At 42.4% G+C, this 124123-nt stretch overlaps 2 protein-coding genes across 2 annotated transcripts; both read left to right on the top strand.

Moving 5' to 3' along the window:
* Nucleotides 1-52930: 52930 nt before the first annotated feature.
* LOC147461208 (ubiquitin receptor RAD23b-like) lies at nucleotides 52931-91729 on the top strand. The gene is made up of 12 exons (XM_086508818.1): nucleotides 52931-53130; nucleotides 53519-53680; nucleotides 54009-54092; nucleotides 54179-54261; nucleotides 54350-54388; nucleotides 54462-54636; nucleotides 54711-54908; nucleotides 54982-55044; nucleotides 90521-90568; nucleotides 90648-90760; nucleotides 90833-90911; nucleotides 90991-91729. The coding sequence occupies exons 1-12, from the start codon at nucleotides 53065-53067 to the stop codon at nucleotides 91105-91107; spliced, it is 1227 nt and encodes a 408-aa protein (XP_086364944.1). The 5' UTR covers nucleotides 52931-53064; the 3' UTR covers nucleotides 91108-91729.
* A 12518-nt stretch (nucleotides 91730-104247) lies between these two features.
* On the top strand, nucleotides 104248-108719 carry LOC147461207 (uncharacterized). The gene is made up of 6 exons (XM_086500296.1): nucleotides 104248-104484; nucleotides 104571-104627; nucleotides 104707-104732; nucleotides 105505-105702; nucleotides 106023-106185; nucleotides 106293-108719. The coding sequence occupies exons 1-6, from the start codon at nucleotides 104462-104464 to the stop codon at nucleotides 106411-106413; spliced, it is 588 nt and encodes a 195-aa protein (XP_086356422.1). The 5' UTR covers nucleotides 104248-104461; the 3' UTR covers nucleotides 106414-108719.
* Nucleotides 108720-124123: the final 15404 nt, after the last annotated feature.

The following is a 124123-nucleotide window of genomic DNA, read 5'->3' as shown; positions in this document are numbered from 1 at the left end:
AATGATCGTTTTAGATTATGAATTTAGATCCTTTTCCGTTCAACCATCTGTATGTCTTTACACACATCATTAAGCTGATGTTTATTTTCCTATGCATACATGCCTAATTTTTGCCTCAATGATATCGGCTCCACCCTAGATTTTGACTCTGGCCATTGTGTTGCAAGGGTCAATGTCTGATCCCAAAAGCAGTTAACTTGATCCATCTGTGCTCTTGCATGAAGCAACTTGCTTTGGAATTGTGATTGTCCGTTTATGCCTTAAGTATAGAGATGGTTTGAGATTTACCTCCATGATTCCAATTGTGTAGTAATTTGAGCTACCTTACTCAAAAGAATAAGAAGTTTGATGGGCTTCTGTTTCGAATGTCATCCCTTGGGGCGCGTTGATTGCAACATATACCCAATATGATTGTGGCAAGGTAGCACTATGTTGTTTTCATCGGATGCGAAGGGAAGGCCTCTCTCCAAATGCAATTGCCTATACCTTGAAGGCGTGTGGCCTTACGTAAGTCGTTAACATGCATGAGAGAATTCATGATGAGATTGCTAATCGGGGGCTATTCGAGAAAGATGTCATGCTTGGTGGTGATTTGGGTGATATGAATGCCAAATGTGGTGCCCTCATGGAAGGACAAAAAGGGCATCCTTTGTGGATTGTCAACACTAGGAACATGTTGGTTGTAAGATATGCTCAAGACGGTTATGGCATGGAAGTTGTGGGATTTTTTAACCAGATTAAAAGAAGGCCTTTTCCAAATGCATTCACTTATGTTTCCACCTTGAAAGCTTTGTGGCCTTATGCAAGACTTTGTCATGGATGAGAGGATTCACCATCAATTCGCTAGTCATGGGGGGCTATTGAAGAAACATGTGGTGCTTGTTAGTGCCTTGGTCCATATGTATGCCAAATGTGGTGCCCTCATGAAAGCACAAAGATTTCTTCGTGACCTTTCTTTCCTGGAGCATGTTGATTGCAAGATATGCTCAACAAGGACAAGTTCAGGAAGCTTTTGATATTTTCATTGAATCACGAGACGTTGACATGGTGGAAAGAAATCACAATCAGATTGCTAGTGAAGGGCTATTGGAGAGACATGTTGTGCTTTGCAATGCTTTGTTCATTTAATGCCAAATATCTAATGTAACACATTGGTTTGTGGCCTTCACAAAAGCACGAGAAGTTCTTGATGAGCTTATTGTCCAAGATGTTGTCTCTTGTAGGGCTTTGATTCTAGCATATGTTCAACAAGGGCATGGTTAGGAAGCTCTATGTTGTTTTCATTAGATGTGAAGTGAAGAAATTTATCTAGATGCAATAACCTACACAATGTCACGGATGATGTTCAACAAGGACATGGTTTGGAAGCTTTGTGTCATTTTCATTAGATGCAAAGTGAAGAATGGTGTTCAGATAGTCACCTATGCTTGTACTCAATGTCATGGATGAGAGAATTCATGATCACCTTGCTAGTCATAGGTTGTTGAAGAGACATGTCGTGCTTGTTGGTACTTCATCAATATGTATGCCAATGTGGTGCCTTCACAAAAGTATGAAGAGATCTTGATGACCTTCCTATGCAGGATATCATCTCCTAAAGTGCATTGATTGTAGGATATGCTCAACAAAGACAAGGTTAAGAAGCTTTGCGCCGTTTTCTTTGGATGTGAAGTGAAGGCCTCTCTCCATATGCAATCAAATATGCTTGCACCTTAAAGACCTTCCAATTCACTATTGAATCACAAGTCAATGGCTATAAGAGAAACATATTGTGGTTTTGAGGACCCTCTCTAGATTCCTTATAATATCTAACTTTACCAAATCATTTTCTCATATTAAACTGATCACTTAATATGGGAAGATAAAAGGGGAACAAGAGTTAGGATATATATATATATGTGCTTCTAGACCTATCTCAACAGGGGACCAAAAGAAGAAATGGTTGCATCTCAATAGGGGTCCAAAAGGAGACGGTCTACCAAAGAGCAATGTGCAATAAGTTCTTCTAGATTTACCTCAGCAAGGGACCAAGAGGAGAGATGGTTACATTTCAAAAGGGGTCCAAACTGAGGCAGTCTATCAAAGAGCAATGTGCATCTAATGGAGCCTAAAAGACCTTCGGGTTAGCTTCATTAAAGACCTCCAAAAGTTAGTGTTAAAAAAGTCTTTTGACCTTACGCAAGCTAGGGCTAACCTCGAGGTGGGGATCCTACCCAAGCATGAGGTGCTAAGATGCTTAAAGTGGTTGTGGGAACCTTGCCCAAAGCTTGAGGTGATTTTTATGCTTAAATGACTAAGGTTTTTGAAATGTTAAATTCAAAGATAAATTCTCAAGAGGCATGAAAGTTTCATGCTTGATTGACTAAGGCTTCAAGTATTCAATTCAAAACAAATGACTTAAAAAGCATAAAAGACACATGTTTACTTGATTGACTAAGTCCTTGAAGTATTCAAATTAAACCCAATGACTTAATAAGCATAAAAGACACATGTTTAAATGATCCTCCACATGTGGCCCTCATGATGTGCTTGAATGCTATTGGATAGGTTTTAAAGGGGTCCAATGAGAATATAAATACATAAAAATAAATAATTAAGTTCTTTCTCTCGAAGAGGAAAAAGAGGACACATGTCCAAATGAAATAATAAAATAATACACGAGAGAGAGAGAGAGGTGTGGACCAAGCATGAGAGGGGGGTATACTCTCCCACACACACACACACACACACACACACACACACATTCTCTCATTGTGTGGAGTGCAAAGTGCAAGAGCTCCATCTCCTTCTCCAAGCTTGTTGAGAAGTGGAGAGCCTACACCGACACTCTTGGCTATGGAATGCAAATCCAACCAAGAGCCATGCTTCAATGCTTAAGTTTGCCATCTTCTTCATCTTCATTACTATGTTATTATGCTATGCTAAGCAAGAAGAGTGATGATAAGTACTGAGGAACTATTTCTTTCTCCTATGGAATGTTTCTTCTTCCTCTTCCCTATCCTCATTCCCCGCTAGCTCTCTCCACCTTCGAAGGTGTTTAAGGCCTTGGGACTGAGGCTTGGGATAGTTAATGCTTTTTGCAAAGTTTATGTTAAACTCGTGATGCATGAAGCTTTCCATCTTCATAGCATAACCAAGGTCACAAGGAACGCAAAGTTTGTATTGTACCAAAGTCTCTCTTAATGGGAGAATCTATAATACAAATGCCTTTTGGAGGGGGCACCAGCTCCAAGTAAATCCGGTCCTCAACTATTGTCATGTTCTCTAATACTCTGTCTCTTGCAAAAGTACTATTCATGCCAAGTTAATTAAGTTCTATGTTTACGTTGCTACCATCAATTAAGTTCATCTTCTATGTTCGCAAAGTGATCTCACAAAAATACTCACCTTAATTCTCTTAATTTTGCTATTCTCAAAGTTCATAGGCCATTCCCATTACATTGGTATCCGAGCATTTGGTTTCTCTGTTCTTGTTTAAATAGAGAGGTCCTTAAGTAGCCTATTAATGGTTCATTTTGTTAATTATATTAGGGTAAGTGGGACTGGATCTATTATCGGTTTTGTTGAGCCCACTATGTGCAATATGGTGCACATCTAAGGAGCTTTGGTCTTAATAATGGGGTCTTTTCAGACTTGCCTACAGCTTAACCATTATTGAGCCATAAGAAGTCCGAAAGGAGCTATCCTCGGCAATTCTGCTATGTTAGACTCACTCCACTACTCTCTGTAATTAACCAATTCGAGCCGTGGGTGTAGATACTTAAGTACTTAGTTTCAAAGGTTAAGAGGAGTAGCAACTAAGGTTTTGAATTGCCAAAGGATACACTAAGTAAACACATAAGTATAACTAGCATGGCTAACAATAACCAAGAGAGTAGAATGAACATTGATAACTTTGATTTTGCACATGAAGGTGCTAATGGTGATGCCCCCATGTTTATCAATTATCTTATTACTAGGTTGCATTAAGCTATGGGCAACCCTACTTTGCAAGCTGAAGTTACCCGACAACTTCGAGCTTATAGGATTTCCCTTCCTCCCCAAGAGGAGAGAGAGTTTAGGAGGTCTCTTGATGAGATTCCCAAAAGAAGACTCTCTCCCATAAGAGATGAGGGATCCAAAGAACGAGAAATAAATGAATCCCTAACTGTTGGAATTAGGGTTGCAGAGAAACACACACAGCTTGGAGAAGACGAAGGAAGCTCAAGGCACACAATAGAGAGTGTGTTACTTAGTGTGCAATGGAAAGATAGTTAGCCCTAGAGTGATGGGCGTATATACAATGCACGGGGGAAAAAACCTCCTAAAGAGGGAAAAAATGCCCCGGCGGTCCTAGTGTGTTCACACACATCACTACCACATGTATATGGTAACAAATCCCCCCTGGAGTGATGCGGTGAACGAGAGCTAGCACATGAGTAAAGGGAAGTGCCATGCCCTGAGGACAGGATCAGTCCACAAAGGGGAGTAAGCCCAAAGCTTTGCGGAAAGCTTCAAGCTTCTCACGAGACAATGCCTTTGTGAAAAGATCTGCAAGGTTGTCCTGTGTTGGCACATAAGCCAAGCTGATCTCTCCTGCTGAGAGCCTCTCCCTGACATAGTGGTAATGCACCTCAATGTGCTTTGTGCGAGCATGAAAAACTGGGTTCCTCGCAACTGCCAATGCGCTCTGACTGTCAGTGTAGATAGTGTTGGCAGTGTCCTGTCCAACACCCAAGTCAGCCATAAGGCGTCTGAGCCATACACACTCAACCGTAGCTGTGAAGACTGCCTTGTACTCAGCCTCACAACTCGAAGTGGCCACAGTAGGTTGCTTCTTGCTCAACCATGATATACATGAACTGCCAAGCATAAAACAAAAACCACTTGTGGACACTCGCGTGTCAAAACAACCAGCCCAATCTGAGTCCGAAAAAGCATGTAAGTCTGGCGGCAATGATCCCCCCTTGGGATAAAACAAGCCAAGATGTAAAGTGCCACTAAGGTAGCGGAAAATCCTCTTGACAACCTGCCAATGCTTAGACCCTGGGCTATGCATAAATCTGCAGACCTGCGAGACTGCAAACTGAATATCTGGCCTCGTGTTGCATACATAAATCAGGCAGCCAACAGCAGTTTGGTAAAGAGTGACATCAGCAGGATCGCCAGCATCATGTAGACTCAACTTCAAACCTGTTTCCATGGGAGTGGCAATAGGTTTGCAATCCTCAAGTCCAAACTTACATAGCAATGTCTCTATGTAACTTTTCTGACACAAGGCAATACCACCATCACACTGCTTAAACTGTATACCCAAGTAATGATGCAACAGCCCCAAATCTTTCATCTTGAAAGTAGCATTCAAATCAGCCTTAAATTCAGCAATATGTCTCTCATTTGGTCCAGTGATCAGCAAATCATCAACATAAAGAACCACAATGAGAAATACATCATCCTCACGCTTTACATACAATGTGCTTTCTGTTGGACTGTTACGAAAGCCTCGTTTAACCAAATGAGTGTCAGCTTTCTCATACCAAGCACGAGGAGATTGCTTCAACCCATACAAAGCCTTCTTACATTTGCACACTTTGTCCTCTTGTCCTTTTATGAATAAACCGCGAGGCTGCGTTACATAAACTTCCTCAAATATGTCACCATTCAAGAAAGCAGTAACAATGTCTGATTGATGTACATCCCAACCAAAATGAGCTGCCAATGCACATAGAAAACGCACAGTAGTCATACGACAAGTGGGAGCAAAAGTCTCTTCATAATCTATGCCTTTTTGCTGTGCATAACCCTTTGCAACAAGTCGAGCCTTATGGCGATCAATCTCACCATCCGGCTTGCATTTCAACTTGTAAACCCACTTCGTACCAATGGTCTTTTTGCCAGGAGGCAAATCACATAAAGTCCATGTGTCATTTTCTATAAGTGCATCATATTCTGATTGCATGGCAGCCATCCAATTCTCTGAATTCTGTGCTTCATCAAAAGACAGAGGCTCCTCAACATCATGTAAGCTAGACACAGCCAAAGCATAACAATCTGATGCATAAGATGCATGGCGAGAGCCTGAACGAGTACGACTAGACAAAGGTGCATCCAATTTACTGTCACGCAAAGTGTGCACAAGCCATTTTGGCATACCTCTAGCCTGCTCATTTTCAGCCCTTTCCTCATCAAGTACACCATGTACATCTGCATCAGTAATAGGCTGATCTAAAACATTTTCAGAAACCCCCATAGGCTGTACATTTACCTCATTGGAACTTACATTCGTATTTCCACCACTGAAAAGAGGCAACAAAGTGTCATAAATGTCCTGTGAGCTTACATTACTGTCTCTAGTACATGACAACAAGTGCTGAACAGAATCTTCCACAAACACTACATCTCGAGAAACCAGAATACGTTTTGTTTGCGGATGATACAACCTGTAACCTTTGCTTTCAGCACTATAACCAACAAAAATACATTTGACAGCCTTATCATCCAATTTTCTGCGTTGCACTTGTGGCACCAAAGCATATGCCAAACAGCCAAAAACACGCATGTGCTCAATAGAAGGTTTTCTATCATGCCATGCTTCATATGGAGTAATAGACTGCAAAGCTTTCGTAGGACACCTGTTAAGTACATAAGTGGCACACATGATGGCCTCAAGCCAAAAAGAATGTGGTAAAGCTTGACTTTTGACCATACATCGTGCCATTTCCGTCAGTGACATGTTTTTCCTCTCAGCAACACCATTTTGTTGAGGTGTATAAGGCACTGTACATTGGTGTTTTATCCCACGACTAGCCAGAAATGCATTAAATTCATGAGACATATACTCCCCCCCTCGATCTGAACGGAGGGTGTCCATAATACATTTCGAGACATTTTCAACCATAGCCAGAAATTGTTTGAAGCACATAAAGACTTCGGACTTCGCTTTAAGCGGAAATACCCATGCATGCCTGGAGTAATCATCAATGAAAGTCACGAAGTACACGTAATTGCCCAAGGACGGAGTTTGCATGGGCCCACAAACATCACTATGCACAAGCTGCAACCTGCATGTGGCCCGAACTGAACCATCCTTTGGAAACTTAGAACGCTGCATTTTACCCAAAATACAGCCTTCACAAACATGTTTGACATGTGCTTCAAGAGGTGGCAAAGAAGCAACCATATCAGATTTCTGCAAACGCAACAAACTGGCAAAATTCAAATAACCAAAACGTGCATGCCAAAGTTTTGCATCTGAAATAGCCCTTGAATCTGCAACAACATTTGCAAAATTTTGTCCACACTTGTCATACAAAGTGAGCTTATACAGCCCACGGCACAAAAGCCCAGATGCAACAATTTCATCACCAAAACTGAGATCATGAACTGTACATCTGTCACAAATTTGACTACAAGTCCAAGTCTAGCAAGTGCGGATACAGACAAGAGATTCTTCTTGATCCCAGGTACATAAAGTGCATCAACAAGTGTGAAGGAACTGCCATTAGCAGCAGTGAGCACAATCTTTCCAACTCCCTGAACTGGATAAGAGGCGTTGTTGGCACAAGTGACTGAATTTCCATGAGGGACAGAATCGAGAGAGGTAAACAATTCACGATGTGAGGTAATGTGCTTTGTAGCACCACTGTCGAAATACCACACATGTGAATCTGCAGCAACTGACAAGCATGCATCATGGACAGCAGGTTGTAAGTGCACTCTGCGCTAAACGCCCATTCTGCATCAACATCAGAAACACAGTCTCCTTTCACAGAAGACTCAACAATGGCTGCATTTGTAGTGGAACCAGCATTTGCAGTGGAACCACCCTCTTTCTTCTTAGCCTCTTTGGCTTTTAACTTAGGACACGATTTGATCAAGTGATCATTGGCTTTACAATAATGGCAACGCATCGTCTTTTTGCCCTTATCACCAGAATTGCCAGACGAAGTACTGCCAGCAGAAGCATTAGGAACATAATTTTTGCCACTCGCAGCAGAACCATAAGAAGTGGCTGCATTACTGTTACCACCCTTTCTTTGAGAAGCAATAAAAGCCTGTTCAACTGCACGCTGCCTAGTCCTGTTTTTTCTGGAAAGTGACTCTTGCAACAGCAATGTGCATAATGCATCAAACTTGCCAACTTCAGGATTTCCTTGGGTCATCAGTCTCCAAGTACTAGCAAAAGTCTGGTAGGAATCTGGTAAGGCATCAAGAACAGTCTGCACAAGGGAACTGTCTGGAATGACTTCACCTGCAGAAATAAGCTGCTCATTGATATTCTTGACACTAGCAAGGAAAGTGTCCATATCATCTTCCTCATGCATAATCTTCGACTCTAGCTCTTTACGCAACAAAGCAATTTTAGCCTCATTGCGGCTTGCATAAAGACCTGCTAGAATATCCCAAGCCTGTTTTGCAGATTTTGCTGAACGGATGTGAGGAATAATGGTGCGCTTCACAGACAACGCAATCAATGCATGAGCCTGCGCATCCTTAACATCCCAACGAGCTTGTTCTGTCGTAGGCAAAACAACTCTAACAGCTGCAATCCTTGCAGCAAGACCTGCAACATCCTCAACATCGCCTACATCTTCAGAACCAGGACGTACATCAATGCCCTGCACAATGTTCCAGACACCTTTTGACACAAGAACATGTTGCATCATATAAGCCCACATAGGGTAGTTGTCCCCATCCAACCTGTCCTTAGCAGCAAACATCTTGAACACATCTGTGTTGTTGTTGTCAGCCATGGTAAATGCTGCACCTGATGTGAAAACTGGCCGAAAATAGGAGAAATGGAGCGGGAAGAACTTGTGCTATATAGCACAAACCGTAGAAGACTATAAGGCACCTGTTATGCAGAAAACGGCACTGACAGAAAATCTGCACAAAATGACGAAATAGCCTGTGCAGTACTGCCCGTAGTGGAAACGGAGGCCGAAATGAGCCCAAATTAAAATTTTGAACAGACTAAGCTCTTCGAGCTTTCCCAAAATATTTGTCGACCTGCGAACGCTCGCCAAAGCTCACTGAAATCGGAGAAAGTGAGCAGGCGTGTGCTGGAGCAGCTGGCGACTAAGCACGGGAGGACGTGACCTGCTCTGATACCAATTGTTGGAATTAGGGTTGCAGAGAAACACACACAGCTTGGAGAAGACGAAGGAAGCTCAAGGCACACAATAGAGAGTGTGTTACTTAGTGTGCAATGGAAAGATAGTTAGCCCTAGAGTGATGGGCGTATATACAATGCACGGGGAAAAAAACCTCCTAAAGAGGGAAAAAATGCCCCGGCGGTCCTAGTGTGTTCACACACATCACTACCACATGTATATGGTAACACTAACTTCCTCTAAAGATGTGGCTCCATGAAGACGACGGTCTAGACTATCGTCAACTCCTCCCAAGAGGAAACGGTCAACCCATAGTCCTTGTCCTCGTCATTCCGAAAGGGAAGAGAGAAAACAAAGGAAGAAAAAGGCAAGAAAGAGGTCACCGTCTTCACCTTCCTCCTCTTCCGATGAAAGCAATAGTTATTCTCCTAGAGAATACAAGAGGAGAGTACATTGCAAAACTTACCCTACATGGCGAAGGTCCCAAAAGCTTAAGAAATTCAAAGGGGGAGGAAAGAGTATCTATTTTCTCACCTATGATGGCACCTTTGGTGCCACCAACAAAGTATTTTCCTTCATCCAACAATTTGATGAGACCTTTGGAGACGAGGGCTTCACGGAGTCCTCCAAGTTACGCCATGTAGCTATGCACTCATAGAAATCTACTCGTCAATGGTGGGCTAGCCTTCATGGCAACGGTGAGGCCCCAAAGACATGGAAAACTATACAGTTTCCATCGTGAAGCAATTCCTTGCAAGCGATGCAGAGGACAAAGTGCTTACCAAATGGTGGAGTTTGAAGCTACTCTTCAACGAGTCTATCCACAAATATGTAAACAAGTTTTGGGATTTACATCTCAAAGCTACAGTCTTTCAAAGAATAGAATTCATCAAACAAAAGCAACAATTTTGTGCGGTATGACCTGAAGAAATAGCGGAGTATGTCAACTCACAACGGCCTAGCACTACCACCGAAGTCATCCACTAGACTATGGTTGCTTCAAGGATCGATTTCCAACAAGGGGGAGGAAGAAATTTCAAGCCCATGGAAAACAAGGATCCAAATGAAGCTAAGGGAAGAGCAATGCTCAAAACTCTTCCCAAAGCAACACAAACACCAACAACAACAAGGCCATGGAGAAAGGAGCTTACAAAGGTAAAGATAAGCTCTCTCCTAAAGAATTGGAGGCCTTTCATAAAGACCATAAATGCTTTAAGTGTGGGGAGCAGAACATGGTTATCGTTCTTGCCCCAAAAGAAATGTACTTGATGACACTCCTAGAGCTTCCATGGTTGAAGCTCTAAAGAGGATACCCATTGAAAAGGCTCATACCTCTCCTATGCTTGGGAAAAAGTAAGGGAGCATGATGCCCTTATTCTCTTTGACCTTGGCTCTACTCACAACTTCATGTCAATGGAGTTGGCCACTAAGTTGAGCATTCAAGCTTTTGAGATGGGAGATACTGTAACTACCGATGCAGCTTTCAAAGGGATAGCAAGCCTCCATTACTCCCTTGATTGGGAAGTTGAGGTTTCATGTCCAAAGCTACGTCGACAAAGAAGACTTCTTTTTACCTCTCCAACATGAGGATGTTATCCTAGGGGCACCATGGTTCAACCGCATGGCTGCCAACATGAAGTTCCCTGAAAGGAGAATTTATTTCACCTACAGAGAAAAGAGCATGTACATAGATGCTAATGAGTTGAGGAACGCCATATCCTTGGTAAATATGCTTGCTTTTGATAAGTCAATGAAAAGCTCTATTTTTGCGTATATGATTTTTGTTAGAGAACCTGTAAATGATTCTAATGTTTTCACAAGTAACAAAGGGAATCAAAAGGAATGAGATTTGTCTAATTTCCTAGATGGATTCCAAGATGTTTTCATTGATGACATCCCTAGTGAGCTACCTCCAAAATGAGGGGATGATGACCATGCAATAGAGCTTCTACTAGGAAGCTCACCGCCTAATAACCTCCTTATTGAGTTTCACAAGGTCAACAAGAGCAGATCATGAGGCAAGTGCATGAATTGGTTGAAAAAGGAATGGTAAGGTCTAGCTCCTCTCCATTCTGTTCACAAGTACTTTTAGTGCAAAATAAAAGTGGCACATATAACATGTGTGTCGACTATAGAGCACTAAATAGGATCACTATAAGAAAAAGATTTCCCATGCCGCGGGTAGAAGATCTATTTCATAAGTTACAAGTTTTGGCTTGACAAATGCTCTAACCGCATTCAAACTCACGATGGACAAAAATCTTCAGGCCACTCAAATTTTCTTGAGGAGTACAAGTACACCTCCAGGTAATCTTTCAAGTTTTGAGAGAGAATAAGCTTTTCATTAATCAAAAGAAAAGTGAAATTTTTCTACAAGAGATCCAATATTTAGATCACATTATCTCTCAAGATGGTATCCGTATGGATCCATCAAAGTTGGAGGTAATAAAAGCATGGCCTAATCCAAGGAATCTACATGCGCTAAGAAGCTTTATTGGTATGTGTGAATACTATAGATGCTTCATAGCAAAATTCTCTCAAAGAGCAGGACCATTGCATGACTTAACACACTACAACAAAAAAGGGGGTTATCGACGTATATAGAGACGCTTAACGTCGCTATACGCGTCGATATACGCGTCTCTGTGAAACTGTCGCAAAGAGCGTCGATATGCACGTGGAAAGGCTTTTTTAGCGACGCGTATATCGACGCTGGTATAGACGGGTATAGCGACGCGTATATCGACGCTGGTATAGACGGGTATAGCGACGCGTATATCGACGATCATAACAGTAAAAAAAATTTATTGGGCAAAGGGCAGGTAGCCTGGCCTGTGCCCAATGAAAAGATGGACACAGGCACCACAGCCAGACTTCCTTCCCTCTGCCCAAGAAAGCGAGCAACACCAAAATCAACCGTGCTCTTGCAAAAATTTCGGCAGAGTTCCCTTCGTTTTTACATAAACTTTTCAAAAAAAAAATCATGTATACGCCTCCTACATGCTATCCATGTAGGATCTCACATGAGATTTAAGGCCAATGACCATAACGAAGCATAACCATAACTTAAAATCATAACCATGACGAACCATAACCATAACTTAAAAGCATAACCATAACTTAAAACCATAACCGACCAATATAACCACTTTGATCATAACCATAAACAAAATTAACAATAACCATAAGCATAACCAGAAAGTTAAACATAACCATAAACAAAACCTGAACCATAACTATGTCTATACAAGAATAGGAGAAATAACCATGTCTATACAATGACAATGACAATGACAATAACCATAACCATAAGGAAAACAATAACTGTCTGAACAATAATCATAACCATATATATATGTCTATACAAAACGAGACACTGAAGCGTGTCTGTGTCTCACAAAGCATATATATGAAATCCGGGCCACTGATGACTAGGCGTCACAACCTGCATATAGGACAACTCACAAAATTAGTATTCACATATACTTACTTAATTAAATCAACTCACACATATTAACGTCTCACCTCAAGCAATCAGCGAGACTGTAAGGCCGCCCAGTCTACAGGCTCTCCTGAAGCATCAAGATCATTCAATACTTCATAGATACCTTTGCGATATCCATCTGACTCCTCCTGACGTGTCGGGGCTCGATGCATCGCAAGATTCTACGTTTATACAAAAATGAGAGTAATAAGAATACATGATTCATCGCGTTTTAAAAAACGCCATAGTTAAGATTGGATTAGAAACTCACAAACTCATAGCGAAAAGTATCGAAGCCTTTGCTGCCAAGATGAGATGTCCCCCTGGTCATCTGTCGTATCTGCACAGCCTCACGCTGCTGTCTGAACCACGTGGGCGTTGTCCGCTCGTCCTCCCTGATCTGAAGCCACGTCTCGTGTGGGATGCCCGAAGGCTTCAGCGAGCCGATCCTGAAAGCCTTCCGAGCTGCGTCTCGTCGATGTTTCACGATGTCCCGTGCACATCCTTAATCCAGCTCCTCGGAACAACGTCAGAATTCGGAGCAGGCTGGTACTCTCTCAGGATGGTCTCCACTATGTAATTGACTTTTTCCTTTTCCTGATGATCCCAAGACGTCAGAAGGCTGGTCGAAAATTGTAGCTCCGCGAGCTGGCGAATCCGCTGTCTCATCTCAGTCCCGGTCTATCCATGTCAACAGAACTATCTGGCCGTACACTATAGAGATTGGAGGCACTAGGATCGTGTGTCCCCCAAGGTGTCCGAGGTGTGCCAAGAGGTGTCTCGAGAGGTGTCCTAGGTAGGACGGGGGTCGTGAGCGAGGAGGGGTCAAAGCATCTGTGGACCCTTCTCCACAACAACCACCACCTCCACCTGACGATCGTCGAGATCGGCAAGTGCGCCTGTGCTGCGGAGATGAGGACGTACCCGCCTCTGCCCCACCCCTAGGTGTCGAAGCGGCCGTGATGGGAGAAGCAGGCGTCGTACCCATAGGCGTCCCCCCCCCCCCCATAGGTGTCCCCCCCCTAGGCATCGGACCCTCGGGTGTGAAGACCAGAGGCGTAGTACCTGTGCCTCTGGCTACCCAGTACTGAGAAGCCTCTGCCATCTGAGCAGGCGTCATCCGTGTAATGAAGCCCATGAATGCATCTGCACTCATAGAAGCGGGATCTGGAAACTGGTCTGCCATACTAAAGTCCTGCACAAAGAAAGTAAAATGAAGCGTCAAAACACAGTTGTTTAAATTAACTTTAAGCTTAATTTTAAATCAACGTCTTCGCACAAACACTTACAGGCCTAGGCCTCGACGAGTGAGGCATCATCGAGCGATAAGATCTTGCACCGTTTCATCGTCTATCTCTAATTGCAAACATAACTCTGCCCCAACTCGTTCTGACAGATTGTCTTCATCCATTGCATCTTCATATACAAGTGTCAATTCCGGCTCGTCTGCGTCATCCCTGCGTCATCCCCGCAACAACCTGTTTAAGCCACATTAAATTAAAAAGCCCTCCAAGCACGTCACCGTTGCAATCGGAAAATGCCTTTTATAAATTACGTACCTAAACAAAGCAGTGACGCTTGCCTCTGACCACCCGTACACTGACTGAAGATTCAAAAATGCTAGACAAGTACGAAGCATCGATATTTTGGCGCCTTCATAAATTGGTTGATGTGCCAACTTCCTCAACATGTCTTCAGGAGATAGGCGCATGGCTTCTGGTGCTGCTTCGTTAGCGTTCTCCTCGCTTGTTTGGAAGAAGGCATCCAGCATCTCCTCCATGCCATCGTCTTCTGTCTGTAAGTCCTTTTCTGCTTCCATCCTTGGCTCTATATTGGTCGGACCTTCACGCATAATCCTTTTTCTCTCTCTCTTAGATGTAGGTGCTATGTCGCGAAAATCAATGCCCGTTCCGTAAGAGTCGTATCGTAGATTTTGTACGGTTTCTTTAGCAAACTCTCCGTACTTGTGCACATGCTCATTACATATCCTACGCTTGCGCAAGATTTGATACTTGCAGAGCGTGCACAAGCATGCAATCTTTTCCTCCATGTTAGTTGATGACGTTGCCATCTACAATGATTATGAATGTTGTTTTAATATATATACTCCTCACAATGTAAACTATCTCGCATTCTCTAGTCTTGCCCAATCTCCGTACACCTCGGTCCAGAGGTGTACAGAGATCAGGACCACCGGGTAAAAATCTCATCTTTATTGGTCAAATCCTATATGGGTAGACACATACGTGCACTCCCAGGTGTACATGGCAATGCATGTAGCGGGCAAAACCCCTTTGCCTCTTTTAGTTCCATAGTTTCTTCAACATCCTACGGCGTTTCTTCTATCCGTTTGAACTACGGGTTGCCATACGCGCTATTGACATTGCCTAAAGACTACCTAATCATCTACGGATGGTTTAAGAAGGCATAGAAGCCATTTTCGAAGTCCGTTTGCGTTTTTCCGTAGAAAAACGCAACCGGATTTGACATACGGCTTGTGTATTTGGCGTTTCTTCTATCCGTTTGACCTACGGCTTGCCATACGCGCTCTTGACATTGCCTAAAGACTACCTAATCATCTACGGATGGTTTCAGTAGGCATAGAAGCCATTTCCGAAGTCCGTTTGTGTTTTCCGTAGAAAAATGCAACCGGATTTGACCTACGGCTTGTGTATTTGGCGTTTCTTCTATCCGTTTGACCTACAGCTTTCCATACGCGCTCTTGACATTGCCTAAAGACTACCTAATCGTTTACGGATGGTTTTAGAAGTCATAGAAGCCATTTCCAAAGTCCGTTTGCATTTTTTCATAGAAAAACGCAACCGGATTTGACCTACGGCTTGTGTATTTAGTGTTTCTTCTATCCGTTTGACCTACGGGTTGCCATACACGCTCTTGACATTGCATAAAGACTACCTAATTGTCTACGGATGGTTTCAGAAGGCATAGAAGCCATTTCCGAAGTTCGTTTGCGTTTTTCCGTAGAAAAACGCAACCGGATTTGACCTATGGCTTGTGTATTTGACGTTAATTCAAACCCGTTGACCTACGGCTTGCCATACGCGCTATTGACATTGCTTTAAGAGTACCTAATGAACTACGGATGGTTTCAGCTAGCTGTTTTAGCTCCTTAGTCCACACCCAGCAGTTTAGGATTCCATAATATGTTATTTTGTCATTTTGTTATTCTAACCTAGTATCAGTCTACCACATTGTAACTTTCTGGTCTCATAGGTCACTTTGGCCTTTTGAAGAGTTAACATAACATTTCATTTCATTTATTTCTTTAATTTGAATTTTTTACGCAAACCATAACTCTCTCTCTCTCTCTCTCTCTCTCTCTCTCTCTCTCTCTTTAATTTCCTACGCACATTTTTCTCTCTTTAATTTCCTACACGCACACACACTTCTCTCTTTCTCTCTCTCTCTTTTTTATTTCCTACACGCACACACACTTATCTCTTTCTCTCTCTTTCCTACACACACACACACACACTTCTCTCTCTCTCTTTCCTACACACACACATCGCTCTCTATCTCTCTCTTTAATTTCCTACACGCACACACACTTCTCTCTTTCTCTCTCTCTCTCTCTCTCTCTCTCTCTCTCTCTCTCTCTTTCCTACACAAACACACACACACACACCGCTCTCTCTCTCTTTCCTACACACACACACACACACACCGCTCTCTCTCTCTCTCTCTCTCTCTCTCTCTTTCCTACACACGCACACACACGCGATGTGGGGAGAGAGAGAGAGAGAGGGGGGGGGGGGGGGGGGGGGGGGGGGGGGAAGAGTGCCATAATACCTCGCAGTAGGTTTCGGCCAAGATCTAAGAACACGCGCGTTGAGGGCGAAAATGTCCCCTTCGCGCGGGTTCGGCTTTTTTTCCCCCAAATTACTTTCGTCGATATCTGCGTCGATATATGCGTAGATACCTACGTCGATATATGCGTGGGAAAATTAGCCTTTTGACGCGTATATCCGTTGGCATATCGACGCAAATATCGACGCGTATATCGACGGGCGGTAAGTACGTCGATATAAACGTGGAAAGGCACGGGCGTCGATAACTTTGGGTTATGTTGTAGTGACAAAGAAGAACATTAAGTACTCATGGAGTGCTAAAGAACAAAATGCTTTTGACAAGCTCAAAGAGAAGCTTATCTCTCAACCATTCCTCGTGCTTCTGGATCTCTCAAAGCCATTTGGGGTCCAATGTGATGCTTGTGTTGATTGCCTTGGAGTAGTGTTGCTTCAAGAAGGGCATGCCATAGCATATGAGAGTCGAAGGCTCAATGAGGACGAACGGGTCTTGGGCATATACGAAAAAGAGCTTTTAGCTATTCTACATGCCCTAGACACATGGAAGCACTATCTCTTGGGGGCTCCATTCATCCTACGAATGGATCACAAAACCTCGAGAACTTCATGACGCAAACCAAGCTTTTCAACAAACAAATGAGGTGGGCAAATTTTTTTTCGCAATTTAAATTTCATACTGCTCACATTGCTGGCAAGCACAATCAAGTGGTCGATGCACTTTCACAACGGCTAAGAGTAAATGTGGTGTCTATAGCAACTCACAATGATCTATCTTTTATGATAGATGAGTATGCTATTGATCAAGACTTTAAGTAGGTAATTATAGTCTTTGCATTAGGGAAGAAACAAAGAACCATTCACCTTGAAGGATGGTTATCTTTCAAACGGCAATAGGCTATGTGTTACTCACCCATACAATAACAAAGTCATGTATGAATCCCATGCTTGTCCTTATGCAGGGCAAAGAGGGATTCCATAATCTACTCTTCGAGGAGTAGAAATGTATTTATGTTGGTCTACCATGAAAAGTAAACATACAAAAGTATGTTTCAAAATGCATGGGATACCAAAAATTGGAATTTGATCGAGGGAAGCAACTTAGATTGTTTCAGTCGATAGGCTTAGCAACAAAACACACTCTATGCATGTCAAAAGACTATTAAGGCACATTAAATGGCAATCCTCTTTAGATCTCAAATTTTAAAGTATCATGGCTTGCCAACATCCATAGTGTCCGATAAAGATCCTAGAATGACCAGTAATTTCTAGAAGGGTCTCTTTGAGAATCTAGGAAGTAGATTAAATTTCTCTTTCGGCCTATCATCCACAAATGGATGACCAAAGTGAAATAACTAATCTAAGGATTCTTGAATCTACTAAAAGCCTATGTCATGAAAGTAGATCAATGTTCTCAATCAGAGACTCTTATAGAGTATGTGTACAATGACATTGTACATACTTCTATGGCGAAAGCACCTTTCGAGGTTAAAAAGGGAAGATCCAAAAGTTCCTCACTACTTAAAGTATGTGGGAAGATCTTCATTGCTGCTGATGAATATAGTCGGGACTCACAAGAATCTTTTCCAAAGATTAAAAAGATTATATCCATCTCAAAGCAAAGGCAAAAAGGGCTATTGCTAATAAGCACAGAAGAGCCTTAGTTTTTAATGAAAATGATTGGGTCTTGCTAAAGTTTCTCAAGGCTTGTCTAAGGCGTACTATCGACAAGAATCCTACGAGCCACCATGCTAAACTAGCAAAAAGATACTATGGTCCTTTTTTAAAAAATTATGAAGCCAATCAATGAGATGGATTATTAGTTAAAGTTGCCCAACCATCGGCTCATCCACAATGCTAGCCATGTGAGCCTACTCAAGCCTTACAAAGGGGAGCCACCAAAAGAACCAATAATGGAGGACCTACCAGAGATCCAAGATCAAGGAGGTGTTGTAACCCGAATCAATTCTTCGACACAAAGACAAGGTACTAAGAAACAATAAGATTATCCAATGATATCTTGTTAAGTTTAAGAATAATCCTTTGAAAGATGTGAGATGGATGCAAGGAACCTAGCTTAAGGATAATATGAACCTTGACAATGCATACAATGCTAAACTAGAGTAAGCAAATGAAGATGCATTTTACATGAATAACGCTTTTGTCTTATAAGACTCGTTCTCTTTCTTTTATTGTGCACAAAATTTAAGAAGAATGCATGCTTAGGATCATGTTTGTGGTGACGACGTCTCCCAAACACCAAGTAGAACTTATCACTCTACTTTGCAAGTATGATATGGACTAAAAAGTAGACATGCTTGCGGCAGCTAAGTCTCCCAAGCACCAAATGGATTAGTCATCCATTCTGGAATGATGTCCTAGGGTAAAAAGGGATTCTCTACCCGCTAAGAAACATGGACTAATGACTAGGCTTTATCTTCTCTACCTCATAGTCGAGGACAACTATGATTTCAAGAGAGAGGTAATGTCATAAAATATAATATCTAACTTTACCAAATGATTTTCTCATATTAAACTGATCACTTAATATGGGAAGATAAAAGGGCAACAAGAGTTCAGATATATATATGTGCTTCTAGACCTATCTCAATAGGGGACCGAAAGGAGAAATGGTTGTATCTCAATAGGGGTCCAAAAGGAAACGGTCTACCAAAGAGCAATGTGCAACAAGTGCTTCTAGATTTACCTCAGCAAGAGGCCAAGAGGAGAGATGGTTACATCTCAAAAGGGGTCCAAACGGAGGTAATCTATCAAAGAGCAACGTGCATCTAATGGAGCCTAAAAGACCTTAGGGTTAGCTTCATTAAAGACCTCCAAAAGTTAGTGTTAAATAGTCTTTTGACCTTACGCAAGCTAGGGCTAACCCCAAGGTGGGAATCCTACCCAAGCATGAGGTACTAAGATGCTTAAAGTGGTTGTGGAAACTTTACCCAAAGCTTGAGGTGATTTTTATGCTTAAATGACTAAGGTTTTTGAAATGTTAAATTCAAAGATAAATTCTCGAGAGGTGTGAACGTTTCCATGCTTGATTGACTAAAGCTTGAAGTATTCAATTCAAAACAAATGACTTAAATAGCATAAAAGACACATGCTTGTTTGATTGACTAAGTCCTTGAAGTATTCAATTCAACCAAATGACTTAATAAGCATAAAAGACACATGTTTAAATGATCCTCCACATGTGGCCCTCATGATGTGCTTGACTGCTATTGGATAGGTTTTAAAGGGGTCCAATGAGAATTTAGATACATAAAAATAAATAATTAAGTTCTTTCTCTCAAAGAGGAAAAAGAGGACACGTCCAAATGAAATAATAAAATAATACGAGAGAGAGAGAGAGAGAGAGGTGGACCAAGCATGAGAGGGGGGTATACTCTCCCACACACACACACACACACACACACACACATTCTCTCATTGTGTGGAGTGCAAAGTGCAAGAGCTCCATCTCCTTCTGCAAACTTGTTGAGAGGTGGAGAGCCTACACCGACACTCTTGGCTATGGACTGCAAATCCAACCAAGAGCCATGCTTCAATGCGTAAGCTTGCATCTTCTTCATCTTCATTACTATGCTATTATGCTATGCTAAGCAAGAAGAGAGATGATAAGTACTGAGGAACTATTTCTTTCTCCTATGGAATGTTTCTTCCTCCTCTTCCCTATCCTCATTCCCCGCTAGCTCTCTCCAGCTTCGAAGGTGTTTGAGGCCTTGGGACTGAGGCTTGAGATAGTTAATGCTTTTTGCAAAGTTTATGTTAAGCTCGTGATGCATGAGGCTTTCCATCTTCATAGCATCACCAAGGTCACAAGGAACACAATGTTTGTATTGTAACAAAGTCTCTCTTAATGGGAGAATCTATAATAAAAACACCTTTTGGAGGGGGGACCGCCTCCAAGTAAATATGGTCCTCAACTATTGTCATGTTCTCTAGTACTCTCTCGCTTGCAAAATATTGTTCATGCCAAGTTAATTAAGTACTATGTTTATGTTGCTACCATCAATTAAGTTCACCCTCTATGTTCTCTAAGTGATCTCACAAAAATACTCACCTTAATTCTCTTAAATCTGCTATTCTCAAAGTTCATAGGCAATTCCCACTACAGGATAATTAATCATGCAAGATATTGTCTTGGGCCAAAAAAAATCATGATGGATACATAGTTGCTAGAATAGAGCTTCAAGAGGGCACTTTCCACATTTCCTTTTCTTGTTTAAAGCAATTGATTTAAATTGTTTGAAAATTTGCAATTGATTAAAACTACTTTGAGATTAGGATTTGGAAACTAATTGATGGTGATCACGTGGAGCTTTAAAAGATGTATGCATATTCTCAGTAATGTGAATGAAATGATTTGCTTATTTGGATAAGTAAACACTTTGATTTTTTTGAACATCTTCTAATTGGTATTAAAAAAATGCAAATATTTTTCCACCTAACCAAATCTGTGCTTGAAAGATGATGGTGTTGAAGCTTAATTACTATCAATCTTGGACATGAATTTGAATTTAGGTAAAGAGGTAGCCAAAGAGAATTCAGATGAACAGGACAATTGAAGAAAAAATTATGCAAAGGTTGTCACTTGCACGATGGGAGCTCCAGCAAGGCAACAATATATTTACCAACCTTTATAAGATATTGAGTATTACCCTCCAGCAGTGAAGGTGTACATCCTTGCTCAACCATTAATCCCCTTCAACATTGAAGACAACCTACTCATGTGGGAGGGCACATTCACTCTAAATTATGAAAAACGGTGAAGGAAGTGTGCCGCCTCACCACCATATATATGTATGGTCTTTTTTTTTGGGCACCCGCATGTGTGCACATATTGCATCCCAAGTACATTGTCTTCTTAGTATTAAACAAAGCTTTGTCTATCTATATTGCATACTCTAATGTGTTTTTTTTTCATGCAAGGTCAAAAAGTTTGACACCATCTCAAAGGAGATTCGACAGCATAAAAGATGATTACAAGCTTTCACTTGGAAGCAATGTTACCAAATATGAGGTAGTGATGTGTGTGAACACACTTAGGACCACCAAAAATCTTTTTCCCTCACTATGAGTTTATTTTCCCGTGAATTGTATATATGCCCATCACTCTAGGGCTATCTTATCTTCTATTTGCACACTAAGAAATATACTTTCTATTTTGTGCCTTGAGCTTCTTCATCGTTTGCAAGTTGTGTGTGTGTCCTTACAAACCTAATTCCAACAATTGGAAACAGAGTAGGTCACATCCTCTTCGTACTATTGCCAACAACCCTTCACTCACATTCTCATATTTTTGCGAGCTTTGGCTAACATTAGTAGGTTGACTAATACTTTGATTAAGCTTATAGAGCTTGGTGTGCTCCAATTTTTCATTTGTATTCATTTCGACCTCCGTTTTGTACAAACTTTTTATCATTGCAATTTTCTACAGAACTCGTTCCTTACAGTCCTCTTCAGGTTGTATTATATAGCACGTGTTAGTCCTACCTCTTTAGAGGCAAATTTTACATCAGTTGTAGTCACTTGCCATGGCTAACAACAACACAAATGTTTTCAAAACGTTTGTGCTTGAAGATTAACAATGTGGGCTTACATGATGATGCATGTTCTTTTTTCAAAAGACATATGGAATGTTCTGTAGGGCATTGATGTATGCCCATCCTCTATGGATACAGGCTCCATTGAGGATGTTGCAAGTGGGCGTTGGCTGAGGTCATACTTGTGATGGCCTTGTACAGGTTTTGTACGGTTTTCTTTTCTCTCTCACGGTCACATTGGGCTTCACCCCAACAACCTCCCACGTAAAGGCCAATGTGATCGTGAGAGAGAAAAGACAAACATACAAAACGTGTACAAGGCCATCACAAGTATGACTTCAGCCAACGCCCACTGGCTCACTAAATCTGTGTGCATCCACCTTTAATCGTAGAGAAAATATAGAGCAATCAACACCATACTCCTCACCAAAGCCGCACACATCCTGCAGGTATCTCACCATTGTTAGGGGATTTGTGTTCGAAAGGTGAGCCAGGAAGGCACCGGTCCTCTGGCTCTGAGAGTTGTGAGAAAGAGAGTTGCAGCAGACACATTCAATGTACACAAAGCTTAAAACTAACAGCTTGAGCAAGATTCTGAAGCTTGATTACACAAAGCGGACAATAAACAATATCGCTGCTTAAATTAAATGTTAATTGAGGAGTTTAAGCTCCTTACATCAGTTTAACCTGCCTTAATTTAGGTGACAATAGCGAAAATAAAACTTCAGCTATCTCGATGATGTTAATGTTCAGGTCGATGATGATGATGTTGTTATGCTTTCCCCTTTACCTTACTTGACCTGCCAAGCTCGCCCTTTGGTAATATTCCTCTCCTTCATTCTTCCTCTACTGCTTCAAAATCAAAAGAGAGAGAAATATGAGGGACATGATCTATTATGGCTTATGAAAGAGATTACGGCTTGGAATATGATATCTTCAATTTGAGTAGAGAGGGATATCTTATCAAGCTTATTCGACATAGTCAATGATGTTTAGGCTCATAAGATGCGGTCTAACCATAGCACAAGGGTGATATGTGCCCCCCCCCCCCCCCCCGGGTACATGGGAGCGGGAATGATTGAAAATAATGCTTAATAATAATCAAGATATTGAACTTGGCTTAGATGGGGAGGATAGAGAGAGAGCATGATATTCTCCTCGGCTATGGCTACGAGAGCTTGAATAAAAGTCAGTGATTCGAGTGGGCTTAGGAATGTTTGGATTAGAGTGGTCTTAGGAGGGTTTGATTCGCGTTGGCTATGGAAGCTTGGCTCGCGAGTTCTCAAGTTTCATGGCCTCCAAAGAGAAGAAGAAAAAATGAGGCCACCTTATTATCTTTATGAGAACCAACCTTCCGAGTCTTCCACTTTGCATGGGTAACCACCCTTTTCTATTTACGAAAAACCCACTAGCGATATCGCTAGTGGGCAAGACCCCTTGATGACGTAACATGGCCGAGGTTGAGGTGCACGATATCCACTATTTCTAAGACCGAATGGCGACGGCAAGGCCAACTGAGCATTTCTCGTCTCATGATTGTGCTCATCCAGGCCTCGTACAGGCCATCACAAACCTTCCTCTCCCTTGCACCCTCGTTGGCTACTGCCCTCACCATTCCCTTCTTTATTTCCTCCCTCCACACCTTAATCTCAAGTTGGGCGGCCATTGGTTGCCATGACCTTTGGTTTCTTGGGCGACGGCTTGTAAAATGCACCATATCTTGATTACATGATGACCATTGTATTGCCTAGCACAATGTTGAGACACAAATCTCATCAAGAACTCAATGTGCTTTTGTAGTGGAACCACATTTGCTGTACATAATAACCAAGGCAATGCTAAGCATGCCAATAGCTCGGCATGGTTCTCCAAATAGCCGTCATTGGCTTGCATTCTAAAGCACCACCAAGCATGACTTCTTTCTCCAATCGGACCTCTTTCCCATTGATTCAAGGTGCAAACATTAAGTAGTGTTGTTACGGAAAACACCACATTTAACATGCATATCGGCCAAGGCATTGCTTTGTACATTATTTGTGTCTTCATTAGGCGACCATGGAATACAATTCAACTAAAGCACCAACTATCAATGCACTATAAGAGACAAAATTTTGAACAAGATACCATTTTCCAGAACCTGGCTGAGGCTCAAAACTCCCATATAAAGAACTAATCGAGGCGACCAAAGTGGTACGGAACTGGCCCCTGGTGAAACTTAAACTAGCCATATCTTGCCAACCAAAACTCTGATTGACAAACTAAAAAGATCAACACGCTCCTCAAAGTGAGCATTTCAGGTCCATCCATTCATATAATCTTTGACCCTTTATAAGTAGCTACCCAATCCGGTACGGATTTGCTACTAACTTTAACTTCAAACTGACATAACTTCCTATCTGTAGCTCCAATTGACGAGCCGCAAAGACAAGCCTATAGAGCACTTCAAGTACTGCAATTATAATCTATAAACTCCCAGCTATGACCACTTCAAGCATACTCTCTGTTAGCATTAACAAGACAACTTTTGGCCCTTTAAAGCCGCATCCGACATACTGCAATTATAGTCTATAAACTCCCAGCTTAAAATCTTGTTATCAAGCCCTTATTACTGTTGAATAATCATATAGGATTCAAATAAACCTTATTTGCATCCCTTTGTTCATTTTTTCATCGTGGAAGCGGAGCTTCACGACATCCTCCCCCTCTGAACCTGCACAGCCTCCGGTCTATGCCAACCGGTCTTCAATCTATATCTGCTATAATCACCTTAAGTTGCTTGCCATCAAGCTCACATAACTTGTAGGTACATATAAAACAAAATGAGGCTTAAACCATATCATCCATGGTCTAGCTTAATTATTTGGTAGCTGCCCCATCACAAATCTTTGAACCGTATTGGTTGTAACTCTAAAGCACTCAATTATGGAAAACCTGTTTGGTGAACCCTGCGAGACTCAAGTGCTCCAGTTAATGATGCACACAGCTAGACCATCAAGCTTGCTTTAGGGAACCCTGTCAATCTCAACTCTGTCTGCACACGAAATGGCCGTCGAGTCCTTTATTCAAGTTATGGTAGTAGAACCAACTCAAAACATGTGAAGATACTTCATCAATTGATACTTGAATCTGCAAGTTGCACTTCAGTAGTCCCCAAGATCAAACGGAATAATAAGAAATTGCCCCAATAGTGGAGCAACATAATATCCACATGAGCATACATTTCCTGTATCAATCAACATTAAACATTTTTGGTGTAGGTGTGCTATTCCTGAATCAAATAGCATGCAACCAAAACTCATGTCCACAAATAACCATCCGTATTGAACCTACTTTTGAAGATCCTTAGAATCTCTTGGATCAAATACCGTTAAGAGGACATAGCATTGATGGACCCCACAATATACTAGAGCATCACCGGAAGCATAGTGCAACACCCATATCCCATAAACTCCTGGCAACGTAAGCTCGTTACCAGTAAGCCTTAAAGAGCATTGATTCCCTTTTACTGACAGCCAAAACCATCATTGACATAAGCATTATTAAAAAAAGTAGCATCCAAATCCTACCAAAATTGGTTAACTGTCCAATGAAATGAAGAAATCTGTACACGTTTTTCAATGCCCATTGTGATTTAGTATCATTACCCCCTCTAGCTTCATAGCCATCGTGAAGAACCTTGGAACAATTTGGACCTGTATCAGCAGTAGCATCTTTACTTGGGTTTTGAGCTTGATTATGTAAAATAGCTTTAGCAAATCTTCATCTTCATCCATAGCATCCTCAAGAAAACCACTCTTCAAAATATCAACATTCATCAAAACGGTGGGAGTTATCTCCTCATGTAGCCCATGTATAAGCATAGATGTAGAATCCCTGTCAATAATCTCTTCACAATCAACATGATCTAAGCAATCTTCATACTCATCAATATCATCCTCTGCTTCCTCATCTGCATCCATGTTACTTAGCAATCTATCATAGCACTGCAAAGGCTTATCTCGCACCCCCTCTGAAGAGGTACAGGCATCAGAAAGCTATACTGTTATAATCATCTCCTTCAGATCTAGTCAAGAAATCATTGATTATGGCATCTTCTTCTGTGATAATAGCATCTGCAAACATATTGTTAGTAGCAATCATAAGTTCATTGGAATTCTCAGGCTCATCCTGAGGTCCACAATCTCGGTCACTTCATCTACTGTGTATATAATAGCTTTATTGATGCAGTCATCTGCAGCAACCATGTTGTCCTACTCAGCTATAGTGTTGATAGTTTCATTAGTATCCCGTAGAGGCTCATCTGCTTAATGAACTCCTTTAGAATAACCCATGTCAAGGTCAGCAGCTTATGAACCACTTGTTGTACAGTCTACGTCTTCATTGGAACCATTATTGGAGGTAGCGTCCATGCGAGCAATATTTTAGTAAAAATAATATAATTCTATTTTAAAATTAAATTCATCATTTACCTTTTCTACGTTGCTCAAAACATGGTCCTTTGAAGTTGAATCTGCTACTTCCAAAGTATTTGCCTTGTCTTTACTCCTTGCACAAATATGTTCCCAAAATTCATCATAGTTAAGGAATTGCATCTGATCCCCTTGTCCTTTACAGAAGACAATTTGGCTTTGTACCATAATCTCTTTCATTTCCAACTCGATAATCCTTGAGCTTTCATGAACAAACCCATCTGCAAAATAGTCCCATTGTGTGGGATTTGTTTCTGCCAGTTCTCGAACCTTATCTTTAAATTCAGACGTTACAACTTCTCCAAAATTCAAAATCATCCGGTCTCCTGGAATTCCTCAGCTCTTCATCTCCACTTTATAGCATGCAAGGAGTCCATATGGATCATGTCCTTGAAAAATACCACAATGTTCATGTACGGCATCAACTGCCATCTCCACTGCATCATCAACGTGCTTTTTCATCTTCATAGCTTTTACTTCTTGCAAACATCCCTCAACTAATTGCAGCATTTTTGGCACATCAGGAACTGCTCGGTTCCTATCAAATCCATTTGAATTGACATCTTCAAAAAACTGCATCAGTTGTTTTGGCATCTTGATCTTCACCTCCCACCCGACTCGTTTTGCGTCTAGTTCACCAAGAATGTCGGGGGATTTGTGTTCGACAGGTGACCCAGGAAGGCGCAGGGCCTCTGTCTGTGAGAGGTGTGAGAAAGAGAGTTGCAGCAGACACAATCAATGTAGACAAAGCTGAAACTGACAGCTTGAACAAGATTCTGAAGCTTAATTACCCAAAGCAAACAATTAACAATATCGCTGCTTAAATTAAAGGTTAATTGAGGATTTTAAGATCCTTACATGAGTTTAACCTGCCTTAATTCAGGTAATAATAGAGAAAATAAAACTTCAGCTATTTCGATGATGTTAATGTTGAGGTCAATGATGATGTTGTTATTATGCTTTCCCCTTTACTTTAATTGGCCTGCCAAGCTCGTCGTGATAATATTTATCTCCTTTGTTCTTCCTCTGCTGCTTCAAAGTCAAGAGAGAGAGATATGAGGGACATGATCTATTATGGCTTATGAAAGAGATTACGGCTTGGGATATGACTTCAATTCGATTAGAGAGGGATATCTTATCAGGCTTAGTCAACATAGTTAATGATGTTTAGGTTCATAAGATATAGTCTAACCATAGCACAAGGGTGATATGCCCCCCCCCAAGTACGTGGAAGCGAGAATGATTGAAAATAATGCTTAATAATAATCAAGCTATTGAACTTGGCTTAGATGGGGAGGATAGAGAGAGAGTGTAATATTCTCCTCGGCTATGGCTACGGGAGCTTAAATAAGAGTCCGCTATGGAAGGTTTGGATTCGAGTGGGCTTAAGAAGGTTTGGATTAGAGTGGTCTTAAGAGGGTTTGATTAGAGTTGGCTATGGAAGCTTGGCTCGCGAGTTATCAAGGCTCATGGCCTCCGGAGAGAAGAAGAAAAAATGAGGCCTCCTTTTATCTTTATGATGGCCGACCTTAGGAGTCTTCACTTTGCATGGGTGACTGCCCTTTTCTATTTACGGTCAACCCACTAGCTATATCGCTAGTGGGCAAGACCCCTTGATGATGTGGCATGGCCGAGGTTGAGGTGCACAATATCCACTATTTCTGAGACCGAATGGTGGTGCCAAGGCCAGCTGAGCATTTCTCATCTCATGCTTGTGCTCGTCCAGGCCTCGTACAGGCCATCGCGAACCTTCCTCTCCCTTGCGCCCTCATTGGCTGCCACCCTCGTCATTCCCTTCTTTATTTCCTCCCTCCACACCTTAATCTCAAGTTGGGTGGCCATTGGTTGCCATGCGCTTGGGTTTCTTGGATGGCCGCCTTGTAAAATGCACCATATTTTGATTACATGCCGACCACGGTATTGCCTAGCACAATGTTGAGACACAAATCTCATCAAGAACTCAATGTGATTTTGTAGTGGAACCACATTTGGTGTACATAATAACCAAGGCAATGTTAAGCATACCCAAAGCTCGGCATGGTTCTCCAATAGCCGTCATTGGCGTGCATTCTAAAGCACCACCAAGCATGACTTCTTTCTCCAATCGGACCTCTTTTCCATTGATTCAAGGTGCAAGCATTAAGTAGTGCTTATGGAAAACACCACATTTAACATGCATATTGACCAAGGCATTGCTTTGTACATTATTTGTGTCTTCATTAGCCGGCCATGGAATACAATTCAACTAAAGCACCAGCTATCAATGCACTACAAGAGACAAAATTTTGAACAAGATACTATTTTCCAGAACCTGGCTAAAGCTCAAAACTCCCAAATGAAGAACTGATCGAGGCGACCAAAGTGGTACGGAATTGGCCCCTCGTGAAACTTAAACTCGCCATATCGTGACAACCGGAACTCCGATTGATGAACTAAACAGATCGACATGCTCCTCAAAGTGAGCATTTCAGGTCCATCCATTCATATCATCTTTGACCCCAGCTGCCCAATCCGATAATACTAACTCAAACTTCCTATCTGTAGCTCCAATTGACGAGCCATAAAGATAGGCTTGTAGAGCACTTCAAGTATTGCAATTCTAATCAATAAACTCCTAGCTATGACCACTTCAAGCATACACCCTGTTAGCATTAACAAAACAACTTTTTGCCCTTTAAAGCCGCATCTGACATACTTTTAGCTTAAAATTGGCTTGGTATCAAGTCCATATTACTACTGAATTAATCATATAGGATTCAAATAAACCTTACCAGCATCCCTTTGCTCATTTTTTTGTCATGGAAGCGGAGCTGCACGGCACCATATCCTGCAAAGTGCCCCTTGCTCAAGGCCAATATTAGTCAATGCATGGTTGACTGCTCCCATTGCAAATGCACCTATCGCAAATGCAATCTTGGGTCTCGAGATCAATATCTTGTACATGAGACTCTTGAATGTTGATGCAATTCTAACAATCTTTGGCAATCTAACCATCTCAGTCAAATCTGGCTCACAACTCCACTTATGGAAATCACTCGAACTCCGATCCCTGGAATCCATCCTCGTGTCTATCGCATGTCACATGCGCACCAAGAGCGTTTGTTTGTCTTGAACCCTGTATGGCAAGAGTAATGCCTAGCTCCAACTCACACACATCAGCCTCTGGCCTAAGCATATCCATGAATGATTTAATCACGACTGAATCCTCAGCACTCAAGCCATCCATATCCGTCATCGTATCCACGAATGACATGCCCAGCTGCACAACTGTTTGCACAATTGGCTCAACATGCTCACAAATTGGAGCATCATGCAACCTATCCGCAAAAGAGACATGCCTTGACTCTCTGCATGGTTGCGTACTCACGAAGATAGTGTCATCTTGTACATGACATACTCATATCGCATGAATCATGCCAACACTATCACCTCTCGCTATGACTAGTTGTCCATGATGAAATCTAAAATTGTGCTCGTCTAGCACTACCTGGCATCCTGTCTCACAACTGACTCACAGAGATCAAGCTTTGTGTCAAACCTGGCACATGGTGTACATCTCAGAACACACATGATGCACCACTCGGCAATGATAGATTGACATCTCTTGCACCAACTCTGTCATGCACTGAACCATCAGCTAGACACACACGTCCAAGCATACCACTAGCATATGTAATAAAACATACATGACTCGACGTGACATGAAATCTAGCACTCACATCTAGTGTCCAATGCGAAGGTAATGTGTTGTTGAAAACCGACATAAGAAAATCAAGAGTAAACATGGAAGCAAAGGCGACATCTCTGTCATGCGTAGCCACATACGCTACATCTTCTCCCACGTCATCCAAAGTGATAGCATCCCTCCTGTGTTGTCTCCTGCACTGTCTCATCCGTCGAAAACAATGCCTACGTACATGCCCTATATGACCACAATGCCAACACACAATATCTATTTTTGCAAGATTGTCCTTTGATTGTAGGCATCTCTCTAAACTCATTTGTGCCAAAAGCATTGCACAATCTTTGCCATAACTCTCTAGGTGTACATGCATTCAAACCAATGTGATAGACAGACAAGGTGTAACGTGGTCGTCAAACATGCAAGCTCATCCAAGTCCTCCCACTCATAGTCAATCTCATAGACTCTGGCCTAGCATCCATGCCCTGTAGTGGCAACACTTGGCCCAACTGAGTCAATGCATCATGCATACCTGCTTTCCAATGCTCAAAGTTTGAACCATCAAACTTTCTATGGAAAAGCACAAACCCTGACAATGATGTACATGCCGAATCCATGGTGATAACCTATGACTATATCAAGCACAAATCGATTAACTGACTATAGACAACAAAGCCTGGCTAACTCATACACCAAGTACTCTCAAAATACAACATAAGTTAGCATAAGTTTTCTAAGAAAATTGTCAGCAAATATGGCAATCAATGTAACAAAACAAGTAAGCAAAGCCTCTCAAATGATGCCAAAAACCCCTCTCTAATCCAAGAGCACTATGTAGTAGCCGATGAAACTATCATCAACAATCTCCCTCCTGAAGAGATTGCCACATATATGTCAAATGACATAATCTGGTGAGCGAACACTCTCACAATGCGATGCCAAAACACTATGGCAAAGCAACCACTGAGTGCCAAATGCAATCAAAACACGACTGCAAACTATGCGCATAAACAAATAAACTCGCAAGAAAAATCCGACAGAGTTTCAGCAATATTTGGCTATCTAACCATAATAACCATACATGCCATGAACTATTCAAAACCATGAGCAAATCATGTGCAAAATCCGCACTCAAGCATACATGAGTTTCCCCAAAGTCTCAACTCCCTAAACCTGGAACACAATCTTGTAATCCAAAACACAAAGTGCATCAACCGCACTCTACAAGCGAGGCATATATAAACTTGTATGCAAACCAACCAAAATATGGCACAAATTGATGCTCAAAACAACGTAAAATCAGTCCACATATGCCATTGCAAGGCAAATAATATCATCCACCAAACATCACGCATCATGTGCATCCACATGGCATTATAAACAAGCATCAAGCATGCACCAAATGTGTCTCAACAAATGAGTATCCGAATCAGCTGAAAATTCAACTACAATCATGCCAAAAATGTTTGCAAAACTCTCTACAAATCCGTGCACCACTCTCTCGAAATCTGCATAATCGCATAAGTCAATGCACATAACCTATAATGAATCCACTCTCGAATCTTGAGAGTCCACAAGAATGCATACATCCACAAAGTGTTCTCAATGTATTGTTGAAAGTCTCAATCCATGCTCTCTTCATTGAGAGCAAAACATCAATGTGCAAAACAAGAGAATGGCAAAGTTCAATCCGAGCTCTTTGAATGTAGCAAATCAACACAATAGACATACATAATCTTCAACTTTTCAAACACCTTGTAGCTGGTCAGCCCATATCTCTCAAACCATTTAGAAGTTGTAGACCTCAAAAAAACGTTCAAGAATTACGGGAATGGACCTAAAATAAATTGTTTCTACAAGTCAAAACAGATCTATAAAAATCTACAGTTGTGTACCGTAGACATGCAGGCAGTTTGCCAAACGTACATCAAAATAATGTTGAATTTGGAAAAACTTTCAACTGGAAAGTTGTAGAGCACGATGCTTTCAATAAGGGTTCTGGGAATCAAGCTGGAAATTGATCTTTTTCTTAGCCGAAATTTTGTTGCAAAATAGTGCTGAAAATTTCACAGCTTCATAGCAATGTCCGCCTCAATGTCCTCGTGCTCTCCGCAATCGCCATGAGCTCTGATAACAGTTCAAGTGCGCGAGCGAGAGCACGTGTGAGTGTGTGTAGCAATGGAGAAGAGAGGAGAAGAGGAGACATGTTTGCAGGGGTTAAAAATAACTCACAATATGTGAGCACCCTTATTCTATTATGTACATAATGAATAAGTATAGTGGGAGGGTACCTGGTCTAGCCGGCCACATGGGGCTTTATCCCAACAATCATTTCTAGCATTTCACTTATACAAATTGTTCTATGTACATTGCCAAACTCTTACTATACTTTTGCTAGTACTTGGAGACTTATGACCCAAGGAAACTTTCAAGCTATCAAGTTTGAGGCATTATGCATATTGGTATTACAGGAGTCGCTTTTAAGAAAGAACGAGGATAAAAGACTTGTAATTGAACAGGATTTTGTTGCTACTCAAAGAGGGATTGGTAATAGCAATGCAACCACTTCTTGTGGTTCTTCTATGAGTGACATATCAAGTATGTCTAGTGCTTCTACTAGCAACAATTCGTATGTGAATTCTTATGAAAAAGACAAAAATATGTGTTTTTATTATTGCAAGGCTAATGATCACTTGAGAAAGTAATGTCCCAACTTGGAGGCAAAAGAAGCCAACAAAATGAGTTTAATGCATTTATGGCTAAATGTGGGATAAAATATGAATGTAAAGTGCCATATATGCCTCAGTAAGTGGTGTCATTGAAAGAAAAAATAGGTCTTTTATGGAGATGGCATGATGTATGGTCAAGAGTCAAGATTTACCACATTCGTTGGCTTGAGGTTATCATGGGTGCCACTTATGTACTTACTAGGTGTCCCACCAAAGCCTTGCAATCTAAGACTACTTATGGAGCATGGCATGATAAGAAGAAATCTATTGATCACATGCTCATCTTTGGTTGCTTAGCTTATGCTTTGGTACCACAAAATCAACACAAAAAATTGGATGATAAGGCTGTCAAATGCATTTTTGTTGATTACAATCTTGAAAGCAAGGATTACAATTTGTGCCATCCGCAAGCAAAGAAAGTGTATTTGTGGAGGGTTTTGTTCAACCCTTGTTATCATGTACCAGAGATAGTAATGTATGCTCACAAGACATATATGATGGTGGAAACTTGAATACAAGTTACAATGAGGCAAATGTATAGCCTATTGGGGTTTTGAAAATGTCATGGATGAGTCTATTATTGCGCAGATGTACATGATGTACTTGATGTGGAAAGAACCAAGAATGAAGAGGCTAGGTGTAAGAGCAGAGGTACTACAACATGCTCATTTCCAGCCATCCTTGCCCTATATGTGCCCCTAGTCCCTATTTTAGGAGCCCCCTTTACCATGCATGCATAGATTAGGGTCATGCCCAACCTAGTCCTACCTTAGGCCTAACATTACTCCCCCCTTGGGGAAGAGTTTTCATCTTAAAAAACAAAGATGATGATATCTTCTTAAGAACACTAATGTGTTCCATAAAGGCATTGTTGAAGTAGGGGATTGGAGGGAGCTTTTTATAGAAAATGGATAGGTTGGCAAATTTATTGAAAAAGCTCTCTCTATGAACTTTGTGTTGGATTCCCTAATCTTATGCAAAAAGATCCCTCCACCAAATGTTGGTTAATGTCGCAACCCTTCACCCAAAATTGTGCTACCACATCAACAGACACCGCTATAGAGTGGTGGTTGGGTGGTTGAAGGTCTTATGTACACTTCTAACAATGTGCTTGCACACAAGCTATAATACATATGACGACGTTGCCGTAGAAGGGAATCTTTCAAGTATTGGTGAATCAACCAAAAATAAAGGGAAGTGGGGGAAGCTAGAAGGATGAGGTTGCATAGAAATGCTGCAAAAAAGCCATGCAACGTAGGCATGGGCACACGATGGCCACCAGAAGAAAAGCGAAAAAAGGCCTGCGGGAAAAGGGAGAGTGTGTGTATTTTTTTTTAAAGCAAGGTGTGCTCTGTCGTCCAACCAGGGTATCCGCTCGCATGGCTTAGCCCATCACCGTGAGAGTCGTAACTTTGAGTCAATGGCGGCTTGAATCCAGGCATCACTGTTTAGATTGGTAACTTGGAAGCCACGCCAAGCCAAACCTTAGGGTCTTTTAAGCCCATTGTTGCACATGGCTCTTTTACAGATGGCCCCCTCTTTGGATCCCTATTTTCCCTCCTTCGGATCCCTATTGTGGCCAGTCTGCTAGCTTAACCAATATTCTAGCTTTTTCTCCCCTGGCACTTCCCCATATTAAATGATCAGTTTAACATGAGAAAATCATTTAGGAGAATTAGATATTGATTATTATGACATTACCTAGATCTTCCCATGTACCTTAAGTAGCAAGGGACTTTTTGATCTTCCCTCTATTACCTTAAAAGGTGCTTTTCCCGTGGAAGTATGTACAGTGTTATTGTAAGCATACTCCACTAAGGGTAAGTACTTCTCCCATTGGGATCTTTGATCTACTTCCGTTACATCGGCTTTTAGTAGATCGAGAATTGTTAGGTTAGCTATTTCACTTTGGCCATCCATTTGTAGGTGATAGGCTGAAGAGAAGTTTAGCCTTGTTCCTAAATTCTCAAAGAGACCCTTCCAAAAATTACTGGTCATTCTAGGATCTCTATCTGACACTATGGACATTGGCAAGCCATGGTACTTGAAGATTTGTGAAATGAAGAAGGTTGCCATTTGATGGGCTTTGATAGTCTTTTTAACAGGTAAAAAATGAGCTTGTTTACTGAACCTGTCAACTATCGTCCATATTCCCGTATTCCCATGGATAGACTTAAGAAATCCAAAGATAAAATCCATGGATATGCTCTCCCATGGTGAATTAGGGATTGGCAAAGGTTAAAGCAATCCAAATTGCTTCCCTCTATCAAACTTCATCTTTTGGCATACCACACATTTAGAAACATACTCTTGTATGTTTGTTTTCATGGTAGGCCAATAGAAATATGTTTCAATCCCCTTTAGTGTAGACTGGATCCCTCTATGCCCTGCATAAGGAAGAGCATGATATTCATACATTACTTTCTCACGTAGTGAGCTAGTAACGCATAGTCTATTGCCATAGAGAAGATAACCATCTTCTAAAGTAATTGGTTCCTCTTTCTTCCCTAGTGCAATGTCATATCGCTAAAATCGGGATCAATAGCATACTCATCTATCATAGAAGATAGATCATTGTGAGTTGCTATGGAAACCGCATTTACTCTCGGCCATCTTGAGAGTGCATTGGCTACTTGATTATGCTTGCCAGCAATGTGAGCAATATGAAAATGAAATTGCGAAAGAAAATTTGCCCACCTCGTTTGTTTGTCGGAGAGCTTGGTCTGCGTCATGAAGTACTTAAGACTTTGGTGATCCATTCACAGAATGAAAGGAGTCCCCAACAAATAGTGCTTCCATGAGTCTAAGACATGTAGAACTGCAAGGAGTTCCTTTTCATATATGCCTAGAGCTTGCTCAACCGGGTCGAGCCTTCGACTTTCATAGCCTATGGCGTGCCCTTCCTGAAGCAAAACAGCTCCAAGGCAATCACCACAAGCATCACATTGGACCTCAAATGGCTTTGAGAGATCCGATAGTGTAAGCACATGTTGAGAGATAAGATTTTCGAAAGTAGTGTTCTCTTTTGTAGACCATGTGTACCTAACGTTTTTCTTTGTTAGGTCATGTAATGGTCCTGCTATTAGTGAGAACTTTTCTATGAAGCGTCTATAGTATGCGCATATACCTATAAAGCTTCTTAACTCATGAAGATTCTTTGGTTTAGGCCATCCTTTGATTACCTCTAACTTTGATGGATCCATTTGGATGCCATCTTGAGAGATAATGTGACCTAAATACTGAATCTCTTGTAAGAAAAATTCACTTTTCTTTCAATTAACATAAAGTTTATTATCTGTTAGAACTTGAAATATTACCTGGAGGTGTCGCTTGTGTTCGTATAATGAATTAGAGTAGATGATGATATCATCAAAGAACACTCCAGTAAAGGTTCGGTGAGGCCTGAATAGCTTCTCCATCAACAGGTTGAATGTGGTTGGTGCATTGGTCAAGCCAAAAGGCATGACAATGTATTTGTAAAGACCAAACGTAGTGCGAAAAGCGGTCATTACAATGTCTTGATCAACTATCCTTATTTGATGATAGCCACTTTTTAGGTCAATCCTACTGAAGTAGGTGGACCCTTGTAGCTTATCAAATAGGTCTTCTACCCGTGGAATGGGAAACCTATTTTTTATAGTGATCCTATTTAGTGCTCTATAGTCGACACACATACGATATGTGACATCTTTCTTTTGCACTAGTAGCACAGGAGAACAAAATGGAGATGAGCTAGGCCTAACCATGTCCTTCTCAACTAACTCATGCGCTTGCCGCATAATCTCCTCTTGTTGAGCTTGAGAAACTCTATAAAGAGGTTTGTTAGGCGGTGAACTTCTTGGAAGAAGTTCAATTGCATGGTCATCATTACCACGTTTAGGAGGTAGCTCACAAGGGATGTCGTCAATAAAGATATCTTGAAACCCCTTGAGAAAATTGGATAACTATAATTCCTTTTGATTGTGTATATTTTCTTCTGCTAAAACATTAGGTTCATTTTGAGAATCTTTAACAAAAAACATGTACACTGAATAGAGCTCTTTATTCACTTATTGAAAGCTTGTGTATGTACAATGGGTATAGTGTTACCCATTTCCTTAGCATCTATATGCATATATTTTTCCCTGAACTTAAATGAGATTCTCCTTTTAGGGAATTTAACATTGGCAGCCATGCGATCAAACCATGGTGCCCCTAGGATTACATCCTCATGCTTGAGAGGAGAGATAAAGAAGTCCTCTTTGTCCACATAGCTTTGGACACGGAGCCTCAATTTCTCGATTAAGGGAGTGACTGAAGCTTCTTGCCCCTTGAAAGCACCGTCTGTGGGTAGGACATCTCCCATCTCATAGGTTTGTATGCCTAGCTTGGTGGCCAACTCTATAGATATAAAATTGTGAGTAGAACCAGGATCAAAGAGAATAAAAGCATCATGTTCTCTTACCTTTCCCCAAGCATGGCATAGAGGAGATCCTTTGTGGTGAGTTTCCTCCTCTTGGATTTCGACCAAGGTAGCTCTAGGAGGATCATGGCGGTTGTTCTTTTGGGGACAAGCGCAGTACTCATGCCCTTGTTCGCCGCACTTGAAACACCGGTTATCCTTGCGATAACGCTCAAGCTCTTCAGGAGAGAGTTTATTTTTGCCTTTGTAAACTCCCTTCTCCTTAGCTTTGTTGGAATTGCCCTTAGGAGACTTTTGGACATTGTCCCTCTCCTTAGGCTCATTGGAACCCTTGTTTTCGGGGGGCTTAGAATTCCTCTTAGCCCCTATTTGAATATTGATTCGAGAGGCCACCATAGTATGATGTATTATCGCCGATATGGTACGTGGCCTTTGGGAGTTGACATACTCCGCCATTTCTTCGGTTAAGCCCGCACAAAATTGCTGCTTTTGCTCTCCAAAATCCAACTTTTTGAAGACAATGGCTTTGAGTTGTAGGTCCCAAAACTTGTCTACATATTTGTGGATGGATTCATAGGGAGAGAGCTTTAAGCTTCGCCATTCGGTGAATACTTTGTCTTTGGCATTGGTGGCCAAAAACTGCTTCATAATGGAAGCTCTTAAAGCTTTCCATGTTCGTGGAGCTTCACCGTTGGCCCGTAGGCTAGAACACCATTGTCTGACGGACTTTTGAAAGTGCATAGCTACATGGCATAGCTTAGAGGACTCGGTGAAGCCCTCATCTCCAAACGCCGCATCGAATTATTGGATAAAGGCCAAGACTTTGTCCGTAGCACCAAAAGTGCCATCATAGGTAAGGAAAGAGATGCTCTTCCCTCCCTCTTTGAACTTCTTGAGCTTGGATGACCTCTTCCACGCGGCATAGGATTTCCTATGGCCTCTTCTTTTTTATGGTTCAAAGGTTGCACCATCACTTTCTTCAGAAGATGAAGAATTTGAGGAAGATGGAGAAGAGGGTGACCTTTTTCTCGCCTTTTTCTTGCCTTGATCTTCGTTGTCTTGACCATCACTTTCACAAGAGGAAGAGGATGAAGAAGATGGAGAAGAGGGTGTCCTCTTTCTTGCCTTTTTCTTCTCTTGCTTTTTGTCATCCCTCTTTGAAGTACGGTGTGGAGAATTATGCGATGGTCTTCTCCGTTTTGGAGGTGATGGAGAGCGTTTAGCCCACCGTCTTCGTGGAGCCATCTCCGCCGAGGTGGCAGGAGACTCACTTCTTTCTCGTTCCTTCGGTGGAGGCTCTTGAATTCTCCTTTGAGAAGGAGATGTGTCATCAAGGAGCAAATTTTTGAGCCCTTCATAGGGATTCTCTTCTTCTTCCCGAATCGGAGAGAGACCTCTTTTGGAAGTCTCACAAGGAGGGTTCCTAGGTGTTCTCTCGTCATGGTGGGGAGCTTGGAGAATCCCATGAGCACGAAGCTGCCGTTGCACTTCACTTTGGAGGGATGGATTGCCCATGGCTTGTTGAAGCCTAGAAACAAGATAGTTAACAAGCATCGGGGCATCATTAGTAGCTTGCTCATTAGCAAAATCAAAGTTATCAACATTAATTTCACTCTCTTTGCTATTGTCAGCCATTCTAACAACTTTTAGGTGTACTTTGGCACTTCAAGCCATAGTTGCTACTCCTCTTTACCCCTTTAGAAAAAGCACTCAAGCTACTGTACCTGTGGCTCGAATACCATAATTGCAAGGAATAGAAGAGAGGGTCGTTCAACACCAAAACAACACCGGCTCCTGTCAAGCTTCTAATAGCTCAATAGTGGTTAAGCCGTAGGCAAGCCCCGTAGGACTCCACTATTAAGACCAAAGCTCTCGATGGTGATTTCCCATTAACTGCACAAAGGCAGGCGCACTGCAAGGTTGAAAAATCCCTATTCTACTTACTCACATGCTATTAATAGTACCAACCATTTATAGCTAGCTTGCGGACCTCCCTTCTTGAGCAAGAAAAGAGAAACCTTGTGCTTTGATACCAATGTAACATTTAATGGCCTAGTCACTTGTGTGTAGCGGAAAATAGCATGAACATAGTGAGCATTTCATTAGAATAGATTCCTAATGAGATTAACAAGAGTGTTTGGGTGGAGAAAGCAACTAAAAGCATAACACCTAGTTAGATAGCATGAACAATACTTCAAAAGAGAGAGAAATTAAGCGATTGACAACAGTTGAGGACCGGATTTGCATGGAGCCGGTCCCCCCTCCAAAAGGCTTTGTATTATGGTTTCTCCCATCAAGAGAGACATTTTACAATACAATTTCTTGTGTTCCTTCAATACTAGCTAGTGCAATGAAGATGGAAACTTCATGCACTACACAAAACACTTATTAAACACAACATCAATTCCCTAACGGTCTCAGACCCAAGACCTCACACACCTTCGAAGATGGTGAGAGCTAGCGGGGTATGAGAGTAGATTGAGAGGAAGAAGGAGTATTCTTACGAGAAAGATGTACAACTCCTCACATAATCACTCATATTAGCATAGCTTAGCTTAGTATTTAGCATGGTAGAGGAGATGAGCATGAATTGAAGCTTGGCTCTTGGTTGGATTTGCACACAAAGCCAAGAGTTGTTGGTGTAGGCCTTCCTTCTCACAAGCTTGGAGTAGGTGATAAGCTTTCCATTAAAGCTTGAGAAGGAGAGAGAGTCTTCTTTACTTCACACATGAGATTGTGTGAGTGTGTGTGTGTGATAATGCCTTGCAAAAATCACCCCCCCCTCTCTCTTGGTCGACCCCTCTTGCTTTTTGCTCTTGCTAGCATGCTATTGGACCTCCCCAGGCTTAGCCAATGATAATTAAGCAGCATAAGTGATAGCCTTCTGACATGTGTCCCCCTTTCCCCTTTTGTGAGAGCTTTAGGTAATTATTTAATTCAACTAAACTCTCATTAGACCCCTTTGCCTCCTGGCCAATAGGAATCAAGCAAGCCATTGGGCTGTTGAATGTTCATTCGTCCCCTTGGGAGACTGTCCAATAGTCTTCTAGAGATCTTGATTCTTATTGGTTCTTTTATTATGTGTTTTTAGATTAATTAAACTAGATTTACTCTAGCCTAATTCTCATTAGTCCACCTCGAAGGCCATCCAATAGGAATTGGGTACACCTTGTGGGCATCTGGGCTAGGGAGCTGACATGTGTCCCTCATTCCCTTTGTGTAAAGGGAGCTTGTGTGTGTGAGAGAGAGAGTTTCTCTCTCATCCCCTACTTGCAAGGATCTCCCCCTCCTATGTAGGTATTGCCAAAGACTTTTGGGACACACACAAAGCATCCAATTCCCCCAATGTTTGACCTTTGGACACAACCTTTGAATTTTGGAACCTTAGCATTTTGGAAGTCTTAATGGGCTGAACTTTAGGGTCTTTTAAGACCATTGTTGCACATGTCTCTTTTACAGATGGCCCCCTCTTTGGATCCCTATTTTCCCTCCTTCGGATCCCTATTGTGGCCAGTCTGCTAGCTTAACCAATATTCTAGCTTTTTCTCCCCTGGCACTTCCCCATATTAAATTATCGGTTTAACATGAGAAAATCATTTAGGATAATTAGATATTGATTCTTATGATAGGTGTCATGTCAATTGTTGTCGGTCTTCCCATTCGTTGACAAATATCATAGGTCTTGCAAAAATCTTTGACACTGGCCATCATGCTTTCCCACTAGAGGCTTGCTTGTAGGATTTTCTTGTAATATCAGTGGAGAAGAGCCCACGTGCATTCCCACTATGAGCCTCTATGATGACTTGCATCCTTTCTTGCATAGGCACACATCTTCAAAGTACCCCATCAATATCTAGTGTGTATAGAGCTCCCCCAATGATGGTGAACTTCAAACTCTTAATTAGCAGTGTCTTTTTGTTTACCTAAGACTAATCCTCTAGAATCCTTGGAGCTAAAGGAAATTGTACACCTCTTGCCATTCCGGATCTTGTAAGACAGAGGGGAGATAGACTTGCAATAACCACCCAACCGTCCTATATATAGGCCCCGGTTCTTAGCTATATATGGACCCCTATATTGCAAGTGTGTCTGAGACTTTGCCAGGGCCGTACCTTGGCATGACATTACTCCCCCCTTGGAGAAGCATTTTTTTCCTTTAAAAAAAAGTGGTAAGATTTTCTCAAGAACACTATTGTTTTCCACAGTGGCACCTCTCAGAGGTCTAGCTGTTTATGTGGCCAGTACACAATTCAGTAGGAGGTCCAATGAAACCAAGAGAAACATCTTGATTTTCCACATTGTTGTCCTTGTGCAATTGTTGGTGTAACCAACTCAAATCCAACGTAGTGTGTAGACTCTATTGTAAATGAGTACCACAACTAAGAGGTGTGTAAGTGAATGACCAAGAGTCAAACTTTTCAAAAATTCAAAAATACTTCTTCTCAATTTTCCATACAAGTGACCTGCTGACATAACTCGTCAACCTGTATTAAGTCCTTGACTTGGTGTTATTTCTCTCAATAGACAACCCCAACATAACCAATGTTCAAGGTTGAGAACCTGATTTAAACATGAAGAAGCTAAAGTTAGACTCGCAACATGCTTTGTATGATGATGAACAAACTCAAAACTAAAAAGGTAGTCTTTGCCATTTGGGTTGCTTCTCACTAACGTATGCTCTTAGCATATCCTTTAGCACTAGGTTAATACTTACCGACAAACCATCTGTCTTTAGGCGAGTGGTAGTATGTATTGTTGTTTTCTTCTCACTCGTTTACAAACAGTCCTCCAAAAATGACTCGTAAACGCCAGTTCTCAACTACTCACAAAATTGTGATGTGATCCATATAAGTTATATAGATTGGAATAAACCAACTGGTTAAAGAGTGGACTTGATTGAATAAATGTATACCATTTAATGAATATATCGACAAACACCCATACCGAGTGTGCACCTCGCATGGTAGTTGGTAGATCCACACTAAATCTCATAGAAACATTGCAATTGTGGTGCAATATGCTGCGTAAATTATCTTGTCCATGAATTTGCATGCCATTTCAAATAAGCCTGTGTTAAACAATAGGGCCCATAACACCTAGTCCGTATGCATTTAACACAAACCTATCCGAACCCGCATTTTCATGCCTAGAATTTCCATGACTACGTGAAAATCTTGCATCAAAAGTTGGACCATAGTAGAATGTGAAAACTCAAGCACATCTAGGTACCAACAATGAAAGATTTTCATTAACCGAACATAGTTGTGCTATATATGTAAACAACCATCCGTCAATGTTGTTTACAGTACTTGTAGCCTCAACAAGACTATACTTAGTACCTAACAATTTCTAGCCACTGAAATTGCTTGTGATACTACGTGCTTAAAATGGTCTAATAAACGAATGTGACTAGCACCTAAGAACTGTGTCGTGACACATCATTAGGAAACAGACGCCAATGTTAGTTCCAAAGACTCATATTCTCCACATGCAGAATATGTCTAAGAAAATGATGTTAAAAAAAGTGACATCGAGCAAGTACGAGATGCCCTTGTGTGTGGAGGTATGTAAACACTCAGCAACATGAGTGAAAGGGGCCCTCCTCTCCTTGCTCCGCATTGGCTAAACCAACCTCCATGAGTTTCTAGACCATGTTGCACACCGTGTGACTAACAACATGTGCCAAACAAACCCTACCATGTAGGTTTATAATTGTTGCAATAGGGAAGAAAACCGTGATGGTATCCTAATGGACAGTGAAGAGAAAAAGTGACAGGTTTCCAAAGTGGTTCTTGAAACACTACTTTCCCAAAATTCATTGCTCTTACATGACCTTGTCATGTGGAGAGGAAGAGAGATAGAGACCGTCGTGTTGCTCTAAATTGGTCACTGCAGAAACAAAAAACGCCCTAGCTACCATGGCGCTATCATCAAGGCCGACCTCACCCAATTCTGTGCATGTCCAAAAAGACACCTCTTGTGTGCAAGAGGTCGCTCTGACGACCCTTGACCCCGAGATGCTTCTGTGGAAGCCACCTATGTAAGACAGAGGGGAGATAGATTTGCAAATAACCACGAAATTGTCATATATTTAGGCCCTTGTCCCTCTGGATCCTTGTTATCTATAGATCCCTACACTGCAAATTTGTCTGACGCTTTGCCAGGGATGTGCCCTCATAGTCCTACCCTTGGCATGGTAGATCTGGTCCTTCGTTTGTTGCATTTTGAAAAATATTAGCATCTACTGGTTCATCCCTTAGTGATGTATCTGAGATTACGTATGTACTTCTTGAAAGAAAACCTGCACCGCAACGTATCTTTCTAAACTCAAACTCCATTAGAAACATCATCCATTTGATCAACTTGCCCTAAACGATCACTTTGTTGATCGGAAAGAGAAGTGCTTGATGATCAATGTAGAAGTGAAATAGCTTGCCTAACAAGTAGTGTATGAACTTTGTGGCGCCAAAAACCATTCCTAGTGCTTCTCACTCTCTAGTGGAATACCCGTGTTCGGCTAAACTAAACTGGCGATTGGCAAAGTAGACTGGATAGTCTTTATTCCCATCAGGCTAGTCTAGTATAGCCCCCATCGCCATTCAAGACATATCCACATGCACATGGAAAATTACATCCAAGTCTGGTTGATGAAGGATTTGATTCCTGCTGATCGCCTCCTTCAAGCACATGAAACTTTGTTCACATTCTTGAGTCCAAATGAACGTCTTTCCCTTCTAGGTTAACTCATATAAAGGAAGTGCCTTAGCTGCAAACATATAGATAAATCTTTGATAGAAATTAACCTATCCCAGGAAAGAGCTCAGTTCAGATAAATTTGTCAACGCTCTAGCTTGTTGAACACACTTAACCTTATCATTAGCCATCTCACTATTATTCCTAGAGACAATCTGTCCTAGAAGTTGGCCTTTCCATACCATGAATATTGATTTAAATGGGTTCAAGCAAATCCTCTTCTCTTTGCATCTCTCAAAAACCATTTCTAGAAAGAGTAGATGCATTTCCTTGGTAGAGAATTCAATAAAATTATCCATAAATATCACGTGAAGCTTATGCAAAAACTCACTAAATATTTCTATTAGACACCTCTGGAAAGTTGTTGAAGCACCACATAGTTCTAATGGCATGACCAAGTACATGAATGCTCCGCATTCAGTGATGAATGTTGTTTTGGCTCAGTCTTCTGGTGTGATTTTTAGTTGATTGTAACCACTATAACCATCCATATAATTGTGCATCTCATGGCCAACGATCTTGTCTAGCAGCATATGATGACAGTGGGAGTGGAAAGGGGTCTTTTATAATATGAGAATTATGCTTCTTGTAATCCACACATACCCTTAACTTCCCATTTTTCTTCGAAACCACTACAATGGGGAATAATAAGTCACTACTTGCAACCTCAATAATAATGAACCCTGCCTTTAGAGATTGTTGATCTTCTCCTTGACCTTCTTAGCATAGTTTGGGTTCATTCTATACTTCTGCAGTCTCATTGGTTTGGCATCGGAGTTTTAGTGGTATGCGATGCTGACACACTTTTGGATTGACTCCTTTTAAATCAGTGTGTTCTTGTGCAAATACATCCTTGTATTTTTCAAACAAAGCTTTGGCCTTCTCGCTAATCTCTAGCTCCAGATGTTTGTTGATCTTCACCATTGTAGGCTTCACATCTATCTCGAGATTCCATTCTTCAACCTCTTGATCATCTAGAAGTAACTAATTTGGACGTCCTCGTTTTCATTTGACCAGTGATTCTAATTACTTCTCAATACAAATACTTGCTACATATTCATTAAGTGGATTGCCTAGCTCTACCAGCAGAGCTAGGCAATCCACCTCTGTTCTTCCAACAACTTGATCTGAACTCTCTATATTTGTCTGAGTGTGATCTGACTGTTCTGATGCACGCCCATCCAATTGAACTGTCCTCCCTCCAATGTTCAACTCTGTCAGATGTGAGTACTGCTTTCTTTGCCTATCAACTTGCTCCTTGTCAATTAGAACATCAGTTAGGTCTATCTCTATAAGTGGAAAGATACTCATTGAAGCTAACATCCTCTCAATTTTCTTGGTGTCATATTTCTTACAAAGCTCCTCTGGTCTTATAGCCTTTTTCTAGCTTCTTGTAACGACTGTCTTGATGTGAATTCTCCTGTCGGCCCCCTTAATGGTTAATGTTTGATTGACATAGTTGTGTATAGCTCCAACAATTATGAGCCATGGTCTACCAAAAAGCATTCCATATGATCCCTATACATCCAAGACAAAGAGGCTGGTATTGAATTTTTTATTTACCTTCTTTGATTTGAATATTCTCAAATTAATCTTGTGGCTTTAAACTACCATGCAATCAACCATGCCTACCCTAAATTGTGCTTGTTTTAGATCGTGAATTCCCAATTTCTATCTCATATATTCTCTGAGAATATTAATTCCAGCTCCATCATCCAGTAATACCCTGGATAATGCTTCTCGGCATTGCTTTATGTAATCCACTTGAATTACTAGAACCTCATAATCCCTAATGGCTACCACACTGCTCTAGCTTCAGCCTCTGCTTTCCTCTTCTGTTTTATGACTTTCGCAGCTTTTGGTGTCATCCAATTCCACCGTTAATTTTTGGATTCTTTCACAAACCTTAACATATATCTCCTCTTATTCGTTAACATAACTACTATCTGAACTGGAAGATCTTTTCTCCAACTGGGTGTCCTCCCACTTCCACTGAGCTAACTTCTTTTATCTGGGAGCTGGATGATTTGTGCGATGGACTCTCTGATTGATCTTTCACTAGGTTAGTACCTTCAGCCTTGGTCAAGTATGATCTGACTTGCCTTACCTCTTCAACCATACTCTCAATTATAGCTCTCGTAGATTTGTCCAATCCAATTGCTGCTTTCTTCTCACCCAATTGCTTGAGCTACTTCTCTTCCTGACTTCGTGAAGGTTGAGGCTGTAATTTCTAAATTATCATAGCATCTGGGCATTCTGGATATTCTAGTATCTTCTTTGCTAGGTTCTCTACAATCTTGGCTGCCAGCCCTCGTTCTTCTTACCATTCATCAACTACTTTCCTTTGCCTTTTGCCTTCCATGTGGCTCTTTGTTGCTCCCATTTCTTTGCTTCAAGAGCTTGCTTTGCCTCAGGTTCTTCTAAAATCTTCTCAATTAATACACCTCTGCTTCTGGTCACTACCCTTATTAGCACTCGTTCAGTGTTTTCTGTTCATATCCTTCTGATTTGGCAGCCTTCGAGCTGCAAAATGGCCATATTTTTCGCAGGTATAACAATTTAAACTCTTTATCCCAAAGTGAGCTTTGCCTATGCCGCGGCCAATACCCCTTTGGTATCTGCCTCAGCCACCTCCAACACTCGTGTTGGTCTCATTCTCCTTGTAGCCACTTGCTCCATCTATCTTCACTGGTTCCAGATTCATCAATGCAATTATAGATAAGTCCTTCCCCTTCTTGAAGTGATGAATTCTTATCCCGCAATTGTTCCACACATGCCTCTGAATTTGCATTTTGAACACTAGGTCTTGATCTTTCCTATTGAAGATATTGTTTTGATCATCTTAGCTATCTGGTGTTACATCTCTTCCACCTTCCTGGTCTAAGAACTATCAGATGGGCTGGAAGTTGTCATGGAATCTGACCCTTCAATCGATGTTTTGCTATCACTAGAATCTCCTCTTGTGCCTCCTTTCCTTTTTAGCTTGTTGTTTCAATTTCAGTGCTTGCTAAACCAGATAATTGAATTTCTTCGTAGGGGCTAGAACTTCTTATTCCCTTAGCTTCGTACTTCTAAAGCCGTTAAGGAACTAAGCCCTCATCCTCTTTTTTGATGGAGGTTCCTGTAATTGTTTGGTCAGTTCCTTGATCTTCTTGATGTAGTTTCTAACTGACAATTTGCCTTGCTTTATCTTGTCCAGCTTGCAAAAAATGTCTTCATCTTCTTTGTTGTGTAATACTTCAGGTGCAATGCTTTAATCACTTTGTTGTACGATTTGAGAAGGCATGCTAGATAATGGTAATACCATTTTGTAGATGCCTCCTTCAATGTTTGAGGAAAATACCCTTCCCATTCATCCTCATCTATATCGTTCAGCTTAGCGTACTGCTCAGTCTACTCAGATTTTCCATTTGGGCTCATTTCGGCCTCCGTTTCCACTACATGCAGTACTACACATGCAATTTTGTAATGCATTGCTCCTCTTTTTGGGCAGTTTTCACATCAGGTGCATGCATTCACCATGGTTGACAACAACACATATGTGTTTTAAGATGTTTGCTCCTGAGGATAAATTGGATGGGGACAATTACCCAATGTGGGCTTACATGATGCAACAATGTTCTTATGTCAAAAATCGTTTGGAATGTTGTGCAGGGCATTGATGTACGCCCTGGTTTTGAGGATATAGGCAATGTAGAGGATGTTGCAGGTTTTGGTGGCAAGGTTGCTGCAATCAGAGATGTTTTGCCTACAGCCGAGCAGGCTCGTTGGGATGTTGGAGATGCGCAGGCTATGCATTAATTGTGTTGTCTGTGAAGCACACTATTACTCCTCACATTCGTTCAACTAAATCTGCAAAATAGGCTTGGAACATTCTGCCTGGTGTTGGAGTGGAGTCAAAGTTTATGCACAAGGAAAATGAAATGGACACTTTCCTTTCTCGTATCAAGGATATTAATGAGCAACTTATTTCTGCAAGCGAAGTCATTTCTAACAATTCCCTTGTGCAGACTTTTATTGATACTTTACCAGATTCTTACCAGGCTTTTGCTAGTATTTGGAGACTTATGACCCGAGGAAATCCTGAAGTTGTCAAGTTTGATGCATTATGCACATTGATATTGCAAGAGTCTCTTTCCAGAAAAAACAGGGCTAAACAGTGTGCAATTGAACATGCCTTTATTGCTGCTCAACGAAAAAGTGGTAAGAATAATGTAGCCACTTCTCATGGTTCTTCTTCAAGTGGAAAGGTACATGTTCCTAATGCTTCTACTGATAGCACTTTGTCTAGGAATTCTGGTGAAAAGGGCAAAAAGAAGATGCGTTGCCATTATTGTAAAGCTAATGATCAATTGATCAAGTATTGTTCGAAATTGAAGGCAAAAGAGGTCGAGAAGAAAGAGGTTGGTTCCACTACAAGTGTAGCTATTATAGAGTCTTCTGTGAAAGGAGATTGTGATGTTGATGTAGATGCAGAATGGGCTTTTAGTGTAGAGTGCACCTATGATCCTTTTGTACATGATGCATGTATGTGAGTTGCTGCAGATGCTTGGGTGTGGTACTTAGATAGTGGTGCTACAAAGCACATTACCTCTCACCGTGACTTGTTTACCTCTCTAGAGGATGTCCCTCATGGAATACAGTCACTCGTGCCAACAATGCCTCTTTTTCGATCAAGGGACTTGGAAAGATTGTGTTGTCTATTGCAAATGGCAGTTCTTTCACACTTGTTGATGCATTGTATGTACCTAGGTCTTTATCTGCATTTGCTAGACTTGGTCTTGTTGTCAATTTTGTGGATGACAGATGTGCAATTCATGATCTCAGTTTTGGTGATGAAATTGTTGCATCTGGTATTTTGTGTCGTGGGTTGTATAAGCTCACTTTGTATCACAAGTGTGGGCAAAATTTTGCAAATGCAATTGTTAATTCAAAGGCTGTTTCAAATGCAAAACTTTGGCATGCATGTTTTGCCCATTTGAAATTTACCAATTTACTACATTTACAAAAATCTGATATGGTTACGTCTATGCTGCCTCTTGAAGCAATTGTGAAGAATGTTTGTGAAGGTTGTATTTTGGGTAAAATGCAGCGTTCAAAGTTTCCAAAGGATGGTTCAATAAGGGCTACATGTAGGTTGTAGCTTGTGCATAGTGATGTTTGTGGGCCCATGCAAACTCTATCCTTGGGCAGTTACCTTTATTTCGTGATTTTCATTGATGATTACTCCAGGCATGCATGTGTACCCCTATCCTCTTAAAGCTAAGTCTGAAGTGTTTATGTGCTTCAAGAAATTTCTAGCTATGGATGAAAAATGTCTCTAAATGTACTCGATTGAGGGGTGGACTATATGTCTCATGAACTTAATGCATTTCTGACTAGTCGTGGGATAAAACACCAATGTACAATGCTGTATACACCTCAAAAACATGGTGTTGTTGAGAGGAAAAATAAGTTGCTTATTCAGATGGCATGATGTATGGTCAAGAGTCAAGCTTTGCCACATTTGTTTTGGCTTGAGGGCATCATGTGTGCTACTTATGTACTTAACAGGTGTCCTACAAAAGCTTTGGAGTCTATGACTCCAAGCAATTTCTGGCTATGGCTAAAAATGTCTCTAAATGTACTATGGATACCCTCCATTTCGATCGAGGGGGGGCGTATATGTCTCATTAATTTAATGCATTTTTGACTAGTCGTGGGATAAAACACCAATGTACAATGCCATACACACCTCAAAAAAATGGTGTTGTTGAGAGGAAAAATAGGTCGCTTATCGAGATGGCACGATGTATGGTCAAGAGTCAAGCTTTGCCACATTTGTTTTGGCTTGAGGCCACCATGTGTGCTACTTATGTATCCGCTTAAAGCCAAGTCCGAAGTGTTTATGTGCTTTGAGCAATTTTTTGCTATGGATGAAAATGTCTCTAAATGTACTATGGGAACCCTCCATTTCAATCGAGGGGGGCTCGCGGTTTTGTCATTAAAGGGTAGTAAGATAAAGTGTGCAAATGTAAGAAATCTTTGTATGGGTTGAAGCAATTTCTTCGTGCTTGGTATGAGAAAGTCGACACTCATTTGGTTAAACAAGGATTTTGTATAACACTCCAACAGAAAGCACTTTGCGTGTAATACGTGAGGGCGATGTACTTCTCATCGTTGTTCTATATGTGGATGATTTACTGATCACTGGTCTGAATGAGGCACATATTGCTGAATTTAAGGCTCACTTGAATGCTGCTTTTAAGATGAAAGATTTGGGGCTGTTGCATCATTACTTGGTATTTAAGCAATGTGATGGTGGTATTGCCTTGTGTCAGACAAGTTACATAGAGACATTGCTATGTGAGTTTGAACTTGAGGATTGCAAACCTATTGCCACTCTCATGGAAACATGTTTGAAATTGAGTCTTCATGATGTTGGTGATCCTGGCGATGTCACTCCTTACCCAAACTACTGTTGGATGCCTTATTTATGTATGCAACATGAGGCCAGATACTCAGTTTGTAGTCTCATAGGTCATCAACGTTATGCATAGCCCATGGTCTAAGCATTGGCAGCCTGTCAAACGGATCTTTTGCTACTTGAGTGGCACTTACATCTTGGTTTTTTTATCCCAAGGGGGGATCATTGCCGCGAGATTTACATGCTTTTTCAAACTCAGATTGGGTTGGTTATTTTGACACGCGAATGTCCACAAGTGGTTTTTGTTTCATGCTCGATAATTCATGCATATCATGGTTGAGCAAGAAGCAACCTAATGTGGCCACTTCCAATTGTGAGGCTGAGTATAGGACAACCTTCACGGCTACGGTTGAGTGTGTATGGCTCAAAGGCCCTATAACTCTTTTGGGTGTTGGACCGGACACTACTAACATCAACTACATTGATAGTCAGAGCGCATTGGCAAGTGTGAGAAACCCAACTTTTCATGCTCACACAAAGCAAATTGAGGTGCATTACCACTATGTCAGGGAGAGGCTCTCAGCAGTAGAGATCAGCTTGGCCTATGTGCTAACACATGCCAACCTTGCAGATTTTTTCACAAAGGCATTGTCTCGTGAGAAGTTCGAACCTTTTTGCAAAGCTTTGGACTTACTCCCCTTTGTGGACTGATCATGTCCTTAGGGTATGGCACTTCCCTATACTTTATGTGCCAGCTCTTGTTCAACGCATCACTCCCAGAGAGGATTTTTTACCATATACATGTGGTAGTGTTGTGTGTGAACACAATTAGGACCACCGTGGCATTTTTTCCCTCACTAGGAGGTTTCCCCCCCCCCCCGTGCATTGTATATATGCCCATTAGTCTAGGGCTATCTTATCTTTCCATTGCACACTAAGTAATATAAGGGACATCATCAGAAAATGAACTAACACAACAAAGAAAGTAGATTTCGATGATGAAGCTAAATTGCATACAGATAGGTAAATCTTGGATGATACATTAAAGTCTTTGGGAGAGCACCATGGGGAGGCAGAGGTGCTATCCTTGTACAAATACTTTGACTCTTTAAAATATTCAAGATAAGGGTGTGCAAAAAGAAGGAAACAAAGTCCAAGGACCACAGTGTTGGAAGCTTGAAAAAGGCCTTTAATGATAACAAAGAAGAAGAGGGACCGAATCAAATACTTGAAATTGTAATGAGAAAAGACAACTTAAATTTGTAGAAGAATAGCATGCCGATCCCCAAGCTGGAGTAAATGAAAATGATGGTCAAAAGAACCATCAAGATGATCGGTAATTGTATTTGACTTTTTCAAGTTTTTTGTATATTGGGAGCTCATCAAGTATGTGGATCCTTTGTCATGTTCGTGGGGAGACATTTTCCATCAGGCACGACAAGTGTATAATGGTTCAAGTGTTTTTGTATGACAAGTTATTGGTTTTTGGGTAACTTTTTGGTTGTCAGGTCTTGGTCCTTTTAAGTTATAATGGGGTTGTATTGAGGACACCATTTAGTGGAAGAGAACTCAATACTATTTTAGATTTTTGTTGAAATATATTCAACTATCTCTAATTGAATAGTACTTCAATGCTAGTATTTTGTTACTTTCTCACTGGAGCATGGTACTTTAACTAACTATGCTATAAATGCTTAAAATGCATGTCAAGCTCTTAGCTTTTACATTTTAAATCACCTAACTTAGTTTGTGCAAGTGTCACTTGGCTATGAGGTACAATTAAAGAGAGACTCAAGTCTGCTCAAGCTCTTGACCTCCAATCTTCAAAGAGAAATGTAGAATAAGCATAGGGGTAATGCCATCCATCCACCTTGTATGAAAAAATACTCTATATAGAGCTCCTCATCAATCATAGCTCATCCCATGACTCACCCTCCTAACATTGTCTGCCTCTCTCTATGGAAAGCTAGTGTGATAATTAATTGAAGGCCCCCCCCCCCCCCCCCCCCCCCCTCCTCAAAGGTTGAATGTATAAAAATTGCATCAACGTAAGAAACTATGGATGTTTGCATCTCTCTCTCTCTCTCTCTCTCTCTCTCTCTCTCTCCCCACGTATGCAACGTACATGCTGCATCCCCTTCTTCAATGAGCACACATAAGGTTCTCAATTGATCAATTGCATTTTACAGGGTTGTGTGTTAAGTGACACTCCCTTTTTGAGGCCGCTCTTTAGCATGTTAGTGTGGAATCCAAAGCCCTCCCCTCCGATGACTAACGCAAAAGACGAGCTACCTCCAATCACACCCCATTGTTAATGGATCCTGCAATGATTTGACACCAGTACTGCACTTGTGTTGCTCAATGTGCTCAAGACCCAGGTTTGGCAAAGAAATCCATGTTCATATTTAACGCTGCTATTACCTTCCATTTTGAGGTACTTAACTTTAGTGGAGTAAAGATCGGCTCCTTTTTAGGGGTTTATTGCTCTAGGCAAGAACTCCTTGGCGGCCTTTTAATTTTAGAATATTCGTGAGGAACTTTGGGAACTGGAAAGCAGTACTTTCTCATTCTTTACACAGGCAGCAAAGTCGTCTTCTCTTCACGCAACGCGCAGCGCACGCTTCGAACGTAAGGTGGGTTCGACTGCCACACAGAAGAGAAGGCAAGCATGCAGATTTCTGTGAAGACCCTTAAGGGCAATCAATTCGAGGTGGACGTCGGCTCGTCAGACACAGTAAGCTACCCTTTACTCCGATTTAGGGCTGCGTTTAGGGTTCCGCTCTGTTTCGCCATTGCCCTTGATTGCTTCTTTCTCTTGTTTAAGACATTCCTTTGCTGCTGGATGAAATGATCCATGATTTGCTAACACTCACATGCACTGCAAGCGTGCGGGCACACACACAAAACAGCAAAAGAAACATCAAAACTTTAACAGTAAGTTGTACTATATAGTATGCACGCACATGATAAGTAGGCTTGATTCACATGCTCTTTTTGGTAACACTCGAAGCCTGGAGGTGAGGTGCTTTTATACGAATCAGCATGTACATGGTGTTCTTTTTAAGTACTTGGTTTAATTTTGTGAACAATTTTTGATCCCTGGGTTTTTAAATCCATGGCAGGTAATGGCCGTAAAAATGAGGATCGAAGGTGCTCAGGGAAAGGATACTTTTCCATTTGCACAACAATTGCTTATCTACAAGGGCAAGGTTTTGAAAGATGACACCACAATGGAAGAAAACAATGTGACAGAGAACAGCTTTTTGGTTGTAATGTTAACAAAGGTAAGAAATCAAGTTTTTGCCCTCCATTTGAAGGTCAGTTTAGCCCTTGATTCGTTTTTGCACTCTACAATGTAGCTGTTGTGGTCTTTGAGTCCATGTACCAAGAGCCATTACCAAACATGGAAAGGCTTTATGTAATGTACAATTCTTTGACTTGATAGATCTGAATCTGAATGTCATCATTACTTTTCTATCCGTGTTAACAATGTTGCATGGACTGTAGCAAAGACGGTTTTGGTAGATCATTTTTTGCTCATGCTGATTGCAGTTTAATTGTGTTCAATAATCTTGCACTGTCTCATGCTTTTCTTCTCTCATCGAACTTCAGACCAAGGCAACGTCGTCTGGTTCAGCTGCCTCTGCGTCTTCCACACCTGCATCAACTACAGCGCCAACACCAAGTGGAACTCAGGTATGTCTGTATGATGGTTGAGAGTTTGCTTTGCTGGCTATAAGGCACTACAAGGTGCTAAAAGATTGAGCTGAGTTTGTACTTAGGTCCCTTCAACAACATTGCCGCCAGCTCCAGCCCCTAGCCCTGCAGCACCTGCATCTCCAGCCACAACAGCCCCTCCTACACCGTCAGTCTCTTTTTGCGAAGTTTTCAATATTTTGCGTTTCTCTTTTTTTGGTGGTTTGCTTATTATTTGACTGTAATGAAGTGTTCAGACCTGTAGCTGTGCCAGTAGCAGAAGAAGCTCCTGCACGGTGAGATAAGGCTGCTGTCTTGCTGTATGGTCAAGCTGTGTTGTAGCTAACAATTTGTGGCGCTTATGACCAGGAACACTAATGTATACGAGCAAGCAGCATCAACTCTTGTTGCAGGCACAAACCTTGAACAAACAGTGGAGTGGATTCTGGATATGGGTGGTGGAAACTGGGATAGGCAGACAGTATTACAGGCATTGCGGGCTGCATACAACAATCCAGAGCGAGCTGTTGATTATTTGTACAATGTAAATATTCCACAACGATGCTTTCACGTATAAGGGGACGAGCACTTTATTTATGGTAATGATGTTTTGGCCAGGGTATACCAGATTCAGCAGAGGTTGCTGTTCCAGCACCCACACCCTTTGCACGTCCACCTGGCTCCGCAGGGGGTGCGCCAGCACAGGCCCAAGCGACAGCAGCAGTGCCAGCTCCAACAACAGTACCTCCTCCAGTTGCAACTGCTCAAGCAGCTGGTGGTGGCCCGAATGCAGCACCATTGGATCTTTTTCCTCAGGTTAGGCGCCATCAATGCCAAATGTATTAAGATTTTCTTTGTGCATTTGTGGATAAACTTTCTATTGATTCAGGGCATGCCAGGCCTCGGAGCAGCTGCTCCAGGTGCTTTGGATTTCTTGAGAACCAACCCACAGGTACACTTGTCTTCAGCTACACAGTCATATATCAAAGAATCAATCCTTGGGTAACTTTTTCTGTAATCTCAGAACCCTCATAGCTTGGACTGTGGGAGGCATTAGTTACTTGATTCGTTTATTGAATTATGCATGAAGGGAAACCAGTGATTTTTGATTGCTTTGGCTTTCCTTGAGCTCCCAATCATATTGACCATACGCTCTTGCATTTAGAACCTCCTTTTAGCACAGTACGGGTGCAAAATTGTAAAAAAATGAGGTAAATGCTCCATAGCTAAGTTCTGATGTGCTTTATAGAAAGCTAGGTGTGCTTGTGAGAGCTTTTGGGGTCATCTTGTAAGTTTATGTCTAGATCTAAGGAGTGAGGGCTTCTTGGTGTCTGTGCCAAACATTGGAGGCTCCTCTCTTTGGGTTGGGTCTTGGGCATGTCCCAGATTCTGATTGATCAGACATGATTTGGCCCACTTCAGTAGGGCCGCCTAATTTAGGGCTGTGTTTTTTCATATTCCCCGTTGTTGGGTTGTGGGTGCTTATTAGGAGAGCCACACAGCCGTGCACACCCATACTTATAGTGGGTGGTGTCGTCAATTCACTCACCAGTATTGGAGCTACCACTTTTGTATAGAGCACGGCTTGTCCCTTTTTTTTTGTCTCCTCTTTTGTTGCATCTCTCTCTCTCTCTCTCCCGCCCCCCTTTTGCTGCCACCATTCCCATCTTGTACATGTTAAGAGTTCTTCCAGAATTGCACTTTCCTTTAAGGGTGAATTTGGGCTTATCTTGGATCATCTAGGTATATAAATCATACGACTTTTAAGAGAGTTGCAAAGGCAAAAGTTTTTTTTTCCTCGTGGTTGTTGAGAAGTGCTTGCTTGTATACTTACTGTAAGAGCTCCTCCAATTTTCCAATCTAAAAGTGGAAAATGGTGGCTTCTTGGTATCTTCTTTGCTTGATCATAGCTTGAGATATTGTCGTCTTGTGCATGGGGTTGGTTTGAACTTTGGGATGAAAAAGATTCGTATAGCATTTTTATCCGTTCTTGGGACTCTGTGCATTTCATGTTTGAAATTCTAATGGGAGTAGCCGAGAAGGTTGCATTGGAGCTTGAATGCAATCATGTGTCTCTCCCAAAAGTGCTTTTGGCTTCTGATGACTGCACTGTGTCAGCTTGGCAGTGCGGACAGATACGGGTCGTACATTTCAAATCTAAAGTAAAAGGGGTGGACTTTGTTTACTTAGATCTCGTGTTTGGCCTAGTATAGTATGGTGTCTACGCGATTTATATTGCATATAGGCTTTACTTATATGAACGTGTTATCTTAAACATGTTAATTATGTGCATATAAAAATTACAAATATTGGCAATTGGAGAGCTCCCTTTTCTCTTCAGATATCATTGTAGTATTACATTTGCTTTATTAGTCTGATTGTTGCTATATATTTTGTTTTCATGTGGACGTGTATTTGCATGCCCATTATGATGGTTTGAAGTTGTTGGCAATGCTCTCTTTTGTTAGGCTTTTTCACAAAATTTGATATTATTTCATGAATTTTCAAAGGTGAATTCGGCATTTCATGAATTCTAGATTTATGTACTTGACATATTTAGTGAGAAGCACTACTTGTGTGTACTTGCATGTTTATGTCTAGACAAATCAAGCTTAGGAGATGCAAGATGCAAGATGCAAGTTTGGATGCGATATAATGTAGAAGGGGTAAATTGATGACATGTTATCACGAGGATGGGGTGCAAATTTAGTGTCAAGAAAAAAGATAGTGTCTGGAAATGCTCTCTTTTGTTAGGCTATTTCACAAAATTTGATTTTATTTCCTAAATTTTCAAAGGTGATTTTGGGATTTTCATGGATTTTAAATGTATGTACTTGACATATTTAGTGAGAAGCACTACTTGTGTGTACTTTCATGTTTATGTCTAGACAAATCGAAATTAGGAGATGCAAGTTTGGATGCGATATAATGTAGATTAAGGTGATGACATGTTAAAAATTTGATATTATTTCATAAATTTTCTAAGGTGATTTTGGGATGGATTTTCATGGATTTTAGGTGTATGTACTTGACATATTTAGTGAGAAGCACTACTTGTGTGTACTTGCATGTTTATGTCTAGACAAATCAAAGTTCGATATAATGTGAAGGTGATGACTTCTTATCATGAGGATGGGGTGGAGATTTAGTGTCGGAAAAAAATATATATTGCCTTAAGAGACTATTATATTGCACAAGGAAATTCAAACACTATAGAAGTACTCTTAAGCCCTTTTGAAAGAAGCTAAGCGTTGAGAAGGTTAATACCTTTGTTAAAGTTATGCATCTCATGTGAAAGTGCACATTATAGCTATTTATTAAGGTAGTCATTTTACGTTTTTGACACAATTTATTTAGGTTGGGTCGGACAACTTTCTATGGGATGTATCACTTCGTATGCATTTGGTCAAAGATAATTGGAGCCATCTCAAGCTTGTTGTCACGAGACGGGCACCACGTGCCAATGGAAAAGAACAGATTGAACAACTTTAAGCACTTCAAATAACAATCGAATTGAAAGAGATAGACGACACAAGAGGGGGAGTGGCGGAGTTCCACCCCAAAAGAGCACTGGCCCCAAAGATTGTCGTACCTTTTGGTATTTCTTTGTATTGCTTGAATTGAGTACAACGCCGGTACTCCAAACTCTGCACCTTGTCCAGGAAGCATGCCAGAGAATGAGCATTCTGCACATATTTAAAGGCCCTTGGCTTTGAAAAACAGTCAAACTCAAAAGCATATGGCCTCAAAAGCTGGCGCTAAAAATTGCCCAACGTAAATCACGGAAATCCGTACTGGCTACCACGTTAGCAGGTCAGCGTGAAACACGGAATTTTGTACAGTTGCCACGTCATCAGGTCTGTGTGTGTGGGCTTGCTTTATTTTAATGCCTTTATGTCACTTCCCCATCAGACGGGGTCCCATATGTTGGTGGGAACTCTTCTTTAAAAATAGGCCACTCGGCAAGACTTTGTAAGTTTGTAAAACTTCTTCTATTGCTTCAGCTTCTTCACTTAGGATTTAGGCCAGGTTGGCTCCGTTCTTTAGTGGAATGACACGTCAACAGTTTGTGATACTTGGCCTCTCTCTCTCTCTCTCTCTCTCTCTCTCTCTCTCTCTCTCGGTTATGCCATTTCCCTCTTGAATAACAGGTCGGATAGATCTTTAAGGTCTCTTGGGATAGTTTCGTATGATGTTAAAATTCTCTTCTTCTTCTTCTCCTCTCTCTCTCTCTCTTGTTTGGTACGGCAAGTGTCGCATATGGCCCTCAGCAAAGATGAAGGACGTGGCATGTGATTTGCCCTTTTGCTTGTGACAATAGATCCCCTTGCTTTGGTTTCAGCTAGCAATGCAAGTGCCCTATCGTTGTTTGTCGTTTTTAACAAACGCCTTATTATAAGGCCTTATATTTTTTAGTTATCGTTGAATTCGAGCGTCTTTTTTGCATTTCCTCTCAAGATGTTCTTAAGTTTTTTTATAAATTCTGATCCCGCATATTGCAACACTTTTTTTAGTTAATGCTGGCTTTGACTAAAGAGAGGAGCAAAGGGTATCCAGAGGCAACACCACGACGATGTCTATTTACTATCTCTTATTGAGGGGGGGTGGCAAATTAACTTGTGCATTGGCTTCTTATCTAGTGGCAGAGTAGAGTGCAGTACCAGGGCCAAGGCAATAGGGCGATGGACTGCATGCGAAGAGGAATGGTTGGAGTCCACGTTGTGAAAGGTGAAGACGTCACTATAGTGTTCGGATCTCCTACTGGTATAGTTTAAGTAGGACTTGCTAGATATCTTAGGTGTCAGGTGACATCCAACCCTATGTGTCCGTGGACAAGCTACAGCACGACAAGGGTTCAGTCAGTCCAGTCAGTCTAGATTTAGAAGTGTTCTGGCACTTTTGTGAGTCTGTTCGCAGATCGTGCATGCCGAGACACTTAGTGTAGATGCATATCCTCAGGTTGCACACAGCATGATCATAAGCATTCCCATCAGAATCCTTGAGGGGAATTTTCCAGTGCATTTAGCCTATTTTACTTATTTTTGACATTTTTCACTTATTAATTTAAGTGACTTTTGTTGGAAAGTAGGTAGGGCAAATTGAGTAAGTTTGTATATAAGCAAACCTAGACTGACACTATTTGGCAAAAGAGGCAACAAGAGCAAGACCCCCTCCCCCCCCCCCCCCCCCCCCCTCGGGCAGGAGACTTAGCGTTTTCAGCCAAGGACAGCCAATGTTTTTCTCCATTGCAGATCAGCCCCAGCGTTTTGCATTGTAGACCAACCCGGCGACAGCAGGACACAGCAGAAGCCTAGCGTTTTTGCACAAGCACAAAATTTAGCCCTAGCGTTTTTGATTTGTAGATCAGCCTCAGCGTTTTGCAGATTTACCGCGACGGAACATCAAGAACCATCAGCGTTTTCAGTTTTCAGTCCTTACACACCGCAGATCAAGTTCTGAACCTCGCAAATCTCACCTTTCTGCAGCAATTCTTTGCCGCACGGTCAGTTTTCGCAAGGTTTACAGTTTCAGCCCGGAAAACGCAGATTTCAGCATCTGCTTTTTTAGCGTGCCGTCGTCGCATCGTCGCCATCGACATCATCATCGACATAGAGTTAGAATTCAGCAGATAAAGATTTGCAGATTTCAATCCCTTAGCATTTCCAGATTTAGCCTGTGTCGTCGTCGTCCTCATCGTTGTCGACATCGTCGGCAAGTCCAAGCATTGTAGAGATTTGTGCAATCATAAGTAGACTGCTCTCGGCATAGAGAGTGGGGCCTTTGGAGGAGGGTTTTACGTCGTCTCTGGTGTCGTATTCTCTTCTCTCTCTATCTCTCAATCTCATACACTTTCACGCACAGTGTCCATTCACTTTGTATGTGTCCATTGTACTCTCATTAAGAACGGAAGGCTCTCCCTTCCATAAGAACAAAAGGAACCTTGAGCACAGTTCGGAGCACTCATCTTGAGCAAAGTTCAAACATTTATTCCGCTGTACCTAACATTGATATCAAAGCTTTGGCAGTGTTCTGTATCACTCAAGGAAAGAACCACAAGAATTTTTTTTGCTTGTTGCGGTCGCATGAACCCAAGTTCGCTTGGGCGTGTCGATTCCTAATCGTGTTTTTGAAGAGTGACAGGAATCCCAAGAAAGAAGGGATTCCAGGCTTCCCTTGTGCCTCTTTTTACTCATTGAGAGCGGACCGTGCACTTAGCGGCTGGCCAATCGACGTGAGGTGGGAAAAAGCAACCTTGGTGTGAGCGCAAGGCCGCCAAGGGGTGCGTCCGCGGAAAAGAGCAGAACTCGGGTGAAGAGAAGATCCTTCTTGAACATAGATTGCAAGCTAAAGAAGAAGCTCAAGAACCTCAAGACCTTCAAGAACCCAAGAACTCAAGACCCGCAAGAACCCAAGTTCCTCGTGAACTTAAGCACCCTAGACCACAAGAATCCACGACTCTAGAATGGTCATCACTCGAAGCGGAATGAATACTTTCGCTTAGAGGTGATGAGCATGAGAGAGGCGAAGAAGAATTTTCCCTACCAGGAGGTTTTTCCGACCCTCCCCTTCCCCATCTACGTCAAGGATTGTATGAACTCCTATGGAGGCTTTCGACAAGATGGTGATGGACATGAAGTTAGACCGCAAAGCACGAAAAGTAGAAAGAGAAGCAGACAGAAAGGCCTACAAGGAAGAAATGGCAGCCATAGAGCGTCAGTACGACTTGGAAGAAAAAGAAAGTCAAGCCAAATTGGATCGCGAGAACCAAGAAAGACAAGCACAATTTGATTGCGAGAACAACGAAAAACAAGCAGAATATGACCGCGAGAACAAAGCAAGACAAGAGAAGAGCGACCAACACATGAAAGAGTTCTTGCTACTCTTTTCTCAAGTGAACGTGCACTTTGCACAGAATCAGGAAAATAAGACTCAGTCTCTACTTCTCCAAAGCATGACACACAGGATTTGCATGATGATACGCATGATGATTTGAATGATAATGATGAGCATGATGATTTGGATGATAATGATGAGCATGATGACTTGCATGATCAAGATGTGATTTTTCACAAGCATGATGATTTGCATGAAGATGATGTGATTGTTCACAAGGATGATGTGTTAGTTGATGCTTTTTCTAGCGAAGCTAACCTTGTTGCAGATTCGATCAATCACGAAGGATCGATCTTGGCCCTCGAGCCTAGGTCCAAAGCACCCCTTCAGGAAGAACGGATCTTGGCTCTCGAGCCTCGGTCCAAAGAACCCTCACAGGAAGTATTAAGCGTTCGCATGATTAGTCAGCACGCATTGTATGAGTGTTCCATTCGTGATCGTTTCCTGTATTTTTGTCAGTCTCTTTATGTGATCCCTTTTCCTAGGCATGATATATTGTATGTTGAGCACGTTTCACTCATGAATGAGCACGAATGTATGCGGATTGTTCATGAAAAGCTGAAAAGTATGTATGTAAGGAAGTCACATTCCATGTCTCTTCCTTGGCACGACACAGTTGTAGAAAGAGCACATGAAAGTATGAGCACCAAGCATGGGCATTTCCGTTGTGAATTGCCACAGTTGATTGCTTTAGATCATAAGAGAAAGATTCGATCTCATTGTTTGTGTATGTGTGGTGAATGGTTTGGCACTCCGTCTCTTTGTTCATCTACATTGCATGCACAGTCTTTTGAGGTAGACAAGATTTTTTCCACTCGCTTTACATGGAATAGGTATGTTCATGGTTTTGTGTTGGAAGTGGTTTCAAGAATTTTCATCCATGGAGATTCTTGAAGAAGAAAGAAGCGTGACTCTCGACGAAGTTGAAGCATTGAAGTAGCCACATAAGACTTTGTGTCGCTTTCGGCGCGGCCCAAAGAAGCAAGCGTTGCAGACCTTTATGAAGTTCAAGTATCGCACGACCCACACATCAGAGTGGGCCGGCGAAGATTCCTTTCCAGGATTCCATATATTGTTGGCGATCTCCCTCGACGCCATACAGTTCGGTACCAATACTTCACTTTGAAAAGGAGGGGATGTCACGTGACACATCCAACCTTATGTGTCCGTGGACAAGCTACAGCACGACAAGGGTTCAGTTAATCCAGTCAGTTTAGATTTAGAAGTGTTCGGGCACTTTTGTGAGTCCGTTCGCAGACACTGCATGCCCAGACACTTAGTGTAGATGCATATCCTCTGGTTGCACAGCATGATTATAAGCATTCCCATCAGAATCCTTCAGGGGAATTTTCCAGTGCATCTAGCCTATTTTACCTATTTTTGACATTTTTCACTTATTAATTTAAGTGATTTTTGTTGGAAAGTAGGTAGGGCAAATTGAGTAAGTTTGTATATAAGCAAACCTAGACTAGCACTATTTGGCCGAAGAGGCAGCAGGAGCACCTTGCTCAACAGGCAACTTCTCAGCAAGAACCCCCCCCCCCCCCCCCCGGGGTAGGAGACTTAGCGTTTTCAGCCAAGGACAGCCAACGTTTTTCTCCATTGCAGATCAGCCCCAGCGTTTTGCATTGTAGATCAACCTGGCGACAGTAGGACACAGCAGAAGCCTAGCGTTTTTGCACAAGCACAGAATTCATCCCTAGTGTTTTTGATTTGCAGATCAGCCCCAACGTTTTGCAGATTTACCACGACGGAACATCAAGAACCATCAGCGTTTTCAGTTTTCAGCCCTTAGACACCGCAGAACAAGTCCCGAACCTCGCAAATCTCACCTTCCCGCAGCAGTTCCTCGCCGCACGGTCAGTTTCCGCAAGGTTTACAGTTTCAGCCTGGAAAACGTAGATTTCAGCTTTTGCGTATTCAACGCATCGTCGCCATCTACATCGTCATCGACATAGAGTTAGAATTCAGTAGATAAAGATTTGCAGATTTCAGCCCCTTAGCATTTCCAGATTCAACCCATCTCGTCGTCGTACTCATCGTCGTCGACATCGTCGGCAAGTCCAAGCATTGTAGAGATTTGTGCAATCATAAGTAGACCGCTCTCGCCATAGAGAGTGGGGCCTTCGAAGGAGGGTTTTACAACGTCTCTGGTGTTGTATTCTCTTCTCTCTCTATCTCTCAATCTCATACACTTTCACGCATAGTGTCCATTCACTTTGTATGTGTCCATTGCACTCTCATTAAGAACGGAAGGCTCTCCCTTCCATAAGAACAAAAGGAACCTTGAGCACATTTCAGAATTCAAACATTCATTCCGCTGCACCTAACATTAGGGGTGGTGGTTGAGCTAACGGTCGTGCCATGTACTTATTGCCTTTCTCAAACATAGGCTTTGTTGTAGTAGCACTCAGTGGTATCATGGTTTGTCCAATCCTCTTCTATTGCACTCTATGTTACTTTCTTGGTGCGAAAGTGGTGGAACTTTTTATGCACTAGAATTGTGTCAATGAGTTAATGCTTCTACAAATGGGATGCAATTCATAGGTGAAATGAAATTGACCAATTGGGACCACCAAGGGCAAAAAACACAAAATGGAACCAAATTGCTGTCTAGATTGCTTGTAGCTTTGCTTGTGTGACATGTCACATGTGAATGGAATCCAACATTTCGCCTATAGAGAGGAGGGAGGAAGGGAGAATCCAGATTGACCCCAAAGATTGGTGCCCCTTCTGGTTCTTCTTTATTGTTTCACCTATGGAGATGCGCCAAAGAGTGCTGACAATCCTGTCCACTCATTTTGGTTCATACCACCAAACATTGCAGCTACGATACGGGTGTTTAATACACGGTGTACAATACATGTACTAGATGTATTTTTTGAGAATAAAAAAATACAACTTTTTTAGATATGATACTTTAATAAGGACGAATGAAGCGGATCATGCACCTTGTAACAGACTTGGACACACGAAGCCGAGAATCTACCACAACACGCGAGAAAAGTGAAAGAATTGAACAAAACCGAGAGAGAGACGACACGGCACGGCGTAGTTCTTGCCCAGAGAGATTGGTCCCAAAGACTGGCGCCCCTTTTGGTATTTCTTTATTATGAATGCTTCACAAAGTACAATGTCTGAGAGTCCTCGTCTCAGCAGCGCTCCCAAGCTAATTTGCAAGAGACTGAGGCCGTGACTCGATTTATAGGCCGTGGGCCTTCCAAAAAAAACAGTACACATGAAAAGCTTCAAGTCTAGAAGCATCTTGTCTCGAAAGCTAGAGCTAGGAGTTCCCAACACGATTCATGGAAATGCGTGCAATAGTGTAAAATGCGGGCGTCCATACAATTGCCACATCATCAACTCGATGCCACGCCATCAACTTGTCGCACAAATATTTAAGCCCCTTAGGCCCCATTAGACAGGGTCCCATAAGTTAGTAGGAAATGAATTTTTAAAATTGGGTGTCAGGTGCAGCGGAAGTGTTTAAGGATTAGCGCGGATCTAGTACTCCACACAAACACAAGGTTATTTTACTTCATTTGAAAAGAGAAACTGAACTTAACACAACGAAGGAGAGAGGGAGATAGAGAAGAGAGACAACAATGCATGTCGGTTCCCAACCACCCTTGTGGGCCCAAATGCTGAGATGCTGATGGATACTTGCTAGAGATGCTTGGTACTGCTTAAATGTCGATGGGTACTTGCTAGAGATGCTTGGTATACTAGATACTTGGTGAGGGGTACTTGCTGTGGATACTTGGTACTGCGAGGCTAAGGACTGAATGCTTATGCGGGATGCTGATGCTTCTGCTGAGTGCTCTGGATGTGTACTGGGTACTAACGGTACTTGGTACTGACGGTCCTGCAGGGTTGAAGTGCTGAAATGCTGAATACTCAGGGTATTGTTGTGCTGATGCTGAAGGTACTGGTGGTACTGTGTACTAAAGCCAAGCGATGGGCAGCCAAGGTGTACAAGGCTGGAAACGCAGGTTGACGGTACTCTTGGCTACAAGACGAAAGCCAAAGGGTGAGAAGGTAGGCAGTAGGCTGAGAAAGCAGGCGCCAGGTGTTGCATGGTAGTGGATGCTAAAGATGGAGAAACGCGATGTCACAAGGGGGGGGGGCACCACGTGCCCATAGAAAAGAACAGACTGAACAGACTTTTAGCACTTCAATAACAACTGAACTGAAAGAGAGAGACGACACGCGACACGGAGTGGCGGAATTCCACCCTAGAGAGTATTGGCCCCAAACCTTGGCGCCCCTTTCGGTATTTCTTTATATTGCATCATCAAAGTACAAGCCGGTACTCCAGACTCTGCACCTTCTCCAGGAAGCATGCCAGAGAATGAGCCCTAGCCTCATATTTAAAGGCCCTTGGCCTAAAAAGCAGTTTACATGAAAAGCTTTCAAAATCAAAAGCTTCTGGTCCAAAAAGCAGTTTACATGAAAAGCTTTCAAACTCAAACGCTTCTGGTCCAAAAAGCAGTTTACATGAAAAGCTTTCAAACTCAAAAGCTTCTGGCCAAAAAGCAATGCCAAAAGCTGCTAGCGTAAATCACGGAAATCCGTACAGCCTGCCACATCATCATGCCAACGCAATTTTCGGAAATCAGCCACGCTGTTGCAGTTTTAGGGTTAGGGTGTGCAGAATTAGGGTTTGTAGGTTTTAGGGTTAGGGTTTTCAGAATTAGGGTTTCTGTAGTTAGGGTTTCTGGTAGAAATTAGGGTTTGCAGGTTTTAGGGTTAGGGTTTCCAGAATCAGGCTTTCAGCAATCATGGTTTTTGGCAGAAATTAGGGTTAGGGTTTCTGCTCTCGAGCAACCACGTCATCACTTTGTGACACTTCTTCTGTTACTTATTCGTCTTGGGGTTTAGGCCCCTCGGCCGGTAGCTCCGTTCATTAGTAGGTCGACACGTCAGCAGTTTGTTACAACGAGGTCAAGTGGCTGGAAATATAGGTAACTCTAAAAACACTGAAAAAATGCTGGTTCTATTGAAAAACGCTAACTTGAGGTGCTGACTATCCTGTTGTTGCGGGTACTATGGTACTTGTCCTTCTTGCCTTAAAGGTGACCCCCTAGGAGCACCTATATTCACTCTTTAAGCTGGTCGAGCAGTCCTCTTTGGACCCCACGATCATGAAAAATTGAAGCTAAAGTGTCACTTTTAATAAGTTGAGAGCCTACTAATAAGAAGTGATTCACATGCTGAACTGATTGTATTGGGCACTAGAGGGCATGCAACTACGACCTGCCTGAACATGCACGTCCTGCTAGAGGCTCACAAAATGCCAGGCTAGATCCTATGCTAAATTAAGATTGAGGCTAGACTGTAGCAGTTTCTTGTCCACGCGGCTCTAGTGTAATGCGCACGTGACATTGGGCCACTCGGCCAAACTTGAAAGTTGGTAAACTACTTTTGCATCCTTCACTAGGGATTTGACCCCTATCTGTTCGGAGTCCGTCCTTTAGGTCATGCCAGGTCGTCATTTTGTGTTATACCCCCTCTTGAAAGATTTGCAGTCACCCTTGATTATGCTTGCAAAAATAGACATAAGACAAAAACTGTCACAAATTGGTGACGGGGCTGTTGGCTGTCCAGTACACACACACACACACACTCTCCCCTTCAAGCATGGACAATTCCCGGCAAAATTGATGACGTGGCTGCATTGTACGGACAGGCCTGTAAAAAGCGGCGCATTCTGCGGGACTGACTGCTGTACGAACGCCCGCGTTTTATGGCGTTGCTTTTGGGCAGTTTTGCGTGGGCTGCTTTTCTACGCAAAAGTGGGCTGCTTATCTACGCAAAGAGAGAGAGAGAGAGAGAGAGAGAGAGAGAGAGAGAGAGAGAGAGAGAGAGAGAGAGAGAGAGAGAGAGAGCTAAAAGCTCTACTTTATTTACTAAAAGCTCTACTTTATTCTGCGGGACTGGCTACTGTACGAACGCCCGCGTTTTACGGCGTTGCTTTTGGGCAGTTTTGCGTGGGCTGCTTTTCTACGCAAAAGTGGGTTGCTTATCTACGCGAGAGAGAGAGAGAGAGAGAGAGAGAGAGAGAGAGAGAGAGAGAGAGAGAGAGAGAGAGAGAGAGAGAGAGAGAGAGAGCTAAAAGCTCTACTTTATTTACTAAAAAGAGAGAGCTTGTGAGAGACAGAGAGCTTTTGCTTTATTTGGCAAGGCTTTTGATTTTCAGCTTTTGGGGCTCTGCTTTTGGCATCCCTTGTAAACCCTTAAATAAGTGGGGAGGCCTCCCACTTCCCAGAGCATCTGGACGCAGAGTGTGAGAGTGAGAGCCTCCCACTCACTTGTACTTTTGCAACAGATTAATATAAAAAGAAATACCGAAAGGGGTGCCAGTCTTTGGGGCCAACATCTGTAGGCATGGAACTCTGCCGGGTCAGTGTCGAATAAATTGTGAACTGTGAACTGTTTTGAAGTGAATTCTTGTGGTGTCGCGGTAGATTCTCGACTTGGAGTGTCCAAGTCTTTTACAGTGGTATCATAGCGCAGCCGATTTCTCTTCTGCCGGGAAATCCGATCTTTTTTACGTGGCACTTATGGCTTCAGACAGAGATCAGTCGACTCCCTCTGCATCTGGAGATGCGGGAGGAGATCACGAAGAAGATTCACGCAAGGAGTATGGCCCGTCTCGGCCTACTCTGGCGGAGCTTGAAGAGATGGAGCATTGACGACTGATCGACGACGCAGGAAAGATGATGTTAAATTTTGCGAAGGACCTGAAATTTGCAAAATTTATGACTCAGACCCGAGGTGTGTGCACAGTGGCTGCAGACCACAGAACCATCCCCCAAACAAGTACTCAAGAAACCTCCTACCCCAAGGATGTTTACTGAACAGGAATTAGAAGAGGTGGTTGATGCACGTATTACTCAGCTTTTTGACGCGCAAAACAAAGCAGAAAAGCACGACAAAAAGCAGAAGAAAGGAACTGAGTTCCAGGATATTTGGGTCGTTAGTCTACCTTTGCCTCGGCAAGAAAGCAGAAGAAGCGTGTGCGGTTTGAAGGATTACCTAGTTCTTCCTTTTTTTCTTCTGAGAGTTCTTCTAGCTCTTCCGATTCAAGCGAAGAAGACAGAAAAGGCAAAAAGCGAAGCAAAAAGCAAAAGGGCAAGAAAAAGGCAAAGAGGTCTAAATTTTGCCTAGTTTCGGACAGTTCTACAGAGGACTCGTCTTCGGATAGTTCGGACTCCGACGACCGCAGATCCTATTCAAAGAAGAAGAATTTTTATAAAGCCAACCAGTATGACTTTCTGGAAGATAAAAGCAAGAAAGTTCGAGAGTTCAAAGAAGGTGGAGAGTCGGTTAAATTTAACACATTTTTTGGTTTTCGAGATGCTTCGAAGGCTTTGGCCTTCATACAGCAGTTTGACATAGCTTTCTCTGGAGGGCGTTACTCAGAGCACTCCAAGATTTGGAGGGCTACTTATTACTTCAGGGGAAATGCTCAAACTTGGTGGTCGAGACTTCTATTAAACAGGAAAGCGCTAGTTAAATGGCTGAAATTTAAAAGGCTTTTTATTTCTTCTTGGCTAACTCGAGGGGAAATGCTCAAGCTTGGTGGTCCACACTTCTATTAAACAGGAAAGCGCCAGTTAAATGGCTGAAATTTAAAAGGCTTTTTATTTCTTCTTGGCTACCTCGAGAGTACGAACGCGACATACGAAGTGCTTGGAACCATCTTTGGATGACTAAGAAGAATACTTTGGACGCATATTGCGAGTGATTCTGGAGCTCTTTTCTACCAGCCTCTTCATTTAAGAAGATCTCGTTCAAAGAACAGATTGAGCGGTTTACCTTGGGTCTTCCTACAGAGATCCGAGATCACTGCTTAGAGCAAAAGTCAGATTCCATTTAGGAATTGATGAATTATGCAAAACGGGGTTTTGCCATTCACTCAAGCAATTTGACCTACCCCACAGATGAAATCATGACACAAAGGAATGAACAGACTTCGAACAATGAAAGTAGAAAGAAGAAGAGTAACCCAGAAAAGAAAGAAAAGGATGCATGACCCAAGCTTACTCTTTCCCAGAGAGCTCTCTACATCAAAGAGGGGAAGTGCTGTCACAGACTGGTGACGTGGCTTCTGTATGCACACTGTCACCGGGAGGTGTATTTTTTCTGTTGCCTTCCGTAAATAAGTACTACATATTTTTATTTATTTTATTTTTACTTGTTTTCCCCGGAACCCTTGAAAAGGTGCAAGTGGACATTGCATGGCCAGTGTGAAACGGCTGCACCCGAATAGATTTCTCACAGCGGGAGTCTGGGTCGGTCAGTCTGGCATTGGTCGAGCCAGTTAGCACTGAATTCTGATGAGTATGGAAGCCTGTGTGCGCCAAATGAAGTCTGGGCCACTCGAAAAGTCACTTATAACTTTATAAGTCAGTGGGAACTAGAGAATTAACTCAAAAGGGGCAAATTGGACACATGGCGGCTCCGGGCAGTTTTGCCACTTCCAGCATGAAGAGGGGGCGCCCAATTTGAGAGAGGAGGCTGATTTTTGATCATAAGTGACCTATAGTGTGTGTGTGTGAGTAGTGGGTGCAGGTCTATAGCTTTAATGGAAAGCTTGCCTTCTCCTCTGTCTCATGTAGCGCGATGATTTGCTCTCGTGCATCTCTCTCTCTCCCCTTTGGCACATATGGTAATGCCCCACTAGATGGGCTACTCAGATGAACATGTACAGTTTTGGGGGTTTATGTGCGTTTGCCAAGGCAAGAGCCTTCTGAACAGGAACCGGATTAGCTAATTGCTAATCACCCACAGGTACGCACAGTTCCATCGCGAAAGATTGCGAGTTTGGAGAGTTTTCTCGCGTGAAAAACTCGTCCGATTCACAGGGAACTGTCCCATTGTGTGCGGGAGCCCTTGGGACATGCATAGGCGTGTTCGCTCCGCTAAAAACGATCCGAAACAGCGAATTACAGCCTGTGTTTTTCTGCAGGTTTAGTGTTTCGCACCTAAACTGCAAGGGAACACCGGGGGAGCCTCGTGAGAGCCTTGGGATGCGCGTACAGGCTTTTGGGCACCCGACAATAAAAAACAGGGAATTACAGCCCGCTGAATTTCTGTGACAGCTCACCAGAAAGCTTCCAGATAGCGAGGGAATCCGTCCTAGACAGGTGCTTTTGACCTACAGGGGTTTTTGCGCCGTTATGTTGCCAAAATCAGGTCGAAAACCTGCGTTTTCAGCCCTCGCCAGGTTTGGACAGCTTTGTGAAAGCTTGTGCAAAGTGGTCGGATCGTCTATCTTAATTTGAATAAAGAAATACAGAAAGGGGCGCCAGTCTTTGGGGCCTACAGGGTGTCGGTCTCGTGTGCGCAGTGACATTCTAGTTGCTGGACGCAACTGTGTTCTCTTCCCTTCTCAGTGCTCTGTGTAAAGTTAACAGGTAATTGAAATAGTACCGCCCTCTACATTGTACAGGCCGGTTATATGGTTCCATCGACGGGATAGTCACTTTTTCTTTAAAAAGTGCAACGTGGATTGTTGTGGGTGAAAGCAACAGAGAGCTTGTCGTTATGGCAGAGAAGGGAGACGAAGTACCTGAAGAGGGATCTTCCTCACATGGCACGGAGAAAGTTCCTTCAACTCTTCAAGAAGAGGACAGGTTGTTTAGAACTCAACTGCATTGCTGCATGGACATGTTTCAGCAGGATGCAGGAGTTCTTACATGCTCCGACACAGGGTTTTCAGCCTCCTACACAGGGCATGACTGAGCCGTTGCAGGAAAAGGAGATTTCCAATGCGCAGAGGACTCATGATGCTCGAGGGAAAGCCAATGTGGTTGAGCAACTAGCGGTGTCCAATGATCCAAATCAGCTTGCTTTAGCTGGACAGGAACCGTTTGTGAATGGTCAAGGGAGTAATGAACACGCTATGCGTCAGACCCTTCCATTACCTAATACTTATCCTGGTTATTTTGGAGGTGGTTCAATGTTTCAAGCTATGGCTGGAACTTCCACATGTTATATGCCAGGGAATGTGTTCGGACAATGCAAACAGGCATGGGTAACCCTATGTACGTGAACATGGGTGTCTATGACCAGAATTGGCATCAAAGTTGGGCATTCGTGCAGAGGAGATGGGTATGACAGGGGAAGCAGATTTGGCATGCCCAGGTCATTCAGAGCCCGTTACTCCCATTTTGGGGAAGCTTCGTCTGCACATTCAGAGCTATGTGGATGCGGAAGAATTTCATATGATGCCACTTGAGGGCTGTGATGTGTTACTGGGTATCCCATGGTGTTACAGGTTGCATGCTATGGTGGATACTTACAACAAAAAGATTACCCTTGTACATAGAGGAAAGACTCATGTCCTTGATGTAAAGCTTAAAGGCGAGTCTGTTCCAATTGTTTCTACTTCTGCTATTTCATCTGTAATAAAGAATCATCTTTTTGCGTACTTGATCTTTGCAAAAGTACCTCTAATTTGTCTACCCTAGATAAAGACACGTCAACTTTTTTGAGTGGTTTCAGTGATTGTTTTCGGACTCTTTGCCAGGGGAGTTACCTCTTGAGAGACCCGAGGATCATACTATAGATCTTGTGCCAGGTTCTAGTCCACCGAATAGACCACCATACAGGGTTAGTGCAGCCAAGCAGAAAGAGATTATGAGTCAGGTCAACGAGCTTTTAGAGAAGGGGCTGATTCAGCCCAGTTCATCCCCTTTTTGTTCGCCTGTACTCTTAGTGCAGAAGAAGGATGGTTCATGGCGCATGTGCATTGACTATCGCGCCTTGAATAAGAATACCATCAAGAACAAATTCCCCATACCGAGGATAGATGACATTCTTGATCGCCTTGAGGGAGCGTCATTGTTTACAAGGATAGACCTAAAGAGTGGCTACCATCAGATACGCATTAGGCCAGAAGATGTCCATAAGACTGCGTTCAGGATAACATTTGGTCTCTATGAGTTTCTTGTCATGCCATTTGGTCTCACAAATGCTCCTGCCACGTTTAATAGAATGATGGACATAATTTTTAGACCACATAGAAACTTCGTGGGTACCTTCTTTGATGACATGATTGTCTATTCGAAGTCTGAAGAGGAGCATAGGGATCACTTGACTGCAGTTTTCAATGAGTTACGCAAGAACAGGCTACTCATTAATGCGAAGAAGAGTGAATTCTTTTTGCAAGAGATTCACTTCGTTGGGCACATTGTTTCAAAGGATGGGGTACGCATGGATCTCGCTAAAGTGGAAGCAATTAGGTCATGGCCAGACTTGAAATCCGTACATGACATTCGAAGCTTTCTAGGCTTATGTTCCTACTACAGGAGGTTCATCCGAAATTTTGCTGAGATTGCTTCTCCACTCCATGCACTACAAGGAAAAGGAGTTACTTTCAAGTGGACAGCCAAGGAAATTTTAGCGTTCAAACACTTGGAAAGAGAAGCTGACTTCAGATCCGGTAATCATTTTGCCAGATCTTTCAAAACCTTTTGTGGTTTAGTGTGATGCGTGTGGCCATAGTCTTGGTGTAGTTCTAATGCAGAATGGCCGAGTAGTCGCATATGAGAGCGCAATTCTTTTGAAGACTGAAAGGAACTTGCAAGTCTATAAGAAAGAATTGCTGGCAGTAATTCATGCTCTCACTAGTTGGAAACACTATCTGCTAGGGGCTGATTTTGTTGTCCAAACGGATCATCAAACCTTGCGATATTTTCTCACACAGACGAAGTTGTCTGAGAAGCACATGCGATGGGCAAACATCTTGTCAATGTTCCATTTTCAGATTGTGCATGTGCAAGGGAAAAAGAATGTGGTGGCTGATGCGTTGTCATGAAAGCCCTTAATTTCAACAGTGTCAATTCCGTACCATTGTGAACTAGACGAAATGAAAACACAATATGCTGAAGATCCAGATTTTGCAAGGATCTATGACCAGCTTGTTGATGGGCAACATCATGAGCACTATATGCTTAAGAGTGACTTTCTCATGATGCATGGAAAGTTATGCGTTACTAAACAGTTACGGCCAAAGATTTTGATGGAAAGTCATGCTCCACCTTATGCTGGGCATCGTGGAATTGATGCGACAGTGAAAGGGTTTGAGGCATTCTTCTATTGGCCAGCTTTGCATCAAGATGTTGACAAATTTGTAAGATCATGCTTAGTATGCCAAAAAGTCAAATTTGACAGACAAAAGCAACCTGGATTGTTGGAGCCATTGCCGATCCCAGATAGGCCATGGGAAAGCATAGCAATGGACTTTATCTTTGATCTTCCAAGGATGCAAACAGGCAATGATGGGATTTGGACTATCATTTGTAGGTTCAGTAAGCATGCCCATTTCATTCCTGTGAGGAAGAAGATAAAGCCAGAACACATGGTCAAGATATTCTTGAGCAATATCTTTAAATATCACGGGATGCCTCAGTCAATTGTTAGTGGCAGGGATCCATGTATGACGAGTCTTTTCTGGAAGGCATTGTTTGAGAACATGGGCACTACGCTAAAGTTCTCTTCTTCGTTTCATCCGCAAACTGATGGACAGTCAGAAGAGGCAAATTCTACTGTTCTGGACCTGCTCAAATGTTATGTGTCAGAGCACAAGGCAACTTGGGAACATCATCTTCCATTGGTTGAATATGCTTCCAATAACACTGTGCATACGTCAACACGTAAGGCACCATTTGAGATAGTGGAAGGAGGGAAGAAAGTCCCGCCCATTTTGCAGACTAAGGACAAGATTTTTGAGGCAGACAAGTATGTGCAAGATATGGATGAAACATACAGGAAGATAAAGATTGCTCTTGAGAAGACTCAGGCTAAGCAAAAGAAAGCTGCTGATCGTCATCGACGTGAACTTGTATTTTCACTTGGTGATTGGGTGCTTTTGCGCTTTGAAAAGGCCAGGTTTAGGAAAAGGAAAGGCAAGGAACACTTGTTTCCTAAGCTAAGTATGCGATATTATGGTCCTTTTCAGATTTCAGAAAAGATCAGCGATGTACCTTACAGATTAAAGCTACCAAAAGGCTGGAAAATAAATAATGCTTTTCATGTCAGCCTTCTAAGACCCTTTGTTGGTGATGTGCCAGAGAATATGCTTGATGAGGAACAACCTGAAGTGGAAGAATTGGATGAAATCCTTGTTCCTGAACAGATATTGGCACATAAAGAAAGAAAGGTTAGAGGAAAGGTTGCACGACGCTATTTGGTGAAGTTCAAGAACTATCCATCGTTGGATGCCAAATGGATGGAAGAGTGTGAATTGGTTGATTCACCTCAGCTATTGCAATTGTATCTTGAAGCCTTTTAGATGGAACCCACAGTGACTTAATGTAGCCTTTTCTGGAGCAAGGCAAGAGCATGGTTCATGATGCTCAAGAGAGTAGTTAAGCAATTGTATCTACTCTTTCCATACAGAATTTAGCTAGAGAAGTTTGTGCTTGAGAGTACACTGGAAGACTTCTATGCTTGATATATGTGTCGTAGCCAGGTTGGTGGGATTGTTTAATCGTCCAACGCTACATTTCCGGAAGCATGTATATTTTGGATTCCCATCATAGAATATATGTGATATCAGGAGATACCGCATGTATTATTGGCATGCAAGCGAGGTCGCTTGCAGTATTTCAAGGGTGGGGTGTGTCACCAGGAGGTGTTGCCTTCCGTAAATAAGTACTAGATATTTTTATTTATTTTATTTTTGCTTGTTTTCCCCGGAACCCTTGAAAAGGTGCAAGTGGACATTGCATGGCCAGTGTGAAACGGCTGCGGCCGAATAGGTTTCTCACAACGGGAGTCTGGGTCGGTCAGTTTGGCACTGGTCGGGCCAGTTAGCATTGAATTCTGATGAGTATGGAAGCCTGTGTGCGCCAGATGAAGTCTGGGCCACTCGGAAAGTCACTTATAACTTTATAAGTCAATGGGAACTAGAGAATTAACTCAAAAGGGGCAAAATGGACACATGGCGGCTCCAGGCAGTTTTGCCACTTCTAGCATGAAGAGGGGGCGCCCAATTTGAGAGAGGAGGATGATTTTTGATCATAAGTGACCTATAGTGTGTGTGTGAGTAGTGGGTGTAGGTCTACAGCTTTAATGGAAAGCTTGCCTTCTCCTCTGTCTCATGTAGCGTGATGATTTGCTCTCGTGCATCTCTCTCTCCCCTTTGGCACATATGGTAATGCCCCACTAGATGGGCTACTCAGATGAACATGTACAGTTCTGGGGGTTTATGCGCGTTTGCCAAGCCAAGAGCCTTTTGAACAGGAATCGGATTAGCTAATTGCTAATCACCCACAGGTACGCATAGTTCCATCGCGAAAGATTGCGAGTTTGGAGAGTTTTCTCGCGTGAAAACTCGTCCGATTCACAGGGGAACTGTCCCATTGTGTGCGGGAGCCCTTGGGACACGCGTAGAAACGATCCGAAACAGCGAATTACAGCCTGTTGTGTTTTTCTGCAGGTTTAGGGTTTCACACCTAAACTGCAAGGGAACACCGGGGGAGCCTCGTGAGAGCTTTGGGATGCATGTACAGGCTTTTGGGCACCCGGCAGTGAAAAACAGGGAATTACAGCCCGCTGAATTTCTGTGACAGCTCACCAGAAAGCTTCCAGATAGCGAGGGAATCCGTCCTAGACAGGTGCTTTTGACCTACAGGGGTTTTTGCGCCGTTATGTTGCCAAAATCAGGTCGAAAACTTGCGTTTTCAGCCCTCGCCAGGTTTGGACAGCTTTGTGAAAGCTTGTACGAAGTGGTCGGATCGTCTATCTTAATTTGAATAAAGAAATACCGAAAGGGGCGCCAGTCTTTGGGGCCTACAGGGATTCGGTCTCGTGTGCGCAGTGACATTCTAGTCGTTGGACGCAACTGTGTTCTCTTCCCTTCTCAGTGCTCTTTGTAAAGTTAACAGGTAATTGAAATAGTACCGCCCTCTACGTTGTACAGGCCGGTTATACACACACACCCGCTTTGTCATGATGACGTGGCTGCTCTGTAAGAGACTGAAATGCTGATGCGGCGAGGTTGCCTGGAAAAGGTCAGATGCTTGACACGTGGTAGCTGTACGGACGCCCACGTTTTGCGGCGGAAATTGCGGAGGTTGAATCTGCAGCAGTTTTGCTTTTTGGGCATGCTTTTTGGATACGCAAATACACACACAGAGACAGAGAGAGAGAGAGAGAGAGAGAGAGAGAGAGAGAGAGAGAGAGAGAGAGCTTATTTTTATGCAAGAGGTTTAGAGAGAGGCTGAGAGAGAGAGAGAGAGAGAGAGAGAGAGAGAGAGAGAGAGAGAGAGAGAGAGAGAGAGAGAGAGAGAGAGAGAGAGAGAGCTTATTTTTATGCAAGAGGTTTAGAGAGAGGCTTCGAAGCCTCTCCTGCTTTATTTTTCAAAGCTTTTGATTTTCAGCTTTTGCGATAGCTTTTGAAGCTTTTGGGGCTCTCCTTTTAGCATCCCTTTGTAAAACCTTTAAATAAGCGGGTAGGCCTCTCACAACTCAGAGCATCTGGACGTAGAGTCTGAGTGTGAGCACCTGCCTGCACTTTTGTACTTTGAACACAGGTTAATACAAAAAGAAATACCGAAAGGGGTTAGTCTTTGGGGCCAATATCTCTAGGCACGGAACTCCGCCGGGCTAGTGTTGAATCAATTCATTTTGTGAAGGACCCGAAATTGGCAAAATATATGAGCCTTACTTCTATCGATGAGGTGCACACGCAGTGGCAGAAGACCAACCACTCCGCAAACCCGCTCTCAAGAAACCTCCTACCCCAAGGAAGTATACAGAGCAAAAATTAGATGTCACGTGACACATCCAACCCTATGTGTCCGTGGACAAGCTACAACATGATCAGGGTTCAATCAGTCCAGTTAGTCTAGATTAGAGGTGATCTGGTACTTTTGTGAGTCTATTCGTAGACCGTGCATGCCCAGTCACTTAGTGTAGATGCATATCCTCTGGTTGCACACAACATGATCATAAGCATTCCCATCAGAATCCTTCAGGGGAATTTTCCAGTGCATTTAGCCTATTTTACCTATTTTTGACATTTTTCACTTATCATTTTTAAGTGACTTTTGTTGGAAAGTAGGTAGGGCAAATTTAGTAAGTTTGTATATAAGCAAACCTAGACTAGCACTAAATGGCAGAAGAGGTGTGGGGGAGCAGGAGAGAGAGCCCACTTGCTGTTCTATGCAATGAGAGTGAAGGAGAAGGGGAGATTGGCGCAGAAAGAGCACATGCAGAGAAAACGTGAGAGAGAGAGAGAGCTTGTTGGATTTTTGGGAAAAGCCACGCTATTTGTTTTGGGCTTCACATTTGAGTATATGAGTAAGTGACTAGGGGGCCATTCACACTTGGGCCCCCTCACTTATAAGTCTTTTAACTTATAAGTTAGTAAGTACAAGGCACTTAGGCCTTTATTCCCTAACAACCTCCCACCTAAAGGCAATGTACCTTGGGAGATCAAAGAATCAACTAACTATAATACATCAGCTGATCATGCACTTACTCATCCAACACCCATCATCTGTCGGCAATATGCAAACCGCTCTGCTGGAAGACTCTTGGTCAAAAGATCTGCAGGGTTGTCATCTGTGTGCACCTTGACAAGTGTAATGCTCTTGTCATCAAGCACACTCCTGATAAAATGATACTTCACCTCTATGTGCTTTGTCTTGGCATGAAAAACAGGATTCCTTGCAAGCATAATAGCACTCTGACTATCACAGTGTAGCACAGGAACCGGTGACTTAATGCCAAGCTCTTCTACCAAACGCATGAGCCACAAAGCTTCTTTGCTTGCCTCAGTGGCAGCCACATACTCAGCCTCAGTGGTAGACAAAGCAACACATTTTTGCAGTCTAGAAATCCAAGAAACTGCACCTCCTGTGAATGTAAACACATATCCAGAGGTAGACTTCCTGCAATCTGGATGTCCAGCAAAATCTGCATCTGTAAAGCCATGCACAGATGTCTCACTCTTCCCAAAACAAATGCACAAGTCTTTAGTGCCTTTCAAGTATCTCAAGATACACTTCACTGCTTCCCAATGCTTTTTGCCAGGATTGCTCATGTACCTGCTTACCACTCCCACCGCAAATGCAATGTCCGGACGTGTAGCAACCATAGCATACATCAAACTGCCAACGGCTGATGCATAAGGAATCTTGGCCATTTCAGCCCGCATATCATCTGTGTTTGGGCAGTCATGTGCAGTCAGTTTTACATATGGAGGCAGCGGAGTACCAAGTGCCTTTCCCCCATCCATATGAAAACGATGTAGCACCTTATTAACATAATCTCGTTGAGATAGATACAGACGCCTGTTGGGTCTATCTCGAGAGATACGCATGCCCAAAATATGATTAGCATCACCAAGATCCTTCATGTCAAAGCGATTCTTTAAGCTTTGCTGTAATGCATCCAACTCCGTGACATTTTTACCCGCAATAAGCATGTCATCAACATACAAAATCAGCAATAGAAGAGATCCATCACTTGCCGTTTTGATATACAAACAGTGATCAGAATTACTTCTTTTGTATCCTTGAGACCTCATGAATGTATCAAACTTGTGATACCATGCACGGGGAGACTGTTTCAAACCATACAAGCTCTTCAAGAGTCTACATACTTTCTTCTCTTGCCCCTTTGACACAAAACCTTCTGGCTGCATCATATAGATCATCTCAAGCAAATCGCCATGCAAAAACGCTGTTTTGACATCCATTTGCTTTAACTCCATATCTTCAGAAGCAACCAGGCCTAAAACAAGACGTAATGTGGCAAGCTTTACAACAGGAGAAAAAATCTCATCAAAATCCACATCATGCTTTTGCTTGTACCCTTTAGCAACCAAACGTGCCTTGTACTTAGAAGAAGCATCAGATGTGACCTTGGTCTTGTAAACCCATTTACATGGCAGAGCCTTATGCCCTTTAGGCAAATCAACCAAGTCCCATGTATGGTTTTTCTCCAAAGACTGCATTTCCGAAACCATTGCTTTGAACCATTTCTTACTGTCTTCCCGTTGCATAGCCTCTTTATAGCAAGACGGCTCACCACAATCAGTAAGCATGACATAGTCCAAAGACGGTTCATATCTATCGGGGGGCCTTGTCACCCGAGTAGACCTACGCACCCAATGATCCATAACAGGTGGATTTTCAGCCTGTAAACCATCAAAAACAGCAGGCTGTTCAGCCGGTTGCATCGCAACAACGGGCGGTCTAGGAGCATCAACCTGTTCCCCTACCTGTGGTGTATCAATGGCAACTTGTTGGGGCTGATTTTCAACAGCTAATGGCTGATTTTCAGCACCATTTTCAGCATGTAAAGGCTGCTGAACATTGGGCCTTCTTGGCTGTCCATATGTAACATCTTCACGAAAAACAACCCGGCGCACTTCCTCGACCTTTGTGGGCTGTTTGTGCATGCAATTCTCATTGAAGATGACATCATTGCTGCGTATGATTTTCCGTAATGCGGGATGCCATAATCTATACCCCATTTCACCATCCTCACCATATCCTAGGAAAATGCATTTATGAGACTTTGGTTCTAATTTGGTGCGCAGTTCACTCCGGATGTGAACATAGGCCTCACAACCAAACACTCTTAAATGTGCATATGAGGGTGGCTTGCCAGACCACACCTCCTCAGGCACCTTTCCACCCAAAGCCTTGCTAGGTGAGCGATTAATCAAGTGAATAGCTGTTTGCACAGCTTCTGCCCAAAAACCATGAGGTAATGCAGCATGTGACAGCATACTCCGAACTTTCTCTTGGATATTCCGGTTCAACCTCTCTGCAACTCCATTCTGAGAGGGATTAAAAGGAGCCGTGAGCTCTCTTTTAATACCTTTAGTAGCACAAAAGTCAATAAATGCTTTTGATACATACTCCCCCCCATTGTCTGAGCGCAAAGACCTAAGCTTCTTGTTAGTTTGATTCTCAACAAACGCAAGAAACTTCTTGAAAGTATCCAAAACATCGCTTTTAGCACGTATTGGATACACCCACACCTTACGGGTAGCATCATCGATAAACGAGACAAAATATTTCTTTCCCCCTAAGGACAACTGTGGCATTTCACATACATCGGAATGCACTAAGTCTAACCTGTCAGACTTCAAAGAAATAGACCTTTTGTGCGGTGTTTGACTGTGCTTACCATAAATACAGTGCTCACAATGAGAAAAATCAGCATACCTCAAACACGGCAAATAACCACAACGAGACAGAGTTTCCATTCCTCTTTTACTCATGTGTCCCAACTGGCCATGCCACAAAGAAACACTTGGCTGCTCGGTTACGGCGACAACATGGTCACGCACACTAGATACATGCAAAGGATACAAAGTGTCCGATTTACAACCCTTGGCTACAATCCGGGCCCCTTTACAAATTTTCCACTTGCTATCACCAAAAGTGGTGTGATAGCCTGCATCATCTAGCTGCCGTGTACTAATCAAACTCTTCTTGAGTTGTGGCACATGGCGCACTTTGTGCAAAACAAAGGTCATACCATCAGCAAAAGAAAACTGGACACTGCCAATACCTGCAATGTCACATGCATAGTTGTCTCCCAAATAAACAGTGCCATGCACCTCACCTGAGTACTGTGTAAACCAATCCCTATGAGGTGTTACATGAAAGGAGGCACCTGAATCAAGAATCCAAGTATGCATGTCCACATCAGAACCCATAGCAAGGGTATGTGCATCCACAGAAGAGGCATTGAGTACATCAGTGCTGCTGTCACTGTCACAACTACTAGCAACATTGATTTCCTCAATCAACACAGTGCTCTTCTTGGCATTTCCCTTGTCCTTTGCATCAGTTTGAGCACCCTTGTTCTTCTCTTTCTTCCACTCATAGCATTCCCGTTTATAATGCCCTTTCTTTCCACAATGATGACACACAACATCTTTCCTACGAGATTTGCTGCGTGCCCTGTCCTTACTGTCAGATTTCTCCCTCTGTTGAGACCTGCCTCTCAAGTGCAATGCATTAGAAGACCCACCTGTGGTGTTCTTCCTGTTCATCTCTTCCATCAAGAGAGAACTCTCTACATCTGCATACTTAAGTGACGCACTTGAGTTACTAAGAGCTGTCCGGAATACATCCCAACTCTCGGGCAGTGTGCATAGCAGAAAAGTAGCTTTGAACTCCTCATCAATCGTGAATTTCAGCTCTGTCAGCTGGCTGAAAATAGAATTGAATTCATTGAGGTGCACTGACATGTGCGTACCCTCCTTCATGCGGAGATCCATAAGCTTCTTAAGCCAATACACTTTACTGGCAGCACTCTGCTGTGCATACAACTCGTCTAAACGCTTCCACATGTCCCATGCTGTCTGCTCATTCTCTACATTGAAGAGTAAATTGTCAGACACCGAAAGCATGATCGTGGAGCGAGCCAACTCGTCCACTTCTTCCCATTCTTCAACCTCCATATCAACCGGTTTCACACCCTGTAACTTAATAGGTTTCGCCTGTTTCTTCTGCAACATCACATTATAACATTGCTTCTTCCATATAGCAAAGTTATGGGCACCTTCAAGCTTGCGAATGTGCAACAAATTGCCGCTTTCACTGCTAGAAGCCATTCTGAGTGATTGCAAACACTGAAACCCTGTTTTGCCGACCTAAACACGCCCAAATGTGCGCAATCGGGCAAAAAACAGCTTGCTGTTACAGAAAAACAGCGAGCAAATTTCACGCGAAATCACCCCAAAACGGCGTACATTCACTGCCAAACCCTTACCAAAGGTTTCCACAAGGTGTATACATCATTTGCTTGCTGAAATTCCCTGTTTTAGGGTAAAAATCAGACCTGTAAACACCTGTTTTACTGAATTTTCAGAACCTCGTTGGTGGAAATACCTGTAAGATTGACCTGTGAGACTTGCCCTAATGAAATTGCATCAAATTGATCCCGGAATTGGTCAATTTCAGCAGAAATAGGCTGCTGTTCGCCAGTTTTTGAAACCCTAATTTTGGGGAAACTGTCACCGGAGGTCGATTCTACACGGTGAGAGGATCCCTTCGCGACAGAGTTGATCGAAAACGGTTGAATATCCTTCCCGCAGCGAGCAAAAACAGAATTCTGATCTGTGTTGCGAAGATGGCTCTCTTGGAAACCCTAAAGCTCTGATACCATGTGTGGGGGAGCAGGAGAGAGAGCCCACTTGCTGTTCTATGCAATGAGAGTGAAGGAGAAGGGGAGATTGGCGCAGAAAGAGCACACGCAGAGAAAACGTGAGAGAGAGAGAGAGCTCGTTGGATTTTTGGGAAAAGCCACGCTATTTGTTTTGGGCTTCACATTTGAGTATATGAGTAAGTGACTAGGGGGCCATTCACACTTGGGTCCCCTCACTTATAAGTCTTTTAACTTATAAGTTAGTAAGTACAAGGCACTTAGGCCTTTATTCCCTAACAAGAGGCAACAAGAGCCAAGCTCAGCAGTCAACTTCTCAACAAGACCCCCCTTGGCGGTTTCCCCCTCCAAGCAAGAAGCACCACCTCCCCTAGCGTTTTTGAAGACCCCTTTCCCTAGCGTTTCTAGCAGGCATCCTCGCCAGGCAGTTCCAGTCTCTAGCGGTTTTTCATCTGGATGCCATTGCCACAGATCCCATCAGCTAGCGTTTTTGGATATCCCTTCCACTAGCGTTTTTGCAGACCATAGCGTTTGCAGTTTTGCAGCGTTTTCAGCCACAGCAGTGCAGCGTTTTCAGCAATGAATAACGTGCAAGTTCCGCCCCTAAAAGAGTAGCAGATTCAGCCCTTAAGAACCTCAGTTTTGAGCCCTAAACCTGCAGATTTTCAGCATCAAAGACCTACAGAAACAGCCCCAAAATCAGCGTTTTTGGACCTGTAGCAGATTTCAGCCCATAGCGTTTTTGGACAGCAGATAAAAGATTGCAGATTTCAGCCTTTAGACCAGTGTCGTCATCCCCGTCGTCATCGTCGTCATAGCCTAGACTTGCATCAGTCTCATGCATCACCATTGTACTAGATTGTGCAATCATAAGTAGATCACTCTCGCCGAGGAGAGTGGGGCCTTCGGAGGAGGGTTTTACGTCGTCTTTGGTGTCGTATCTCTCTTCTCTCTCTATCTCTCAGTCTCATACATTGCATGCACAATGTCCATTCACTTTGTTTGTAATCATAGCATTCTCTCATTAAGAACGGAAGGCTCTACCTTCCATAAGAACAAAAAGAACCTTGAGCACAGTTCGGAGCACTCAGCTTGAGCAAAGCGCAAACATTCATTCCGTTGCACCTAACATTAGAAGAGGTGGTTGATGCACAAATTGCTCAGCTTTTTGACGCGCAGAACAAAGCTAAAAAGCACGACAAAAAGCAGAAGAAAGGCACTGACTTCCCGGGTTATTTGGGTCGCCAGTCTACTTTTGAAAAGGCAAGAAAGCAAAAGAAGCGTCTTCGATTTGAAGGAGTACCCAGTTCTTCTTCTTCTTCTTCGAATTCTTCTAGCTCCTCTGACTCGAGCGAAGAAGACAGAAAAGACAAAAAGCGAAGCAAAAAGCAACGCTTTGGAAAGGGCAAGAAAAAGGCAAAGAAGTCTAAATCTCGCCTTGTGGTTGACAGTTCTACGGAGGACTCGTCTTCAGATAGTTTGGATCCTGATGACAACAGCTTTTATGCAAAGAAGAAGAATTTTTACAAAGCCAACCAGTATGACTTTCTGGAAGACAAAAGCAAGAAAGTCCGAGAGTTTAAGGAACCTGGACAGTCAATTAAATTTGACACGTTTTCTGGTTATAGAGATGCTTCGAAAGCTTTGTCTTTAGTAGTTTGACATCGCTTTTGCGGGAGGGCGTTACTCAGAGCACTCTAAGGTTCGGAAGGCTGCCTCTTATTTATAGGGGAATGCTCGAACTTGGTGGTCCACGCTTCTATTAAACAAGACTGCGCCTGTTACATGGCTGAAATTCAGGAGGCTTTTCATTTCTTCCTGGCTGACTCGAGAGTATGAATGCGATATACGAACTGCTTGGAACCATCTTCGAATGACCAAGAAGGATACAGTGGACGCTTATTGTGAGAGATTCTGGAGCTCTTTTCTACCTGCCTCTTCATTTAAGAAGATCTCGTTCAAGTAATAGATTGAGCGGTTTACCTTGGGTCTTCCTACAAAGATCCGAGATCACTGCTTGGAACAAAAGTCAGCTTCCATGCAGGAGTTGATGAGTCATGCGAAATGGGGCTTTGCCATTCACTCAGGCAGTTTGACCTACCCCACAGATGAGATCATGACGCAAAGAGCCGAACAGACTTAGACAAATGAAAGTAGAAAGAGGAAGAGCAACCCAGGAAGGAAAGAGAAGGATGCACGACCCAAACTTACTCAAGAGAGGGCTCGCTACATAAAGGAGGGGAAGTGCTTTGGATGCGGGGAAACTAGACATATCTCCGCGAAGTGCCCTAAAAAGGCACAGAAAGAACAGAACAACAAGGACGACGATAGGCCTAAGGGTTCGAGAGCAGCTGAGGAACGTGGAAGAAAGGACAAGATGAAAACAAGACTAGTTCCAGATTGCGTGGGTACCGATCCCAGCACGATGGACGAGAGTACTGAACTTTGCCGAGCTTGGGGCAAAGTGAAAGACCAAGAAGCCCTGATCTTCTTTGATGGAGGAGCCAAGGCCAACTTCATTTCACCGAAATTGGCTGCGCGGCTCGAGATCACTCCCGATCAGATGGGACCACTTGGCAGGGACGTAGCCATTACACCTGTCATTGGTGAACTTCGGTTGCATTGTCAGGGGTATTTGGGGCATGAGGACTTTTACATAGTGCCTTTGGAAGGTTGTGATGTTCTCTTGGGAATTCCCTGATACCATAAGAACAACGCCGTGGTCGACTATCGGGCGAGGAAAGCGACATTGACCGCGGAGAAGGGCATAACCATTGTACTCGATGTAAAACTTAAGGGTGAGTTTGTCCCTATTGTATCGGCTTCGTGCAACAGACTTGGACACTCCAAGTCGAGAATCTACCGCGACACCACAAAAGATCACTTCAAAACAGTTCACAGTTCGCAATTGATTCGACACTGGCCCGGCGGAGTTCCGTGCCTAGAGATATTGGCCTCAAAGACTGTCACCCCTTTCGGTATTTCTTTTTGTATTAATGAGTGTTCAAACTACAAGAGGGCAGGCAGGGGCTCACACTCAGACTCTGCGTCCAGATACCCTGAGTTATGAGGCCTTGCCTGCATATTTAAAGTTTACAAAGGGATGCTAAAAAGCAGAGCCCCCAAAAGCTGAAATCAAAAGCCTTGTTAGTTAAAGCAAAAGCTGTCTTTCTCTCTGTTCCAAAGTTTTGCGTTGAAATAAAGCAAGTCATTTGTGCAAAAAATAACCCCTGCTTGCGTAGACAAAAGCAGAGTCGAAAAACTGCCGTCTGTACAGCAAGCCACGTGGATGACAATTCCGCACGTTGCTGCCCATTTCTGTCGTACGCTACCTCAGTCCAACCAAGGTGTCCGTGTAGCAAGCCACGTGAGCATTTCTGTTGCAGTCGAGAGTTCTTGCCAAGAGAGGGAGGGTGTGTGTGTATATTGTGCAGGCCACGTCACAGAGTTGTGACATACCCCCCTCTTGAAAGCATTGTAATCGCCCTCGATTACACATGCAAAACAGACAGAGGCCATAAACTGTCTTAGCAAACACTGTTTGTTAGTATCGATGCACTAGGAACACACATCTAGCACATGTACCAATTGTCAATCACATCACACGACATCACATGACATCATTTGACATCACATGACAATCACATTCAACATTCATTCGGATCTTAGACCATGATTTATCGGCAATGCAATTAGCAATCGCATCTAGATCCACTCAGGATCTCATAGATGCCCGATTGACTAACTCCTATTGCAACCATGTCTATTCGAGATCATTCAGACCAAAATGCTGCAGTCATTTCTTCTATCAGTTCTTGCACTTAAAAACAAGTCAAGAACAAATCAGTTTTATATTTTTCGGAATTCCATTTCATAAAGTTATACAACAGAATACTGTCAGCTCTCAGTATCCTTGAAGCTCAACGAGAAATCAGTGACTCTAGTATTCTAAAAATCAAGGCGTTTGTTGACAAAGGAGCGGAGTAACTCCCCTCTTGTGCAACCCACTGGACCGGATCTCCAGCCAAGCTGAATTCGGGGTTTCATTTGGAGTAGACTATGCTAAACCAAAAGCTTCAAGGTAAAGGATTACAATCTGAAAAGTATGTGCTAGGTCCTCCTCCTCCATCCACTTCGCATCCAATGCAGGATAGTTCTTGAATTTAACCAAGAATCGCCTTCTTACTTTACCCTTATTCTTTCTGTCCTTATGTGCCAAAATCTGTTCAGGAACAAGGATCTCCTCGTTTTCCTCCACTTTGGGTTGCTCATCGGGCTCCCCATCTTCGGGCACATCACCTTTAAAAGGTTTCAAGAGACTCACATGAAATGCATTGTGTATCCTCCAAGTGTTAGGCAATTTCAATCGGAAGGAGACATCATTGATCTTTCCAGAGATGTGGAAAGGTCCATAGTATCTCATACTAAGCTTTGGAAAAAGCCTCTCCTTTCCTTTCTTCTTTCTCAGGCATGCCTTCTCAAAACGTAAGAGCACCCGATCATTCTCCTTCAATTTCAAATCGTGACGATGGCGATCCCCTACCTTTTTCTGTCTTTCCTGAGATTTCTGCAAAGCCTCGCGGACCTTGGCAAAAGCCGTGTCCAAGTCGCGTGTGTACACATCGGTTTCAAAAATCTTATCTTTCGTGCTTAAGAAGGGTAAAACCTTCGCAGCACCTTCAATAATCTCAAATGGAGCCTTCCCCATCGAAGAGTGTATCGTGTTGTTGTAGGCAAATTCCACCAAAGGTAGATACTTTTCCCATTGAGTCTGCTGATCCGAGATATAAGACTACAATAAATCTAAAACCACTGAATTAGCACTCTCAGATTGCCCGTCAGTCTGCGGGTGGAAAGATGACGAGAATTGCAATCGCGTGCCAATGTTCTCCCAAATTGCCTTCCAAAACAAACTCATGAATCTGGGGACCTTGTCGGAGACAATCGTCTTGGGCATGCCATGTAATCTGAAAATCTGGGCCACAAACAGTGTCGCTAAGTAATCTGGCTTGACTGTTTTCTTCCTTGGAATGAAATGAGTCTGCTTGCTAGATCTGTCAATAACAATCTAGATACCATCGTGACCACTCTGTGTTCTCGGGAGATCAAAAATGAAATCCATTGCAATACTTTCCCAGGGGCGGGTGGGTATGGGCAAAGGCTGTAACAATCCCTGTGCTTTATGCTTGTCAAACTTGACCTTTTGGCATACCAAGCAACTGCGCACAAACTCGTCCACATCCTTCTTGAGTTTCGGCCAAAAGAAGCATCTCTCTACCCCTTAAATGGTGGTAGCAATGCCGCGGTGACCCGTAATCCCGAATAATATCCCACTATTGTCTCTCCATCCCGTATCCGTGTGAAAACGTCTGGAAAATCCATAGTCGTGGCATACTGATCGACCATATCCTCGAAGCTCCTATGGTGAAATCGCGGAAATAGCTAGAACCAATGGCTTCCGAGACAAAGCATCTGCCACCAAATTCTTCTATCCCTGCACATAGACAATCTGGAAGTGAAATTGTGACAAGATGTTCGCCCACGGCATTTGCTTTTCCAATAGCTGCTTCTGTGACAAGAAGTAGCGTAAACTGATGGTCTGTAAAGACAGTAAAATCCGCTCCGAGTAGGTAATGCCGCCACTGAGTAAGAGCATGGATCTATGCTGTCAATTCTGGCCTTGAGAACAATCGGCTCCCGTAAGCAATGACATGGCCTTCTTGCATTAAGACCGCACCCAGACTACGACCACAAGCATCACAATATACTTCAAATGACTTCTGCAAGTCCGGCAAAGTCAAAACGGGTCTCGGAGTCAATTTTTCTTTCAATATCTGAAAGGCAGTCACCTCTGTGGGTCCCCACAAGAAAGGGACTCCTTTCTGTGTCAAGATATGCAAAGGGGAAGCAACCTCTGCAAACTTTTGAATGAACCGCCTGTAGTACGAACACAATCCCAAGAAGCTTCGAACTTCATGGACATTCTTCAAATCGGGCCAATCACGGATAGTCTATATCTTGGCCGGATCCATCTGCACTCCTGTTGCTAACACAATGTGTCCCAAAGAGTGTATCCCTGGTAGGAAAAATTTACTTTTCTGCGCATTAATCACTAATTTGTAATCTCGTAATGCCTGAAAGACTTGAAGCAGATGATCCTTGGAGAAAACAATGATATCGTTAAAGAAAGTGCCAACAAATAGCCTGTACTCTCGAAAAATCCTGTCCATCATCCAGTTAAATGTCGCCGGAGCATTGGTTAGGCCAAAAGGCACCACCAAAAACTCAAATAACCCAAAAGTCGTCCGAAAGGCTGTCTTGTTGACGTCTCCCGACGCGATTCGGATCTGATGATATCCACTTTTCAAGTCGATCCTGCTAAAGCACAAGGAGCCCTGAAGTCGGTCAAGTATATCATCGATTCTAGGAATCGGAAATCTGTTCTTGATGGTGATTTTGTTGAGAGCTCTATAATTGACGCTCATTCTCCAAGATCCGTCTTTCTTCAAAACCAACAACACTGGAGAGTAATACGGTGAAGTACTAGGTTGGACAAGACCCTTTTCCAAGGGGTCTTTCTCTTGGTTCATAATCTCTTGGTTCTGGGCTCGGCTTACACAATAAGGTGGCCGGTTCGGTGGCTTGCTTCCAAGTATCAGATCAATGGTATGATCTTCAGGGCGAGTGGTTGGTAACTCACCTGGTAGGTCCTCTGAGAAGCGATCGGCATGAAAGTGGAGAAAATCTTGGCGTCTTTATCAAGTTCAGACATATTTGACCTATCCTCATCACTCAACTCTTTCATAAAGATCGAGTAAACAAACAGACTGGATTTCATTACCTTTGAATTGGCCGAAGCCGATACAATAGGGACAGACCGCCCTTAAGCTTTACATCGAGTACAATGGTTATGCCCTTCTCTGTGGTCAATGTCGCTTTCCTCGCCTGATAGTCGACCACGGCGTTGTTCTTATGGTATCAGGGAGTTCCCAAGAGAACATCACAACCTTCCAAAGGCTCTGTGTAAAAGTCCTCATGCCCCAAATACCCCCGACAATGCAACCGAAGTTTGCCAATGACAAGTGTAATGGCTACGTCCTTGCCGGGTGTCGTTAAAACTGCCTCCGCAATTGGTCCCATCTGATCGGGAGTGATCTCGAGCCGTGCCGCCAAGTTCGGTGAAATTAAGTTGGCCTTGGCTCCTCCATCAAAGAAGATCAGGGCTTCTTGGTCTTTCACTTTGCCCCAAGCTCGGCAAAGTTCTGTACTCTCGTCCATCGTGCTGGGATCGGTACCCACGCAATCTGGAACTAGTCTTGTTTTCATCTTGTCTTTTCTTCCACGTTGTTCCTCAGTTGCTCTCGAACCCTTAGGCCTATCGTCGTCCTTGTTCTTCTGTTCTTTCTGTGCCTTTTTAGGGCACTTCACGGAGATATGTCTAGTTTCCCCACATCCAAAGCACTTCCCCTCCTTTATGTAGCGAGCCCTCTCTTGAGTAAGTTTGGGTCGTGCATCCTTCTCTTTCCTTTCTGGGTTGCTCTTCCTCTTTCTACTTTCATTTGTCGAAGTCTGTTCGGCTCTTTGCGTCATGATCTCATCTGTGGGGTAGGTCAAACTACCTGAGGGAATGGCAAAGCCCTGCGAGAAAATAACTTAGGACATTTCTTTCGGACCTGCTCTAGACATTGGTTCATGATAGTCAAATGCACCAAGTTACCCTTCTGAAACTTAGGACATTTCTTCCCGACCTGCTCTAGACATTGGTTCATGATAGTCAAATGCACCAAGTTACCCTTCTGAAACTTAGGACATTTCTTCCCGACCTGCCCTAGGCATTGGTTCATGATAGTCACATGCATGCGACGATGACTTAGCCTTTATGACATTGCTCTAGACATTGGTTCATGATAGTCAAATGCACCGAGTTACCCTTCTGAAACTATGGATGCTTGTTAACATTGCATATGATAAAATTCATGAGCCTTGCTAAGCGTAAGTTTTAACACATTCAAGAACCTCAATAGGGTTTGACTAATTTGATTAGCATCATGCACTTTTGCAATAGGCCAAGTCAAAAAAAAGTGAAGCGTCGATCAAAAGCACCCTCATAAGGAGTGGGATTGATAGCTTTACATTGTGAACAAATGAGGATCAATGAAGGAAGCTGTAGTCATTCATGGTTTCTTTTTATGACCGTTCAAATAGATGAACCTTTTTTTTTTTTTGCGCTCCTTGCTTTTGTTTACTTTTCCAACAGGTAAATCTTTTCAGTATGCTGTAATTTTAGGGAAATGCATTGCCAAATAACTTTATGCATGCTTATATTCGTCAAATATATTGTATGGTAAATCGGCTCACATGACAGGGATGTGTTGTGTCAACAGTTTCAAGCTCTGAGAACTATGGTCCAAGCAAATCCTCAGATTTTACAGGTGTTTTTTGGTGTGTTTTGCTCCCCTGGTTTTGAACTTGATGATTTAGTTGCTGTAAAGCATAGTTTTGTTTGTGCAGCCCATGTTGCAGGAATTGGGGAAGCAGAATCCTCAATTGTTCCGATTGATCAATGACAATCAAACAGAGTTTCTTCGGTTGATTAATGAAGCAGGCGCTGAAGGAGCTGAAGAGTACGTGTTGAACTTCTGTCACATGATTCCTTGTGATTTGCTGGCTTAGCCTTGGTCCTTTTGTTTTTATAGAGATATTCTTGGACAAATTGCGGAAGCGATGCCACAGTCCATTAATGTTACACCTGAAGAAAGAGAAGCTATTGAAAGGGTATGTGGTTGGTTTGTGCAGAGATTAACTCATATCTGCAACGCGCATCTTTGATCGTATTTTTGTTAATATTGTGCAGCTCGAAGCTCTGGGTTTTGATCGTGCACGTGTCATTGAAGCCTTCCTTGCATGTGATAGAAATGAACTGCTGGCTGCGAACTATCTACTGGAAGATCAGGGTGATAATGAGGAATAAGCATCTAAAGCAGAATCTGCAGCTGCATGGCATAATGCATTTTGTTTCGCTTTTGGGTGGTGCAGTGCTAGCTAAATTTTCTTTGAATGAAGCTGAGGGATTGGTTAAGAATCAGAGCTGTCCTCTAGCAGCCTGGTCAGGAAGGGGCATTTGTCTATCATGAGAGCTCCTATTTTTTGTTGGTGTTTGATGGGTCGTAGCTTGTCTCTCTCTCTTTTGTTTTAGTATACATGTGGTGAGGCATTCCGATTTTTTTTGTATAGGCAACAATGGCTTAGGGGTATAGTGAACCAAGCTTCTTGAGTAAAATATCAGATTGCGAGGGTTGTGCAGGTTAATTCAATATATCGTTGTAAATTCTTCAGAATATGGGAGAGTTTTATCAGTATTGAAGGATTTATCTTTGTTATTATGTATATCTGTACTATCGGAAGGCGCCTTTTCAAAGCAAATATTTGTGAGCAAAATATGCTACTTCCTTTAGAACCATGTTGGGACACGGCTTGCTCAGAAGACTTTTTTGTATTTGAGTGGGAGGACTGGTGTGAATTTATTGATGCAGCAGCATGGTTGGGTATTGCAATTCAGTCCTGGTAAGATTAATGGAATTCTGATTATTATCTGTTTTTATGTTCTTTATCGTTTCATTTTGTTGCAATTTGCAATTTTTCAATTGCATATGTAGGAACATAAAAAAATTGGATAAAAAGGTTTTCTTTTCATTAGAATCAAGTGGAAGCCTTTGCATGTTCATTTTTTGCGGTTTGAGAATAAGAATGTAGATTGTTGGGTAATTTACATGTGTATGTCTGATCAAGCAGTAAGCAATTGTGCTTTCATCAGTCATTAGACTCACTTTTTTTTTTTTGGTTCCGAGTATCTAGGTTTTCTTGAGTTTGCTCTAATGAGCCTATCATTTTTCTTCCAGTTGTTGAAAAAGGGTGCTCCCTGAAGTGCTGATGTCTTTTGCAATGCAGTTGTCATTTGTTGGCACTGCCCTACATAAAAAGGGTAGTCCATTACGCTGTTACGAGGGTGCAAAGAAAGCGCGAGTTTATGTTGTCTTCGGTCAATGGATAATGTTCTACTTTTGTTTTGCCATTTCTTCTCTAGTTCCATTCCCATGTTGCTACAATTCTGTGTACTCCAACAAGGTTTGCATTTTTTTGAACATGCACAGTATACTGATGTTTGCATGCAAGACGTTTCCCACTTGTGCCTTATGGTTCCTGATCATGAATGCAACAACTTGGGACACTGGGAGCCAATGAAGTTATCTCTGAGAACCCACAGTCCTCTGCTATTAGAATGGCTTTTATAAAGGCATAAGTGCAACATTGGCAGAAACTACCTTTAAGCCCTGAACCCTGGTCTTTGTCGTCCTTCATCTCCTCCCCTTCCTGGTTAAGGGTTTATGATCATTGTCTCATAATCAGTAGGCAGAGGGATCCCCATGCTGGCTCTCCAAATAAGCTACAGGGATGAAGCATGTTAAGTTGCTCATGGAATGCAATCGGGGGGGGGGGGGGGGGGGGGGGGGGGGGGGGGGGTGGCGGGCGGGCGCACCTTTGTGTCAACAGAAAGGTGGGGCTCTGGGGAGGCTGCAAGAGGCATGCGCTTGCTTTTCTATTTGAAAGCACATATGATATGACAAACAATTGGAAGTTGTTGGAATATCAAGGCCATGTCTAGCAAGCAACCTACGTCCGTATTTAAGCATTAAGCATACCATGTGGGCCTCCTCTCGTCGGCAGCCAATGCCCGAGGTGCCTCCCAAGCCCTTATGGTGGTCTTGTTTGTGTCTTCACTCATCCTCTTAACACCATGAGATCATCAGTCTCAGCTCTACAATGTAACGAGGTAACGAGCGTTTGTTGCGAATCACCTGCTGCCTCTCACTCTGCTTCTAGTTGTCCTGTGACGATTCTGGGCCCCAAAATGAAGCTGTTTACATGAGAGAGAGAGAGAGAGAGAGAGAGAGAGAGAGAGAGAGGGGTATAAAAAGCAATCTATAAAACTTTTGCCATTCTTGGCAGAAAGATTTATGACTGAATGCGTAGGCATTGGTTAAGCAGGTCAATGGCTGGTTAAATATATCTTGGAGGGATGTGGAGGTGCTTTGAGGAAGAGTTTGGAATCCTTGTTGCCACATTCTATTGTAGAGTGTCGAATGGGCAAGCTATTGTATGTAGTGCATTTGTGAAGAACTTGGAACCCTCGTTTCATACATTTGTTGCCTTTTTTTTTTTTTTTGGTGTTTGTTGGGGGGGGGGGACTAGCAACATGGAAATTTTACTAGCTTTTTCATCAGATAAGACAACCTCCCCGTCAAGGTCGGGGGTTGTGGGGGAGAGAATCTAGAGTTTTCAGTGTTGGAGGCCTGCCACCTCAACGCATGGAATTATAATAGCTTCCCTTCAATTAGATTCGCACAATCCAGCACATGGAATGCATTGAAGACTCGCCAATTGCATACAAGGAGGTGTCGACACCTCAACTGCCGGAATGGCCCTGGCAGCACCAGATTGTGTGAAAAGTTTTGGCTTAGAGGATAGATCCCTATCTTTGTTCAAGACACTCAAAGATTGATCATAATATTAATAACCTATCCAAAATTTGACCCATTGAAGAATTGTTCAGTGTACTTGGGGAAATTTTGAAGATTTAAATGTATTTTGGGAATTTCCACAAAATACAGGGGCCATGTTTTTAGCTAGAGTCTTGATGAAAGGTACGCTCGTCTCTTGTTCATTTCCATCGTGCATTGTTCACTTCTAATAAAAAATGATGACATTATTTTTGAAGTATATGTTAAGGGCTTATGAGAATGATAAGCAACTATAATTTTTTGGGCAAAGCGTAGAGAGCAAGGGAATGTTGCATAAATCCAGCAATAGCTTTGTTGGATGCACTTCTCACAAGAATAGCAAATTTGTTCATTTATGTTGTGCCTTCTTTGCATGAGTGCTGAAAAGGAACTTCAATTTTGCAAAGGATTAGCTATCTTTTAGGTGGAAAAATGCATGGATTTTTGGCCCAAAGGTGTAGCAATTGTTTTAGCCAATTGCTTTTAGCCTTGCTTTCTGAATTCCTGCATGGATGGTATCTTTTGATATATACCACAAATGAGCCATCATATGTAGGAATCGAGTTTAGGTATTCAAACATGATATTCTCTTGTTTATTTTTGAGTACTGAATTGGCTTATTCTTTGACACAAGGAAGTTTTCGATTAATTCTCACAATAATTCCCACATTGTGACTTACCTCAACATCATGTGTTTCTATGAGGGAGGCACTGCATACCTAGCTAGGTACCATTGGGAGTAGAAGACTTTAGGCCTGGTGGGGGGGCCGGTGGTCCCCTGCCCCCAATCGTACCTAGCTAGGTATGTGGTGCCTCTCGAGCACCACATACCGTCGGCCTGGTGGGGGGGTTGGTGGTCCCCTACCCCCAATCGTACGTAGCTAGGTATGTGGTGCCTCTCAAGTACCACATAATGTCGGCCTGGTGGTCCCTTGCCCCCAATAGTACCTAGCTAGGTATGTGGTGCCTCTCGAGCAGAAGCTCATGATGTTATGCATGGTATGAAAAACACTGAAAAAGACTCCGTTTTTCTACATGAGAATATTTCTAAATCTTCTTGTGTGGTTTCTCTATTCTTTTGTCTAGAAGATACACGAGTCGCCTAGCCTTTTGAGTTATTTAAGAATTTTGTTGTATGTATGTGCATTGTCGATATAGAAATTGCAAATCCTCCTTTACTTGCCCACATTCATACTATTACTTAGCAATATAAGATATTAATTTTGTGAATATTACTTGTGTGCAGCTAGCGTCGACATAAATTTATGGAATGAAAGTAGCAACTAAAAGAAGGCAGAAAAACAAAAAACCAACATATAAGTATCACCAGAAGCTTTCAACACCTTCCCACAATTATTCCCACATTGTGAAGTATGACAACATGATGAGGTTTTGGGGGCGAGCACTGCGCACCTAGCTATGTGCGGTTGGGGGCAGGGGGTTACTGGCCCCGGTTGGGGGGGCGGCAATCCCCTGCCCCCATCTGCACCTAGCTAGGTGTGCGGTGCCGAGCCTGCAAAAGCTTATGATGTTGAAAACTATGGGAAAGACAAGGGAAAGAGGACCTCTTTCCCAAAAGGGAAACCGTCAGAAACTTCTTGTGTATAGAAACAATCTTGCAAATATGCTTATTTTGGAGAACTATGGATATAATTACAATTTTACAAATAACTCATCCATGTCTCTATCCACAATGATGGACAAAAGGTATATTTATAGTAAAGCGGATTCTATAGTGCCTCTTGTTCCTTTACCTTGTGCATTGTTCATATTTTATAAAAACTCGGTGTGGCTCTAGTTTTAAAACACTAGGGTTTTTTGGGAAAAAGGGAAGGGCAAGGGACCATTGCATCAACGAGTACGGCTTCGGCGGCCCTCTCTCTCTCTCTCTCTCTCTCTCTCTCTCTCTCTCTCTCTCTCTCTCTCTCTCTGTTTCGCTCCCCCTCTTTATCTCGTGCACGTGAGCTTCTCTCACTTTTGGCATTTGGCCTTCAACTCGCGCACGTTGCCATGTGTAAAGGGTACTCGGACTGCTGCTATAGAATACATATAGATTCAAACTTGACTTACAACATTTTGGTTCCAAGTAGCGTCTGTAGTGCTGAAGCCTAAAGAGAAAAAATACTATAATTGATAAGTCTTTGTTCCAACTTTGAGAGTTTCAATCAGAAACATGCTTTTAGGATTGCCTTTTGTTCATTTATATTTGCCTTCTTTCCATGGTTTTCAATGCCGATGAGGAAGTTCAATTTTGTAAAGGTTTAGCCATTATTTAGGTGGAACAATGTGTGTATTGTTAGCCCCAAGGTGTAGCTTTAGCCCTGGTTTGTGGCTTCTTGAATGGATGGGAGCAACTCGAGGGAATTTATCCTACTGATGTCATCATCTACTTCTACCTCTCTCTCTCTCTCTCTCTCTCTCTCTCTCTCTAACATACATATATGGAGTCTTTGCCTCAACTCTAGGCAGACTGCGCTTGATGGGACTATTTTAATATTGCAGATCATCAGGTGGGTGTCTCACAAGGTCAAGGGGTGGAGAGATGGGTGTTCGGACCAAATTCACAAGAAGTTTTAGATAAATTCTCACAATAATTCCCACATTGTGACTTACCTCAACATCACGAGTTTCTGTGAGGGAGGCACCGCATACCTAGCTAGGTATGTGGTGCCTCGCGAGCAGAAGCTCATGATGTTATGCATGGTTTGAAAAACACTGAAAAAGACTCAGTTTTCCTACATGAGAATATTTCTAAATCTTCTTGTGAAAGTAGCGCCATTTGGTCAGGGAGGACAAAATATCCGGAGTGGGAGGTGACCAAGTTTCTATGTAGCCACCTTGCCCTTTTCCCTATGTCGAGCTTGCATTACTGCAAGTTCATGAGCATCATTCTCCACAGCATGGAGTATTATAAATTCTAGATTACTTATCACTTTGCATGATAGTGCCTAAACATGGTCATACTTTTGCTAAATAGTAATCAACTTGCCATGTAATACACCTTTACTCTCCAATTGTGTCTCGATTGTATTCGTTATGCTTCTTGGCTAACCCTTCTGATGCGGGTCCTAGGTCAAGGGTATTGCATCCATTGCCCACTTTAATTGCCTCTAAATTGCTCATCCTCCTTTTGGTGCTTACCATGCAAATTAACAATGGTGCACATCATCCTAGGCTGCATGTCGACTACCTTAGTTCGTTCCCAGCTTCCATCTCAACTTCACCACCACCATGAAAGCAATGTAGAGAAGGCAGGCCTATATTGGCTATTGTGGCTTGAATGCTTTTAATGATGCCAATAAAGCTTTGTTATTGCACCTCGACAACATTGTGGAGAAGACGATGTGGCCACAAGTGGTGGGTGAGAGGGCTACAACAAAAACCGATCTAAAAAAACGGCGCTTGAAAACTTCAATTGAAACCCTTTGAGATTTATCAATGGGAGTCAACTTATAGTTAGTGCAAGACCAAGCATTTGCGACCTTCTAGCATTTCTTAGTAGGTGGGCAGTCCAAAGGAAGCACTGCATAATATGTAGGAGCTACATATTGGCAATAGCAAACTATGTTTTCCATGATGGAAATAAGGAGCTCATGCTGAAAGTGATGCATCTCTCTTGCTCTCATATGTTGCTTAGAGCTTCGAGAAGAGGAAAAAATTTAATTGCACAATGGTCTTGAAATTGCAAGTAGGTGGATCACAAGGGCTATTTGTAGAGCAATATGTGCAAAATATGCCTGAATGCTTTACCTTTTTTTGGTAATATAATATTCCAAAAGATGTAGTTTCTTCTTAATTTTCATGTTTGTACATTACTTCATAAGGATATAATTTTCCATTTCAAGCGGGTACGCCATGATGTGGAAGCATGGTGGTGTAAATATTTTGCAAGGTCCTCCCCCAAGATGTACTACTATCTTTATTTTCTCTAATAACTGGCCGTGTGTGAAGGGTAGCAATGCCATTGCCCTACCTCATGACTTTCCATTAAATTAGCTCCACATGGAAATGGAGACATAATTTAATGAGAGAACATATTGAGAAAAATGGTATAAAGGGTATGATCCACTCCTTAACACACAAATTTGAGGGTTTAGTTGTAGTCATTGTTTTTGGTTTCATTAGGGAAACATCTATCCATGTATACTGTTCGAATTAGGGTTGCAGAGAGACACACACAGCTTGGAGAAGACGAAGGAAGCTCAAGGCACACAATAGAGAGTGTATTACTTAGTGTGCAATGGAAAGATAGATAGCCCTAGAGTGATGGGCGTATATACAATGCATGGGGGAAAAAACCTCCTAAAGAGGGAAAAAATGCCCCGGCGGTCACACACATCACTACCACATGTATATGGTAACAAATTCCCCCTGGAGTGATGCGGTGAACGAGAGCTGGCACATGAGTAAAGGGAAGTGCCATGCCCTGAGGACAGGATCAGCCCACAAAGGGGAGTAAGGCCAAACCTTTGCGGAAAGCTTCAAGCTTCTCACGAGACAATGCCTTTGTGAAAAGATCTCCAAGGTTGTCTTGTGTTGGCACATAAGCCAAGCTGATCTCTCTTGCTGAGAGCCTCTCCCTGACATAGTGGTAATGCACCTCAATGTGCTTTGTGCGAGCATGAAAAACTGGGTTCCTCGCAACTGCCAATGCGCTCTGACTGTCAGTGTAGATAGTGTTGGCAGTGTCCTGTCCAACACCCAAATCAGCATAAGGCGTCTGAGCCATACACACTCAACCGTAGCTATGAAGACTGCCTTGTACTCAGCCTCACACTGGAAGTGGCCACAATAGGTTGCTTCTTGCTCAACCATGATACACATGAACTGCCAAGCATGAAACAAAAACCACTTGTGGACACTCGCGTATCAAAACAACCAGCCCAATCTGAGTCCGAAAAAGCATGTAAGTCTGGCGGCAATGATCCCCCCTTGGGATAAAACAAGCCAAGATGTAAAGTGCCACTAAGGTAGCGCAAAATCCTCTTGACAGCCTGCCAATGCTTAGACCCTGGGCTATGCATAAATCTGCTGACCCGTGAGACTGCAAAATGAATATTTGGCCTCAAGTCCAAACTTACATAGCAATGTCTCTATGTAACTTTTCTGACACAAGGCAATACCACCATCACACTGCTTAAACTGTATACCCAAGTAATGATGCAACAGCCCCAATTCTTTTATCTTGAAAGCAGCATTCAAATCAGCCTTAAATTCAACAATATGTGTTTCATTTGGTCCAGTGATCAACAAATCATCAACATAAAAAACCGCAATGAGAAGTACATCATCCTCACGCTTTACATACAATGTGCTTTCTGTTGGACTGTTACAAAAGCCTCGTTTAACCAAATGAGTGTCAGCTTTCTCATACCAAGCACGAGGAGATTGCTTCAACCCATACAAAGCGTTCTTACATCTTCACACTTTGTCCTCTTGTCGTTTTATGACAAAACCGCGAGGCTGCGTTACATAAACTTCCTCAAATATGTCACCATTCAAGAAAGCAGTAACAATGTCTGATTGATGTACATCCGAACCAAAATGAGCTGCCAATGCACATAGAAAATGCACAATAGTTATACGACAAGTGGGAGCAAAAGTCTCTTCATAGTCTATGCCTTTTTGCTGTGACTCGAGCCTTATGGCGATCGATCTCACCATCCGGCTTGCGTTTCAACTTGTAAACCCACTTCGTACCAATGGCCTTTTTGCCAGGAGACAAATCACATAAAGTCCATGTGTCATTTTCTATAAGTGCATCATATTCTGATTGCATGGCAACCATCCAATTTTCTGAATTCTGTGCTTCATCAAAAGACAGAGGCTCCTCAATATCATGTAAGCTAGACACAGCCAAAGCATAACAATCTGATGTATAAGATGCATGGCGAGAACCTGAACGAGTACGACTAGACAAAGGTGCATCCAATTTACTGTCACGCAAAGTGTGCACCAGCCATTTTGGCATACCTCTAGCCTGCTCATTTTCAGCCCTTTCCTCATCAAGTACATCATATACATATGCATCAGTAATAGGCTGATCTAAAACATTTTCAGAAACACCCATAGGTTGTACATTTGCCTCATTGGAACTTACATTCGTATTTCCACCACTGAAAAGAGGCAACAAAGTGTCATAAATGTCCTGTGAGCTTACATTACTGTCTCTAGTACATGACAACAAGGGCTGAACAAAATCTTCCACAAACACTACATCCCGTGAAACCAGAATATGTTTTGTTTGCGGATGATACAACCTGTAACCTTTGCTTTCAACACTATAACCAACAAAAATACATTTGACAGCCTTATCATCCAAATTTTTGCGCTGCACTTGTGGCACCAAAGCATATGCCAAACAGCCAAAAACACGCATGTGCTCAATAGAAGGCTTTCTATCATGCCATGCTTCATATGAAGTAATAGACCGCAAAGCTTTCGTAGGACACCTATTAAGTACATAAGTGGCACACATGATGGCCTCAAGCCAAAAAGAATGCGGCAAAGCTTGACTTTTGACCATACATCGTACGATTTTCGTTAGTGACCTGTTTTTCCTTTCAGCAACACCATTTTGCTGAGGTGTATAAGACACTGTACATTGGTGTTTTATCCCACGAATAGCCAGAAATGCATTAAATTCATGAGACATATACTCCCCCCCTCGATCGGAACGGAGGGTGCCCATAGTACATTTTGAGACATTTTCAGCCATAGCCAGAAATTGTTTGAAGCAGATAAAAACTTCGGACTTCGCTTTAAGCGGAAATACCCATGCATGCCTGGAGTAATCATCAATGAAAGTCACGAAGTACAGGTAATTACCCAAGGACGGAGTTTGCATGGGCCCACAAACATCACTATGCACAAGCTGCAACCTGCATGTGGCCGGAACTGAACCATCCTTTGGAAACTTCAAACGTTGCATCTTACCCAAAATACAGCCTTCACAAACATGTTTGAGAGGTGCTTCAAGAGGTGGCAAAGAAGCAACCATATCAGATTTCTGCAAACATAGCAAACTGGCAAAATTCAGATGACCAAAACGTGCATGCCAAAGTTTTGCATCTGAAATAGCTCTGGAATTTGCAACACGATTTGCAAAATTTTGTCCACACTTGTCATACAAAGTGAGCTTATACAGCCACGGCACAAAAGGCCAGATGCAACAATTTCATCACCAAAACTGAGATCATGAAATGTACATCTATCATCCACAAATTTGACTACAAGTCCAAGTCTAGCAAGTGCGGATACAGACAAGAGATTCTTCTTGATCCCAGGTACATAAAGTGCATCAACAAGTGTGAAGGAACTGCCATTAGCAGCAGTAAGCACAATCTTTCCAACTCTCTGAACTGGATAAGAGGCATTGTTGGCACAAGTGACTGAATTCCCATGAGGGACAGACTCGAGAGAGGTGAACAATTCATGATGTGAGGTAATGTGCTTTGTAGCACCACTGTCGAAATACCACACATGTGAATCTGCAGCAACTGACAAGCACGCATCATGGACAACAGGATTGTAAGTGTACTCTGCGCTAAAGGCCCATTCTGCATCAACATCAGTATTACAGTCTCCTTTTGCAGAAGACTCAACAATGGCTGCATTTGTAGTGGAACCAGCATTTACAGTGGAACCACCCTCTTTCTTCTTAGCCTCTTTTGCCTTCAACTTAGGACACGACTTGATCAAGTGATCATTGGCTTTTACAATAATGGCAACGCATCTTCTTTTTGCCATTATCACCAGAATTTTCAGACGAATTGCTGCCAGTAGAAGCATTAGGAACAGAATTTTTTCCACTCGCAGCAGAACCATAAGAAGTGGCTCCTTTGCTATTACCACCCTTTCTTTGAGAAGCAATAAAAGCCTATTCAAGTGCACGACGCTGTCTAGTCTTGTTTTTTGTGGAAAGTGACTCTTGCAACAGCAATGTGCATAATGCATCAAACTTGACAACTGTGGATTTCCTTGGGTCATAAGTCTCCAAGTACTAGCAAAAGTCTGGTAAGAATCTGGTAAGGCATCAAGAACAGTCTGCACAAGGGAACTGTCTGAAATAACTTCAGCTGCAGAAATAAGTTGCTCATTGATATCCTTGACAGTAGCAAGGAAAGTGTCCATACCATCTTCCTCATGCATAATCTTCGACTTCAGCTCTTTACACAGCAAATAATTTTTAGCCTCATTGCGGCTTGCATAAAGACCTGCTAGAATATCCCAAGCCTGTTTTGCAGATTTTGCTGAACGGATGTGGGGAACAATGGTGCGCTTCACAGAAAACGCAATCAATGCATGAGCCTGCGCATCCTTAACATCCCAACGAGCTTGTTTTGCCGTAGGCAAAACAACTCTAACAGCTGCAATCCTTGCAGCAAGACCTGCAACATCCTCAACATCGCCTACATCCTCAGGACCAGGACGTACATCAATGTCCTGCACAATGTTCCAGACACCCTTTGACACAAGAACATGTTGCATCATATAAGCCCACATAAGGTAGTTGTCCCCATCCAACCTGTCCTCAGCAGAAAACACAACTATGTTGTTGTTGTCAGCCATGGTAAATGCTGCACCTGATGTGAAAACTGCTCGAAAATAGGAGAAACGGAGCGGGAACAACCTGTGCTATATACATAGAAGACTATAAGGCACCTGTTATGCAGAAAACAACACTGACAAAAATTCTGCACAAAATGAAGAAATAGCCTATGCAGTACTGCCTGTAGTGGAAACGGAGGCCGAAATGAGCCGAAATCAAAATTCTGAGCAGACGACCTGCGAACGCTCGCCAAAGCTCACTGAAATCGGAGAAAGTGAGCAGGCGTGTATTGGAGCAGCTGGCGACTAAGCCCGGGAGGACACAACCTGGTCTGATACCAATTGTTGGAATTAGGGTTGCAGAGAGACACACACAGCTTGGAGAAGACGAAGGAAGCTCAAGGCACACAATAGAGAGTGTATTACTTAGTGTGCAATGGAAAGATAGATAGCCCTAGAGTGATGGGCGTATACACAATGCATGGGGGAAAAAACCTCCTAAAGAGGAAAGAAATGCCCCGGCGGTCCTAGTGTGTTCACACACATCACTACCACATGTATATGGTGACATATACTTACATAGTTTTGATCCACTAATCTTTATTACATTCTATGGTGAGCAACTCAAATACCATTCTGTTGCTAGGAGCCCAAGCAAAAGGAATGAAATATAGCTAGAGGTCCCTTGACGACACAAAAGGAGAGAGGATAGCTAGTGAAAGATGAAGAGAGGAACAACAGAAGCAGCACTTGAGCACCGCCAACTCAAACCACATCCACACCACTTGCAAGGTCCTTGTGCAACATTTGCAGGCATTTTGTCACCCTTGCCCTGCCTTGAGTTAAAATCTTGCTTTGCTCTTATAAGCCCCGTGGGTTTGGAGGGCAGCGGCATTCAAGGTAGGTGCCCTTCCATACCATCAATGGTAGCAATTTGACCACTAGCAGTGTCACATAATATATAAGAGAAACATGGGAAGTTGTTGGCTTGCTTGCAAGATATGGGGCAACCAGTCCAAGTTTCAATGATATTGTGGGTGAAGCAAATTACCTACAACTAAGTCTCAATCCGTCCTGAGCATCATTATATGAGGGACAAATGGCTTTTCTATGGCCTTGAGTTATACATAGGTGCCTAATTACACACATTGGTTCCTTTGAGGATAAGTCTGGCTTCAAGTTCATCTACATGGTTTGTGGCCCCTCTACTGCCTTGCTGCACTGCCCCATTTCTTGCCAATGCTTATCAGATCTCTCTCGCCCGTTTCAGGGATGTGATTTCTTGGAATTCATTAATTGCAGGATGCCATAAAACATTGAGCTATTTTGATAAATGTAAAGTGGTGGTTACTATTTAGATGAGCTGCATGGCCCATGTGTCCTCTCTTGAACTCCATTTGTTATAGAGTATGTCCAACATGGGCTTTGCATGGGGATGACAAAGAAGCTCTACAATTTTTTTATGAGATGCAAGGTAAGGGTCACTCTCTAAATGTAATTTCTTATACTTGCATCTTAAAGATATGTGACAATATACAAGAAGTCAACATTTTTGAACAAATGTACAGATTGTGCATGGATGAGTTTTTTGTCGCTTCCTATCTAGGATATGTTCTGTTGGAATACAGTGATTGTCCTCTCTCATGTGTGGTAGATTGGTTATGCCATTCCCCTCTTGAATAGCAGGTCTTGAGTTCAACTCCTCGTTGGCTAGATCTTTAAGGTCTCTTGGGATAGTTTCCTACGACGTTAAGACTCTCTTCTTCTTCTTCTTCTCTCTCTCTCTCTCTCTCTCTCTCTCTCTCTCTCTCTCTCTCTCTCTCTCTTTTTGCTGCGAGCGCGTGCACACAACCCCCCCCCCCCCCCCCCCCCCCCGCTACGTAAACACATACATACATACATACTTACTTGTATACATAGATACATACGAAAGCGAGAATGGAAAATGAGAGAGATATAGTGTGAGAGTTTCTATGTGTGCTCATGAGTGAGCTTGAGAAACTGTATATGAATGGCCATCACAAATTGTCCGTTAATGTGCAGCAAAGCGTGAGCTCGTCTATTAAAAAGACTGGGTTCCATCCATGTGGCTGCAAATGCTTGCATCTACTCTTCTATCTATTATAGATCGCCCTTGCCTTCTCCTTTGAGCTATTCGATTTCTCTCCCATCGTGGCCTCCACCTCCTCGGCTGGGTCTATATCCTTGAGACATTAGATGTTCTGCTTGGTGGCCTCATTGTGAGCGTATATCTCTTTTCTGCGAAGGCAGTAGCTGCTTGAAGGTATTGCAACGCACTCATGAATGATGGATTTTCTCTTCACAGACCTCAATCAGTGAGACGACACCATTACAATGGCGTGAAAAGCCTGCAACCTTATAGGTGCTCCACACTTTGAGTTGCATCTCCGCTCTCTGGTTGTAATTTTCCACACAAGCTAAAGTTGTTCTCCTTGGTACAGGTACTCCACCTCCCGACCCTCTCTGCGTGTGTGTGTGTGTGTGTGTTTTGTTCCCACTAAGTTACGATCTTATTGGGCCGGCGGTCCCCAGCCCCCAATCGTACCTAGCTAGGTATGCGGTGCCTCCCTCATAGAAGCTCATGATGTTGAGGTAAGTCACAATGTGGGAAGTATTGTGAGAATTTCCAAAATTTCTTGTGAACTAGGAGTCCTCTTGATCTCTATCTACAATGGACAAATGTATATTTATTGTACATTTGATGGTTTTCCCCCAAGTTTTCATTTGGTAGTTTCATGTCACTAAGATCTTAATGTTATTTTAATTAGGTTCTCTTTACAAGTTTTATATGCCATTTCACATCATGAACTAGTTGCACTCACACTCTTTTGAAAGTGCACACATGCCACTTGTTCTCAAGTCTCACTTAGGTGCTTTCAAGTTTTCTCAAGTAAAGATTTGAAAAAAAATACTAGTTCAAAGTATTCTTTTGCGAGGAACTAAGTTTATTTTATTCGTTTATCTATTTGAAATGTTTGTAATTATTAAAAGTGAGTTCAATAACGTGGGGAGCTTAACGTCCGGATTACTCACTTATACGCAATGTAGCTCTCTTTGTTTTTTTTATACTTTTACTTTTACTTTTTGTACAAATTCTTTTACTTTTTGCCATGGCTCATCATCCTTCAAAATATGATAGAAATAGGTGACTTGGTTGTATAAGTAAGTTAGAATAAGAAATAAGAGTAGGGACGTAGAAGCAGTTGAATTTTTAAACTCCTTTTGGAATGGGTTGGCAGCAAAGCAGTCGTGGCAGACGAGGGAGGAGGAGCTGCTAGGTGTTTCACAGAGGCGGCATCTCTCTCTCCTTGGCAGTGCGACCCCAATGGACATGAATACCTTGCATCTGATTAGCATGGTGAGGATGGAATTCATCAACAAGGCAAGTGCAGAGTTGGACAACCTGCTTGGTGTTGCAGAAGCTCATGTAGGGGGAGGTATTGTGCACGTCAATTTGTAGGGCAAGGTAGGTCAGGAATGGATGGTGCGAGTTTATCTGTAGGGCAGTAATGGGTTGTGCAGAGCCTGGGGTAAAAGTATGATGGGGAAGGGCTTCTCTCTCTCTCTCTCTCTCTCTCTCTCTCTCTCTCTCTCTCTATGCGCAGGCCAAGTTGTGGCGTCTCCTAATGGCCAGTCTTTGGCTCGCACATTGAGCCGTTGATAGCCAAGGTGTGGTTGCATCTCCTAGTGGCCAGCGTTCTGATCGCCTGTTTGGTGGCCAAGCTATGGCGCTACTGAGGAGTCACATGCAATGAAGGTGCTATGGGATTTCACAGGCTGAGGGAAGGCATGGGTGTCCCGGGCAAGGAGCAACATCGCGCATCCCAGGCTGCAAGACTGGCTACCAAAGGGACGCACGCAATGGAGGGATCAGTGGAAACTACTAGCACAGAGGGATGTATTGGAAGTGTTGAGATAGGGTAGGGGAGAGAAAGGCAGGTTAAGAGCTTTCTCTTCTTGAAGACTGGTTAGCGCATTGTGATGCAAAGTAAGGCAGCCAAGAGGTGGACTAAGCTTCATGATGCAGAGCAAGGTCGAGGGCTATGCGATTGCGAGGCGAGTGGGCTCGGGCTGCATACAAGTTGTGTGCAGGCAATGACTTCTCCTTCGAATTGCTAGATTTCGAAGAAATCTCAAGATCTAATTAATTGAACTTTGAAGAATAGACCGAGTAGTAAAGTAGTATGATGTCAAATTTTCAAGGTTGTCTTGAATTTGGTTGTGTATTGATTCATTCTAGGTTGATGTTAGTTTTAGTGTTAGTTGATTCTAGGCTTGTAGGTTGTAGACTCATTGTAGGATTTAATAATTTTGGTCTTTTGTCGTATAACTATTGTAATTGCCCAAGACAAGCAGAATAATGATCTCATGATCCTATTAACTTGATTTGCCAAAAAAGATAGAAGTCTTTTGAAGAATAATAGTTTTTCTCTCTTTTCTCTCTCAACATCCATATCTTCTTCCCTCCATTTTTACTTACACTATATGTTCATAGATATTCAGACTTTGTAAATGATTAATGTATTTACGAAAAAATAATTATCTAATTAGTTATGTATACATCAGAATAGATCTAACAGTTTTGAGGCCTCAAGTGCGCTCAAGTTTGGGCCAGTGCACCTTAGGGAGACTCTAACAGAAAATACCATGAAGCTCTAGTGATTGGGAAATCGGATCTTCAATGAAGGGGTAGATAGTAGCCTCAGATTTCAGGCTCAAAAAAATACACGCGCTAGTGCAATCACAGGAATGAGATGGGGTCCTTAGAATAATAACTCTAAAGCCTGAATTATTTTACGGCTTTAGGATAAGTTAGTTAAAGTATTTTTAAATTGTTTATGGCGGACCAAATGACCGGACGAGTGCGAACATGTAATACCAGAGCAATGCTGGTACGACATTGCACTGGAGAGCAAGTAACAGTTTCATTGGATTGCATCTATGTGTGCAGTTGTGGTTCAATTTGCACATTTCATTAATAGTTTGTGAACTTTTAAAAGTGAAAGTTGAAGGGTTTTTCAGTTATTAAGTAAGTGTGCCAAGTGGCACACTTACCAATGCAAACTAACTCTCTCTTACTCACTCTCATGCTCTCTCTCTTCCTAGCGTCCCCTCTCCTTGATGGCTATTTAGGAGCCCCCCCTCCCCCATTTTCAGTGTTGGCAGTGTTCCTACCTCCCCTATTGTGAGTATGCTCTATACATTGGAGCCCTCCATGGAAGCTTGAGAGCAACCCCTTGCGACATATGTGGTGGCCTCGTGCTCCCATTGTCTAAACCAGGGTTCTCATAGCCATAGCTAGCTTTTGGTGAAGTTTCATCGCGAGAAGTTGCAGCAGGCACTCCCTTCGTAGAGTGTGGTGGCTGTAAATTCTCTGTTTTCAGTCCTTAATCACCTCCTTTAGGGTGAATTTCAGCAAAATACATATAGAATTTAGTTCTTCTCTACCTACACTACGCGTACACAAAGTTTGGTGCAATTCCATCGCGAAAAAGGTCTCTATTTTGGCTTTGGAAGGTGCTCAGGTAACATTTTTAGGTTATGTGCAGAAAATTATAGCAAGCATGTGTGCGTGTATTTTGCGTGTTTCTCCCTTGTTTTTGTTGCAGGAATGATTATGCATAAAGGGACTCAGTTAGCGGAAGGTAGACACTCATTTTTGAGAGCTTCCGTTGAGTTTTGTGGAAGATAGACTCTCGTTTTCGAGAGCTTCCCAAAATCTGATAGCAGAGAGAAAATCCTCTCAGTATTCAGAGAGTAGCTTTCGTACTCTCTCAGTCAGAAGCAGAAAAGAAAGAATAGAGGACGGGCTATTGCCCCGTTCTTGTGCTTGTAAAGATTCTCCCTTAGTAATAAAGATAATCTCTTTATGAGGGGGGACCAACCCATCTTCTGGTCCCCAATGAAGTGTCAAGCTTTCTCTCTCTCTCTCTCTCTATTTCTCTTGAGTATTTGAAGTACAATTAAAAGTCAGTTTACGCTTCCGTATTTTTGTGATCGGGTATCAGAGCAAGGTCATCTCTCTCTTCCTTAAGGGATTGACGACTCTTGGCAGACTGTAGAAATGGGAGGACGCGAGATAGAGTTCTCTCTCCTTCAACAACAGGTGGAAGAGTTGCAAAAAGCTCTCTCCCAACGAGAAGTCCAAACAATTCTCTATACTCTTAAGAAAGGGAAGGAGAAGATGCCGATGGAGCCGGGAGAAATCCCGCAGAACCCAAAGGCGCCAGAACCAAGGAAAGATCCTTTGATTGGAACCTCCCGCATGTACGAGAGGTAGAGCAAACCTTCAGAACGTCATGTGCGGTTTAACCCAAAGGTTCAAGAGCAGGATCCTCCTGATTCTCCTCAGTTTTCTTTCATGAAGGATCTGGATGACATCGTCACTCCAGAGGACATGTTTCTAGACGATCTGTTGCAACAAGAAGTGCATTCAAGGGAAAGGACTCCTGTACTCAAGGAGTCTAAGCATAGAAAGAAGGAGCACCACAGGCAGAAAACATTCAAGTCGGGAGACAAATATGTGAAATTTGACACCTGCAATGGACGGCGCGATAATGACAAAGCTTTGGCTTTGTCATTATCCTACTGAAAGAAGTCTAAGCATAGAAAGAAGGAGCACCATAAGAAGAAGCACCACATGCAAAAAACATTTAAGTCGGGAGACAAAGATGTGAAATTTGACACCTACAATGGACGGCGCGATAATGACAGCTTTGGCTTTCATCCGCCAATTTGAAGTTGCATTTGCAGAAGGGAATTTTAAAGAAAAATCCAAGCTTCGCCATGTCAGTATGTACCTGAAAGGCACCAGCAGTTGGTGATTAACCCTTATCCTGGAAGATCGCAAACCCCAAGATTGGACTGCTTTCAAGAAGGAGTTCTACGCACAGTTCCTTCCTCTAGACTATGAGGAAGAGGTAAAGAAATAATGGGATAGACTTTCACAATCAGAGAACGAAACTGTTCCACGCTATGTGGATAGGTTTTGGGACGTTCTCTTGAAAGTCACTCCATTCAAGAAGATTGAGGATTCGGAAAAGATGCGTAAGTTTGAAGCAGGATTGCATGAAGCCTTGCAAAAGGCTATGAAACTTTACCCTCGGGGTAACTTGCAGATACTTATGGAATCAGCTCGCATAGGTGATGGAATACATGACAAAGAAGAAAAGAACCGCCTCCGAAGCAGAAGCAAAGCCAAATCAGCCCAAGAAAGGGAGATATCTCTCTCCCGCTGAATTGAGAACCTACATTAGTGAAGGAAGATGCTTAAAGTGTGGACAAGTTGGTCATATGAAGGGTGATTGTCCTACCAAACCTCCGCAACCACCCTCTTCCAATGCAGTCCCAGATGTACAGGGAAATAGAACCAAGGCTGGAAAAGAAAGAGCTCTTCTCAAAGCATGGGGTAGCATCAACAACCAACGGGCTCTTATTCTGTTTGACCTTGGCAGTACAGACAACTGCCTCTCTACAAAGCTAGCTGACGATCTGAACTTATAGCCCAATCGTTTTGGAGTGTCTATTCAAGCACAATCTGCTTTCAAAGGGCAGAACTCTAACTCTACTCCAATCATAGGGAAGCTGAATTTAAAGGTCGACAACTACAAAGATCAAGAGTCTTTCTTCCTAGCTTTAGTTGAAGGATGCAATGTTATCTTGGGAATGCCTTGGCACTACAAGATGCATCCCATTCCTGACTATGTTCAGAAAACCTTATCCTTTGCTCATAAAGGAAAGGAGTATCTTGTACTTGCAGATGCAGGCAATTGGCGTATCCCTATCGCCAACAACATTGCCATCAAGAAAGTAATGAAAAAGTGTGTTTCAACGTACTTGATTTTTACAAGAGAGAGAGATGTGTTTCTTTCACAACTTTCTTCCTCTTTAGAGCAAAAAAGACTTAAGTTATTACAAAGTTGTAAAGATTGTTTTGCAGATGAACTTCCAAATGAACTCCCACCTTCTCGACCTGAGGATCATACAATTGATTTGATCCCAGGAAGTTCTCCTTATCGAGTTAGTCTAATGTAGCAAGAGGAAATTCTCAAGCAAGTTAAAGAACTTTTGGAGAAGGACTTAATAAGGCCTAGTACTTCTCCATATTGTTCACCTGTCTTGCTAGTACAGAAAAAGGATGGCACATTCTGTATGTGCATAGACTATAGATCTCTAAACAAGATCACAATCAAGAACCGATTTCCAATCCCTCAGATTGACGACATTGTTGACAAGTTACAAGGAGCAAGTATCATCAAATCCGCATAGCTCCTTAGGATGTCCATAAGACTTCATTTAGAACAACCTTCGGGTTGTATGAATTTTTAGTGAGGCCTTTTGGACTCACTAATGAACCAGCCACATTCAATAGAATGATGGATAGAATCTTTCACTCATATAGAAGCTTTACAGGCGTTTTCTTTGATGACGTCTTAATCTTCTCAGAGACGGAAGACGAACCCTATAAGCATCTCACATTAGTGTTTGAAGAATTACGCAAACACAAATTATTTGTGTATGCTAAGAAGAGTGAGTTCTTTCTAAAAGACAACCACTATTTGGGCCATATACTATCTCACAATCAGGTGAGGATGGACCCTGATAAGATTCAAGCAGTTGTAGAATGGCCTACACCAACTACGGTACATGATGTACGAAGTTTCCTTGGCCTCTGTTCTGATTATCGGCGTTTCATTCGAGCTTTTGCCGCGATAGCAGGTCCCCTCCATGACCTAACAAAGAAGCGGATTCGATTCCATGGGGGGTCTGGACAAAAACAAGCTTTCGAAAAGCTTAAGTATCTACTCAGTCATGGACCTGTACTTACCGTCCCTGATCTTTGCAAACCTTTCGAGGTATACTGCGATGCATCTGGAGATTGTGTAGGAGCAGTCTTGAACCAAGAGGGTCACGCCATAGCCTACGAAAGTCGGCGCCTTAAAGATGCAGAGTTACATGTTTCCATATACGAGAAAGAGCTAATGGTAGTAATTCATGCTCTTTCCATTTGAAACACTATCTGTTAGGAGCTGATTTTATTATCAAGACAGATCATCAAAGTCTTCGCTTCTTTCTCATGTAGAGAAAGTTATCAGAAAAGCAGATTAGATGGGCCAACTTTCTTTCAATGTTCCATTTTCAGATTTTACACACTTCTAGAACGAAGAATGCAGTTGCAGATGCTCTCTCCAGGCGTCCAAAGATCAATGCACTAACAACAATTTATCATGAGGAACTAGAATCTGTTAGTGAGATGTATCCTCAAGATCCAGACTCGCTACGATTCGGGCAGATCTTCAAGCTGGTCACTCAAAGCCACCTTATTCCATTAGGGATAATACGATCTATCGTCAACAAGGTATATGCATAGCTCAACCCTGAATAGAAGGTGATGGATGAAGCACATAATTCTCCTTATGCCGGGCATCGGGGAATTGCTGCTACCATAACTGCGCTCGAAAGGTATTTCTTTTGGCCAACACTCCGTGCGGACATTGAAAAACATGTACGGGAGTGTTTAGTCTGCCAAAAAGTAAAATATGACAGACATAAAGTTTATGGCAAGCTTCAGCCGTTCCCTCTGCCTAACACGCCATGGGAAAGTATTGCCATGGATTTTATTACGGATCTTCCTAGATCCAAGAATGGAAATGATGCAATCTGGACTATAGTAGACAGATTCAGTAAAAGCAAGCACATTTCCTTCGAGTAAAGAAGACGATCAAAGATGATCACATGGCTAGAATATTTCTAGCTCAAATTTTTAACTACCATGGATTGTCAAAGACTATTGTCAGCGATAGAGATCCCCGCATGACTAGTCTACTTTTGCAAGCATTGTTCGAAAACTTGGGAACTAAGCTTGATTTTTCATCAGCTTATCATCCTCAAACAGATGGTCAAAGCAAAATCGCTAATGCCACTGTTTTAGATCTCCTCAAGTGCTATGTTTCGGAACGACAATCCGAATGGGAACAATACTTACCGATAGTTGAGTTTGCGTATAATAATACCATCCATTCCTCAACTGGTAAAGCTCCCTTCGAAATTATTTATGGGAAGCCACTCTTACTTCCTATTATGGTTACCAAAGAAAACATCTTCGCCGTAGATGAATTTGTGCGCAATATTGATATTGCCCATCAACAAGTAAAGCAAGCGATTCTTCGTACTTAAGAGCAACAGAAGAGAAAAGCAGACAAGCACAGAAGGAATCTCAATCTTGAAAAAGGACAATATGTCCTGCTCCGGTTTGAGAAAGCTAGATTAAAAAAGCGGGTCGGAAAAGGGAAAGTTGTAAAACTTTCCCATAGATTTTACGGCCCTTTCAAAATCACAGATAAAGTCAATGACCTGACTTTTAGATTGGATTTGCCTTCTCACTGGCGTATCCATAATGCTTTTCATGTGAGTCTCCTCCGACCATATGTTGGACCTCCTCCAATGGCGCCAGTACAAGAAGATCCTCCAGAATTTGAAGAGACCGAGGAAATCCTTCAACCTGAACAGATAATACACCACTCGGAGAGACAACTAAAGTTGGGGAGCCTACATGAAAAGTATTTAGTCAAGTTCAAGAATTACACCCCTTTAGATGCATAGTGGATGACTGAGTCCGATCTTAAGGACTACCCAGACATCTTGCACAGTTATGTTGACGCTCTACAGTTGAGGTCAACCGTTTAGAACCAAGAGGGATGTAACTATGTCAGACTTTGTAAATAATTAATGTATTTACGAGAAAAGGATTATCTAATTAGTTGTGTACACATCAGAATAGATCTAGTAGTTATGGGGCCTTAGGTGCACCCAAGTTTGGGCCAGTGCACCTCAGGGAGACTCTAGCAAAAAATACCCTGAAGCCCTAGTGATGGGGAAATTGGGTCTTCAATGAAGGGGTAGATAGTAGCTTAAGATTTCAGGCTCAGAAAAATACGCGCGCTAGTGCAAGCACAGGAATGAGATGGGGTCTTTAGAATAATAACCCTAAGGCCTGAATTATTTTATGGCTCTAGGATAAATTAGTTAAAGTAATTTTAAATTGTTTATGCCGGACCAAATGACCGGACGAGTGCGAACAGGTAATGTCAGAGCAGTGCTGGTACGGCATTGCGCTGGGCAGCAAGTAACAGTTTCATTGGATTGCATCTATGTGTGCAGTTGTGGTTCAATTTGCACATTTCATTAATAGTTTGTGAACTTTTAAAAGTGAAAGTTGAAGGGTTTTTAAGTTTGCAAACAAACTCACTCTCACTCTCACCCTCTGTCTCTTCCTAGCGTCCCCTCTCCCTGAAGGCTATTTAGGAGCCCCCCCTCCCCCATTTTCAGTGTTGGCAGTGCTCTTATCTCCCCTATTGTGAGTATGCTCTACACATTGGAGCCCTCCATGGAAGCTTGAGAGCAACCCCTTGCGACATATGTGGTGGCCTCGTGCTCCCATTGTCTAAACCAAGGGTTCTCATAGCCATAGCCAGCTTTTGGTGAAGTTTCATCGCGAGAAGTTGCAGCAGCCACTCTCTTCGTAGAGTGTGGTGGCTGTAAATCATCTGTTTTCAGCCCTTAATCACCTCCTTTAGGGTGAATTTCAACAAAATACATATAGAATTTAGTTCTTGTCTACCTACACTACGCGTACACAAAGTTTTGTGCAATTCCATCGCGAAAAAGGTCTCTATTTCGGCTTTGGAAGGTGCTCAGGTAACATTTTCAGGTTATGTGCAGAAAATTACAACAAGCATGTGCGCGTGCATTTTGCGTGTTTCTCTCTTGTTTTTGTTGCAGGATTATGCATAAAGGGACTCAATTAGCGGAAGGTAGACTCTCATTTTTGAGAGCTTCCGTTGAGTTTTGTGGAAGATAGACTCTCGTTTTCGAGAGCTTCCCAAAATCTGATAGCAGAGGGGAAATCCTCTCAGTGTTCAGAGAGTAGCTTTCGTACTCTCTTAGTCAGAAGCAGAAAAGAAAGAATAGAGGACGGGCTATTGCCCCGTTCTTGTGCTTGTAAAGATTCTCCCTTAGTAATAAATATAATCTATTTATGAGGGGGGACCAACCCATCTTCTGGTCCCCAATGAAGTGTCAAGCTTTCTCTCTCTCTCTCTCTCTCTCTCTCTCTCTCTCTCTAATTCTCTTGAGTATTTGAAGTACAATTAAAAGTCAGTTTACGCTTCCGTATTTTTGTGACCGAGTATCAGAGCAAGGTCATCTCTCTCTTCCTTAAGGGATTGACGACTCTTGGCAGATTGCAGAAATGGGAGGACGCGAGATAGAGTTCTCTCTCCTTCAACATCAGGTGAAAGAGTTGCAAAAAGCTCTCTCCCATCGAGAACTCCAAAAGATTCTCCATACTCTTGAGAAAGGGAAGGAGAAAATGCCGATGGGGTTGGGAGAAATCCCGCAGAACCCAAAGGCGCCAGAACCAAGGAAAGATGCTTTGATTGGAACCTCCCGCATGCACGAGAGGTAGAGGAAACCTCCAGAACGTCATGTGCGGTTTAACCCAAAGTTCAAGAGCAGGATCCTCCCGATTCTCCTCAGTTTTCTTTCATGAAGGATCTGGATGACGTCGTCACTCCAGAGGACATGTTTCTAGACCATCCGTTGCAGCAAGAAGTGCATTTAAGGGAAAGGACTCCTGTACTCAAGGAGTCTAAGCATAGAAAGAAGGAGCACCATAAGAAGAAGCACCACAGGCAGAAAACATTCAAGTCGGGAGACAAAGATGTGAAATTTGACACCTACAATGGACGGCGCGATAATGACAAAGCTTTGGCTTTCATCCGCCAATTTGAAGTTGCATTTGCAGAAGGGAATTTTAAAGAAAGATCCAAGCTTCGGCATGTCAGTGTGTACTTGAAAGGCACCGCCAACAGTTGGTGGTTAACCCTTATCTTGGAAGATCGCAAACCCCAAGATTGCAGTGCTTTCAAGAAGGAGTTCTATGCACAGTTCCTTCCTCCAGACTATGAGGAAGAGGTAAAGAAAGAATGGGATCGACTTTCACAATCAGAGAACGAAACTGTTCCACGCTATGTGGATAGGTTTTGGGACGTTCTCTTGAAAGTCACTCCATTAAAGAAGATTGAGGATTCGGAAAAGAGGCGTAAGTTTGAAGCATGATTGCATGAAGCCTTGCAAAAGGCTATGAAACTTTACCCTCGGGGTAACTTGCAGATACTTATGGAATCAGCTTGCATAGCTGATGGAATACATGACAAGGGTACTCCCAGGAAGATGGAGCAAAACACTTACCATGCTAAGCAAAAGGCTCTCCATGAGCAGCCTACCTCTACTTCTTCTTCTCCAAAGAAGAAAAGAACCGCCTCCGAAGCAGAAGCAAAGCCAAATCAGCCCAAGAAAGGGAGATATCTCTCTTCTGCTGAATTGAGAAACTACATTAGTGACGGAAGATGCTTCAAGTATGGACAAGTTGGTCATATGAAGGGTGATTGTCCTACCAAAACTCCGCAACCACCCTCTTCCAATGCAGTCCCAGATGTACAGGGAAATACAACAAAGGATGGAAAAGAAAGAGCTCTTCTCAAAGCATGGGGTAGCATCAACAACCAACGGGTTCTTATTCTGTTTGACCCTGGCAGTACAGACAACATCATCCCTACAAAGCTAGCTGATGACCTGAACTTACAGCCCAATCGTTTTGGAGTTTCTATTCAACCACAATCTCCTTTCAAAGGGCAGAACTCTAACTCTACTCGATTCATAGGGAAGCTGAATTTAAAGGTCGACAACTACAAAGATCAAGAGTCTTTCTTCCTAGGTTCACATGAAGTATGCAATGTTATCTTGGGAATGCCTTGGCACTACAAGATGCATCCCATTCCCGACTATGTTCAGAAAACCTTATCCTTTGCTCATAAAGCAAAGGAGTGTCTTGTACTTGCAGATGCAGGCGATTGGCGTATCCCTATCGCCAACCACATTGCCATCAAGAAAGTAATGAAAATGTGTGGTTCAGCGTACTGGATTTTTACAAGAGAGAGAGATGTGTCTATTTCACAACTTTCTTCCTCTTTAGAGCAAAAAAGACTTAAGTTATTAGAAAGTTATAAAGATTTTTTTGCAGATGAACTTCCAAATGAACTCCCACCTCCTCGACCTGAGGATCATACAATTGATTTGATCCCAGGAAGTTCTCCTCCAAATCAGCCCCCTTATCGAGTAAGTCTAATGCAGCAAGAGGAAATTCTCAAGCAAGTTAAAGAACTTTTGGAGAAGGGCTTAATAAGGCCTAGTACTTCTCCATATTGTTCACCTGTCTTGCTAGTACAGAAAAAGGATGGCACATTCCGCATGTGTATAGACTATAGATCTCTAAACAAGATCACAATCAAGAACCGATTTCCAATCCCTCGGATTGACGACATTGTTGACAAGTTACAAGGAGCAAGTATCATCAAATCCGCATAGCTCCTTAGAATGTGCATAAGACTTCATTTAGAACAACCTTCGGGTCGTATGAATTTTTAGTGATTCCTTTTGGACTCACTAATGCACTAGCCACATTCAATAGAATGATGGATAGAATCTTCCACTCATGTAGAAGCTTTATAGGCGTTTTCTTTGATGACGTCTTAATCTTCTCAGAGACGGAAGACGAACCCTATAAGCATCTCACATTAGTGTTTGAAGAATTACGCAAACACAAATTATTTGTGTATGCTAAGAAGAGTGAGTTCTTTCTAAAAGACAACCACTATTTGGGCCATATACTATCTCACAATCAGGTGAGGATGGACCCTGATAAGATTCAAGCAGTTGTAGAATGGCCTACACCAACTACGGTACATGATGTACGAAGTTTCCTTGGCCTCTGTTTTGATTATCGGCGTTTCATTCAAACTTTTGCCGTGATAGCAGGTCCCCTCCATGACCTGACAAAGAAGCGGATTCCATTCCATGGGGGGTCTGGACAAAAACAAGCTTTCGAAAAGCTTAAGTATCTACTCAGTCATGGACCTGTACTTACCGTCCCTGATCTTTGCAAACCTTTCGAGGTATACTGCGATGCATCTGGAGATTGTGTAGGAGCAGTCTTGAACCAAGAGGGTCACGCCATAGCCTACGAAAGTCGGCGCCTTAAAGATGCAGAGTTACATGTTTCCATATACGAGAAAGAGCTAATGGTAGTAATTCATGCTCTTTCCATTTGAAACACTATCTGTTAGGAGCTGATTTTATTATCAAGACAGATCATCAAAGTCTTCGCTTCTTTCTCATGTAGAGAAAGTTATCAGAAAAGCAGATGATATGGGCCAACTTTCTTTCAATGTTCCATTTTCAGATTTTACACACTTCTAGAACGAAGAATGCAGTTGCAGATGCTCTCTCCATGTGTCCAAAGATCAATGCACTAACAACAATTTATCATGAGAAACTAGAATCTGTCAGTGAGATGTATCCTCAAGATCCAGACTCGCTACAATTCGGGTAGATCTTCAAGCTGGTCACTCAAAGCCACCTTATTCCATTAGGGATAATACGATCTATCGTCAACAAGCAATATGCATAGCTCAACCCTGAACAGAAGGTGATGGATGAAGCACATAATTCTCCTTATGCCGGGCATCGGGGAATTGCTTCTACCATAACTGCGCTCGAAAGGTATTTCTTTTGGCCAACACTCCGTGCGGACATTGAAAAACATGTACGGGAGTGTTTAGTCTGCCAAAAAGTAAAATATGACAGACATAAAGTTTATGGCAAGCTTCAGCCGTTCCCTCTGCCTAACACGCCATGGGAAAGTATTGCCATGGATTTTATTACGGATCTTCCTAGATCCAAGAATGGAAATGATGCAATCTGGACTATAGTAGACAGATTCAGTAAAAGCAAGCACATTTCCTTCGAGTAAAGAAGACGATCAAAGATGATCACATGGCTAGAATATTTCTAGCTCAAATTTTTAACTACCATGGATTGTCAAAGACTATTGTCAACGATAGAGATCCCCGCATGACTAGTCTACTTTTGCAAGCATTGTTCGAAAACTTGGGAACTAACCTTGGATTTTCATCAGCTTATCATCCTCAAACAGATGGTCAAAGCAAAATCGCTAATGCCACTGTTTTAGATTTCCTCAAGTGCTATGTTTCGGAACGACAATCCGAATGGAAACAATACTTACCGATAGTTGAGTTTGCGTATAATAATACCATCCATTCCTCAACTGGTAAAGCTCCCTTCGAAATTATTTATGGGAAGCCACTCTTACTTCCTATTATGGTTACCAAAGAAAACATCTTCGCCGTAGATGAATTTGTGCGCAGTATTGATATTGCCCATCAACAAGTAAAGCAAGCGATTCTTCGTACTCAAGAGCAACAGAAGAGAAAAGCAAACAAGCACAGAAGGAATCTCAATCTTGAAAAAGGACAATATGTCCTGCTTCGGTTTGAGAAAGCTAGATTAAAAAAGCGGGTCGGAAAAGGGAAAGTTGTAAAACTTTCCCGTAGATTTTACGGCCCTTTCAAAATCATAGATAAAGTCATTGACGTGACTTTTAGATTGGATTTGCCTTCTCACTGGCGCATCCATAATGCTTTTCATGTGAGTCTCCTCCGACCATATGTTGGACCTCCTCCAATGGCGCCAGTACAAGAAGATCATCCAGAAGTTGAAGAGACTAAGGAAATCCTTCAACCTGAACAGATAATACACCACTCGGAGAGACAACTAAAGTTGGGGAGCCTACATGAAAAGTATTTAGTCAAGTTCAAGAATTACACCCCTTTAGATGCACAGTGGATGACTGAGTCCGATCTTAAGGACTACCCAGACATCTTGCACAGTTATGTTGACGCTCTACAGTTGAGGTCAACTGTTTAGAACCAAGAGGGATGTAACTATGTCAGACTTTGTAAATAGTTAATGTATTTACGAGAAAAGGATTATCTAATTAGTTGTGTACACATCAGAATAGATCTAGTAGTTCTGGGACCTCAGGTGCACCCAAGTTTGGGCCAGTGCACCTCAGGGAGACTCTAGCAAAAAATACCCTGAAGCCCTAGTGATCGGGAAATCGGGTCTTTAATGAAGGGATAGATAGTAGCCTCAGATTTCAGGCTCAGAAAAATACGCGCGCTAGTGCAAGCACAGGAATGAGATGAGGTCCTTAGAATAATAACCCTAAGGCCTGAATTATTTTATGGCTTGAGGATAAATTAGTTAAAGTAATTTTAAATTGTTTATGCCGAACCAAATGACCGGACGAGTGCGAACATGTAATGCCAGAGCAGTGCTGGTACGGCATTGCGCTGGGGAGCAAGTAACAGTTTCATTGGATTGCATCTATGTGTGCAGTTGTGGTTCAATTTGCACATTTCATTAATAGTTTGTGAACTTTTAAAAGTGAAAGTTGAAGGGTTTTTAAGTTATTAAGTAAGTGTGCCAAGTGGCACACTTACCAATGCAAACTAACTCTCTCTCACTCTCACTCTCACCCCCTCTCTCTTCCTAGCGCCCCCTCTCCCTGATGGCTATTTAGGAGCCCCCCCCTCCCCATTTTCAGTGTTGGCAGTGCTCCTACCTCCCCTATTGTGAGTATGCTCTACACATTGGAGCCCTCCATGGAAGCTTGAGAGCAACCCCTTGCGACATATGTGGTGGCCTCGTTCTCCCATTGTCTAGAACAAGGGTTCTAATAGCCATAGCCAGCTTTTGGTGAAGTTTCATCGCGAGAAGTTGCAGCAGCCACTCTCTTCGTAGAGTGTGGTGGTTGTAAATTCTCTGTTTTCAGCCATTAATCACCTCCTTTAGGGTGAATTTCAGAAAAATACATATAGAATCTAGTTCTTCTCTACCTACACTATGCGTACACAAAGTTTCGTGCAATTCCATCGCGGAAAAGGTCTCTATTTCGGCCTTCGAAGGTGCTCAGGTAACATTTTCAGGTTATGTGCAAAAAATTACAGCAAGCATGTGTGCGTGCATTTTGCGTGTTTCTCCATTGTTTTTGTTGCAGGAATGATTATGCATAAAGGGACTCAAATAGCGGAAGGTAGACTCTCATTTTCGAGAGCTTCCGTTGAGTTTTGTGGAAGGTAGACTCTTGTTTTCGAGAGCTTCCCAAAATCTCATAGCAGAGGGACAATCCTCTCAGTATTCAGAGAGTAGCTTTCACTCTCTCTCAGTCAGAAGCAGAAAAGAAATAATAGAGGACGGGATATTGCCCCGTTCTTGTGCTTGTAAAGATTCTCCCTTAGTAATAAAGATAATCTCTTTATGGGGGGGGACCAGCCCATCTTCTCGTCCCCAATGAAGTGTCAAGCTTTCTCTCTCTCTCTCTCTCTCTCTCTCTCTCTCTCTCTCTGTCTCTCTCTAATTCTCTTGAGTATTTGAAGTACAATTAAAAGTCAGTTTACAGTTTCGTATTTTTGTGACAGCGAGTACCGCTAGAAGTATACTCCTCCAACTTCTTTCTTTCTCACACGATAAACGATGGCACAAATGTGAATGTGGTCAAGTTTATGCTAAGAAAGAGAGAGAAGGAGAGAGCTTGAGCTCTTGCAAGCATGCATGCGCCCACACAGATGGATGCATCATTCTCCAACTTGAAATTTTGATCCAAAGGCATTGCAAAAGGCGTACCATTAGCCATGCCATACTTTGTCAACATGTTTAAAGCATTTTGTCTTTGTGGTGGTGACCATATACCCTATTTTTTGCAAACAATCTCAATGTCCAACAAGAAATATCGTAAGCCTCCCAAGTATGTCATTTCAAAATCCTGCAGAAGTAGAGCTTGTACACTCTCGACTTCAACCACATTATAACCTCTATATAGATGCATATCACTTCAATTCCTGCGCCTTCATTCTTTTGCACGTAAAATGAATGATCTCTACCAAACATCGCAAAGCTCAAAGAGAGAACATGGAATGCCACAATCCTTTCATACAACAAGCTTTAGCAAGGGGAGCAAGTTTTTGGTGAAAGTGCTCAATGGCGGTTGCAAGGGATGCAAGAGAACTCTTCTACCTTGAAATTGCGACCAAGATTTTCCCATTACCAAGAACCAAGACTTATTGGAAGGGCATTGACCATAGTTACCTCATCCACCACCAAGAATCTTTTCGTCAGTTCTTCATTTATATTGATGATGGCCCAAAGGATTGGTTTGCAAATCTAAGGCTACTGGGATTGAACTCTAGGATGATTAGGATTATTGAGGTTGCTAAGAAGTTTGAGATGCTTGCATCCATTGTGGAAACACAAATATTAGAGAATAAATATAAATCTAAGTGTCATATGAGAGGTCATAGATATTTTCAAGTGATGAGGATAAATAGAATATTCAAAGAACTAGCTCCACATTATTCATGATGATGTAACCTCCCTAAAAACTATTTTTGATGAATAAAGAGCAAAAACACAATTTTAACAGTCATGTGCACTAAGTCATCTCTCTATTTTTTAAAGATATATCTCTTAAATTGTTTAGATAAACTACCAAGTGACTTTGCAAAAGGAAATTTTTTTCAACTATGAAGTTGGGTTCAATGTCTATTGGGGGGTTGAAGTGGTTCAAACTTCAAGAAAGACCAAAGACTCTCTCATTCCAAACCCCTGCATATCATGAGAACCATATGCTGATACCTAACCAGGGCATCAAACTCGAATATCCGATAAATACATGTATGATCCACAACCTTGGGTCAAGGACAAGTTCTAGAAGGATGAGATCTAGGTACAAAGATATGTCCTTTATATCAACCTTTGCTTATTGATTGAAGTTTCTACGTGGGATATCATTCTTGATAAGAAGGCCTTTATCAATAGTTAAGGTGGATAGGTTAGTGTGCCATTCATGGCATAAGTATGATTAAAATAGTGTTAGCTTAGGGCTTGAAATTGGGCACATAGTACAATAGAGTATAGTTGCAAAATGATAGACTTACCATAGTGTGACTCTATATAGGAATATACAAAGAAGAACCTTTTGACACATGAGGCATATATGTGGCTGCTTATTTAGTGGCTATGCTTTACACATGGATTATTGACACATCACTTTTCTAGGTGGAAGAGGTTGTTCACACAAGAGATGCAACAAAAGCCCGCATCCCAACATTTATGTTCAACTAAAGGTATGGATTCTATGAAAATGTCATATTTAAGATTTGGAAGAAGTGGAGTCGTGAAGGTCGTTTCTACCATGTACCACAGAGCTGGTTTATCAGGATTTATGGCTCTATCATTAAATAAAATCTCCACAATGTTATCATTAACTTTGATGAGTATGAGAAGCCTAAGTGTGCTTGGAATTTCACCAAGCATCTCCAATTAGGATGAGCCCAAATAACTATTTTTATAGGGTATCCATAATGAACAAATCTCATATGAATTTCATATATGCAATATCGCCAATAGATATTTCTCAAGAAGTGAAGTGGTATGAGGATAAAGATAGAAATCAAAGTGGCCTGATAGGTAGGATGTTGGTTATGGGATCCATTGGACCGATCGTTTTTTGCCTTGTAATTTTGAAGCGTAAAATTTTTAATTTGTGACATATTGAGATGTCCTGAATGAATAACCTTTGAGTTGTATATTAAGAGTTTGTTATCTCAAAACTAACTTATGTGATGGGATGTGCGTGTAGATGATTGAACAACTTCCTTGTGGGATTTGGGTGAATATTCGTTCACAGTTAATGACTAAAGAGCACATTTAGATAAGAATATATTTCCAATGTTTCATCACGACCATATGAAATAGACTCGAGAAGAAGAGACTACTATCCACAAATTATGTTGCACTGAACACCTTTAGATCATGTTATTGCTATTGTTGAGCATGAAGCAAAAGCTTTCGCCCTCTTGAATAGACATGGCTATGGAGTATGGAGAGAAGAAAGAGGAGACGAGAAGATAAGATACACATGAATTCGATAAGTGAAAGAGAGTTATCATTAATTTTCTTAGGCCTTTATAGGCTTTACAATATGTTCGCACACTCTTGGCCATCCAAGTTTGGGCCGACCCTAACAATCGCCCCCTTCAGCCAAACTTGGCATCATCATCATTTGTCCCCTTGAACTAAGTTCTACACTCTCACAGCACCACGAGTTTTTGGTATACTTGCTAACAGTGAGTTTTAGGTTCTCTCACAACCTGGTGCTCCTTCTGAGCTACCATCACGGGGGGTTTTTGGTTTACTCCCAAACCTTGGGCTTAGGTTTACCTGTTAACCTCATGAGAGTGGGATACACGGATATAGGGTTTCACATTTGGGAAGGTCTTACCATCGACGTCATCATGCTCATCGAGGCAATGTTTGGAGGAAAATAGCAGAAGCGTAACCAAGGAAGATGGCGACACGTCACAACCCCTATATTCTATCTTTTTTTTGGGTTTCGGAGGAAACCTTGTAATGATAGAGTGATGAGCAAGAAATGTAGTCATAAAGTCCTTTAGTCCTAGTATTTTGCTACAAAACCCACAAAGCCTGTAAATGTCCAATGACTGTGGGAAAGGGTCCCAAGTCTTTTTGTCAAACCCCTTAGTTTTCAAAGTGACATTATCATTATCTTTAGAGAGTTTTTGGACGTCGACTGAGAGCTGCACTTCTGCTATAATTTGTAATCAACCTTTCTCCTTGTCTGGTAATCAGAATTCAATTTCGAATAGCACATTATATTCCTTGTCTCTTGCTCTTTAATCTAAGTGTAATCATTCTCAATTCTGTTGTGGTACACGATGTCTTGTATGTGAGCTAAATGTGTTGATTTGAGGGTTCAAATGGTTACTTTTGATGTTTTGACCTTGGAAGAGTGTTTCTAAGCCTGAAGAGAACCTTTTCGTGTGTAGTTTTGTTTCAGTATTCTATACATTTTGTGGA

This window comes from Adiantum capillus-veneris, chromosome 3 (genome assembly GCF_014529385.1).
Source record: "Adiantum capillus-veneris isolate H3 chromosome 3, ASM1452938v2, whole genome shotgun sequence".
In the NCBI taxonomy this organism is placed as follows: domain Eukaryota; kingdom Viridiplantae; phylum Streptophyta; class Polypodiopsida; order Polypodiales; family Pteridaceae; genus Adiantum; species Adiantum capillus-veneris.
The sequence above is the reverse complement of the archived record's forward strand: the minus strand, read 5'-3'. Positions and strand labels throughout refer to the sequence as shown.

Excerpts from the sequence above, each read along its gene's own strand:
- LOC147461208 (XM_086508818.1), top strand. The coding sequence starts at position 53,065 with ATGCAGATTTCTGTGAAGACCCTTAAGGGCAATCAATTCGAGGTGGAC. Across the intron at positions 54,093-54,178 it reads CAACACCAAGTGGAACTCAG|GTCCCTTCAACAACATTGCC; the intron begins GTATGTCTGTAT and ends GTTTGTACTTAG. Across the intron at positions 54,262-54,349 it reads ACAACAGCCCCTCCTACACC|ACCTGTAGCTGTGCCAGTAG; the intron begins GTCAGTCTCTTT and ends TGAAGTGTTCAG.
- LOC147461207 (XM_086500296.1), top strand. The coding sequence starts at position 104,462 with ATGTTCTGCTTGGTGGCCTCATT. Across the intron at positions 104,485-104,570 it reads TTCTGCTTGGTGGCCTCATT|ACCTCAATCAGTGAGACGAC; the intron begins GTGAGCGTATAT and ends TTCTCTTCACAG. Across the intron at positions 104,733-105,504 it reads CACCTCCCGACCCTCTCTGC|CAAAGCAGTCGTGGCAGACG; the intron begins GTGTGTGTGTGT and ends ATGGGTTGGCAG.